Here is a 144179-nt window from a genome sequence, read left to right on the forward strand (position 1 = left end):
CATGTAGGGACATTTTACATGGCATTTTGACTAGGATTATGCCTTTAGAAGATTGTAGACAGCGAGGAAACTCTCTGGGATTTACAGCTATTGAATACTTTGATTTTAAGGTGTCTGTGTTACAGTGCAATTCTACATTTAAGTACTGAGTAATAATAATTAACTACATGTACTTACCATAGGGTTAGGATTAAGGTGTGTTTTAGAGTTAGTTGCATGTAATTAAGCACAATTTGTAGTAATTACTTTTTTTAGTAACTAAAAAAAGACACTGTGAAATAAAGTGTTACTGTATTTTTAAAAGTTCCACTGTCTTTCACCTTCCCTCTTTAATACCTTAATTTTCTTCCAAAAAAGAAAGCATGCGACAGCAGGCAAATGCGGATCCGTCTTCTGTTAAAACATGCTCTGCAATGTGAAGAGAGAGTCATTGAGAAAAGCCTGGATTGAGCTGGAGATTGCTTTTGAAGCACAGAGGACTTGAGAAGCACAAATACTCCCTTAAATACAACCTCAGTGACGTGACTGAGAGGAAAACATTGCCTGTTCACAACAAGAGCATTTATTCACAGCAAACCAGACTTTGGATTGAAACACGTTTCTGTGGAACCATTAACACTGAGAAAAATGCATCCGGATATTGTTCCTTTTCTTTGTGGAAAAACTCACAAAATGTGAACGTTTTGGTCAAGCTGGAAGAATTGTTTATGAATTTCTGATTCATTCTGCATGTCTTTCTGTCCTTTATTTATTTGTAAAAGCAGTTTTTCTGCTATAATAGTTATTTTAAAGAATAGAATCAAATCTAATGCTAACACAGATGCGATACCCAGGATACTGGGAAACATATTTTATGTGTTTAAATGTGTCTAATGTGCAGAACTGTTTGAGTCCCTCCTGACTGATCACTCTGTTGACTATGGGATTCTCCAGACTGAAATGCCTGAACTTTTGTTTATTGTGCAAACATTGTTATATGATTGTGGGACAAAAAAGAGAAGATTGTGGTATGAAATTAAGAGAATAAACCACTGCAGTATTTTATGCAAATTATGGCTTGATTAACAATACTGATTTCTCAATTTTAATCATTCTCCTTTTGATATCCATTCACTAAGCCGTATTTGTTGCGCGCCTCTCATCCAATAACTTGCAAAAAGCTTTGTGTTTTGTTACTTACATATAAAACAAAGTCTCAGATTTCAAATTATGTCTATTTTATTATGAAATGTGGCGTGACAGATTGCTGTAGTTCAAGCGATGAACCGATCATCAGAAGGTAAGATACTGAAATGTCATTGTTCAGTGTTTCAACAGCGGAAAGACATCAATAAAACAGCTTGTAAACAATATGTCATGTAACGTCACATTTACATAAATCAGTTGTTCATTTTAACTTTTAATATTATAGTAATACCAACTGACAGGGTTCCCTGTATAGTTTACAGCAGTACTTGATGTAACAGACATTGGCTAGTAAGAGATGCACGTGTAATGGCCAGAACACACCAAGCCGACGCCAACGAACTAGTGGCGACGAAAGCAGACTGCGGGGTTGGCTCACGTCGGCAGCGTCTGTGTCCAAAGCTGCCCTGCCACACCAAACCGACGCTAAACAGCCGACGGCCAAGTAGCATGTCAGTTCTGCGCCTGCGTGAGATGAAATGCCTTTCCGAACCAGTAGGTGGCAGTAGCTGAACAGCCAATCTGAATGATCAGATGGACCGACGAGCTCCGACGCCGATTCAACATTTCAAATCAGCCGAAAAAAAGCCGACGAGGACCAACTTCAGCCGACTGTGAGGAACACAGTGAGAAAACTTAGTCGGTCGACGAACAAAAACTGCCCGACGGCCGACCGTCGGCTTGGTGTGTTCCTGCCTTAAATTTCACTCCCCTGAACTCAAGAAGCGACAGATACTAGAGACTGCGGTCTTTAGCCTTCTTGTTAGAGTGTCCGACTCCTATGCCAGCGGACCCGGGTTCGAGTCCCGCTTAAAGCAGGCGGTTCGAACAGGAGGGGATACATTGGTGCCGTGACCCGGATGGGAGTGATGTTTTAGGGGGGTGAGTGTAACAGACCTAGGCTGGTAAGAGCTGTGTCCCATGCCACCTCACTCCCCTGATCTCAAGAGCTGCTAGAGACTGCGGTCTTTAACCTTCTTGGTAGAGTGCCCGACTCCCATGCCAGCGGACCCGGGTTCGAGTCCCGCTTAGAGCAGGCGGTTCGAACAGGAGGGGATACATTGGTGCCGTGACCCGGATGGGAGTGATATTTTAGGGGGGTGAGTGTAACAGACGTAGGCTGGTAAGAGCTGTGTCCCATGCCACCTCACTCCCCTGATCTCAAGAGCTGCTAGAGACTGCGGTCTTTAACCTTCTTGGTAAAGTGCCCGACTCCCATGCCAGCGGACCCGGGTTCGAGTCCCGCTTAGAGCAGGCGGTTCGAACAGGAGGGGATACATTGGTGCCGTGACCCGGATGGGAGTGATATTTTAGGGGGGTGAGTGTAACAGACGTAGGCTGGTAAGAGCTGTGTCCCATGCCACCTCACTCCCCTGATCTCAAGAGCTGCTAGAGACTGCGGTCTTTAACCTTCTTGGTAGAGTGCCCGACTCCCATGCCAGCGGACCCGGGTTCGAGTCCCGCTTAGAGCAGGCGGTTCGAACAGGAGGGGATACATTGGTGCCGTGACCCGGATGGGAGTGATATTTTAGGGGGGTGAGTGTAACAGACGTAGGCTGGTAAGAGCTGTGTCCCATGCCACCTCACTCCCCTGATCTCAAGAGCCGCTAGAGACTGCGGTCTTTAACCTTCTTGGTAGAGTGCCTGACTCCCATGCCAGCGGACCCGGGTTCGAGTCCCACTTAGAGCAGGCGGTTCGAACAGGAGGGGATACATTGGTGCCGTGACCCGGATGGGAGTGATGTTTTAGGGGGGTGAGTGTAACAGACGTAGGCTGGTAAGAGCTGTGTCCCATGCCACCTCACTCCCCTGATCTCAAGAGCTACTAGAGACTGCGGTCTTTAACCTTCTTGGTAGAGTGCCCGACTCCCATGCCAGCGGACCCGGGTTCGAGTCCCGCTTAGAGCAGGCGGTTCAAACAGGAGGGGATACATTGGTGCCGTGACCCGGACGGGAGTGATATTTTAGGGGGGTGAGTGTAACAGACGTAGGCTGGTAAGAGCTGTGTCCCATGCCACCTCACTCCCCTGATCTCAAGAGCTGCTAGAGACTGCGGTCTTTAACCTTCTTGGTAGAGTGCCCGACTCCCATGCCAGCGGACCCGAGTTCGAGTCCCGCTTAGAGCAGGCGGTTCGAACAGGAGGGGATACATTGGTCCCGTGACCTGGATGGGAGTGAAGTTTAGGGAGGTGAGTGTAACAGACGTAGGCTAGTAAGAGCTGTGTCCCATGCCACCTCACTCCCCTGATCTCAAGAGCTGCTAGAGACTGCGGTCTTTAACCTTCTTGGTAGAGTGCCCGACTCCCATGCCAGCGGACCCGGGTTCGAGTCCCGCTTAGAGCAGGCGGTTCGAACAGGAGGGGATACATTGGTGCCGTGACCCGGATGGGAGTGATGTTTTAGGGGGTGAGTGTAACAGACGTAGGCTAGTAAGAGCTGTGTCCCATGCCACCTCACTCCCCTGATCTCAAGAGCCACTAGAGACTGTGGTCTTTAACCTTCTTGGTAGAGTGCCCGACTCCCATGCCAGCGGACCCAGGTTCGAGTCCCGCTTAGAGCAGGCGGTTCGAACAGGAGGGGATTCATTGGTGCCGTGACCCGGATGGGAGTGATATTTTAGGGGGGTAAGTGTAACAGACGTAGGCTGGTAAGAGCTGTGTCCCATGCCACCTCACTCCCCTGATCTCAAGAGCCGCTAGAGACTGCGGTCTTTAACCTTCTTGGTAAAGTGCCCGACTCCCATGCCAGCAGACCCGGGTTCGAGTCCCACTTAGAGCAGGCGGTTCAAACAGGAGGGGATACATTGGTGCCGTGACCTGGATGGGAGTGATGTTTTAGGGGGGTGAGTGTAACAGACGTAGGCTGGTAAGAGCTGTGTCCCATGCCACCTCTCTCCCCTGATCTCAAGAGCCGCTAGAGACTGCGGTCTTTAACCTTCTTGGTAGAGTGCCCGACTCACATGCCAGTGGACCCGGGTTTGAGTCCCGCTTAGAGCAGGCGGTTCAAACAGGAGGGGATACATTGGTGCCGTGACCCGAATGGGAGTGATGTTTTAGGGGGGTGAGTGTAACAGACGTAGGCTGGTAAGAGCTGTGTCCCATGCCACCTCACTCCCCTGATCTCAAGAGCTGCTAGAGACTGCGGTCTTTAACCTTCTTGGTAGAGTGCCCGACTCACATGCCAGTGGACCCGGGTTTGAGTCCCGCATAGAGCAGGCGGTTCGAACAGGAGGGGTTACATTGGTGCCGTGACCCGGATGGGAGTGAAGTTTAGGGAGGTGAGTGTAACAGACGTAGGCTGGTAAGAGCTGTGTCCCATGCCACCTCACTCCCCTGATCTCAAGAGCCGCTAGAGACTGCGATCTTTAACCTTCTTGGTAGAGTGCCCGACTCCCATGCCAGCGGACCCGGGTTCGAGTCCCGCTTAGAGCAGGCGGTTCGAACAGGAGGGGATACATTGGTGCCGTGACCCGGATGGGAGTGATGTTTTAGGGGGGTGAGTGTAACAGACCTAGGCCGGTAAGAGCTGTGTCCCATGCCACCTCACTCCCCTGATCTCAAGAGCGGCTAGAGACTGCGGTCTTTAACCTTCTTGGTAGAGTGCCCGACTCCCATGCCAGCGGACCCGGGTTCGAGTCCCACTTAGAGCAGGCGGTTCGAACAGGAGGGGTTACATTGTGAGAGATTTTATTCTTTTCTCTCTCTCTCTCTCTCTCTCTCTCTATATATATATATATATATATATATATATATATATCCAAAGTGATATCAAATTGTATTGAATAGAATTTCAAGCATGCGGATTGGAATTAAAATAGAATCAAATCATGAAATTTGATTCAATACCCAGCCCTAATGCAAATGTATTTAATTATTCAAACATTCTGGATATGTTCAGCCTGCCTAAGTAACATATGTAAATGTTGGTTGTGATGTTTAATCAGCTTGCAAAAGTGCAAGACATAATCTCACTGAAACTGATTTCAGTTTGTAAGTGTACTTGTTTTAAAGTACTGAGTCACAATATGCAGCATAACTAGCGTTGTTGTTTAATAAATTTTAATTGCAGATATCTTTGTTGTGGCTACTGGCTTTTGTAAGTGGATTGTGAACAGGAAATTCAGTACTGAACTGAAGCAGGTCTTGTTAAAAGTTAATATTGACATATGAAAATGTTTTTGAGGGAAGATGCAAATTTGCAGACACCTTTGGGTAGTACGAATGCCATTATGTACACAAACCCAAATTACAGGTGTTGGAGGTCGAAAAGATCGTATTTAGGAGTTGAACGCACATGAACGCCACCAAGTCGTAAATACCAGTGGGAAGCTCGGGATTTTCTTTAATTCTGCCTTCATGTGCTATGAGTTTCCTAGATAAAAATTGCACATGAATGCCCTCTGATGTTGTGTTTACCACTGGGAAGTTCAGAAATAATTTTGATACGAGATGGGCATACCAGAAACATTAAATATGGTGGAGGGGAGATACTGCTGTGACAGGTAGGCTATGATTTATTAGTTTTTCCCCCCACAACAGCTAGATCCTCTAGTCTTGTCATTAATGTAGTGCATATTTACACAGGTATGAGTAATCATTTGAAGCGTATTGTATGTTTCATACACAGTGAAAAATTGCCTGCATTTGACTGAAATTACAGAATTGTCAGCAAGCGGACTATCTAGATAGCACTGTGAATGTTTTATGGTTGCATGGGGCACATATAATTTTGGTTTTAATAAGACTTTTTCCCAATAAATAGGCAAGAATAAACGTTGTGTCCTCCATGATTCCTGTTCATTCCGACAACAAAGCACTTGAATATAACAAGCTCGTAATCACGACTTCTGAAGTGGGAATTAGGAAATTTCCGATAGCACGTGAAGGAAGCACGATTTTTATGAGCTGGGGGCGTGTTAGTGAGGAAAGGCGGAATACCACAATATTTACATTGTCAGGATTTTATTTTACAACAAAATAAGCTAATCCCCTGCACAAAATATAATAGCATTGTAATATAACAATATATGTAGCGATAAAGTTTACAGTGCCTTCATAAATTAAAAATTTCAAAAAGTTAAATAGATGTACATTCTTTGTTCTTCATTTTCAAAACCCTTGCTGTATTTTTGTGTAGTAAATGAAGAGAAGGTACACCGCCATCTTGTTCCGAAGTGACTCTAGTTTCCGACTAAAAACGCACCTGACGTCGAAAACACAACTTCCCACCATGTTGCCATCTGCTTTTAATTGAAAGTAGCTAAATCCCATCGCTAAATGTCACTAGATGACCTCATAATGGTGATTTCACTCATTTATATTAATATAAATATAGATCAGTGAGTGAGATAAGAATCTAGATAAGTTTTGTCCAAGAAGTTGCTAGATTTGTCGCTAGACTTTTGAAGAAAAAAAAAGTCTCAAAAGGGGCAAGGAAGTGGCTAAATCTGAGTCATTCCACAAAACCGGTACGATTTGGACTTACACATTTTTAGATTTTTTTACCAAAATGTTTTACTTTTCTGAACACCCCACAACATTAATGACATATTTAACTTGCAGAAAAAACATATTTTCCCATCTCAGACATCAAATCCCTATTATTTTAAGTAGGGCTGTCAAATGATTAATCGCGATTAATCGCATACAAAATAAAAGTTTGAGTTTTTATAATATATGTGTGAGTAATGTGTGTAATTAATATGTATATATAAATACACACAAATTAATGTATATATTTAAGAGAAATATGTTATGTACAAAAAATGTATTTATATATATATAATATAAATTATATAAAAATATAAATAATACATATACTTGTAAATATTTCTCAAATATATACATGGATCTGTTTGTATTTATATATACATAATAATTACTCACAGTACTCACACATATATTAGGCAAACTCAAACTTTTATTTTGTATGCGATTAATCGTGATTAATCGTTTGACAGCCCTAATTTTAAGTTATGGACACTATGGGAGCTCTCTGAATATTATTATAAAATGTATTTGTGATAAAATCAACATTTTCCTATTAATCAGATGTCCCTCACACTAATTCAGTAATTGCAAATATAAAAGTTACATAAAATCTCACACTTTTGCTGTACTAAAGCCTGAAATGGGCACTTTTTGTGACAGAAACCTCATCATTTTTTTCATCAAAGGCTTAACTTCAGAATTTGAACTAAATTCTTATGATTGCTCTGAATATTTCAGACAGAATTCAACTAACTTTAAATTACTTTTTCATAAACTTAAAAAAAATAATAATAAAAATGTAGGTGTGACGGGGTTGTGATTTTTTGCCCAAATTGGCCACTGCTCTAAATCTAGTGAATAAATGGAGAGCGCATGACATGCATGATATTAAGAAATCATGAATAATGTTGAAATAACAAAGATCATTTTCACAAATAATAGTTTTCTATCTTTAATTGATGTAACGGGGTTGAGTCGTTAAGCTTGACAAACACAATTTCATTTTCAACATAATTTAGTCATAATTATTAAAGAAGGTGGTCACTCGCCTGTGTCTGCTCACAATGTTGTTCAGAAGACTTCTATGATGTCACTTCCTATTAATGATGTCACATAAGTATCAGTTCATTATTTTTATAGGGGAGAATGGTTTGTGTAACGGGGTTGAGGGTTTACTAAATAATGTGATTTTAATGAATAATCGTGAATTTACTTAGAAAAAAAACATTCCCATTAAAAAAGCACAGATGGATATTTATGGGAATGCCAGAATAAATGGACTTTTTTCTCATTTTATTATTCATATCTCAAGTACACTTTCATAGAAGGCCTTGAGGGACATGACAAAATAGGTGGTGTCAACTAAAAAAAAACAAAATAATTTCTAATATGAAGATAAAATGTATGTCATGTTTTTAAACATTATTAAAGGAGGCATTTCAATTCATACAGAAAGCTTTTAAAATATATATTTTGGTGACCCAATAGATAAATTACACTGAAAAAGGTCAGAGGGACTCAAATCGTACCGGTTTCGTGGAATGACTCGTCTACTGACAAAATCACTAAATTGGCAACACTGCTTCCCATCTGGTAAATACAAACTTTCCAGGAGAACTTGAACACACCAAATTAGTTTTAACAGAAGCTGTGCTGTTCTTGTTCAGTCTATATCAATATCAACCTTCTTTGAGGAACAGGCAGCTTTGGAATGATGTTGCAAACTGTCCAAGCAAAACAAACTCTCTCAATAAACAAAAATCTGTGTTCCTTTATTTTTGTTTCCTCCCAAGAAGTGTTTGTGGTGTTTGCTAAGGCATTGCTCATTAATAGGGTTTTGAACAAACCCCTAATCATGAGTAATAAACTTGCTAAGGTACTCTGAGCGTCTATGACATGCTGCAGTTAAAGTCGGCATGAAACAGAAGTTGCAATAGTATTTTAACCCCCATTGTGATAATTCCTGGACAAGAACAAATGTAGGGCGGGACTTGATTTTGTCCATGAGGAGTTGATTGGATCATTTGATGGTTGTAGTTTGCTATTGGTGGATCTCATATGAGTGACAGGTTGCCCCGCCCTCACGCCAGTAAACACATCATCAGAGAAGAGAAGAGATGTCGCTGAAAGAGGGAAAAGTTATTTTGATTAAATATTATGAGGGCACATGAATTTAAAAAATAATAATAATAATAATGTGCACAGATAAATAATGGTTCACTTTAATTTCATGCTGATTTTAATGTGCTGGCTCCTTCAAAAAAATATTGTGATGGTATCATGGTATAGTAATGGCATCAGATCATAATATCATGGTACTCAATGAATACTATATTCATATACCAGAGTATTTAGATGATGCTGGTCCAAAAAACATGCTTGTACTTTAAATAGGGTCAAGAATTGACTTGAATATATTTGCATGTCATAAAATCCCAATTCATTGATCTGATTCTTATGTAAACACTCTGATAAGACTTGAATAATACTGCCATAACAGTGTTTGTATTGTACGGAAATGCTTTAGTGGTTCATTTGTGATTTATAACTGTATACTTGTATTTACAAATGGTCTTTTCTCAACAGGGAAAGATAATACCAATAAACATTAGGTCAAATTATTACATTACAAACACTGAAAGGCAGATTTGTACCCAATGCAGAATTATTATTAGAATATATATATAAAAAAAATGTAAATGGCAAATCAGTTTAGCAAATGCAAAACTTTTAATTGAATTAATGCAATTTAAATTAATTGCAAATCTATAACAATTATCAATATCTGGCTTTTGTGGTTAAACAGCTTTATTTAAGTTAATAATGACACATTTTGACTTTTTTCCAAATCAAGGACTCCTGACAGGTCATTTGGAAAAAGTAAAAGATTTATACAATTTGGTGTTGAAACGAGTTTCATTTTATATCAGTGCATGACTCCAATAAACAACAGAGAAAATGATGCTGACAACATTCATACATAAAAAAACCAGAAACAAATACAAAACAGAAAACAACACCAACACACAAAAGGCAGAAAATTAACATCAAGGAGTAAAAAGTGCTGATTTCAACAAAGACGTGCTTTTTATGTATATTGTGTAAGGCAACCGGGTCAAAATATGGCATTCTATGAAAACTCTATGTAATCAATTTCACTTATTTACAGGCATAATATATCATATCAAAATATTGTTTATCTTCCATAAAGTAAAAATAGGCTCTTTAAAGTCCATTCACATTTAATTGACTTTAAGGTAATAGAAAAACAGAATACCGAAACGTGATCTCTGAATGTTGTGTAGCTAAACCAGGCCAAATTCAGGTCCTGATTCATCTCTCCATCATTCAGAGATTGTGTGTATGAAGCCAGTAGGGCTCTCTACGATTCATCATCACTCTCACTGTTGTTGCTCAGATTTGTCTTTTGCACCTCCAGCTCTTCTGCGCTGACCATCTCTGGACTGATGGCGGCATACCGTGTCCCATGAAACTGACGCAGGTGTATCTACAGAGTTAAAAAAGTACAAATTAAGCACCTGAAATCACAACACTAGATATCACTCACTGATTGTCACTCTCTGGTGTCTCCAGAATGTGTCTGTGAAGTTTGAGCTCAAAATCCCCCACAGATCATTTATTATAGCTTGTCAAATTTGCCCCTATTTGGGTGTGAGCAAAAACACACCGTTTTTGTGTGTGTCCCTTTAAATGCAAATGAGCTGCTGCTCCCGCCCCCTTTCCAGAAGAGGGCGGAGCTTTAACAGCTCAACAACAACAAAGCTGGAGAATCTCACGCAGCCAAAATGAGGATTGTCAGTAACGGTGTTCAGCCTTACATTGTTCAAACCGGAGTCGACACTGATGGAGAGACTCAGGAAGAAGTTACAACTTTTAGGACGTTTCTGAACGGTTAGTGGATAAATTTATGTAGTTGCTGTGGAGTTGATTCAACTCATCCACTAGCATGTGCCGTCATGTTTTGTGTTGAATTGGCCCTCGTTTGTGAAGCAGTCCGGCGTAAAATGACGGCATGATAACAACACTCTACTACAACAACTCTTCCTCTTCTCTAAAGCAACCCAACATGGCCCTGTCCCCTTTGTTGTGTGTTCTCAGGGGCGTGGTTTATGTAAATTTTAGGGTTTGTGATGTCATAACCCAGGAAGAAGCTTGTTGTAGTCCCTACCAGCCGTTTGTTGTAGTCTCCCTTTGCATTGAACTTTGAGTGTCGTAACTTTGCAGATGTTGTTTATGCTCAAACAGCAACATTACACACTAACTAAAGTTAAAAAAGTGAAATTATAATCAAGGACCCTTTTAAGTATCATACAAGTGTTCTATATGTCTTTAAAACAGACTGAGATTTATGTTGTTGTTCACTAGCTATGTTTGCAAATTTAACTTAAGTGCAAAACTGGAATATCACATTAAACATCTGCGAATCCATCCCATGTGTTCAAGAGAACAAAATCATCACTTCCTGGCAAATTAACAAAATATCTGTACTGTGGCTCTTTTTTCTCCATCATAAATGACTTTTGCCTCAAAGCGCACAGGCGAAACACAATGCCTGGTTTTTGGGAATGCAATTGTGTGGGAGTTCTCAAAGGTCATTATACCAAATCATTCTGATGACAGACTTTGGCTCCGGCATTTCAGAATGATAAAACCAACATTTAAGATGCTGTATGATGTGATTAGTCCACTTATCCAGTCCAATCACATCCTCTGTTGAGGCAAATTCAGTTTTTTGTTATGCATTGAGGGATTTATTCAGTAAATGTGTCTTATCGTATCCAGCGGTTTATGCGATGACCCAAAATTTAATCATGAGCGGTATGTTTGGTTCATATTAACAGCACATACAGCAGTAGGTACTGTATATTATGCTGCTGTCACTTTAATACACAGATCTAATATACACATGTGATTTCTTTCCCTGTGATTTACATACAGAGACATAACTGATTGTGTTTATGTGAACTTTGTGAGTATTTGACAGTTTTAGCGCAATATTACAACATGTTTGTCGCACTCGCTTTCTGTGCGAATGCTTTGTCTGTGTGCGCTCAGAAAACCATATATCAGAAGTTTACACTGATATGGCTTTAAAACACATGCAGATAATAAACTTTCATGATTATGAACTGCAATGTCATGTGAGCTTGACCGCGATAGAGATGATAATCAACATTAAATGTTTTGTTAGTTTTTGGCAGAGGATTCAAGGTTCAAGCTGTAGGCTCCACCCTCTTCTGGATATGGGGCGGGGAGCAGCAGCTCATTTGCATTTAAAGACACATGCACAAAAACAGCATGTTTTTCCTTCCACTCAAAAATGGGCATTTACAACATGATATAATAAATGATCTATGGAGTATTTTGAGCTGAAACTTCACAGACACATTCTGGGCACACCTGAGATTACATCTTGTAAAAAGGGGCATTATAGGTCCCCTTTAAATAACTGTGTTTCTCACACAAAGCTATCATATGGCTTTTTTGAAGCTTCACATTTTCTTTAAACACGATCCACAGAAGAAAGAAAATCGTTGGGGTTTGGAACAAAGCAAGGGTGAGTAAATAATGACAGAATTTTACATTTTGGCTTTTAATAACTTGAAACGGTGTACTCACTTGTATGTACAGGTTAACTTCTGCACTTCTGCACAGATAGGGGAAGTTTCCACCAGTTTTGAGATGAGCTCTTCTAGCATTAGGGTAAAGCTTATACATCTCTTCCTTTGCCTCATGTGACAGGGCACTCTGATCGAAAACCTGAGAGAAAAGAAGGTCAAAATCATTTAAACTGTTTTTAATAGTTCACTTCTATTTATTTTCTTGCCTACTGCAAAATTATGTCAATGTTACAGTTCCATACTTATGCACAGTTTATATATATATATAAGACCTACATCCATTATGGTGACGGCAACATCCTTTATCTTGTGAGGTTCCACATAGGAGTTTTGGCAGTTCAGTGTGAGTCGAGAGGCCAGTTCACTCTGGTTCAGGCTTTCCAGCTAAAGCACAAATAAACAGAGCCTGCTTTGTTAATAAATGAGCAAAGAGTGAGACAAATTTACTTTCACACATCAGTATAAGTTCTATTACCAACTACATCAATCCAGCGCAAGCACTAAATTTGACTTTATTTAAAAGGGATAGTTCACCCAAAAATGAAAATGATCCCATGATTTACTCACCCTCAAGCTGTCCTAGGTGTATATGACTTTCTTCTTTCAGACAAACACAATCAGAGATATATTCAAAAATATCCTGGCTTTTCCAAGCTTTATAATGGGAGTGAATGGAGGGCTTGTTTTGAAGCCAAAAATAAATGCATTTATCCATCATAAAAATAATCCATGCTCTTCTGCCGCAAACCGATGTGTACAGCCATATGCTGGAAGCTAGTTATTTTACTTTATAACATTTTAAATATGGATTTTTTTCTTACAAAAACCCATCGCTTCGCTTCAGAAGGCCTTTATTAACCCCCTGGTGTCGTAAAAACAGACCCCTTGTTCACTCCCATTATAAAGCTTGGAAGAGCCAGGATATTTTTGAATATATCTCTGATTATGTTTGTCTGAAAGAAGAAAGATACACCTAGGATGGCTTGAGGGTGAGTAAATCATGGGATCATTTTCTTTTATAGGTGAACTATCCCTTTAAGTGCCCTTTTTACTACCACATACTATTTCAGCACACTGAATGTTAGCATAGATACACGTTTAACAAAATCTTCATGATCATATTGATGTCCGTAGGGCAACAAATCAACATGGATAAACGCTCTGAGCTTTTATTTTTATATTCTTAAGAATTTTTCTGTGCATAATTAATTTTAAGTTGTAGAATTATACTTAGTTACACTAATTATAACATCAACGCTTTAAAAACAATCAGTATAGTAGAAGTACTCACTCTGTCAACCATGAAGTCAATTGCATCTGCCATTTTTGGGTCCACAGGTCCTTTGGCAAAGTTACCAAGCACAATCTTTTTAAGCATGAACGCAGGCATCAACCAGAAACTAGAAAAGCAACAGTGTTCATGAGAAAAAGTCCACAAGAACAGAGACATTACCACCGGATTATGTTATCAGTACAAGTCTACCTGTTTGCCGTCCATGTCTGGTTGAAGATCGATGTGTCACTAAAGGAGTTGCACAGGATCAGAGAGTGAACTCTGGGAGATTTATGCGTGACTTCAGCAAATTTCTGAGCCAGGAATCCACCCAGAGAAGCGCCAAACAAGTGCACCTGCACAGAGACAAACGGAACGATGGAGAACGAAAAACAGGTTGTGAAAGAGACTTGTGATTTCCCATTTGCATGCATAAAATTATCAATTTCCCATACCTTGTCTAGTTGTAAATGGTCTAGAAGCTTCCTAAATCCATCACAAAATTCCAGCAGATCCCAATAGACAGGATACTGGAGCTGGATACAGCAATATCAAGTTGCATATCATGGAAGAAACCGGAAAGCAAGCATTAAATGTCAGAAGATCAGCACAAGGGCATGTTAGTTACATAAATTGCCATGTCTGAAGCAACCAAACAAATCAATTGTTGTCTTCCAGCAGGTCTATAGATAGATGTGTGAGAGACATACCGAGATGACGCGGTAGCCCCATCCGGAGAGAGCCAGCACCTGCTGGAAGAAAACCTCTGCGGTGCCGCTCACGGGTGGGAGGAAGATGATGGGACATCTGATATTTTTCGGCCCAGCATCATACAACGACCAGACTTTACTGTCATCGTCATCCACAATTATCTGAAGAAGACACACAGGCAGGAACTCTCACAAATTTGCAACATCAGTATCACATGACACTGAAAAAATACATATTTTTATTATTTACATCTACAGCAGTTCTATGATTTTTTTTCTTTCATTTTAATTCTACTTTCTTACATGACAATGAACAATGACAAATGACAATTAGCATCCTGTTTTCTACCTTAATTCAAATGAAAAAAAGGTTGCTTAGATAGATAGATAGATAGATAGATAGATAGATAGATAGATAGATAGATAGATAGATAGATAGATAGATAGATAGATAGATAGATAGATAGATAGATAGACTTACTCTTTTCAGAGGTACAGTGCTTCTGAACCAGTTATAATCAGGAGATACTCTTATCTCCTCCATTGCTGAAATGCAAATGAAATGTCTGATTAAATAAGTGCAAGTTTCACATAATAACTGACATGACCAACTCAATACTTGAAATATAGACAAAAATAAGAGGTATTCTGTGAAATTTCATTTCATGTAAAAGATTAATTGTAAATCTTTACACCCCTTTCATGTATTTCACCATAGAAAACATGTGACTAGATTACAAAATGGTCTAGTCTAGTGAGTTCATGAACGCACATATACACTTCCCGCAATTATAACACTATATAAAGTGATGTTGTCTCTAAAATTATCATTAAAACCTTCATGAGAGTGTTTAAGATGCTCAAAAATACAACATCTGCCCCTACAAAACCATTGTTTGTATACATTTCACGGCGATGTAAATCAGGAGATCATTTCGAGCGATAGATGAGAGAATGTTACCGTGTTGATTCTTGAAATAAATCACCTTTTAATGCCTTTCATCCACGGATTTGAAAAACATTGTATCCTTTCGCTAAATCACATGACAGCAGCTTCCGCAGCCAGCAAACGATTGACTGCACACGATCACACCAGCCTATCAGCGACTGCTCGCTGCGCGCATGCGCGTTAGAGAGCGCTATTAAAGGGACAGTTCACCCAAAAACAAATTATTTTTTCACACTTTAATAAAAATCAGCATGTAGATTGCAAAGTTTATTTTTTTAGGTTGTTTAATTAGTAATCGTGTTCATCTTGAATAAACAATACAATACACCTTGTACTTTCCTCTGTTACAGTTATTTATTTCTGTGGTGGGGAGTGTGTATTGAACTGGTGTAGTGCTAGACTTGCTGTAACAATATGTTACAGATTGATTCACTGGCTTTAGTGATTTATCGATTCATTTGATTCATTTATAAAGGGTTAGTTCACCCCAAAATGAAAATAATGTCATTTATTACTAACCCTCATGCCGTTCCACACCTGTAAGACCTTCGTTCATCTTCGAAACACAAATTAAGATATTTTTTATGAAATCCAAGTGAGGCCTGCATAGCCAGCAATGACATTTCCTCTCTCAAGATCCATTAATGTACTAAAAACATATTTAAATCAGTTCATGTGAGTACAGTGGTTCAATATTAATATTATAAAGCAACAAGAATATTTAATAATATTAAATAACGACTTATTTAGTGATGGCCGATTTCAAAACACTGCTTCAGGAAGATTCGGAGCGTTATGAATCTTTTGTGTCGAATCATGATTCGGATCGCGACTTTGGCGCTCCGAACTGATGATTCGATACAAAAGATTCATAACGCTCCGAAGCTTCATTAAGCAATGTTTTGAAATCGGTCATCACTATATAAGTCGTTATTTTTTATTTATTTATTTTTTTTTATAAAAAATATTCTCGTGGCTTTGTAATATTAATATTGAACCACTGTTAACTGATTTAAATATGTTTTTAGTACATTAATGTATGCAGGCCTCACTTGGATTTCAACTAAAATATCTTAATTTGTGTTCTGAAGATTAACGAAGGTCTTACGGGTGTGGAACGACATTAGGGTGAGTAATAAATGACAGAATTTACATTTTTGGCTGAACTAACCCTTTAAATGAACTCGCGATTCACTGACCCTAACAATTCTTTGAATCTCCGTAGATTGATTCACTGACTCAAATGATTCTCTGTCAGAATGATTCAGTTAGTGACTCAAGACAAGAGTGTCATCAGTTGTTTACTTGTATCACAGTGTCTAGTTCAGACAGCAGTGTGTGTTTAGCTCAGCTGCATACAGCAGCTCCCAAAATAACGCATTTCGTATATTAATATGTTTGATTGATTTTTATGTAATTCACAGATTCGGTTTAAGTCATTTATTATTGTTGGGCCTGTACTGAATGGCTTTCAGTGGGTTAGCTCTCAGCTAGCGCTAACCTCCCAGCGCTTCTCAAAATCAACCGCTTCAGTTCGTTAAAAAACAAAACAACCCTGAAACATGTCGTGTACGTGTGCTTCAGCAGCGAGAAAACTCATAAATTCTGCTCATAAAGGTAAGAAGAAAGTCATATTTTAAGAAATATTGATGTTTGTTTGTTTCTTAGCCTAGTTAGTTTGCTAGCGCTGCTGCATGTGCGCTAACAATATATAAACAAACCATAAAGATACAAAAACATTTACATGAACATTCATGCAGAAACATAGATTCAAGTGCTTTGGAAAGTTAAAAAACAATTGGACAGTTGTTGACTATTATTGCTGTACATAAGCAACATGATCTATATAACCATGTTGTTTATTTAAATGTTCAACTACGAGCCATTAATGATTTCATTTAGGGATTGTTATGTTGTTTAAGGTGTCATCATTTATTTGGCTGTTAGTTTGGCCTGGTTGTTATTTCAAGATTCATAATATTAAAAATTAATAGCTTTTATTTGTCAAGACTTCTGCAGTCTGATAAACATTGTTTTATTGGTTGGATATTTGATTTCTGTTCCAGTAAAATTTAACTTTATGTCCCCTAGAGGCACTCTAAACAATATGATTTCATAACTGGCATCATGTTATTGTTCTTTTGAGTGTCTGAAGGTCTCGTGTTTGTGTATGTGACACAGGAATATCAGGCTCCAGAGTCCAGATACTGTCACTGAGCCGTCCGGGAGCTCGTGAGGTTCGTCTGGCACGCCGCATCCCCGTGAGGTCCTTCTCAGAGTCGGCTGTGTATTTTGCTTCAAAAGATGGGATGAAAGATGGAGATGGTGGAAAGGTAATATGATAGTGTTACTTATCATACACTCCCTGTTCTCTGATAAGGGTTTGAGAAGGAAATGACAACGTATCAATGTAATTATATTCATCCTCTTCCTGGAAATTATATTGTTTTAATCTTTGTCTTCCTTTTAAGAAATCTGTTGGTGAAGGAAGTGGAAAGAGAACCAGCTCTAATAATTCTGGCAAAGGAGGAAGTCAGCTGAGGTGCCCTAAATGTGGAGATCCTTGCACACATGTAGAAACATTTGTTTGTGAGTACTTGATTTATTTTTTTCTTATTGTTTTATTTGTATTTGATTTTGTTCTTTTTTTTTATATATATATATATATATATATATATATATATATATATATATATATATATATATATATAAATTGTTTGCCTGTTTTGTTTAAAGGATTAGTTCACTTTCAAATAAAATTTCCTGAAAATTTACTCACCCCCATATCATCCAAGATGTTCATGTCTTTCTTTCTTCAGTCGAAAAGAAATGAAGGTTTTTGATGAAAACATTCCAGGATTATTCTCCTTATAGTGGACTTCAATGGCCTCCAGACGGTTGAAGGTCAAAATCACAGTTTCAGTGCAGCTTCAAAGAGCTTTAAACGATACCAGACAAGGAATAAGGGTCTTATCTAGTGAAACGATGGTCATTTTTCAAAAAAAATACAACTGTATATGCTTTATAAACACAAATGATCGCCTTGCACGTGCTTCCGCTTTCCGTATTCTTCAAAATGTTTACACTGTATGTCCTACGCCTTCCCTATTCTACTTACAGAAAGAACGTGGCGCCAGTTTCTTTTTTTTTTTTTTACTTTTTGAAGAATACGGAAAGCGGAAGCACGTGCAAGGCGATCATTTGTGTTTATAAAGCATATACAGTTGTATCGTTTCGCTAGATAAGACCCTTATTCCTTGTCTGGTATCGTTTAAAGCTCTTTGAAGCTGCACTGAAACTCATTTTGACCTTCAACCTGTTGGAGTCCATTGAAGTCCACTATATGGAGAATAATCCTGGAATATTTTCCTCAAAAACCTTCATTTCTTTTCGACTGAAGAAAGAAAGACACAAACATCTTGGATGACATGGGGGTGAGAAAATGATCAGGAAACATTTATTTGAAAGTGAACTAATCCTTTAATGTGGGATTACTCAAGATGATTACCTAATTTTTTTTTTTTATTACTGACCTTGTTTCCAAAGAGTTATGGTTTCTTTTGGCCTCGTGCATGTTTAAGTAGGCCAGAGTGTTTACTGAACTAACTGTTCAATGCTAAAAATAAATCACACACAAGAAGTAGCTTTTTCATCTGCTGGTGCTTTAATTAGTAACAAGGTTTAAAAGATGCTTAGTTAAAAGTAAAAAATTCAGATTGCATTTTAAATTGAGACTTTATTATTTTAATTTTTTTTTCTTATTTTCTTATTGTTGTTGTTATTATTATTATTATTAATCACAAACCCCAAAATTTACATAAACCCCGCCCCCGAGAACACACAACAAAGGGGGCGGGGCCACGTTGGGCTGCTTTAGAGAAGAGGAAGAGTTGTTGTAGTAGAGTGTTGTTGTCATGCCGTCATTTTACGCCGGACTGCTTCACAAACGAGGATCAATTCAACGCTGGATTTGCACAAAAGATTAACATGACGGCACATGCTAGTGGATGAGTTGAATCAACTCCACAGCAACTACATAAATTTATTCACTATCCATTCAGAAACGTCCAGTTTCATTCTAAAAGTTGTAACTTCTTCCTGAGTCTCTCCATCAGTGTCGACTCCGGTTTGAACAATGTAAGGCTGAACACCGTTACTGACAATCCTCATTTTGGCTGCGTGAGATTCTCCAGCTTTTTTGTTATTGAGTGACCGAAGCATGAGCTGTTAAAGCTCCGCCCTCTTCTGGAAAGCGGGCCGGGAGCAGCAGCTCATTTGCATTTAAAGGGACACACACAAAAACAGTGTGTTTTTGCTCACACCCAAATAGGGGCAAATTTGACAAGCTATAATAAATGATCCGTGGGGTATTTTGATATGAAACTTCAGACACATTCTGGGGACACCAGAGACTTATATTACATCTTGTGAAAATGGGAATAATAGATCCCATTAAGTTCTGATTAATCGTGCAGCTCGACCAACCAGCCTATAATGGTAAAAATCCACTCACTCATTTATTTATAATTCCCATAATTCAAAAGCAGTTTCTTCAAAAGAGCTAATTCAGATTCCCCATTACGATGATGTCATCTTGAAGCTCCGCCCTCTTCTTGAAAGGGGGCTGTGAGCACCAGCTCATTTGCATTTAAAGGGACACACTCAAAAAGGATGCGTTTTTGCTCACCCCCCAAAAGTGGCAATTTTAGCATGCTATAAAAATGATCTATGGGGTATTTTGAGCTAAAACTTCACAAACAGACTTATTTTACATCTTGTAAAAAGGGGTATAATAGGTTCCTTTAATAAAATTACACTAAGATGTTATTTCTCTTGTGTAGCATCAACTCGCTTTGTGAAATGTGAAAAATGCCACCACTTTTTCGTGGTGCTTTCTGAAACGGATACTAAGAAGAGTTTGAGTAAAGACCCAGAATCTGCAGCAGAAGCTGTCAAGTTGGCTTTCCAGCAGAAACCCCCTCCGCCACCTAAAAAGGTAGATATTCATTTAACTTTGAGATTTGAAAGAACACCTTGTGACAGGATTATCTAGCTGGTTGTCTCCAGCTTTGTATATAATCTCTCTGTTTTTTCACCCAGATCTTTGCTTATCTGGATAAGTATGTCGTGGGTCAGGACCATGCTAAGAAGGTTCTGTCAGTGGCCGTTTACAACCATTATAAACGCATCTACAACAACATGCCGGCAGGGTCCAGACAGCAGCAGGTGGAGGTGGAGAAACAGGCCTCCCTCACTCCTCGAGGTTTGTACTGCAAAGTGTTCGTGTGTGTGTGTAAAACACACAGAAAGTAGGAACAGGTGGTTTTCACTAAACAGGTCTTATGTAAGAGAATCATAGCCATTAGGAAATGAATCTATTAAAGGATACAAATTAAATTCGTGTCCTCAGAAAGCCAGGTTTCACTCTGCCAGCTGAAAGCAAAATGAAGAAGTGACCCTAAAACAACTAAAGCAACTAAAACACACAGATATTTGTGCTTCAAAGACAACATCAAATTAAAAGGGACTCTTCCAGCTTTTTAAATGTACATTTATTTAAATTCAAAACATAAATATAAGCAATAGTAGTAATAATGATCGCTGCAACTCCTTCTCTACATTAATTTCCTCTGAATATACTGTTTTACCCAGAAATGTCACATTAGTAGTTACTGTATATTACGCTGCTGTCACTTTAATACACAGACATAACCGACTGTGTTATGTGATCTTTGTGTGTTTTTGACATAACCTTATATGTATTTGACCATTTAAGCACAATAAGATGTGAAAGAGAACTTGAGTTTAATACTCACGGGACGTGCCGTCTGACAGACAGCTTTCTGTGCGTGTGCTTCGGATGTGTGCGCTCAGAAAACCATATCTCAGAAGTTTACACTGATATGGTTTTAAAACACATGCAGATAATAAACTTTCAGGATGATGAAGAACTGCAATGTCACATGAGCGTGACCGTGATAGAGATGATCATCAAAATCAAACAAATGTTTTGTTAGTATCTAAGGCATGAACTGTAGGCACCGCCCTCTTCTGGAAAGGGGGCGGGGAGCAGCAGCTCATTTGCATTTAAAGACACATGCACAAAAACAGCATGTTTTTCCTTCCACTGAAAAATGGGTATTTACAACATGATATAATAAATGATCTGTGGGGTATTTTGAGCTGAAACTTCAGACACATTCTGGGACACCAGAGACTTAAATTACATCTTATAAAAGGGGCATTATAGATCCCCTTAAAGTGAAATTGTCTTTTTAACCATTTTAGTTATTCCATGTTTCAAATTAAGGACTAGTGATAGTCTTCTTGAATCATCTAATCTTCTCCTTCAGAAGCCATTATAACCTCCATTGTGATGTGTACTCTGTCCATTCGTATCTAATCCAACAGCAGCATTTTATGATATCTATCATCATTTGGCATTTGTACAATTCATAAGCATTTTTGCAGCAGTTTACTTAACTGGTCAAGGTTTCTTGTTCTGTGAGAATTGGTAGTGAATTCGTCGTAACTGTCCTCCTTTCTCTGTAGAGCTAGAGCTAAGGCGGCGAGAGGACGAATACAGGTTTACAAGTAAGTGTACGCCAACATCCATAATCTTATTGTCCATACAGTATGTGTCCTTTAAACCATTTATTTTTCAAAACAAATCTGTTTTGTGTTGTTTCAGTTTGCTTTGATTTATGTTGGGTGTTGTACAAATGCCAAAAAAAATCACGTAGTCAGTTTTCTTCATTTCCTTTAACCTTTTACATTGTTGAAGTGTTATATTATTGCATAATTATGTAAGTGGCCATGCATGTATCAGAAAGAATGCTGTCATGTTTTACCAGTTAAATGTCCTAGTGACCTGATTTGACTGCTGGTTCATGTGTTGCTTTTGTCATATGCTTTCAGAGGTTCTTGTCACAGGAAATCCCTGTAGATTAGAGCAGCTGTGCACACTAAGCAATTTGACCTTACCCGTTAACAGTGCACAATGCAACTAGTCTTTACTGAAGAAGAGATTTAACATTTTGTTGCTGTTATTATTACTGTTATTTTAGTATTATTGATATGCTTATTTGTGATTGGCAAGATATTTGTATTTAAAATTTGAGCTTTTATTTTTATATTTTGAGTGTTTATTTTAGATTTAGTAATTTTTTATGTGCTTTTGTCATGTTTTATAATATTTCTGTTTACTCTAATTTATTATTTCATTTTTAGTTTTAGGGATTTTAGTACTTCAACTAAAACTTTACACATTTTAAGTTTTTCATCTAATATTTATATTTGAATTTATTATATAAAATGTAAGTATATGTAAGTATTGTTTTGATTATGACTTTTGTAGCAATATTTTTTTTTACCATATGACTCATAAAGAAATGTTTTATATATTTACAAATTTATATGAAATCTTAAATAATACACATCTTTGTATCAAAGTCTTTTTAAGTGGTTTAACAGAAATGTGAGTTTTGGATGCTTTGATTCAATCCCTCTTTGTATGTCTTGCCCTATAGACTATTGACCTTTTTTAAGTGCATTACTGTAAACTATAGATAAATGGATATCATAATATAGAATCAAAGATACATAATAAAGAATCAAAAGTTCATAATTTATGCTAGGGGTGTACAATATTGACAAAAAATGATGTCTTTATTTTATAGGACTTTCTCGATAACGATAATTAGACAATATTTTGCTGAGTGTGTTTAATGTGTTCGTACCTTGGCAAGTTTTGGGCTGCCGTGACTCCTAAAGTTTTTGATATTCTTAATATTTTGTGTGGTGGTTAGTTCGCAGCAGTGACAGAAATTATCTTTTCCAATAAGTTTAAGTTGATTTTTTACCTTTTTAGGGGCATTTTTACTGTTATACAGCCATTTTTTAAACCTAATTAAATGTATGCATCATTTTTGTGTCAAATTCTTTTAACTCAATAAATTCAGTTAGAATAATAAGACACAATAGGGCTGTTACCAATCAAATGAAATCTGTATCAACAAAATTCATCCTTTCTATGCAGAGGAAACAGAAGCTGCACCTGAATTGGCATTTAGATGCATTTACACAGACTGTTTAATGCAGTTACAAATACATAATGTTTTGGTGTTTTAAACATAAAACGTTGAATATTTATATTTTTATGTTATTTAAAAAATGAAAAGTTACTTTAAATGTAAAATTAAAACTGCTAGTAGGTGGCAGCAAGTCATTGTTAATGAGTGAGTCATTGAGTTTCAACTGATTAATTCAAATGGCTGATTCATTTAGGAATGAAACATTTGATTGTCTTAATGAGTGAGTCATTGAATCATTCAATCAAACGATTTGTTAATCATCTGTTGCTCAGAGATGCAAAACAGTTTTGTTTGGAACTATTTTCATCATCTTGAATGCTGGGTGCAATCGTAATGCTTTTTAATAGACTAAATCACGCAGTGAAAGTGTCTAAATGTGCAAGTTCTTGTCTAACCTACTAGACTACATCACGTAGAATATGTGTGCAATCTCTAGGTTTGTTTTTGTAAAGTGAGGGACATACTCGATAATTTTATTTTTTGTTTGTTTATTTGCTGTTGTTGTATAATTTGTCCAGAGCTGCTCCAGATCGCAGGGATCAGTCCTCATGGAAATGCTCTGGGCGCCTCCATGCAGCAGCAGATGAACCAGCAGGCAGCTCCAGAGAAGAGAGGAGGAGAAGTGCTGGACTCCACACACACCGACATCAAACTAGAGAAGAGCAACGTAGTGCTGCTGGGCCCCACTGGCTCTGGTGAGACTGAAACACACCCTCGGTGTTGTTTACGTTTTGACAGAAGTCTAATTTATTAAACGGAGCAGAGAGTACTTTCAGCAAGGACACATTAAATTGATCAAAAGTGACCGTAATAATACAGTAATGACATTTATAATAATATAAAAGATTTCGATTTCAAATAAACGCTGTGCATTAAAAAGTCTGTGGAAATGACAGAGTAGACGAGGATCACTTTCATTTTAAAACGCACTACTGTAAACGGGGCCCAAGACTTGTATTTTGTAAAGAAAATGCTTTTATTTTAAAAAAATATATATTATTTTTATATAGAATATTTTTCATATTTTAATTTTTGTATTGAAAGTATGGTAAATACTGGTAAAATGTACCAACGATCACATGTAAAAAATAAACACCTGTAGCCCATCTGAATTATATAGCAATTAGGCTATCCATCTCATAGTGAAAACTATGTAGCCTTCCAAAATTTCATTAACAGTAGAAGTGAAATCTCTATTTTTATGTGCATATTCCTTATGATATTCATTTTCATGTTTTCAGGTCTTAAAAAGGTCTTAAGTTTTAAATTTGATTTAAAAAAAAATGTGCAGCACCCCTGTTTTGAACTTTCTAATCTAAAAAAATGTTTTTACAAAAATATCAAGCAGCAGCACAACTGTTTTCAACATTGATAATAATAAGAAATGTTTATGCATATTAGATTAATTTCTGAGGAATCATGTGACACTAAAAACAGGGCGCTTAAAGAATTAGATTTTAGTTTAACCCTTGAAAAACACCCATATTTATGAAAAGGTACTTAAAAAGTGCTTAAATAATTGAAAGACAATATATATGAAATTAATGTTTAATTTTATTAATGAAACAATCTTTTCACGCTACAGCCCATCTGATATACATATAGAGCCATTTTGCATGGCTATGAGCATGATATTGCTCATATAAATATCTAAGTATATGATACAGCTTTCATTCTTCAGGTCAATCAAATATCAGTTTGAATAAGGAAAGCGATATCTTTGTCATAGTATGCTTTCAATGATTAAAGTTACAACAGTTATTGCATATGCTGCACTTTTTTGTACCCTTTTTTTTATTAGTTTAATTTTATCTGTTTACCTTTTTTTTTTTTTTAGAATTTGAAAGATGATAAAGATCTTGTTTGATAAGTGAGATCTTTGATTGTAGTCCTTGAAAACCAAAAAAGTAGTGCTTGAAAAGTCCTGGAATTTCATTTTACAGTATCTGTACGAACCCTTTCCATCAAAGGAATAAATTATATTTTTAGAACATGTTATTTCATAATATATCTGTTTTTACTGTATTTTTTGATCAAATAAATGCAGCCTTGGTGAGCATAGGAGTCAAGACCTCTTTCAAAAACAATTTACCGACCTTAAACCTTTGAACGTTAGTGTATGTTTTGAGTGTGGTAATGTGGAAAAACTAGAAAGCTAACTGAGTTGTGTGACAGGGAAAACACTTCTGGCCCAAACGCTGGCCAAGTGCCTGGATGTTCCCTTTGCGATCTGCGACTGCACCACCCTCACCCAGGCGGGGTACGTGGGAGAGGACATTGAGTCAGTCATCGCAAAGCTTCTGCAGGACGCCAACTATGTGATCGAGAAAGCTCAGCAAGGTAACAGAGACTTCCTGTGACATTTGCCCACATGTAGGAATGTATCCAAAAACCACATGTATCCAAAACCATGTTGTGCAATGAGTTCTTTTATTAAAGATGTTGAAATTGTTTTTAGGTATCGTGTTCTTGGACGAAGTGGACAAGATTGGCAGCGTTCCTGGGATCCATCAGTTAAGGGACGTGGGAGGAGAAGGAGTGCAGCAGGTTGGTAATTAAAAACAAATGAGTGTCTAAGTGTCCTAGATTACTTCAGAAGTGCCACTGATATTCAGCTGAACTTTGACCTAAATCGCAAGAAAGCTCACATGGCTGTTAAAGATTTACAGAAACACTGTTTGTTATTCTTGGAATCTCACTTCTGTATTTCTAGTGTACTACTAACAGTAACGTGTGATGTATTTATTTTTGCATAATGATGCAAATAATTTTTATGGCTACAGAAAACAGATTTAAGTCATACCTAAAAATCTGAGCAAGATTTTCAAAATAACCTAAACTGTGATCATGTTTTTGTTGTGATGGATAACGTTAGGTTATTTTTGTAGGGTTTACTGAAGCTACTGGAAGGCACTATTGTTAATGTTCCTGAGAAGAACACCAGGAAGCTGAGAGGTGAAACTGTGCAAGTTGACACCACCAACATCCTGTTTGTAGCATCAGGAGCATTTAATGGACTTGACCGTATCATCAGCAGGAGAAAGAATGAGAAGGTAAGTTCTGAAAGAAGGTTGACACGGAACAACAAGGCTTTATTCACAAAATTATGAAAGACTAGCTTGGTTATCTTAAATTTAATATTTAATTTCCTTTAGCAAATTTATTCTAATGTATAATAAAAGTATGAATCAATGGACCAAAGGCCTTAAATGATTAGTTTACATCACCCTACTCACCCCCATGTCATCCACGATGTTCATGTCTTTCTTTCTTCAGTCAAAAAGAAATTAAGGTTTTTGAGGAAAACATTCCAGGATTTTTCTCCATATAGTGGACTTCACTGGGGTTCACTAGCAAAATGATCGGCCATTTTCAAAAAAAAAAATTTATACACTTTTTAACCACAAATGCTCATCTTGCACTGCTCTGCGATGCGCCACGCATTACATAATCGCATTGGAAAAGTCACGTGTGATGTAGGTGGAAGTACCACGGTAGGGCGAAAAACGTATTTTCTCCTCCAACTTCAAAATTGTCTGACATCATTGTTTTACCTTTTTTTTGTAAAGGCCGTTTGACTTAGTATTTGTATGTTGCTTTGTAGACACCGGATCGGTACTTCTGCCTACATCACATGTGACCTTTCCAATGTGGCGCATTGCAGAGCTAGTGCAAGACAAGCATTTGTGGTTAAAAAGTATATAAATGTTTATTTTTTTAGAAAATGACCGATGGTTTATCTAGATGAGACTCTTATTCCTCGTCTGGGATCATGTAGAGCTCTTTGAAGCTGCACTGAAACTGACATTTGGACCTTCAACCCGTTGAACCCCAGTGAAGTCCACTATATGGAGAAAAATCCTGGAATGTTTTCCTCAAAAACCTTCATTTCTTTTCAACTGAAGATAGAAAGACATGAACATCTTGGATGACATGGGGGTGAGTAAATTATCAGGAAATTTTAATTCTGAAGTGAACTAATCCTTCAAGAAGTATTTATTTTTTTGATATAGGGTTTCAGGATTGCATAAACAGCTGTTTTAATGTTTTGGGTTATTAGAGTTTTCTTTTTTTTTTTTACTGAAAAATTAATACTTTTATTCAGTAAAGACTCATTAAATTGATCAGCGTGAACAGAAAGCATTTTGTCAGTAGCAGATTGAGTTCTCTTTTGCAGAATTGCGGCTTATTGTGTTTTTCTTTTTCCGAGCACATATATCGATCCGGTCTTATCGTTCATCCATATTTCTTTATTAATAACTTCAAACAGTCCCGCCCACTGAAATCTGCACAGATTATCATACGGAAATAATTACAACACATTTTATTGAATATAAATGGTCTCTGCGGCAAAAGTGAAAGTACCTGGTGAAATGTTTTGAAATGTCTCTTGGCACAGCAGAGCACCAGTTTATGTTTCAGTCCATTTTTTTTTAATACACTATATTGCCAAAAGTATTGGGACACCCCCTCCGAATTCAGGTGTTCCAATCACTTCCATGGCCACAGGTGTATAAAATCAAGCACCTAGTCATACAGACTGCTTCTACAAACATTTGTGAAAGAATGGGTCACTCTCAGGAGCTCAGTGAATTCAAGCGTGGTACCGTGATAGGTTGCCACCTGTGTAATAAGTCCATTTGTGAAATTTCCTCACTACTAAATATTCCATGGTCAACTGTTAGTGGTATCATAACAAAGTGGAAGCAACTGGGAACAACAGTAACTCAGCCACAAAGTGGTAGGCAACGTAAAACATAAACCCAGTGCGCAGAAGTCACCAACTTTCTGCAGAGTCAATAGCTACAGACCTCCAAACTTCATGTGGCCTTCAGATTAGCTCAAGAACAGTGTGTTGAGAGCTTCATGGAATGGGTTTCCATGGCCGAGCAGCTGCATCCAAGCGTTACATCACCAAGTGCAATGCAAAGCGTCGGATGTAAGTGGTGTAAAGCATGGTGTGGAGGAACTTGACTGGCCTGCATAGAGTCCTGACCTCAACCCGACAGAACACCTTTGGGATGAATTAGAGCGGAGACTGCAAGTCAGGCCTTCTCACCAACATCACTGTTTGACCTCACAAATGCGCTTCTAGAAGAATGGACAAAAATACTATTATTAAGTTATAAAAAGGCTGTTACAAGGGTGGGCCAACTCCATTTTAAACCCTATGGATTAAGAATGGGATGTCATTAAAGTTCATGTGCACGTAAAGGCAGGCATCCCAAGACTTTTGGCAATATAGTGTATATATACATACTTTTAAATTTTTGCTGCTGTTCTAAAAATTGTTCTTTTTGCCATTGATTCTTGTTGTGACACTGAAAATGCACATGGCCGGTACAACTTAAACTACTTTGTCAATGCCAGATGTGGCTCGTGAGCCATAGGTTCCCGACTGCTGTTTTAAATTGTAATAATATTTTACAGTATTTACTGTATTTTGATCAAGTAAATGCATCCTTTGTGAGCATGAGAGACTTCTTTCAGTAACATTAAAAAAAAATTCTGAGCCTAAATTTCTGAACAGTGTTGTATACATGTATATATGACGTGCCCTTGCCTTTATATTCCATATGTAGTACCTTGGGTTTGGAACACCGTCTAACATGGGGAAAGGTCGAAGGGCGGCAGCAGCGGCTGACCTGGCTAACACCACAGGTGGAGAGGTGGACGCAGTGGCCGAGATCGAGGAGAAGGACCGACTTCTGAAACACGTGGAGGCCAGAGACCTTATTGAATTCGGCATGATTCCTGAATTTGTGGGTCGTCTTCCCGTTGTGGTTCCACTGCACAGTCTGGACGAGGAGACGCTGGTGCGGATCCTTACGGAGCCACGCAATGCTGTTGTGCCTCAGTATCAGGCTCTCTTCAGCATGGACAAGGTTGGTACCTAATATACAAACTAGGCTGTCAGTAGATTGATTTTTTTTTTAATTGCGTATTTATTGTGAAATTAATAAGCATACATCATTTATCTTGTTTAACACATTTATTTTGTCATCATTTGCTATATCCAGCAAAGTAAACCATCAGATTGATGGATGATTCTCACAAAACTGGAGATGCCAAACCCTAAAATTACAAAATAAAATGTTAATAAAATAATAATTCAAAATAAGATTTTTTTTTTTTTTTGTCCTATCTTTTTTGAAAATTTATTTTATTATCATTATTATTCTTTTTAATTATGTTAATATATTATTAATACTATATTTATTTATTCAATTTGTTAATATAAGCAATTGGTTGCTTTATAGTGCTACAAATTCAGCAAATAATGTTATATAGTATAAGATAAAATGTGGCATAAATGAAAAGAGAATGTGCTGTGTGTTTGTTTTGTATTAGTGTGATCTCAACGTGACACCTGACGCCCTCAGAGCGATCGCCAGATTAGCTCTGGAGCGTAAAACCGGAGCCCGTGGGCTTAGATCCATAATGGTGAGAGAATGCTGTTTTTGTTGCTAGTATTGATTTCACTTCCTCAAATGCATGCTTGTATAATGATGTGCGCTCTTGTGATGTCATTTGCTGCCACTATTTCCCAACAGGAAAAACTGCTACTCGATCCCATGTTTGAGGTGCCACATTCTGATATTGTGGCAGTGGAGGTGAACAAGGAAGTGGTTCAAGGAAAAGCAACACCTCGGTACATAAGGTGAGAGCTCACATGACCTAGTTTATTTTGTCATCTTATCTGTCGACAATTATTGTTTAAAACCACCTCTGACACACCTGGAACTGTAGACTGTTTTCAGGTGTTTTTGTCTTCTGAGCAAATGTTCTGAGTAGAAAAAATTAAAATACTATAATAAAAATACCTTCAAATTGGTAACACTTCACAATAAGGTCTCATTTGCTAACATGTAATAACTAATATAAACTAACAGTGAGCAATATATTTTTTTAAAAACATTTATTTATCTTTGTTAATGTTAGTTAATAAAAATACAATTGCTCTTTGTTCATTTTAGTTCTCGATGCATTAACTAATGTTAACACATACAACTTTTGATTTTAAAAATGTATTAGTAAATGTTGAAATTAACTAAGTTTGAAGTCTTAGTTCATGTTAACTAATGTAGTTAACAAATGAAACCTTAATGCAAAGTGTCAGGAAAAAATGAAAGTATATGCATGCATTTGAAGAATTCATTTTGAAGATACTTTGATCTTTTATTTATCTATTTGAACTGTAATGCACATTGCCATTAAACAATTTTATCAAAAACATTTTAACAATATATATTAATCAGTAAACATAATATAGGCTAGAATGGGGCTAAAGGCACACCTTAAGAAAAAAAACATGCTTTTCACTACTCCCATAGTGTATGATTGCAAAAAAATATATATGTTTGTAGTGAACATTGATGGAGCAACGGATTTTGCGTGAAAATAATTCATAAATGTAGTTAGTTTTGTTTACAAATCTTATAAATGTATGAGGTGGTGAGGGGGGTCTTTTACCCCACAGACACATGGGACAAAAGACACATGGTATTGATACATATACTTTGTTTTTAATAATGTCTAAGTTAATACTTGTTCAAAACAATCACTTTAGCAAAATTTGTACTATTTTTTTGTTTATTTTGATAAATAAAATAATTTTGTTCAATATATTTACATATAATCATGTTAATTATTGTGCCTTTCGCCCCAACAGCAGCAGCGGTTTTTACCCCAAATACCATACTTTTACATATTCTTCCGTTATTGATAAACTGTTTCTTTAATTACCTTTAACAAAACTGAAAATCATTAAAAAGACCTTTGTTTTAACATGTGAACATTAATTTAATTGATTCTCATTTGCTACTTAAATCTACAACATTTTAAAAATATATAAAATAGGGCTGTTCAACGATAACCGTGGTTATCGTGTACAAAATAAGAGTCTGTGTTTACATAATATATGTGTGTTTGTTTTGTGTATAATTATTATGTATATATAAATACACACACATACATGTATATATTTAAGAAATATAAGCATGTATGTATAAATATATTTATATTTTTATATATTTAAATTATATATAAATGTAAATATTTGTATAGAAATATACGATTTTTTCTTAAATATATACGTGTGTATATTTATATATACATAATTATACACAAAACAAACACACATATATTACGTAAACACAGACTCTTATTTTGTACACGATAACCATGGTTATCGTTGAACAGCCCTAATATCAAATATTAAATCAAACTAGCTCAGAATCAACTTTGCTCTGCTGCCTGCGAAGATCAGACAAATTTGCACGTGCATCTTGAAAAGCGGATGTTTAGGAAAGTGCCGCGGCAAGTTTTTGTGCCATCTAGTGGTTTAGAGGAAAATAACATCGGCGCCTTTAGCCAGGTTGTACCCTAATTAAAATCAAGAAAGAATTTTATCTGCTCAGTATATATATATATTTTTTTTTTTATGCAAAGAAGTAATGGTTCCTCATTGTGGGTTAATTTAATTACTTCGTAAATTGTTGTTTGATTTGTACACATTGAGAATTTGTAAATACACTTGATAGCTAAAAGGGTTAGTTCACCCAAAAATAAAAATTATCCCATAATTTACTCACCCTCAAGCCTTCTTTCAGTCAAACACAATCAGAGCTATATTAAAAAATATTCTGGCTCTTCCAAGATTTATAATGGGAGTGAATAGGGCATGAGATTTTGAAGCCCAAAAAAATGCCTCCATCCATCGTAAAAGTAATCCTTACGACTTTAGTGGGATAATAAAGGCTTTCTGAAGAGAAGCGATGCAATGTTTATGTTCAAACAAATAGGGCTGGGCAACAAACTCAAGCTCCTCTGAAATTTCTCCTTAAAATTTTTCATTTTAGACTCCTAATTCGTGACCAGTGTTTTGTTTTGCTCTCTCCTCTGCACCAGTGTTAATTTCGTTAATGAAAACTATGACAAAAAATGTTCATTGACGACCTTTTTTTCCATGACTAAGACGAGACAATGAGAGGCGACACCAATTTCATTTAACGATAACGTGACTAAAACTACACGTGCAACATCGTTGACAAAAAAAGACGAGACTGAAATGTGGCCAAAAGATTAAACACTTGACCAAAATCACTCTTTTGAAATCACTTTTTGTTTTTGTCGAATAAAGGAGACAAAACATTACAGACTGTCTTTACGAGTGGCCACGCTTACGGTTGCCAGATTTCCAGAATTTAATCCCACTATCAGAGCTTTTCTGTTAAAAGAACACGTTTTACTTAATCTTTGGAATCTGGCAACCCCGCACTGAAGCGCGGATGATCTGAAAACACAAGTAAGCTGGAGTTCAGCGCTCTTCATTTGAGATTTTCTACTTTAATTAAAGTATCTATATTGCGCTGCTCCTTTACTGACTAAATCTGGGACCAAAGTGAAGGCTGATATCCAGCAGTGGTTCTCAAACTGACGTACGTGAAAAGTGCCGTTCATTTTATTCTACTCCACCTTAAAATAACATGAAAACTGAACATGTATTTCTAGCAGGTAAAATTTTGTATATACACGATATTCAATCAAATTACCTCATCTTTCGCGGTCTAAACTGACTGCACCCACACAAGCCAGCATCGTGCTACATTGTGCTGTTCTCGACAATATAACGTTACCTTTGTGAAAGTGGGGATTTTCACTTATTAGAATAAAGAACAAATATAGACACAGACTGCATGTAGATTTAAGATTAAAGGTGCCCTCGAATGAAAAATTTAATTTACCTTGGCATAGTTAAATAACAAGAGTTCAGTACATGGAAATGACATACAGTGAGTCTCAAACTCCATTGTTTCCTCCTTCTTATATAAATCTCATTTGTTTAAAAGACCTCCGAAAAACAGGCGAATCTCAACATAACACCGACTGTTACGTAACAGTCGGGATCATTAATATGTACGACCCCAATATTTGCATATGCCAGCCCATGTTCCCAACATTATCATTATGAAAGGCATTAGACAAGGGCAGGACGTCTGGAGCTGCACACAGCTGAATCATCAGACTAGGTAAGCAAGCAAGAACAACAGCGACAAATGGCAGATGGAGCAATAATAACTGACATGATCCATGATAACATGATATTTTTAGTGATATTTGTAAATTGTCTTTCTAAATGGTTCGTTAATGTTGCTAATGTACTATTAAATGTGGTTAAAGTTACCATCGTTTCTTACTGTATTCACAGAGACAAGAGCCGTCGCTATTTTCATTATTAAACACTTGCAGTCTGTATAATTCATAAACACAACTTCATTCTTTATAAATCTCTCCAACTGTGTGTAATGTTAGCTTTAGCCACGCAGCATAGCCTCAAACTCATTCAGAAACAATGTAAACAATATAACAGTATACAATACTCACATAATCCGATGTATGCATGCCGCATGCATGACGAACACTTTGTAAAGATCCATTTTGAGGGTTATATTAGCTGTGTAAACTTTGTTAAGGCACTGTTTAAGGCAAGCGCGAGCTCTGTGGGCGGAGAGCACGGGATTTAAAGGGGCCGCAGCATAAAATCGGCGCGTTTATAATGATGTCCCAAAATAGGCAGTTAAAAAAATTAATTTAAAAAAATCTATGGGGTATTTTGAGCTGAAACTTCACAGACACATTCAGGGGACACCTTAGACTTATATTACATCTTTTAAAAACATAATCTAGGGCACCTTTAAAACTCTCTTCGATACAAAAACATACCCTTCTGCTAGTTACTGTTTTAACGTTGATCATATTATACCAGCAAGAATATTGCCCGAATATAATATAATATCCTGAATATTGATTTTATACAACAAACAAAAGGGTAATATTAAGTGATTTTAAAACCGCATTTTAAACCGTATTGTCAGTATTTTTACTCTATTTTGCAACGAAAGCAACGAATCGTCAATGATTCAATGACCCATTCATGAATACAGCCGCTCGCTTTGATACTGAAAGAATGAATGACTCGATGATTCACTCATAAAAACAGTGACTTACTGCCCCCTACTGGCGGTTTTAATGTAATATTTAAAAGTATCACTTGGTTTTATCATTGTATTTATTGAATTTTTACATTTTACAAGGGTATTTATAAAGGTAAAAAAATGCACTGGAAAAATCGATTTTAAGAAGGCAAATATTGTCCCTTAATGGAAATGTGTAACTGCAGTCTAAGTGGAAAAGAGGGTACACAGAAGGATGTTAAAGTCCCTCAGGGGGTACGACACTCTAGAAAGTTTAAGAATCTCTGAAAGAGGATATGTAGCAATTACTTTTATGATGGATGGATGCACTTTGGGCTATTCACTCCCATTATAAAGCTTGGAAGAGTCAGGATATTTTTAATATAACTCTGATTGTGTTCGTCTGAAAGAAGAAAGTCATATACACCTAGGATGGCTTAAGGGTGAGTAAATCATGGGATAATTGACATTTTTGGGTGAACTATCCCTTCCCCTCTCAGAGTAAACCAACACGCATTGCTGTCTCTTTGAATTATTCTCATTGACTGTTTTCCCCTCTCCACTCAGAGCTCCAGCTAAAGACCCATCTGAGGAGGAGTATGACTCTGGAATCGAAGAGGAAAACTGGACGAGACAGGTTGATGCCGCCAAGAACTAAAAACTACAAACCCGCTTTCTTCAGCTGATTGTTTGCCGCCTCAGTTTTCCTAAGGGTCCATTTCTCACTGTACGCTTGTGATGATTCATTACTCACTTCTGTGAACTTATGCCATCTCTACCCTCGCTTTATGTAATCATGGCTTAGAGAAATAAGTTTAAAGTCTGCCCTAACTATCCTCCTAAAGAGATGTGAAATGTAATGGATTTTATTTTATTTTATTTTATTTTAGTTTCTCTTTGCCTTGCTTGGAATAAAATTACACATTTGTGTCACACTGGTTATAGTTACTGTAGCAGACAGTGTCTCCAATATGACAGTGGTAAGTCAATTTTTGTAGTTGAACCACATGTATAATAATTAAAGCCCCACCTGCATATGTATCTGATGAAGGTCTGTAATTTAATTTTGCCTCTATATGAGCTGACTTCAAATTTGGCGCTTTATTTTTTCCTTCACTCAATGCTGTGGACTAAAAGTGGGATTTTTAGGCGTCCAGTTTTCTAATACACTTCTATTAAGCTGCTATTTGCATTTGTAAGGGTCAAGAAAATCAGTAACTGGCTGGAACTTCAAGGACATGCCTGTTGTCACCTGATCAATGTGTCATACTTTCTGTCATTATTCACAAAGACGCCCAACGATGAAAGATTTATTTGTATCCGCCGGTTTAAACAACCAAGTGACTTTGGTCTCTTTGCGAAGGTTGTACGTCAGTAACTGCAGTAGTTGTTACACTGTCCCAGTGTAATTCATTTTTAATCTCTTCACAGAAATGGATTTCTATGTCTTTTGAATTGCATTGTTATAGAATATACTCACATTAATGCGAAGTGGGACTGGGTTACTTTTTGCATAGAGAGAGTAGAAACCATGTATGTTTTTGATCCTCGCCTGTCAAGTCAAAGGATAGATGTACAAAAAAAATGTAGGAATAAAATGTAAATATTATCACTGAATGCAGGTCTTGTTGTATTTCATTGAACACAATAATGAGCATTAAAGAAACTAAATATGACATTACATAATGGACAAACAAAATACATACAACACATTATGAAATATAACATTAATTAAAGACATAAAAATGTAAAATCTGTCATTTATTCACACTCATGTTGTTCCAAACTAGCATTATTTTCTTCCATGGAACCATTTACTTTTCAGTCATTTACGTTCACTGTATGATAAGATGAGGAATGTGAATTTTCAAGGTCCAGAAAGGTAGTAAAGATTAAAGTACTCCATGTGACTCCAGTGGTTTAACCTCAATTTTATGAAGCGACGCAGGCGCTTTGTTTGTGCAAAAAAAAAAAAAAAAATTTTTACCACTTTACTTAGAAAATTATTGATCTGCATTGTGCGTTCACGAGAGCATCACGACACATGCATTTTGTGTTCACGGGAGAGCTGACGTTGCGTGGACATGCATTGGATAATACTATTTTGTAAATAAAGTGGCAATTTTTTTTTTTTTTTGTACAAACAAAGCATTTGTGTCATTTCAATATTTTTTTTATTTAAAGGATTAGTTCACTTTAAAATGAAAATTACCCCAAGCTTTACTCACCCTCAAGCCATCCCAGGCGTATATGACTTTCTTCTTTCTGATGAATACAATCTGAGATATATTAATAAATATCCTGATGCATCCGAGCTTTATAATGGCAGTGAACGATACCAATGAGTATGAAGTTCAAAAACTGCATCTTAAACGTACTCCACACGGCTCCAGGGGGTTAATAAAGACCACCTGAAGCGATGCATTTGTGTAAGAAAAATATCCATATTTTTAACAAGTTATAAAGTAAAATATCTAGCCAGACTGCCGTTGAATACGGAAGGCGTAAGACCTGTTTTAAACAGCGAGAGGCTTTACACTTTCTTCATAAGTCCTGAAGTCTCTTCTGCTCAACAAGGCTGCCTTTGTTTGGTCAAAAATACAGTAATATAGTGAAATGTTATTACAATTTAAAATGTTTTAATTTTAATACAGTTTAACATGTAGCCTAATTCATTCCTGTGATGCAATGCATCATTACTCCAGTCTTCAGTGTCACATGATCCTTCAGAAATCATTCTGATATGCTGATTCACTGCTCAAGAAATATCAATGTTGAAAACAGTTGTGCTGCTTAATTTTTAATCTGATTATACATTTTTCCTGTGTCCTAAATGTTACTTTTCATCCTGCTTTAAAGGATTAGTTCACTTCAGAATTAATTTCCTGATAATTTACTCGCCCCCATGTCATCCAAGATGTTCATGTCTTTCATTCTTCAGTCGAAAAGAAATTAAGGTTTTTGAGGAAAACATTCCAGGATTATTCTCCTTATAGTGGACTTTAATGGGCACTAAATGGTTGAAGGTCCAAATTACAGTTTCAGTGCAGCTTCAAAGGGCTTTAAATGATACCAGACGAGGAATAAGTGTCTTATCTAGCGAAACCATTGGTCATTTTCTAAAAAAAATTAAATGTACACTGCCCTCCAAAAGTTTGGAAACACCCCTGGCAAAGTGTGGTTTTGGATGATATCAGCATAATTCCTTATCATTTTTTGGTGCAAATACATTACAGTAACTTGACATTATCATTGAAGACCAGCAATAATATTTTTCATTGTGATTACATAATTACATTAGATTTTTGGGTCAGCACACCTTAATAGCTTCAACAATTGATTGCCAATTAAGTTTAGAATACAATGAACCAATCAGAACCCAGTTTAGGTCAGAAAGCTGCTAATGCTGGATATTTTGATGCATCGAAAATTTTTGTTTTTTCTATGTATAAACTGTTTATGTAATAAAATATGTTTTCGTAGTTTGTGTTGTCCCTTATCAGTGCAAAATCATCACAAATTAAAAAAGATTTATGCCAATATTGTCCTCTTCTAGGGCGTTTCCAAACGTTTGGAGGGCAGTGTATATGATTACGCCCACTGAGTGGCAAAAGACTGAGTGGCAGCATTGGTTTTTTAGCGAGAATGCAGCGAAAAACACACAAAACACATCCAAAACGGGAAAGAGCTTTGTGATTGACTGTACAAATAGCTTTGACACAAAATATGAGGTATATATTTAAAGACTGCTGAAAGCTACAGAAAAAAGAAGCAAATGGATCACTGCAATTCACAGAAACAACTGGACTCCAGCAGAGAAACATGTTTTGCAGTTATCATTTTGTGTCAAAATGTTGGATTTTGGGGTAAAATCATACCGTATATATTGTATTGTTATATATTGTGTTCAACTCATCAATTAAATATTTACCATCTTCTGCATAATTGGGTGTTTTAAAATAAACACTGCGAAAAAACTATACAAGTTTTAGGGCTGGACGATATGACAAAATATAACATTGATATAAGTGATCACTCCGATTTAAACCTGCCTATATTGTAGTTATATAAAATATTCACAGGCAGATTTGCTTTATGTATTTCCCTGGCGTCAAAATCAGGCACATATAAATGTCAGGAAACACGACTCCTGGCTGCATGTCAATATCATGGATTAGGTTTCTTTGACATGCTATAAAGCACACTTTCGAGTCCAACCTTTAGTGTAATCGTTTGATTTACTCGCGTTTTCACAGTTTCCCCTATTAAATCCAGTCATGCAGCAGATTCTTTTGCCACTCAGTCCAGCTGAGGGAGCGCGTTCCTGCGGGAAAATGACGTCAATGCATACCCTCTATAGCAGTGGTCACCAACCTTTTTAAGCCCAAGATCCCTGACCTCGACCTTTATGAAAGACAAGATCTACTTGATAGAAAAAGACAGCCCAGATTGTATTTAGTATTTTTTTCGTGGCCAATTTAGATTCTGATTTATTTATTTTTACAAGCAAATTGGCCGATTCTCATACTGGTTGCAGATATTTATTATTATTATTATAAACAAAAAATACATAGCCATTTCAAATTAGAGGGAACCACTGCTTTTTAATCACAATCCAAACAAAGATGCTATCACATTGCATGAGCAGTTTTTTTTTTTATTTGAATTAATTGAGATTTAATTTCAAGATTTAAAGCAAAAACACAACAGTCTGACTTTATCTTTGTGAAATTATATGCTACACAAAAAGCTTGAAACAAAAACAGCAGACAGGCTGAATCAGACGCAAATTCACTCACAGCAGGTGGCGCTTATGGAGCAGCAGTGATACAGTGTTTCCTTGGTTACCGCTGTGTAAACAAAGCTGAACTGCGCCAAAGTGTTATTCTATAGTCTTTGACTGCGCTAATAATTAGCTACTTTATTCGGAGGTAAGAGGAAAATAAAATGCCATTACCATCGATTTTTTTTTTCTGAAGACAGTAATTCCTTTTAGAGATTTCATTCACATTCATGTAACCCTTCACCCCTAATTCAATATTTATATTTTCTTCCTATATTTCGAGCATCGTGAACAGTGAGCTGCTCTGTCTGCTAAGCCTCTTGTTTACGGCCGTTTACAGACTCGGACATGATGTGGGCTATTTACCTTTATCACTGTCCCAGTAGCTCCAGAAAAAAAAACTGAAAAATAAATACAAAAATACAGTACAAAGACAGAAATGTAGAGAAATGTAATGTATTTTTACACTCATATTTCTGTTGTTTTCGCGAGCTACTGGAACAGTGATAAAGATCGACCGGTCGATCGCGATCGACGGGTTGGCGACCACTGCTCTATAGGGAAGGCGTAGGACATACAGCATAAACTTTTTGAAGAATACGGAAAGTGTGGTTTTAGCGGAAGCACGTACACGGCGATCATTTGTTTATATACATTTACATTTTTTTTCAAAAATGACCGATCGTTTCGCTAGATAAGACTCTTATTCCTCGTCTGGTATCGTTTAAAGCTCTTTGAAGCTGTACTGAAACTAATTTTGACTAAGGGATAGGCATTTTTCCAAAATATTGTATTCGAATATTTGGGCTCGTAAAAAAACGAATATTCGAATATTCGTTTATTTAAATTAATTTAAATGAGAAAGACGTTATTTTTTTATATATTCATCAAGATTTTTTAACCATTTCTGAACAAGTTTACGATTAGGCAATATACACAACCAGCTTAAATCTTTCCTCATTCAACGGGTGTTTAGATTTCATGTGCTTTCTCATTATGGTGGTGATATTATGATAACTCGGTTTCATTCATTCATTTGATCAAAAGTAATTCCATTGTGTAAGATCATTTTCATTCAAGTAATTCCAAACTTTGCAAGGCAGGCGACAACATTATGTGACGATCAAATGAAATAAACTTGTTAAACACGCTCCACAGCGCCACCCGGTGCATTTAGTTATAACTGCGAGTTTTAGTGCTTAGGATTTTCATGGATTCATTGCATTTATGGCCAGCAAAGCAACATAGTAAAATTCGAATAGTATTTTTATTTTTCGAATATTAATTACAGATAGAATATTCGAATATTCGACTATTTGTGCACACCCCTAATTTTGACCTTCAACCGTTTGGAGTCCATTGACGTCCACTATAAGGAGAATAATCCTGGAATGTTTTCATCAAAAACCTTAATTTATTTTCGACTGAAGAAAGAAAGACATGAACATCTTGGATGACATGGGGGTGAGTAAATTATCAGGAAAATTTTATTTGAAAGTGAACTAATCCTTTAAAGCAGGATGGAAAGTAACATTTAGAACTTTGAAGGGGGTTTTATTTTGAAGGCGTCCCGGCAGGAAGTTCTTTCATCATAACTTCCGGCTATATACTGTTCTCTGGACGCTCATCAAAACAGCGCGCTTCAACACCGAATTGCAGTTGGTTTTAGCCTGAAATAATGGATAACTCTCAGCAGTTCGGTTATATGGGCGCTCCGCCGCCTCCCTTCAATGCTCCTCCGTCTACAGACGGCGCGGTTTATTCAGGAGGAGGTGCAGGACCGCCGATGCCTCCAGCGGGACACTCATGGAGCATGTATCAACACCCCCCACCGCCGGCACAACACCCCTGGCCCCAGTTTCCTCCCTTCGACCCGAGCAGACCACCTCCAGGGTCCTTTGACCCTCCTCAGCACAGCGAGAACCCGCCTCCATCCTGGTCCCAGAACCAGTGGAATCAACCTGAACATCATTTCAGGGGACAATTCACTCCAAATCAACACCAATTTCCAAATTCAGCACCAGTATCCTATCAGTCCAACACCAGACCTGATAATTCAGCTCAGATGTACCAGAATTACTCATTTACCAACCAGTCCTGGCTGGATGACAACCAAAACAACAGTCAGATCACATCAGTAAGAGCTTCAGATGAGAGGCTGAGAGACGAGCAGTGGATTCAAAGTGTCCTGCTGTCAAGAATCAGTAAATCCACTGAACCAAAGCAAACCGAATCCACCCCATCCATCTCTCAGTTCAAAGAGAAGCTCTATGGGACTGTTAAAATGCTGTCTGAGTTGAATGTCGTGTGTCAGATGCTGAAGGATAATGTAGAGGATGAAGGTGTTTGGACTGATGCGCTCTCAAAAGCGGCAGAACTGAAGAAGAGCATACAGGAGAGACTGGCCGAGCTGAAGGAGCCCGACTGTGTCCGCAGCATCAAGAGGAGATTACTGCAGATTAACAAGAAGAGAGCAAGGATGAGGAGAAGAAAGATGGAACTAAAGGAGGAAAAGCTGGAAGAGGAGGCTAGACGTGCTGAACGAGAGGCGCTGGTTGATAAATGGCAGATGAAACGCCTTCAAGAAGTGGAGGAGAAGAACAGAGTGAGGAAAACTGGCAGATTATATCAGTGTGGTTATCCGTTATGCATATATTGTGTCCCAAGAATTATAATAATTATTAATATTAGTCAGTATTATACTATATTATTAGCTTTATTATTAATTATGCTGTATATTTAAATGTATTATTATATATTAAAATTATACTATATTATGATTTATTGAAAAAATATATATTAAGGCAAGACACCCCAGGTGAATGGGGTAAAAAAATTAACTAATAGATATCACCATACCTCCCCAGCTACATTAAAAATTGCAAACATTTTTTGTATTACAAGTTTTCTAAAATGTTGTTTATATGCAAATGAGGCATTATCTAATTACATATGCGCTAATTTGCATACATTTCTAAAACAAAAATCTGAATATTGGATGAAGTCAGGTTCAAAATTCTTGTTTAATTTTTTGGACATAATAAATTCAAAGGTTTTTACAGAGGGAATCTATTTTTATCAGTCCATAAATCAGAAAATACTATCAACAGCCAGAAAAAAAATTATTTTCACCATTTTTTTTTTAGGAATAAAATGTTGTATAAAATCAGGCAAATTATATATCAACAAATCCCTCTGTAAAAACCTTCAGAATATAGATGGGAATAAAACTGTAAATTTTGGTGTGTAAGTTCTGCTGAAGTGGAGATTTCTGACTCAGAGCAGAAGAAAAAACTCATTTTGAGAAAATGGCCTTTACTGTAATTGAAATCTATAGACGCAAATAGATAAAGTGCTATAAAATATACACTTAAAAGTGTATTTTGGATGTTTTCTTTCCACCAGTCTGAAAAAACACTTTATGAAAAGCCAAAAAGCGCAAAAACCCAAATTTGACAGGTGCCTGAAAAAACAGTGTTTTTGCCTGTAGTGTCCCCCCTTAATATTAATTATTTGATAAAATGATGCTATATTATATAAATAACATAATTAAATAGTTTTCTTTTATCAAAATGTCTCAGTTAAGACAACATAAAATATATTGTGCATTTTAAATAATTAAATTACCTACTTTGGTATGAACAGATTTTGCCATTTTGTGTCATGTTCCTTCACATAAAAAAATGGCAATTTATTAAGAATATTATGGATATTTCTTTATTTTTACCTTTCTGCAATCAGGTCTCTGATGAATAAAGTTTTTAAAAGTAAAAAAAAAAACATAATGGAGATATAATACATTTTTAAGTTTTATTAAGTGTTAACAATGAGTTTTTGTGGTTTTTATAATCAATTAACACTGCTTTCGTCGTTTTTTACAAGATGGACAAAATTTGTCAACAAAAAAGTCATTCAGTTTAACCAAAATTTTGGTTATACCGAATGACGATATTTTTAAACAATGCTAACAGGCTGATATCAAAAGGACAATCAAACATTTTATATTTAGTACAAGTTTTTGAAATATTACAACATTTTCCATGTTTTATAGCGGTTGTACCGAATGACCTGATGTTTCGGGACATGCGTATGATCAAGTGAAAACATGAATTTATCAGATAGTTAAGAGAGAGTTAGTCACTTTGCTTCACATCAGTGTGGTTCTTTGCAGGTGTCTGAATGATGTCACATCCTGTCACATGATATTGACCACATGACTTGATCCAAAATGGTCTCTTTATATCGGTTACTCCGAATGACATCAATGAAATTCATTCTTTCTCATAACAAAGCAACGACTTCTACACATAATTTTAATGCCATTTTGCACTATGTTGATATATAATGTTATAAAATCATGCCAGAATAAAAAATATATACATTTATTACATTTTAAGATGTTTTAATCACAAATGAAATGGCTGTATTGGCCTTTGGATAGTTAAACCGAATGACCTTTTGACTCTTCAAAATCTTTAAAATACCTTTATATGTAGCAAAATATAATTAAAACCTTTTAGATTCAATAAAAGAGATCTAGTTGTACTACCTTACATACTTTGGATGTCATATCTTTGTGTTTTTATGATTATTAAGGACAAAAAAATGACCCGTCACATCATTGACACAATCATTATCTATATAGGAATATTGATTTATAATCAGTTTATATTTTTTTTCCTGTGCCCTTAATATTACTTTCCATCTTGCTTGTCTTTATTAATATCACATTAACTAACAAAAGTTTCTGTAAAAGAACCATTTGACTTCTCTAATATTTTGACTAATTTTAGTTACAGATATTTATATAGTATGATGTGGATTTCCTCTGCTATGAACATTTGTGAGTATGAGTTTATACATCCAGTAATGCCTGATCTGTTTTGTTGTTGAACAGGAGAAAGAGTTGAAACTGGCCGCAGACGCCGTCCTCTCAGAGGTCCGAAAGAAACAAGCAGACGCCAAGAGAATGCTGGACATCCTCAAATCACTGGAAAAACTCAGAAAACTCCGAAAAGAGGCTGCAGCCAGGAAAGGTGAAAGATTTAGTTTGCATGATTTAAATGATGTAAAATGTATCCCTGAGAAATTGAGCTTGACACTCTTGACACTTTTTTTTTTTCTTTTTAGAGAAATCAGTCGAGAATTTGTAGTTGTTTCTGCATGTTAAACTAACTACTGCATCTTTAGTGCTTAATTTCCTTTCATTTTTCTCATTTTAACAGGCATGTTTCCGGGAAAAGAGAGTGATGACATATTTGAGGGTCACTTGGAGCGGTTGCGGAGTCTGATCCGTAAACGCACGGCCGTGTACGCGACAGAGGAGAAAGCTCTGAGAGTTATGCTGGAGGGAGAGCAGGAGGAGGAACGCAAACGAGACCGCGAGAAACGACTGAAGAAAGAAAAAGAGAAGCTCTTGCAGAAGAAGCGAGAGGTGGACGCAATGCTGTTTGGAGGTAATTCTGGGTTTGATTACAGATAGATAGATGGATAGTTTTTTCATTTAAAAAAAATGAAAGTGTCTACATTCAAATTATATAATTAATAGACATGTGCCAATATTCGTAATGCGATATATCACGATAATGAATATGCACGATATTGTTATCGTGGGCACTTCAAAATACCGTAAATAATAATTTATTAAAATTTTTATAATGCATTAAGAATACTTTCCCCATCAACCGTATAAAATGCACAACATGCATCAAAGGGACATGCGCACTCATGTAAACAAGCCCAACTTGCATAAGAAGCATGCAAGCATTCACTCTCTGACAGCAGAGGGCGCTGATGGAACAGCAGAAATGCAGCGGTTACCCCGGAAACCCCGCAAACAAAGCAGCTGCGCTAGTGAAGTTTTTAAAATGCTTCAAACAGCCATTCATTTTTTTTTTTTTTGTAATCTCAATGTTGTTCATCTCAGCACCAAATACTTAATACTTAAAGACTTAATAGGCTATTTATTTTCAAACTTAAACATTTTTATATTTTAATCTGGACTATAACATGCCCTAATGATTAGAAATGTTCTGATTATTTGTTATTGTTCAGTAAAACTTTGAGACATATGGCTTCATTAGTTAACATGTTAATTCATTATTACCAAGCTGACAATGAAAAATACTTATAAAGCATTAATTATTCTTAGTTAATGTTTATTTCTTAGTTACTGTTTAATAACATTACTAAAATCAAAAGAACTTATTTAATGGACCTGAGATAAAACTAACAATGACCAGTTGTATTTCTTAACTAACATTAACAAAAAATAATACTTCCTATAACAAATGTAGCTGTTGCTCAATCTTAGTTATTGCATTAAATAATGAGACTTTATAGTAAAGTGTTACCTGTTGTTCTTTATAGCCGAATTCTTTTGCACTTTAATCTGTTTGAAAATGTTACTTTATATATTTTTTGTGTATTGTATTTAAACATTCAGAGTTCTTTTTATTACAAAAAGAGTTCTTAAACCTGTTATACTATGACAACACTTTTTTTTTTTTGCAACTTATTTCAATATCGTGATAATACTGTACACCGTGATAAAAGCTTCAGCAATTAATCGTAACATGAAAATTTGATACCGTCACATGCCTAATAATTAATGTCCACTCCAAACTATGGTGTGTTTTTGTGTATATATATATATATATATATATATATATATATATATATATATATATATATATATATATAAAATGTATATATAATATATTCTACAGACGTCATGGTTTGGTGCATATAGTCAGATGGCAAATACAGTCAGTCACAGGCGATCCACACTCCAATCCAGAAGGGGGCGCGCATGGTAATGCAATGCTGTTTGTTAATCGCCACAACAGGAAAAAGAGCAGAAGAAGAAAAACAGAAGATCGATAAATAGATATATTTACATATAATCTCTCAACCAGTGTTTAAATCGCAGAAAGATTGATATAATAATATCTCACATAGCATTACATTTACCTCAGGCAAGTCATTTAGTGTCCACAGCATGTTAGTTCACTAGAGAAACTAAATATATGCACTATATTAGCTCATATATTCATTATATGTACTTAACCTGTTAGTAATGTCTTATTTAATATGTTTAAACAAATTTGTCATTAAAACAAGTTATGACAGTAACTGTGTAAATGATCATATTTCAAAAATGATTGAGTAGAAAAATAATAAAAAAATTATTTTATAATTAGATTTAGAAGTTAATGCATCCTTGCTGAATAAAATTAACTTTTAAATGCCAGTGTATCAGTTTCCACAAAAATATTAAGCAGCAAAAAGTTTTTCAACATAAATAATATTTGTAAATGTTTCTTGAACAGTAATGATGCTGAAAATTCAGCTTTGATCACAGGAATAAATTACATTTGTAAAATATACTGAAATAGAAAATAGTTATTTCAAATTGTAATAATATTTCACAATATTACAGCTTTTATATTTTTTGCTAAAATAGATTCAGCCATGGTGGGCAGAAGAGAAAACATTAAAAAATCGTAATGATTCCAAACGTTTGGCTGCTAGTGTATATATATCTGCTATAGGACAAGCCTGTCCATGTCCAAAGCATTTTCCTGATCATTAATCCATGAGGGTTGTTTTTCCTGAGGACACCACAAGTTGGCAGTATAACCATTTTTCAGTCCCTGTACTATTTCAAGGCGAGCTTCACTGTATTTACAGTAATATATATATATAGTGCAGCACATCTTGAAATAGTACTACTGTAGATCTTTTTCTTCAGTGGTATTTATATGGTACTTGTTCTCCTATTTTTAGAGTTAGTAAATGCTGTTTCATAAACACCTCAGCGCAATAAGGAAGACCTAGGTTCATATGCAATAAAATGTGCAACTGTTCAGTTACATGTATGTAAACTCTGCTCTCTTCTTTTTCTTCAGCTGAATTACCACCTGATCACCCTCTTCAACCGTTCCATGATTACTACACACAGGCCGAGCGCTCCCTTCCTGCGCTTATTCAGATAAGGTCTGTTTTCAAACCACAAGTAACCTCTAAAAATAACTCTGTGAGTAAATGTGACAAAGCTCAAAGAATGTGTTCATGTCGCATTTCCCCTGACAGGAGAGAGTGGGATCAGTTCCTGGTTTCTGTCGAACACCCTGACGGTACTTCGGTTCCTCAAGGCTGGGTTCTGCCCGACCCACCGGCCGACGACATCTGGGCCACGGCCCTGGAGAAATGACACTTTTGACTCCACAGACTGTTCATTCGTCAAAACAAAATACATTTGGTTGGGAAAATGTGTGGCCAGATTAAATGATACTCATTTTGGTAAATTTGACGGAAACATTTCATTATAAAATCAAAGAAATTATACTTTGCACAAAGAAAATGAAGCTTTTTTTGAGGACCATTTAGATTTTTTACATTTTTTTTATTCATGACTGTTACATGCATTTTCCCCAGATTCTCATTACAGTAATGTGTTTGGATATTTTTCTATAATTTATTTTTCTAATTTTTTCTTCTTCTTTTTTTGTAGTTCTCCTTATTTTCAGTAGTAATTTTCATTAGGTTCTCATTGCCACAACACTGTATTTTTACTGGAAAATTATAAAATGACTGAAATATATATATATATATATATATATACTTATGGACATATATATTTTTAATTATTTATTAGGGCTGTCAAATCGATTAATCGCGATTAATCACACACAGACACACATACATGTGGGTGTGTGTAAATTAAATATATATATATATATATATATACAATATAAAAAAACACACACATATATCATGTAAACAAACGTTTGTTAGATGCGATTAATCTCCATTAATTGATTTGACAACCCTATATATATATATATATATATATATATATATATATATATATATATAAAATCGCATACAAAATAAAAGAGTTTGCCTAATAAATGTGGGTGTACTGTGTGTAAATATTATGTATATGTAAATACAAACACATTCATGTATATATTTGAGAAATATTTACAAGTATATGTATTTCAATTATATATAAATATAAATATTTTGTATTTTGTATATTTCTCTTAAATATATACATTAATTTGTGTGTATTTATATATTCATATTAATTACACACAGTACTCACACATATTAGGCAAACTCAAACTTTTATTTTGTATGAGATTAATCGCGATTAATCGTTTAACAGCCCTAAAATATATATATATATATATATATATATATATATATATATATATATATATATATATGTGTGTGTGTGTGTGTGTGTGTGTGTGTGTGTGTGTGTGTGTGTGTGTGTGTGTGTGTGTGTGTGTGTGTGTGTGTATTAGGGTTGTAAAATCAATTAATGGCGATTAATCACATCCAACAAAAGTTTGTTTACATAATGTGTGTGTGTGTATGTGTGTGTATATATATATATATATATATATATATATATATATATAAAAATATACACATACACATAATTTTTTTTTCCTACGGTAAAGAGAATAGGACGGTGTGATCAGTCTGCATCAGTTGTCCTTCAAAACACGTCACATGTTGACTTGGGTGAAAAAGTACTGATTACATCACAGTGATTTCCTGTGATCTGCTTAAGACAGGCGTGCTGATTGTGGTGTTTACAGATGAAAACACGTCTAGATATGTTCAGATACATTATCTGTGTGTAATATATTTTACATGACAAAACAAATAAAGTGTTCCCATGATGGTTTTTCTAAATGTGGATGCTTCAGGTTGACTTCCTGTAGGTGTGAGCGGCTCAGTCATCAGCCAATGTCAGTGTGTGTGTCATTGGATTAGTGGAGCAGAGGCAGTGGACACACGTCTGTACAGAGTGACCATATCACTGTCCACATCACACCGCCGAGACAGGTGAGGAAACTCTGCGTTAAAGTTAAGTGAAATGGCTAATATATTTTAAAAGTTAATGTGGGGGTTTGTTTAAAAAGTACTTTTTTAAATAAATGAATTTGTATGTTTTAATGATGTTAAATGCATTATTTTGATGAATGTCATTGTTTATCAGTTTCATTGAAGGCTGATCGACTTTAGTGTACACTTAAAAGATTTGCTGTGGGATTTTGAATCAATTTTCATCAGACGTTGCTTGCATGTTTCACAAATAATTACAAAGAAACTGCAAGTAAAACATTGAATTAAACATGAAATTTTGAAAGACAGAAATCATATTTTCATGTAAAACGTACTTCAATTTATAAAATGTAATTATTTAATGTATTTATAAATGTTTATAGTATTTAAATGTAACAACAATATAAAACAAACATTTTTATACCATTATAATATAACATATCCTCATTTTAGCATAATAAAGATTTACAACAATTTTTTCTACAGTATTTCAGTGTAAGTGTGTATTTTAAAAATCCAGAATTTTAAACAAAAAATTGCAAATTTCTAATATTTTTTTAAAAATATATTTTACATTAATCTATTTAATTTTCTGTTTTGTATATCTTTGTAGTTTATAAGTCACCTTTATTTCTTTAGCGCTTTATACAATACAAATGGTTTCAAAGCAGCTTCACAGTGATAACAGGAAAATGATTCAATGAACGATTCATTTTCTGTCATTTTTCAGCTGAAGTCAGTTCAGTGTTGATTCAGTTCTGTTGTAAAGATCATCAATTATTAAATCAGTTCATCTATAAAACAGTAACGTCGTCATCTAGCTCGTTTTCAGTTCTCATCCAATAGTGTCAATGCAGTCAAATCAATAATATTGTTGAATATTAAGTGTCCCCCAACTAAGCGAGCCAGAGGTGACACATACATAATTAATATGAAGATTTCAAATGCAAAAGCCACTAAGTGAAATTTTCTTCTAAAATAAGCACTTTTATCAAGCTTGTTTGTTCATGTTCAGTTATTTCACATTAATGGCAATGAAAAGGACCTATTAATTGCCATTAAAGTGGAATCACTGAACCTAAACTTGATAAAGCTTGATAAAAATGCTCATTTTAGAAGAAAATTTCAGACGGCACTTAGTGGCTTTTGCATCATCTGTACTCAAGTGTTTATTTCAGTGCGCTCTTGACTGTATTAGTATAGCACATGATACTAGACCAGATCTTTGATCTTTAATGTTCAAAAGACCTCACATTACTCGCTCACGCTCAGTATCTTCTGTCTGTGGTTTAGGCAGAATACCACAACTTATTGAACTTTTCATTCTTCTTTCCTACACAAGAAGGAAAACAACTTAAGAGCTTATCAAGCATCTGGCTGTTAAGACTCGGCTCAGTTTGAAAACCTAAAACCATCTGGTGCAGAAGGTGCGGAGCAGCATATTAGGATCAGATCTGAGCAGCTGTCATAGTGAAGAGCTTCAGCAGGACTCTTCAGACTGCTATAGGAAACGAGGACTTTTTTTAATGACGTTGAGCCAGCTTTTCTGAAGATAATCACTATCAGACAAACCACAACTAGTCTTGAGAAAAATGCACTGTTCCCTCTAAGGTTTCTGACAGGTAAACATATGATGGAGCATGTGTCGTGGCACATGGCGGTGACGTTGAGATGGTCAGGTGGTCAAGTCTTAGTAATCTTTAATCCCTAATCCTCTAGTCTCCTTACTATTAAGTAACAGGTAAACAAATATAGAGAAGTTTCAGTCAAACGTAGAAGCAGGAACGGGGGCAAACATGCATTGTTACGCTGCCGAAAGTTTGCAATAATTACGATTTATTTGATCAAAAATACAGTAATAATAATATTACAATTGTAATAAATAAATATTATTATATATATATTACTATATATATATATATATAACTGTTTTCTATGTGAAAATATTGTAAAATGTAATGTATTCCTGTGATCAAAGCTGAATTTTCAGCATCATTACTCCAGTCTTCAGTGTCACATGATCCTTCAGAAATCATATACTGATTTGGTGCTCAGTTATTATTGGTCCTCAACCTAGTAACTATTAATAGTTGTTATTATTATTAATGTTGAAAACATTTTTTATATATTTGTGGAAACCGTGTAACATTTCTTTCAGGATTCTTTGATGAATAAAAAAATTAAATGGAAATACTTTGTGAAATTATAAATTCCTTTACTGTCACTTTTGATCAATTTAATGCATCCTTGCTGCATAAAAGTATTAATTTCTATATAAAAATATATATATATCATACCCCCAACTAGGGCTGGGTAATATGGGCAAGAATATTATCACAATATATATATATTTTATCCATATTGATATATATCACAATGTTCATTTACCATTAATGGGGAAGGAAATGTTTTCCACGCTTGTTAGACCTTGAGAACGAATGTAAACATGTAAACTTGTTTGTTCACAATTAAACTCCACAGAGTTGCTACATTTTAATTTAGGGCTTCATGAAATCCATTTTATATACAACAATTTATTCAAGCTTTTAAAATGTAATCAAATGAAAAATAATTAATTTACAACAAACCATTACGTTTTTTTGTCAATTAAGATGCTGCAACAGAACTGTATCCTACACTCTAAAAAATGCTGGGTTAAAAACAACCCAAGTTGGGTTGAAAATGGACAAACCCAGCGATTGGGTTGTTTTAACCCAGCGGTTGGGTTAAATGTTTGCCCAACCTGCTGGGTAGTTTTATTTAAACCAACTATTGTTTAAAAATTGCTATATGGCTACCTTAAAATGAACCCAAATTAGTTGGGAAATTAAAAACCAGATGCAATTAGAGGCAACAATAATAGACAAAAGGTGAATGTTTATTAATAAGCTTTAATATTTTATTAATATAAATTTATTAATAAGCATTTTAATAAATGTTTATTGTTTAATAATTATTCATTGAACATTAATAAATGTTCATTTCCAACAAACTTTGGGTTAATTTTAATTAAGCAATACAGTGATTTTTAAACAATAGTTGAGTTAAATAAAAATACCCAGCAGGTTGGGCAAACATTTAACCCAACCGCTGGGTTAAAACAACCCAATTGCTGGGTTTGTCCATTTTCAACCCAACTTGGGTTGTTTTTAACCCAGCATGTATACATTTAAAACATGGCTGAAAAAATATCGTGGTTGTATGATATTCCTTAGAAATATTTTTATTATTTTGAGAAGTAGTTTAGTATACAGTAGTGATATATTTCTGTCATAATTTCTTGAAGTTAAACCGGACTTTTATTTTGACAGTTTGTCATGAAGGTTGTTCAGTTTCAGTGTGTATTTGACAGTAGTTTTTCTCAAATGAAACACTTGTGAAGTGACTCTCAGAGCAGCTCTGCAGGTCAAGTTGATGCTTTTACGTCCTCATATATTGAGACGACAGATGCAGAAAACACTGTGAGCTTCACGTGTGTGTGAATATCAGATGAAACCGCATATGAAGCAGCACAACTGTTTCAACATTGATAATAATAAGAAATGCTCATCTTTCTTGAGCAGCAAATCATCATATCAGAATGATTTCTGAAGGATCATGTGACACTGAAGACTGGAGTAATGATGCTGAAAATTCAGCTTTGATCACAGGAATACATTGCATTTTACAATATATTAACATAGGCCTAGAAAACCTTTTTTTTTTTTTGTAGGCTAATAATATTTCACAATAATACAGTTTTTTATTGAATTCCTGATCAAATAAATGCAGTCATGGTGAACATAAGAGCCTTCTCTCAAAAACCCTCGGACATACCGTCAAGGTGTTCGACAGAAACAAGGAACTGATCCCACTCTCTCCTCTTTAGACATTTCTTTATTTGCATGCCGTTTGTGTTTTCAGATAGAGGGAAATGTCCAGTCTGGATGAGGTGCCCTTCAAGATCCCTCTCGGCGTCCTTGAGGATGCAAAGGAAGAGGTGGAGCTCCTCACGGCTCCAGAAATCACTCTGCCCGACTACCTGAAGATACTGCAGGAAACTGAGGTCTGATACTTCCCGTCTCTAAACTGCATGTTTCTGACCTGATCTTATCAGGTGGCTTCAAAACACACACTTTTAGCATCTTCAAACAATTGCATTTATTCTTTTCCCAAGCCATTTTTGGGATTACATTTAGCTAGTTGGTCCCAAGGTGATTTGAAGACCTCCTCACATTAACTATTAATGTTCCACTAATGTTCGACAGCCTGAAAGCATCCAAATACATTTTTCTTTTACTTTTGGAAGACTATATCAACTGCAGTTTTCTCCTTGTATAAACGAATACAAATTCGCTGACGTACAGTATGATTATATATCCATAAAATAAATTTGGATAGCAGCTCAGATCATTTGCTCTTAGGAGAATTGGGTGTGAAATGTTCTGTGACCCTGGAGCACAAAACCAGTCATAAGTCGCACGGGTATATTTGTAGCAATAGCCAACAATACATTGTATGGGTCAAAATTATCGATTTTTCTTTTATGCCAGAAATCATTAGGATATTAAGTAAAGATCATGTTCCATGAAGATACATTTCCTACCATAAATATGTCAAAAATGTATTTTTGTGAATGGATATGCATTGCTTAGCGCTTCATTTGGACAACTTTAAAGGCGATTTTCTCAATATTTTGATTTTTTTGCAACCTCAGATTCCAGATTTTCTAATATTGTTATCCTAACAACCCATACATCAATGGAAAGCTTATTTATTCAGCTTTCAGATGATGTATAAATCTAAATTTTAAAGAATTGACCCTTATGACTGGTTTTGTGGTCTAGGGTCACATATTATAAAATCTTTGAATTTTGATTGTGGACTTTGGTTTTGTGATTTTGTGAATCTCAAGAGAAAACTTGGATAAATACTTTTCTCCGGAGAAAAACTGTCCTTTCATTTCATCCCATTGCCATCTTGTAGAAATGATTGAGATATTCAGATTAGGGCTGTCGCGATAACTGCAATATCGTAATACCGCGCTATTGACGAGCCAACCGCAGAGGACTGCAAAAACCACAACAACCGTGATATTTAAATGTTTTCCGTTTTTTTGAAAGATTATGTCCTTCTCGTTTTACACTTCATGCATGTGTACTAAAAATTAAATAATAATGATAGCATAATGTGTGTACCATGGTAATTTGTACAGAGGCTCCATAGATTTGCACTAAACAAGCCTAAACAGACAGTTTCACCTCTCTATTAATGTGCTTGGACACAGAGCTCTGTGAACAGCCAGCCTCTTTTGCAATGACCTTTTGTGTCTTGCCCTCCTTGTGCAAGGTGTCAGTGGTCGTCTTTTGGACAACTGTCAAGTCAGCAGTCTTCCCCATGATTGTGTAGCCTACAGAACTAGACTGAGAGACCATTTAAAGGCCTTTGCAGGTGTTTTGAGTTAATTAGCTGATTAGAGTGTGGCACCAGGTGTCTTCAATATTGAACCTTTTCACAATATTCTAATTTTCTGAGATACTGAATTTGGGATTTTCTTTAGTTGTCAGTTATAATCATCAAAATTAAAAGAAATAAACATTTGAAATATACCAGTCTGTGTGTAATGAATGAATATAATATACAAGTTTCAGTTTTTGAATGGAATTAGTGAAATAAATCAACTTTTTGATGATAATCTAATTATATGACCAGCACCTGTATTCGTGAAAAAAGGTTGTCGTCTCCAAGGATAGAAATCTCTCCCTAAGAACCAAAGACTTAAAATACTTCAGTCTGTGTGCATTGAATTTCTTTAATACACGATTTCCACAATTTGAGTTGAATTACTGAAATAAATGAACTTTTCCACGACATTCTAATTTATTGAGATGCACCTGTATTTATATAATATATATAGTGCCTATATATATATATATATATATATATATATATATATATACACACACACACACACACACACACACACACACACACACACACACACACACACACACAGCAATAAAACCGCATATCACACTATTGAGCCACTTAAGAAAATTCCTTAACCGCGACAGCCCTAATTGAGATTGAGATTGGTTTAGTTTGACATTTTGTTTCATATATGCAGTGACAATTTTAAATGCGTCTTTAGCATCTGTCCATATACACTACTGTTCAAAAGTTTGGGGTTGGTAGGCCATGATTTTTAAAAAAAAATGTTTTAAATGTTTGTGCTCACCAAAGCTGCATTTATTTGATCAAAAATACAGTAAAAACTGTAATATTGTGAAATATTATTACAATTTAAAATAACTATTTTATTTATATTTGATTATATTTTATAATGTAATTTATTCCTGTGATCAAAGCTGAAATTTCAGCATCATTACTCCAGTCTTCAGTGTCACATGATCCTTCAGAAATCATTCTATTATGATGATTTGCAGCTCAAGAAACATTTCTTAGTATTATTTTCACAGTTTAATATGTTTGTGGAAACCAAAATAGAAATTTCAAAAGAACAATTAATCGAAATAATAATCCTTTGTAACAGTCTTTACTGTCACCTTTGATCAATATTATGCATCCTTGCTGAATAAAAGTATTAATTTCTTTAAAAAAACAATCAAATTGACCCCAAAATGTTTAAGGTAGTGTACTTTTTGAAGCCTGTATGGCATTAAAGATGTTCAGAACAGATGGAGATGAGGAACTCTCTGTACTAATACTAAATTACTGTATGTGTTTCTGATATCTCAAAGACAGTTCCCAACAGAGCATCTGCGACTTCCATAAACTGCATTAGCCTCAATGTAATTTGCCAACAGCATCCAGTGATTGCAGCAGCCGTCGGCTTTGATGTGATTATCACTGAGTGCAGGCTGACACTAACAAGGTCATGGGAAAATACAAAGACACTTGGTGTAACCCATTCACATCTGTGATTGCTCTCTAATTACACTGACATATAATTCATCCTGGAGGTGTGGACCATATCAAAATAAAATACAGTATAATTCTGTCTCTGATTACAAAAACTAAAACAATAAGGGTGAGAAAAGTTCTTGGCTGTCTGCAATCTATGTAATATAGTTGTACTGTAGATCCGTTGGGATAAAATGCTGAAAATTCCTAAGGGTTTGTGTGTTACTGGTCAAGGTATTTGCAAAAAAAAACCATATTGCTGTCAAATGTTATCACAATCTAATCAGAAATAAGCTAATGTGAACCTTTTATGGCTATGTGCTGAACTTGAGTTTGTGTAAATTCTTAGTCATTTGTGCCGCCTACCGTCCAAGAACAACATTGTGTACCTGCCTTGGAGCTCTGCATGCTTTATTTTGCGTTAAGGACTTGAATGGGATGCAAATTGTTGTGTAATATTTGGCTGGTGTGTATACTTCTCTATTGCACATCTGTTTTATGCTGCTGTATTATCCATAATGCTGATAATGACAGATGTTGCTAATATTCCCATAGCAATACATTTAGATCATACTGTAGTAAATCATGGGGCTAGTCTGTCCTGTTTTTATGCGGGATTATTTCTTATGTTGAACCAAAACGTGTGTGCATTTATTTTTTTTATGTTGATGTTAGTGGTTTTTGACTTTATACTGACACCTAGTGGTCTGGATGCAGAATCACGCAAAAGCATGTTTGACATGTTTTGTGATGATGACAAATTAGGTCCTCATCGAAATCAGTTCTCTGTTAGGACACAAGTGATCCCATTGGCTCAAATTACTCTCTTTAGCATCTGATTACAATTACTACAAAATCATGTTATGATAAATGTTATTTGAACTACACTATGATGACCATTAAAGGTGCAATATGTAAGATTTGTGCAGTAAAATATCTAAAAACCACTAGGCCAGTGTTTTATATTTTGTTCACTTGAGTACTTACAATATCCCAAATGTTTCCAACTATTTGTAAATCGTGAGAAAATTGCAATTTTAACCAAGGCTGTGGGACGTGTGAGGAGTCGCCTGTCAATACCTGCATTTCCCTCAGTTTCCGGTTTTATTTTGTAGAAACTATGGAAACACCAAAGACGCTTTAATATATTACATGTTTTAATAGACAAGGGAACAACTGTTTTGATATATTTATAGACAGAAAGCTAATTATTGTTATATAGTGCAACACGTTTAGAGTGTTTAAATCAATTTTCTTGATTTTTTGCGAGTACCATGCTTTACCATGCCTCAGAGAAAAACACTATTTTGTCAAGAAGCTAACATAGCATAATCAGATGCAGCTTTATTTTTAGTAACAGTAATACAGCATTTTCTCCATCATACAATACGTTTTAAAATTAATTGCATGCCATTTATCAACACAAGACATCCTGCATTTAATATGATATTCTGAAATCGATCTATCTTACTGCAGTGTGTAACAGTGTCTCACAGCAGCCGTCGAGCGAACGCACAGAGTAACGTTATAACATCATTTTCAACACTCTTAAATGTATCTAATATGATAAACAGAGCTGTGTTACCTCATACTCATGACCGGAAAAGCAGAAGCGGCGCCGGCGACTGTGTCATAATAAAAGTCCCGCTGCTCGTGAGGCGTGTGTTGAGCAATCGCTCCAGCTCCTCGTTCAGCTCCACAACACTCGCTTCTGCTCTGCTTCATACTACAGTAACGTTAATAATCGCATCCATGAACATGATTTCTTCCTGACTCCAATCCCGATTATTCCCACCGGCTGTGAGGTGAAGACCACATGTCCCAAGATTCCACACTCAAACTTGGCGTCATCAAGCTACGCCTTTGTTTTGAATTGGCCTCTAGCGGACAGAAATCTTACATATTGCACCTTTAATGTCTGTATCAGTTAACTTATATACTAGCATAGCATACAGAGACCCAACTGACCAACTAGCAGTTAACCAAGGGGTAATCAGTCTTACTTTTCAGGTTTAAATTAAATCAATCTACGTTTTGACAGGGTTTCTGCGGGTCTTAAAAAGACTTAAAGGTGCTATAGAGGATGTTTTGTTTTATACATTTTTGCAATATTACTTGAAACTGTCTTTACTAACTGATAAAAGACTATTTATTAGGTGCACTGAAAGGAATAATATCAATATACATCATCTGTGCACGAGGTAGGGCCTTAAAAACTCTCTGGCTTGTCAATCACTGCTATTACGTTCCTTGTGAGAGACGTGCGTGGATTGGCCCTCTTGGCCAATCATGGCAGTGATTGACAAGCCAGATGATCACACAAATGATTGGCTGATGTTTTTAAGGCCCTACCTCGTGCACAGATGATGTATATTGATATTATTCCTTTCAGTGCACCTAATAAATAGTCTTTTATCAGTTAGTAAAGACAGTTTCAAGTAATATTGCAAAAATGTATAAAACAAAACATCCTCTGTAGCACCTTTAAATTTATTTAATTATCATTGGATTAAAAGATAAATTAAATTAGTTTTATGCCTTCATTTGATTACCATAAAAATCAAAATACACAACACAAAATTTCTGATAGAAACAAAATATTTCATAGGGCCCTATTATTGTAAACAAGTTAATAAATTAAGTTGTTTTTATTAATTAATTTTGATTATTTAAATTTAATTAAACCATTTTAAATGGAATACAGAAAAATGAAAACAATAAACTATAATACAAAACAAAACAAAAAAAATAAATAAAACGGATTTCATAGGGCCCTAAATTAAATTAAATTTTTGTTTTCCAGTACAAATATGTAAGCATCCTTTAATCAAGATACATTTACTTAAGATGCAAAATGAAGAAATTAAATCTTGTTATTTGAGAAACTGAACAAAATTTAGTGAGTTTATGCTTAAAACAAGAACAAATATCTGTCAATCGATATGAAAATTTCTTTTTCATTTGAATTAAGTTGATTTTTCTAAACCCATTGGCAGATATTTGTTCTTGTTTTAATCATAAAACTCAACTTTGGGTGCAAAGCTATTCAAACTATAAGCTATTTATATATATATATATATATATATATATATATATATATATATATATATATATATATATATATATATATATATAAAATTAATTAACAGTACAGTAATGGAGATGTTGGAAATTATATTTTCAAACTTTGATGTGTTGCTAATATTATTCATTGTGTGCTTCCTAGACATTTACATTTAGAGAACATATGCTCCCTTCAATTTATTCCTGAAATGTTCTTTAATTGGTCTTAAAAATGTCTTTAAAAGGTCTTAAATTTGCCTTACCTTAAATGTACCCACAGAAACTCTGTTAAAATGAAATAAAAAAAACTTGAGGAAAAAAAAATTGACTAAAAATTAGATGACTAACTTGTAAGACTAGTCTAAATAGTTCATGTAACCGGCCAATAGAGTAAGGAAAGGCCCATGCGGAGCAACTAAAAGAATGTTTTTCTTTCAAAAGTGTGTTTATGATGTCTAGAATGATACTGTCATAAACATTTAAAAAAAAAAAAAAACATTTCTGGTCTGTAGATTCCAAAAAAAAGAGATATCTGTAATAGGGTCGCAAGGTAAATATACATGGTGGGTTTTTTTTTACGTCAGAACAGGGTTGACATGTTCCCAGTTGGCTCCATTTTGATCTAGATTTGGCATGTAATCATTGCTTTAGATGTCATTGGATGATGTTTGACATTAATGTTAGTGTGTGAAACTCAAATCTAAAGATGTCTCTTTGTTTTTGTTGTTTTGATCTTTCAGTATGTGTTCAGCCTGGAGAACTGGGTTCTCACGGGTCTCCAGGGCGGTTATCCAACCCTCAATCCCCGCTCTTCCTGTGAGCTGACAGCGACCTGTCCTCCGTACTGGATGATGTTCAGCAGTCCTCAGGAGAGCAGGTTAGCCAGCCGCTGGAGCAGTGACTTCTGGGAACCCAACCCACGTCCCCGCAGCCGCAGCTTAAATGCGGCCCACTACCGCGCAATGAACGGCCGGGTCAAATTCACCATTTCTGACTCTGAAGATGAAGACTTTGCAGAAGAAGATGGGGCCGCTCTTGGTGAGGGCGAAGCACAGCCCAAACGATCGGCTTTGACAAGACAAGGACCAGGGCTGAAAGACTTGCACAGTTGTGGATCATCAAACTTCCTCAACCTGCCTTGCAGCCTCTCCGCACAGTGTCAGGGGAACGTCCGACAGTCTTCCCTCTGCAGGCTGAACTCATCCCGAAAGAACTTCCAGAGGAGTCAGAGTCCTGCTGGCTGTTCTGATACATCTCCCACAATCTCCACTAACTGCCTGCCATCTGAATGCATCAGCAGACCTGTCCCAAAGGTACAACATCTACAACTTAAATAGGGGCCTATTATGCCCTTTTGTTTTTGGGGTCTACTAGAACAGGTTTTCATGCTTATTTTTCACATATTTTGCATTGTTGCAGCACCTCTCTTCCCAGTCTGTCAGTAACACTCTTTACTGCATTGGTGGCAGTTGTTCTACGATCTGCTTAGGCTTTACGATGCGTTTGGGAAACGCAGCTCTGTTTATTTCCGGTCTCTATTAAGCCCCTCTTTCCGCATGTTCTGATTGGTCGGATGGATCAGTGTGTTGTGATGGGCTTCGAGTGTGTTTAGGAAATTTCACACCCATAAACCCTTTAGTTCTGGGGTGTTTTTGGACGTGGCGACAACACACTTAATGCAACTCAACCTGGCATCGCCCCCCTTTATTTTGCGTATGTCTTATTAAAATGAGGAATATTTTGATGTGTACATTCCTGGAAGAAAACTTAAGACTACAATGGAGGCGTTTTAGGGAGTTCAGAAACAGTGACACTGATATAGAGAATAACTTTGTGCTTTGTAACTTTGCAGACCTTTTTCATGCTCAAACAGCAACATTACACTCTAAAGAAAATGTAAAAAAGCATAATAGGTCCTCTTTAAAGTGTTAGTTCACCCAAAAATGCGTTCATCTTTGGAACACAAATTAAGATATTTTTGATGAAATCTTTCACTTTCAAGCCCCAGAAAGTTATTAAAGACATCAGGCCCTATTTTAATGATCTAAGCACATGGTCACATGAAGCACTTTTGCTAGTTTAACGACAGAAAAAATGGTCTAAAAGGGTTGTACCCAGTCTCTTAACGAGTCATGGGTGTGTTTTGGGCGTAACGTGTAATAATCCAGTTGCAATTGCGGTGCGTCCCTGTGTGTGTAATAAGCAGAGTGTACGCGCGTTGTGCACCTGCCTATAGGTGCATATCACTAACGCACACTTTAAAAAACAAAAAAACAAATACTGCGACTTTAGACCAGGTTTCAGTTGGTCAATGGCGCAGTAATTTTCAGTTGCCTCAAAATAGCAACACGCCAACAATGCACCTGAACACACCTCGTTTTCAGACCAGCACACCCATAGGTGAACAGATGGGCACGAGGGCATTTGCTGTTCAAACACCGTGGCTCTGGACATGAAAATGATGCAACTAGCAAGAAACACTTGCGTCGCGCCTGCCGTCGCATTGCGCCAGGTGTATGATAGGGCCAATTCATTAAAGTAATCCATGTGACTCCAGTGGTTTAACCTCAGTTTTATGAAGCGACATGAGTGCTTTGTTTGCATAAATTGCCACTTTATTTACAAAATAATAATCTCCGATGCACATTCACGCAACAACGTCTGCTCTCGCATCAACACAACACGGATGTGCTGTGGTGATCTCAACCTGGTCTCATAGGAGAGACGTATCTGAGGGCACGTTTTCGCGACACAAAATTACGTACCGACGAGTACGTCTCGCTGCAGTTTCCAACAGAAACGAACGCTAGAGGCCGGTAAAATGTTGATAAGCACTTTTGCTCGTTTTCACACACGGTTTCGATGACGGCCGGGATCGGATTATGGATTCATAAAGACTCGTTTTCGCGTCTCCTCGCGCAATATCATGTCACGACTTCAAAACGCTTTTTACCGGAGTGCCCGATTTGTAAACGAACGTACTTTGGATTTTCCGGCTCTATGCGTTTCGCTTTTTTTGGCCGTAACCAAGCTTGCTCAGTAGCTCAGCCGATACGGAGTTGATCTTACGACGAGGAGTCGACCCCCCCGCGCCTGGGTACGAATCCCGTGAAAGGCGACTAACTCAAAGAGAGATCTAAACGAGCTGAAAAACGGATCGCGGACACTTCTTACGTCACGTTTGCTTTTGTTAACACTATCGGGTCGGTTTAGGCATAGTGTCGGTGGGAAGTTATTTTAAAACGCAATGGAGCGCAAATGTCAAATCAAGAACCGCGGCAATTTGTCTAAAAAGCAACGTCATAAAAACGTACCGCATTCACCCTATTATCTGCTCCGGCAAAAAAAAAAAAAAAAGGAACACGCTTTTAGCGCCACTCAGTGGACATTTCGCAGCGAAACTGCAGCGATATGTACTCATTGGTATGTATTTCGCGACTCGCGAAAACGTGCCCACGGGTACGTTTTCGTCATGAGACCAGGTTGGGTGATCACCTGGATGCCTGTTGGAGATGAATATTTTGTAAATAAAGTGGTAAATTATGTTTTTATTTGTGCAAACAAAGCACTTCAGACAACAGCTTAAGACTACGCTTCATAAAATTGAGGTTAAACCACTTGGAGTCACATGGATTACTTTAATGATGTCTTTAATAACTTTCTGTGGCTTGAAAGTGATAGTTGCGTTGGATCTCTATGGAGGGACAGAAAGTTCTCAGATTTCATCAAAAATATCTTAATTTGTGTTCTGAAGATGAACGAAAGTCTTATGAGTTTGGAATGACATGAGGGTGAGTAATAAATGACAGAAATTTCATTTTTAGGTGAACTAACCCTTTAAACCGCCCTTCACCTGGATATTTACTGCCACTTTAGACCTGCTGCCACTTGCTAACATCCTCAGATCTGGCAGTCCTCCTACAAGTCTGCACTTTGGTTATAAAATGGATCGATGGTGCATAGTTAATGCAAAGGGAAAGCTTGTGAGCACCCTTTTTGAAACCTAAATTTACATATGGGACACCATGTGATCTTGTAGACTTCACAGATGCACATTATCAAACGTCACAAGACCATAAATCAAGTATACAATTTGGGACCTTAGCCATAGTATTAAAGGCAGGAATACACTACATGACTTTTGCCCAGATTTCTATTCCAAAATAAACAGCTTGCAGTGACTTTAAAATTAACTCAACTGTCTTTCAGGGGGAAAGGGGCTTCTCTTAAAGTTGTGATTGCGGCTTTGTAAATTCAAGCGACAGTAGTTTGATCAATCAATGACAAAACCATATGGATTCATCATACTCTCACGGTATAGATTTTACTATAAGCCGATGCACAGTAGAGTACCAAGTGCAATGAAATAAAAACAGGAACATGGTTCATCTAGATGCCAAAAGGTGTGGTTCAAATTTACTGCAAATGTCAGGTCATTAGTGGCTCTGAAACAATAAACACTTTAAATAAACGACACTCCCCTTTACTGGACTTGTTTGGGTAAGTTTTGATGTACTCGAAATTACAGCTTGTACCCTTTAGGGCTATAAATACAGACCATCCAACACAGACAACTTGTTTCGTTAATCTATTTGCAAAATGTTTTGTATGTCTTTGAAGAAGACCTTCTCATAGTTGCCATTTCACTGAAGTTTTTAATAGTTCAGAGCACAAAATAAGAGTTGTCCTTACAAGGCAACTGTTGACCCTACTATAAATGGCTTTGGTTTTAACTGACATGCCTCCAATAAGTCCAGAAAGGTATTTTAATTCACTTGAGCAAGAGATATCAGAGTCCTTCTAGTGATCCAGAAGCATTTAACCAGTTTTCACCTCTTTCCATACGGATTCAATGAAAATCCTGTGTTAAAGGGATAGTTCACCCAAAAAATGAAAATTATCCCATGATTTATTCACCCTCAAGCCATCCTAGGTGTATATGACTTTCTTCTTTGAGACAAACACTATCAGAGATATATTAATAAATATCCTGGCTCTTCCAAGCTTTATAATGGGAGTGAATGGGGCTCAAGATTTTGAAGCCCAAAAAAGTGCATCCACCCATCATAAAAGTAATCCATATGTCTCCAGGGGGTTAATAAATGCCTTCTGAAGAGAAGTGATGGGTTTTTGTAAGAAAAATATCCATATTTATAACTTTATAACTAGCTTCCGTTAACGGCTGTACTCGAGTGACCTCTGACCCGACACATGACGTATTGATGAACGCGGAAGTGCAGAGGATAGAGCAAAACAAAACACTGGTCACGAATTAGAAGTCTAAAACAAGAATTTTTAAAGTGAAATGTTGCATAATCTGAGAATATTTGTTTTCCATTTGAATTGGTTCATTAAAAATGGACATTTTGCTTTCTATAGATATATTTTTCACCTCTGTGAGAAAAGTTTACATGGATTTTCTGTTCTTTTTATTTTTGGAGCGCTCAAGTTCACAGAGAGCTTTGTTTGCTTTCATTATTTTACAAAAGCACGAGGTTTTGTTGTTATTGAGAGCACACAAATAAAAGTAGACTCTTCACAGATTCAAAAGATGTATTACTCTTATCTGTATGACCAAAAGTGATGGAGTGTTTTAAGTGCATTTACATTGTAGAGCTTCAGTGTTTACGTCCGAATGGCGGCTCAGTATTGGCCGGCTCTGGTCATGTGAGCAGCACGACGCATGCGTGTGATGCTGGCCAATACTGAGCCTGCATTCGGACGTAAACACTGAAGCTCTGCAACGTAAATATCTTAGGAGAATGACAGGGGAGAGACGAATTTGTGGAATAAAGTCATTATTTTTGTTTTGTTTTTGGGCAAAAAATTTAAAATTTATTCTCGTCTCTTCATAACATTAAGGTTGAACCACTGCAGTCACACGGACTATTTTAACTAGTTTTACTACTTTTCTGGACCTTGAATGTGGTAATTTCATTGCTTTCAATAGAGGATAAAAAAACCTATTGAATCTCATCAAAATATCTTAATTTATGTTCAGAAGATGAACGAAGGTCTTACGGGTGTGGAACGACATGAGGTGAGTAATTAGTGAACTGTCACTTTAAAGGGACACTCCACTTTTGAAAATAGGCTCATTTTCCAGCTCCCCTAGAGTTAAACAGTTGAGTTTTACCATTTTCGAATCCATTAGCCGATCTCCGGGTCTGGCGGTACCACTTTTAGCATAGCTTAGCATAGTTCATTGAATCTGATTAGACCGTTAGCATCTCGCTCAAAAATGACCAAAGAGTTTCAATATTTTTCCTATTTAAAACTTGACTCTTCTGTAGTTACATCGTGTACTAAGACCAACGGAAAATGAAATGCTGCGATTTTCTAGGCCGATATGGCTAGGAACTATACTCTCATTCTGGCATAATAATCAAGGAACTTTGTTGCCGTACCATGAGTGCAGCAGGCGCAGTGATATTACGCAGCGCCACTCACAAATGTCTCCATGGTTACAAGGCACGCTCCATGTGCAAGCAGGGGGTCACAGGCGCTGCATAATGCTGCACCCATGGTACGGCAGTGTAAAAAGGAGATCGGCTGAATAGATTCAAAAACAGTAAAACTGTTTAACTCTATAGGGGAGCTGGAAAATGAGCCTATTTTCAAAAAAGTGGAGTGTTCCTTTAACAATCTGTCCGTCACAGACGGACTTTGCCACTTCCTGTGGATTTTTTTCTTTTTTTCTGCGACTAATACAATTTTGGTCCACTAAGCCTCTTCTTCAGTTAGTCGACTAGTAGGAGGCAGAACTAAAAATGCATCGCTTCTCTTCAGAAGGCTTTTATTACGGAAGAGGATTAGGGCCAAGCAATAATAAAAAAATAAAACCATACATTTTGAGAAAAAAAGTTGAGATAAAATGTTGAGAATAAAGTCATTAAATTATGAGAAAAATGTCATTAAATTTCGAGAAAAAAGTCAATAAAATGTTGAGAATGACTTTATTCTCAACATTTTATCTCGACTTTTTTCTCGAAATTTAACAACATTCTTCTCATAATTTAACGAATTTGTTCTTGTAATTTAACGATGTTTTTCTCATAATTTAATGACTTTATTCTCAACATTTTATCTCGACTTTTTTCTCGAAATTTAACAAGCTTTTTCTCGTAATTTAACAAGTTTATTCTCAACATTTTATTTCGACTTTTTTCTCGAAATTTAATAACGTTAATCTCAAGATGGTTTTATTTTTTTATTATTGCTTGGCCCCAATCCTCTTCCGTACTTTATTAACTCCCTGGAGCCGTATGGATTACTTTTATGATGGATGGATGCGCTTCAAAATCTCAGTTAATATTCACTTCCATTATAAACCTTGGAAGAGCGAGGATATTTTTTAATACAACTCAGATTGTGTTTGTCTGAAAGAAGATAGTCATATACACCTAGGATGGCTTGAGGGTGAGAAAATCATGGGATAATTTTTATTTTTGGCTGAACTATCCCAAAACACTGCGAGGTATTTTGTTGCTTCTCAAGAAATGACCGTCTGAGCATCTCCATTCATTCAGATATTAGACATGAATGACTTCCCAAAAGTACTTCTGTGGTTTTTTTTTTTTGGTGCACATTTCTTCAATGTCTCAGAAGATGAACTAGCTAATAATAGCGAGTGCTAAGCCTTTTCTTGGAATCTTCCCAAGCTGCAACAAATTCGTCTGGATTAGCGAGTGGAAGTGCTCAGGAAATTTCTTTCTCAGCAAAGCTGCGATTCAAGGTTACGCCTTTGACAGTCTAATCCAACATGTTATTAATGCCCATGACATCATCTCCTGCTGGGCTGTGCTGAACTGGGCAGGGGGCTTAGTTGATTTCTTTTTTTTTACATTAACCGTAAAAGAATTAAATGCATTTTCCAGAAAAGTTTCCTGGCTTTTGCTGATTTTTTTTTATTCCATGGTTAGATATTTCTTCCACGCTTTATTTAATTGTTATGTCTCTGTAGCTCAGCTGGCAGAGAACGGCATTACTAACACAAAGGTCATGGGTTTGATGCCCAAGGAATACACATACTCTTAAAATGGATACCTTGAATACACTAATGTTTTCAGAATGTGTTGTTTTTAAGTCTGGTTGAAACCTTGCACCAACAATAGTGTGTTTATCATCCTAGATTTTCTTAGTATTGTGTTTCCTGCCCTCATCTCTCAAGGGTACTGTGACCATGAGGCACTGTTGTTGTTTTTTCCAGGCCCAGGGTTCATCCTCCCCCTTGGCCCCATCACGGCCACTCAATTCCCACGCTGCCGTCCTGGACTCTTCTGTCGAGCTTCTCTCCGCTCTCAGCCCAGAGGAGAGGGAGCTGCTGGCGGCCGTGACCGAGCAGGGCTACCCTCTCCGTACGGCCATCATCGCCCTCCAGAAAACTGGCCAGCAAAGCCCCGAGCAGGTCAGTGGGCTTCACTGTGAAATATGAGCTGGGATTCCTTTGGGTGTCGAGATGCAATGCTGAGATTCTCTCCACCATCATTGGTGTATCACAGGGGAAGGTCAATGAAGTGCATGCTGGGTCGAACATGCACTAGTTGGACACATTTATTTGAAATAACTTCTGCTGCTACACTTCACAATAAGGTTTCATTAGTTAACATTAGTTAACTACATTAGTTAACATGAATTAAGAATGAGCAATTCTACAGCATTTATTAATCTTAGTTAATGTTCATTTCAACATTTACTAATACATTATTAAAATCAAACATTAGTTAATGCACTGTGATCTAACAAAAACAATGAACAGCTGGATTATTATTAATAAAGATGATTAATAAATACTATAACAAATGAATTGCTCATTGTTAGTTTGTTACTCAATACATTAATGTTAACAAATGAACCTTGTTGTAAAGTGTTACCTTGTTTAATAATCTTTATGCATAAATGCTTGAAATTAGTTTTGTATGTCAATATAAATTGAGCCTATAGGTTTGAAATGCTTTATAAAACGAATATTTTAATATCATTGATTTTTTTTTTTTTTTTTTGTTAATTGAAATAAATCTGGAAAAAAAAAAAATATATATATATATATATATTTTTCAGATTTATTTCAATTAACAAAAAAAATTTAAAAAATCAATGATATTAAAATATATATATTTAATATGAAAAACTTAATTAAAATGAAAATTAGAAATTTTGCCTTGGCAAATAACTAAATAAAATCAGTTAAAGCATTAAAATGACTAAAATTAAAACTGAAATAAAATTAAAGGTAAATAGAAATATTAAAAAAACGAATAAAAATTACAATGCACATAAAATAAAAGATATTTAAATATAATAATAAATACTATAATAGTATATAAATAATACTAAATTAACACTGCATTAAAATGTATTAATTGGAGCAATTAATAAAGAGGAAGTAATTAACAACTTGGTTTAGTGAAAGTCCGAAGTGTGCGTAGTTTGATGAAAGAGCTGAAATATAATATTTTTCATTACAATTTTGACTGTATATGTCACTATATAAGTGTAACCCTGGACCACAAAACCACTCATAAGTCTTAGCAATAGCCAACAATACATAGAGTGGGTCAAAATGAACGATTTTTCTTTTATGCCCAAAATCATTAGGATATTATTCAATTTTCTCAATATTTTGATTTTTTTTTACACACTCAGATTCAAGATTTTTTTCAGATTGACTCTTATGACTGGTTTTGTGGTCCAGGGTCACAATTGTCATACTTCCATTCATGTTATTTTATAGGTTTGATGGCTTTTATATTACTCCAGCATGAGACTTCCTTCAAAAACTTTTTTTAAAAATCTTACAGACCCCAAACTTTTGGACGGTAAAGTATATACCGTGTAATATTCGGCCCATACATATCTCTTAGATGTTTATGGTAATTCAACATTAAAAAACATTTCAAATACTAAATCAAAGTTTTTTGTGCCACTCACATCTGGATCATTATATTCAATTCTATGATATTAAATCTTTGAGTTCATAGTTTCATAACAAAATGTCTATGAAGGCAGTTGTCCATCCAGGTCAATGAAGAAGGTCTGGTTGAAAATCACCTGCCTCCATCAGATATTACTGATTTGGACAATCTTAAGTAACGTCAGAAATCATCACTCACAATCCCTGTGTGCTTCAGTTTCAGCTTTGTGTCACAGCAAAACATCTGTTTCCATCCTCTTTTATCTGATTCTGGTTAAAAATCAACAAAAATAGACCCCAGATCCCCCTGAAGTTTCCATAATGTACTGCTAGTATCTAGTTCTCAGCATTACAAAGGTTCCCTCAGGAGAACGCTTGAGTCATGAAGTCATAATCATTAGCATGAAGCCACTGTCATTAATGTTGTTTGGCATTGTGGGAAAATTACGTTGAAGTTTATTCAAAAGGGGCCATGAGAATAGACTACCAGTAAATCAGCACTTGAGGGCTGGACGGTGGCAGATAAACACAACCTGAGGAGTTTGCTCTAGAGACACTAAAAGATGCTCAGCTCTTGACTGGGTAGATTTTCAATGCTCATCCAATAATTGTACCATACAAATTCAATATTTGCATGACATCTTGTCTAAGATGCCTTCATTCATTTTTGACTGCATATGATATCTGATTGGTAGATGTCTTAATTAATAATTATTAATTAATTATAAAGAAATTTATTTATCTTTTTTTTTTTATATAAATTATAGTTAATTTTTAATATTATAGTTAATTTAATATTTTTTATTAATAAGTTTAACCTTCTGGTGTTGTTTGGTCATTTTAAACCCCCCCCAAAAAAGTTTTGAAATAAAAATCACTATTTCATCAGAATGGTACTTTTATGGCAGTGTGACTTTTATGGCAGTCACTATGTGACCACAAGAAAACATGTGACGTTGAAAAAAATTCTTAATTGTGTTGTTTGCGATCAAAAATGACCACCATAGGAAATGAATGGGAAATACACAAAAATACGAGAATACAGAGAATTTTTTGTGTGTAAAATCTACAAATCATCCACGATGCAGAAAAAAGTGCACAGCAATGAAGGGGTGACACTAAAATATCAAGAGTGCAAAATAGACACACTTCACCCCCCCAGACACACATATATAAACTGGTGTGACTGTAACACAAAGCAAGTTTTTGCAAATGTATTAAAGGTGCCCTAGAACTTTTTTTAAAAAGATGTAATATAAGTCTAAGGTGTCCCCTGAATGTGTCTGTGAAGTTTCAGCTCAAAATACCCCATAGATTTTTTTTAATTAATTTTTTTAACTGCCTATTTTGGGGCATAATTAGAAACGAGCCGATTTCAGGTTGCGGCCCCTTTAAATCGCGTTCTCCGCCCCCTCCCGAGCTCTCGACTCTATCACAGCATAAACAGAGTTCACACAGCTAATATAACCCTCAAAATGGATCTTTACAAAGTGTTCGTCATGCATACTGAATGCATACATCGGATTATGTGAGTATTGTATTTATTTGGGTGTTTACATTTGATTCTGAATGAGTTTGATAGTGCTCCGTGGCTAATGGCTAACATTACACACTGTTGGAGAGATTTATAAAGAATGAAGTTGTGATTATGAATTATACAGACTGCAAGTGTTTAAAAATGAAAATAACGACGGCTCTTGTCTCCGTGAATACAGTAAGAAACGATGGTAACTTTAACCACATTTAACAGTACATTAGCAACATGCTAACGAAACATTTAGAAAGACAATTCACAAATATCACAAAAAATATCATGTTATCATGTATCATGTCAGTTATTATCGCTCCATCTGCCATTTTTTGCTGTTTTCCTTGCTTGCTTACCTAGTCTGATTATTCAGCAGTGCACATCCAGACGTCCTGCCCTTGTCTAATGCCTTACATAATGATAATGTTGGGAAGATGGGCTGGCATATGCAAATGTTATGTTGAGATTCGCCTGTTTTACTGAGGTCTTTTAAACAAATGAGATTTATATAAGAAGGAGGAAACAATGGAGTTTGAAACTCACTGTATGTCTTTTCCATGTACTGAACTCTTGTTATTTAACTATGCCAATATAAATTCAATTTTTAATTCTAGGGCACCTTTAAATGAAATCAAAAATTCAGCCACAATGCAGTAAACAAATGGACAGCAAGGAAGAGGTTACACTCTAAAACACTGAGATACTACAAAACAGACTCATCCACTCAAACACACACTCACATGAGCTGGTGTGGCTGTATCAATATGGCAAAATTGAGCCAGAGGACTCAAATAAGAGGTTGAAATCAGGTTGATTAACCTCTGATAAAGCATTCCTGTTCATTTTTTTTTTTTTTTTTGGTTACATTTTTGTTTCATTTTCATGTTATGTGCAACAAAATGTATTTTTCTGTCTTCAGGTTTATGCAAAAACTGACACTTAAAATCAACATTTAAAAAACAAATCTAAACCTTTAAAAAAAGTTGTTTTTGAGAATGTGTAAATATATATCCAAAACTAAAAAATAAGTATTTATGTCTACAAATAAGTATTTGTCTAAAACAACCTTGAACTTAAAAGCCTTTTTTATGTAGAGCTTTTCTTTTTTTTACTCCCACCAGGTGGCAGTAATCTGCCTTCAAAAATGGGATTTAGGGTGTTTTCACACTTGCCATGTTTGGTTCGATTAAAACGAACCCTGGTGCGATTGCTCTGTTAGTGCGGTTCATTTGAACATGTGTGAACGCTGCCATCTGAACCCTGGTGCGCACCAAACAAGCGAACCGAGACTGCTGAAAAGATGGGTCTCGGTCCGCTTCCAAACGAACTCTGGTGCTGTTCAAATGATATTTGAATGCAACACGGACCAAAAACAGGAAGTTGAGACTCTAAAAAGTACAGAATCCTCATGCATACCGGTTTTAATCGTCAAAGTCGCGAGTTTGCCCATGACAGGCATCAGATGCGCATCTCCAAGCAGCAGATCGTTTGTGTGTGTGACGGAGGGATTCCCGCCGCTGTTTTGACTCCTTTACACATTTTATAAGTTCCCAGCTGGCCAAAATACCATCATATGCAGGCTACGCACACACAACAAACGCACAACCTCAGCACACAGCATTGTTTTGGGTGTTTAGTTCCGTCTCAAAATAGGCAATACGTCATAAAATCCGACCAATCAGGTTGTGAATGTTTCACTGTGCCTTTAGGTTCGGTATCTTTTAGTTCTGTGATAAAATTGCCCATCTGAACGCTAATCGGACCAGGACTAAATTTTTTTTTTGGTCCGGACCAAACGAACCGAACTACAACTGTGAACACACCCTTAAAGGCATTGTCTCTAATTAATTAATTAATTAATTAATAATTAATTAAAAAAGAAACGAAAAAAAAAAAGGATTATTTTCAATGGGAAAAATTTGATCATAATTATAGCATAAATATTAATTATTACCATGACATTTAAAATACAAAAGAAAAAAGAAAAAATATTATTGAACAAAAATACATTGCATTGATTTTACTGCAAGAGGGTTAACAAGAGGGTTAATAATAATAATGGTAATAATAGAAACTTTATAAGTTATTCATATTTATTTATGGTAAATGTCAATTTTTTCAGTTTATGATTCCATTTCAACACTGAAAAAAAATTAATATAGGATTTACTTTGAAACAATTTTCACTCAAAAATTGCTAGTAAATTTCACAAATAATTACAAGTAACACATTGAATCAAACATGAAATTTTGAAGTGGAAAGACTGAAATAGTTTTTTTTCTTGTAAAACACTAACAATTTTTTTATTTATTTATTTACAACTTCAAGGTGGTACCAAGTATTAAACATTGTAGTTATTAAATATTTACTTGGCTTTGTCCAAAACGTACTTTGTTCTAGATCATTAGATTGCTTGAAAGCCCTGAAACGATGTGACGATGTGTCTGTGAAGTCATTGGCCTGACTGGCCAGCGAGACTTGATGAATTTATATTTGGCTGTATCCTCAGTTGCTCAGTGACCCGCTCAGCACATCAGACAGCTGCTGTGAAGGATGATCAGATTTGAATCAGCAAAGCTCATCTTGTTACACAGATTAATCAGACCAGCCGGTCCTCCAACGCTGTTATCCACACGCTTCTCACGTTTCACGCCGCTCCGCTTTCAGTCCACTCTGAACCTCACATCGAATATTATCATGACTTATGATAGCACAGATTCAGCTAATGATCATTCATATTCAGTCCATATGATGACGTACTGTTGCGTCAACAGATAACCAGATCAGTGTATCTAATTACTTAGTGTTACAGGATAAACCAATCTTCCCTGAAAGTCCATTAGAACTTGGCCTTGTTTTCATTAAGTGTCTGAGAATCTCAGACGGCTTTTCTTCAGTCTCGTTCATATTGTTAAAGTGATCTATGTTACGTTGCTCTCAGACAAAATGATCAGATCCAAAAACATGAAACATCTGTCCTTATAAGCCCTTAAGAACACAGTTCATTCTCTGTTAGTGTTTTCATGTTCATATACAATAGGATTTTTGCTTGTTTTCTTGCAGATCTTGAGTTATCTGGTGGCGTGTGATCGGTTATGTGAACTCGGCTACGATGAAGCTCAGGTTGAAGAAGCTCTTGAGATGTTTCAAAACTGTGAGACCAAGGTATGTATTGAGCCAATTCAAGGCTTTGTTCCTCAGAAAATATGCTACCATTCAAAAGTTTGGGGTCAGAAAGATTTTTACTTTTAAAAATGATAAAAAATGACAGTACAGACTTTTATAAAAAAAAATGTCTCTTTTAAATGAATGCTGTTCTTTAGAACATTTTTATTCATTAAAGAATCCTGGAAAAAATGTATCACGGATTCCACAAAAATATTAAGCTGCACAACTGCTTATGATAATAATAATAATAATTTATATGCTTATAATTATAAGTATAGCTGTAAGCAGCAATACAGGGCCAAGACCCTGAAGGAGCTATAGCACAGTATGGAGCAGGAAGAGTTTAAAAATACAATTTTGGACAAAGTTTTGAAGGAGTAGTGAAAAACTGAATACTGTACTTTTCAAAATGTCTGCTACTGTAATGGGCAGAGTCTGATGCTGATGTTGATTGGAATCAGCATGAAGAGAGGAATCAGGTGAACTAAATTTCATTTTTCTAGAACAAAGGGTTCAAAAGTTATAACCTTTAAAAAGGTGAATTTTTGAACTGGTGGTGGCGCTATAGAGTTGGTCCTAGAGACTCCAAAATTGGTTCAACCACTATTCATGACCATCTCTATAATTGTGCCAAATTTCATCATTGTCTCATGTTCTGTTGATAGGACTACCATAGACTCCCATTGGGGAGGAGTAATAATAAGGTAAACCAACAATTACAACAGGGGCTTGGCCCCTAATAATTTATATGCTTATAAATATAGATGTAAGCAGCAATACAGGGCTAAGGCCCTGAAGGGGCTGTAGTGTAATATGGAGCAGGAAGAGCAAAACCAGTGTAAAAATACAATTTTGGACAAAATTGGACAAATTTTAAAGGAGTAGCGAAAAAAATCAATACTGTACTTTTCAAAATGTCTGCTACTGTAATGGCCAGAGTCGTAATGCAAGATGTTGATTGGCATCAGCGTGAAGAGAGGAATCATTTGAATTTTTCTAGAACAAAGTGTTCAAAAGTTATGATGACCTTAAGAAAAGTGAATTTTCAAGCTGGTGGTGGCGCTATAGAGTTGGTCCTTGAGACTCCAAAATTGGTCTAATCACTGTTCATGACCATCTCTATAATTGTGCCAAATTTCATCATTGTCTCATGTTCCGTTGATAGGGTTACCATAGACTCCCATTGGGGAGGAGTAATAGTAAAGTAAACCAACAATTACAATAGGGGCTGTAGTGCAATATGGAGCAGGAAGAGCAAAACCAGTTTAAAAATACAATTTTGGGCAAATTTTAAACGAGTAGCGAAAAAAATCAATACTGTACTTTTCAAAATGGGCACTACTGTAGTGGCCAGAGTCATAATGCAAGATGTTGATTGGCATCGGGGTGAAGAGAGGAATCGGGTGAATTTTTCTAGAACAAAGTGTTCAAAAGTTATGATGACCTTTAGAAAAGTGAATTTTTGAACTGGTGGTGGCGCTATAGAGTTGGTCCTTGAGACTCCAAAATTGGTTCAATCATTATTCATGACCATCTCTATAATTGTGCCAAATTTCATCATTGTCTCATGTTCCGTTGATAGGACTACCATTGGGGAGGAGTAATAATAAACTAAACCAGTGGTTCCCAAACCGGGGTACGTGTACCCCTGGGGGTACGCGAGGTGACAAAAGGGGGTACGCGAACAAAATACTGAGTAGTTCATTTAATTCTACCTTAAAATAATATTAAAATCGAGCATGTATTTCTAACTTCCAAAACGTCGTAAATCCAGTACATTTAATCAAATGACCTCATCATTTGCAGTCAAAAATTACTGTATCCACCATAGACTGTAAAACAAGCAGCATGCAAATGATAGATTGCGTGGAGAATCTGTTGCCTTAAATCGTGCTAAATTACTGTCGTTCACAACAATGCACCTTTGTAAAAGTGGGGATTCAGCACTTACTCGCATGAAGAACAAATATAGACACAGATAATGGATTAATTCCGATTTAAGACTCAAACTTTCTCCGATACAAAAACATACCTTGTGTGAGTTCTTGTATTTATGATAACGAGCAAGAACGCACTTGTTCCCAAATATCCACATGACTGCAAACGTGGCATTATTATACAACAGGTAAAAAAACAAAACGTACATTTTAAACACAGTACTGTCAGTATTTACTCTATTTTGTAATGAAATAATAGTTGTAACGAAAACCACAGCAGAACTACAACACGTCTGTGTTTCTCGAACAATTCTGCGGCTTTGAACGAATCGTGAGAGTTTATGATTCAATGATTCATTCACAGCCACTTGCTTCGTTACTGAATGAGTGACTCGATGACTCACTCATAAAAACAGTGACTTGCTGCCACCTACTGGCGGTTTTAGTTTAATATTTAAAAGTTTTACTTAGTTTTACCATCATTGCATATTTCTCTATTGGACATTTTTTATTTAAAACATTATTTATTTTATAAAGTTATTCATAAAGCTAAAAAAAATGCACTGGAAAATCAATTTAGGGGGCAAATATTGTCCCTTAATGGTAAAGGTGTGACTGCAGTCGAAGTGGAAGAGAGGGGGTACGCAGAAGGATGGTAATCCCTTCAGGGGGTACTCCAAGCTAAAAAGTTTGGGAACCACTGAACTAAACCAACAATTACAATAGGGGCTTGGCCCCTAATAATTTATATGCTTATAAATATAGCTGTAAGCAGCAATACAGGGCTAAGGCCCCTAATTATTCAACATTTATTATAATAACAATAATCAGAAATGTTTCTTGAGCAGCAAATAAGCATATTAGAATGATTTCTGAAAGATCATGTGATGCTGAAAATTCAGCTTTGATCACAAGAATAAAAGCTATTTTAAATTGTAATAATATTTCAAAATGTTACCGTTTTTGCTGGTGCAAAGATCCTTCATTACAAAAATCTTGTACATTGTAACGTTAATTGTTGTTTTTTTTATTTTAGGCTGAGGAGTTCCTTCACCTTCTTGCTCAGTTTAATGAAATGGGCTTCCAGCAGAACGCCATTAAAGAGGTTCTTCTCGTGCATGAGAACCACCGAGAGCGAGCCCTGGAGGAACTCATGACCCGCGTGGCCTGATCCGGTCCATGATATGATGCAGTGAATTATAGCTGCGATCATGGTTTGTGCTGTTCACACAGCTCTTATAGCTGCTGCTTATTTATCATGTGCTGAGCTGTGTTTATTCGTTGCGCATCCTAGACATGTGTTGAGGCCTTGGGGAGAAGCACAGTTTGACTGTCTACACCAGCGAATGACTCTAACAACACGCTTTTACAGTGTTTTCCATAGCAATCAAACTTTTGTTTTAATTAAATGTGCTTTATTTATAGAAATGTTAATCATGGGAAATAAATATTCATTAAATTAATTGTTTTATTTTAAATGTTTTTATTTTAAAATTATTTATTTACGGTATAGGACTGCACAATTTGGTCAAACAATACATGGTGCTTATTTTGGCATATTATATTAGGATTATTTGTAATTTGAAGGGCAATATGATAAACTCGTGAGAAAACATCTCAGTGATAGAAATAAGAAATAAAACGGCAATAAAATAATTGTTTTTATATGATTATTTATCTATTTATACTCTAATTATTAAAAGTGAAGGCAAATATACTATTGTAAGTATACAATTGTACCTTAAAATAAAATGAATGTTTGATAATTGTAATTATTGTACAATCATTTTCAAGCGTTAAACCCTTGAGCTTTAATTTTAGTGGAAAGCTGCAGAGACTTTTAAGTCTGTGTTCAGTTGATGATTTTTTTTGCTTCTCATTACTGATAAAATTCTAAAGACTTGTGTCAAATTGTCAAAACGTATCAGACTAATTGGACTGGACCAATTTTATTGTAATAATCTCTCTAAGCCATATCATGATTTCAATTTTATTTCAATTGCAGCCTCATTTCAATTTTACATTTTAATTAATTATTAGCTTTTCATCATCTCACGAACCTCCATTTGGGAAACCCTTATATAATGTATAATATATTACATCTGTTATGTACGTGTCAGGCAATGTGGATGTAATAAAACTGTTTAAGTGGTTCAGTTCGTTCCAACAATGGCATCAGTAACCCGAGAGCTTTGCATCTGAGTGATGGATTTGTACAGATTACCACTGTAAACAAAAAATGACAACTCAATATGAAATTTCAGTCAAATGTTTAGAAGAAAAACCAAATCTAAACAATAATACCCACATCTCATTGTTCTTGTTTCAGGAAAAAAATCTAGTATTTGTGAAATCTGTGTGAGGTCAGGACATGCTTCCATCTGTTAGTTTCACTTTGGTATTTGTGAACATTATTGTATGGCAATGTTCCTATAAAATGTTACCTTCAACTGCCAGACATCATGAGCGAATAGCGACGTCCTGCCAAGATCTATACATTCTGTTGTTCGGCTGCCAAAAGTTGGACACAATGTTTTCATTGTGGGAACATGATTAGTTATCAGTGTGTCTTCAGGTTCTCATGTAATGAGTGGACCTTCTACAAGAGTTACGAAAGCATGCAGGAATGTCTGGATATAATTTGAGTGTTTGAACAGTCAAGAGTCTCCGCACGGTTACACTCAAACCAGTTTTTGAGGTCATAAATGATTGTATGAATAAAGTATCATTTGTGATGGTTGTGTTTCTCTTTTTCCTCCCAGCTTATCTTAAACTTTCTCTCACAGTCTTTAAGGTTCTGCACTCTTTCCTTGCGGCCTTGTCTGACCCCGGCGCTTCTGGTATGGATACACCAGGGATCGAGTTTTACAGATGGCTTGTTTGATATAAAAACAGGAAATGTTTCTATATTTTGGTCTTATGTAACCGTGGCAACATACACTTTAATGACCATCAGTCATGTGTAAAACAGTCATGATTAATAGGGTCTGTTTATTTACCATCAATCATATCACATTTGCCTCCAAATGGTCTGTGTTGTTCTGGCAGTGTGCGAGATATTGAATGTTAATCATAAAAATGAAGCATTAGTTAACTAATCGAATGAACTGATTTGATCAGGTCTTTTATTGAAGGAAAGAGGCTTTGTGGTACAAACAACTTTAGAGAGATTGTAAGGATGGCGTTTGTTTTTCATATAGAATTTATACAGAATCAAAATACTGACATGACAGCATTCATTTAATCCAAATATATACGCCTCTGCTCAAAAGTTTGAGGTCAGATGTTTTTTTTAATACTTTTGAATGAAACTAATAATTTTATTCAGAAATGACCCATTAAATATATACGGAAGAGGATTAGGGCCAAGCAATAATAAAAAAATAAAACCATCTCGAGATTAAACTAGTTAAATTTCGAGAGAAAAAAGTCGAAATAAAATGTTGAGAATAAACTCATTAAATTACGAGAAATAACTCATTAAATTTCAAGAAAAAGGTCAAGATAAAATGTTGAGAATAAACTCGTTAAATTACGAGAAAAAACTCGTTAAATTTCGAGAAAAAGGTCAAGATAAAATGCTCAGAATAAACTCGTTAAATTATGAGAAAAAAGTCGTTAAATTACGAGAACAAATTCGTTAATAAATAAACGAATAAACGAATTTATTCTGGTAATTTAACGACTTTTTTCTCATATTTTAACGAATTTTTTCTGGTAATTTAACGACTTTTCTTCATAATTTAACGAGTTTATTCTCAACATTTTATCTCGACTTTTTTCTCGAAATTTAACAACATTTTTCTCATAATTTAACGAATTTGTTCTCGTAATTTAACGACTTTTTTCTCATAATTTAATGAGTTTATTCTCGTAATTTAACGAGTTTATTCTCAACATTTTATCTTGACCTTTTTCTCGAAATTTAACGACTTTTTTCTCATAATTTAATGAGTTTATTCTCAACATTTTATCTAGACTTTTTTCTCGAAATTTAACGACATTTTTCTCATAATTTAACGAATTTGTTCTCATAATTTAACGACTTTTTTCTCGTAATTTAATGACTTTATTCTCAACATTTTATCTCGACTTTTTTCTCAATTTAACGACATTTTTCTCATAATTTAACGAATTTGTTCTCGTAATTTAAAGATTTTTTTTCTCGTAATTTAACAACTTTATTCTCAACATTTTATCTCGACTTTTTTCTTGAAAATTAACGAGTTTTTTCTCGTAATTTAATGAGTTTATTCTCAACATTTTATCTCAACTTTTTTCTCAATTTAACGACATTTTTCTCATAATTTAACGAATTTGTTCTCATAATTTAACGACTTTTTTCTCGTAATTTAATGAGTTTATTCTCAACATTTTATCTCGACTTTTTTCTCAATTTAACGACATTTTTCTCATAATTTAACGAATTTGTTCTCGTAATTTAACGAGTTTTTTTCTCGTAATTTAACAACTTTATTCTCAACATTTTATCTCGACTTTTTTCTTGAAATTTAATGAGTTTTTTCTCGTAATTTAATGAGTTTATTCTCAACATTTTATCTCGACTTTTTTCTCGAAATTTAATGAGTTTCTTGCTCGTAATTTAACAAGTTTATTCTCAACATTTTATTTCAACTTTTTTCTCGAAATTTAACAACTTTAATCTCGAGATGGTTTTATTTTTTTATTATTGCTTGGCCCTAATCCTCTTCCGTAAATATATTTATATAACATTTCTATTTTAAATAAATTATGTTCTTTTGAACTTTATATTTATCAAATAATCCAGGAAACTTGATTCACTAGATCTGCGATTGTTCACACCCCTTTAGCAACTTGTTTTCAAAAAAGCGAGTAGCGATTAAAAGAGCCAGTCGCCGATTGGTAAAGTCATCGCGTCACTACAGCTGCCGTTAGAAGCTCCGGTTGCTATAGAAACGGTCAGTGTTCGGAGACGCGCACTTATGACTGTATATGCGCATTGGCTGCTCCAGCCTGAAAAATAAACCTTTTAATGCTATTTCAGCAAAGAAACCACATTTATGATACAGTTGTTAGGTTTCATCTGTGATTTCAAATATTAAATTTAATCGTAAGCTTGGTAAACAGCTTTGAAGAATTTGATGTTTTCCCATTCAGACAGATTGCATTACTGAAATAGCTGAAATGACTTGACTGAAAGGGACTAGTTGTTCCGTTGTCTGACAGAAAATATGTAAATGTGAACAGCTTTATTGGACATTCGAATATATATTGTAATTATTATGTATCACTTGACAATAAGAGGCTGTTTTTGTTTTGTTTTGTTTTTTTAATGGATGTCAGTGGAGGAGAGGCTTGCTACGCTGAATAAACCATTTTTGTGAGGAAACATCTTATAATCTTCAACATGTTTGCTTTTAAACATTCGTTTTGAATTGATCTAATTTCAGAGTTTACTCTGGAAAAAATGCTGTTTTATAAGAGAAGTCACTTGCGCATAGGTATAATTCAATTTACAGCACTTTCTCATTGGCTGCGTCCGAAATCGTATACTCTCTTGAGTAGGTACTTATTTTTAATAAGTAATTACTTTACGGACGCTAAAAATATAATATAAATGTAATTTGGGCATACTACATTCGCCACATGACCTACCAGCGTCAGTTACATCACTGTCATTCACAAATGTGGCCTCATGGGATAGTAAAGTGTCTATTCTATGCACACTTCAGAATCTCGTTGGAAATAGTAGGTCATCCAGTTACTTTTTGCCTACTCTTATGAGTACTGTGAATTCGGATATACTTCTTTTGTCACATACTGTTTTTCGCCTACTGTAGAGAAGTATGCGATTTTGGATGCAGCCAGTAACTATGTTTCCATCAACCTGTTTTTACACGCATTTTGAAGTATTGCATCAGAAACGAGCGATGTAAATGCCAAATTTCGAGAGAAAAAATTCCCTTAATTCGCAAAAAAATGTTATGCTCGCTTGAGGAAGTTTTTGACTTGTGCGAAAAAGAATTAATGCGAATAACAGGAGATGGAAACGCATTTGCCGAATAAATTCGGACATACACTCAAAAAAATAACTCTTTGAACGAACATAAAAAAATCATGGAAAGGATTTCCACATGATTAAGTTGCTTTATTTCAGCATTACAATTCTGTTATTCCAATTTAATGTACTTACGTTGGGTCAACTTAATTTATTAAGGCTGATTCAACTTATTTACTATGGTTGAGCACAGCTTAATTTAATAGTGTCAGCCCAACTAATTTGCAATGTTTTGGACCAACTCATTTACTTAAGTTGATCCAATCTATGCAATTTAATGCGCACTATTTACTATTTCGTTCCCTCGATTTATAAATCGTGCACAATTTATAAATTGAGGGAATGAAATAGTAAATCGTGTGCACGTTTTAGTAAATCGAGGGAACGATTTAGTAAATCATGCGCACAATTTAGCCTACTATTTTTTCCCCCTGCATGTGATGTCCGGGGCTCCGTATGGATGGAAACCCTGCTAGTGACTGTTGCACAACTGAACGAAATTCAATGACGTCAAGGCTGTAATGTGATTGGTTATCAAGGCACACGTGATCCAAATTAGCCGTTAAGCTTTTTCCAATGGTAGAGCAACGGACCCTCATATCTCTCAATAACAAGACCATCTCTGATTAGGAGAGAAAACAAATGCAAAGTGCTGACAGTTAGGTGCATCCAGCAACATTCAACTTTTGCAGACATTAGCTACTTTCCATTGAAAATAGTTGGCAACACTGGTACAGAAGCACTTGAGCTGAGGTCAGATGAGATCTCAGCTCCATTATTTTTCTTTTGTAAAAGCTCTCTGCTTTTCTTTGGCAGTCTCAAGAGGAAAGTCCACATGGAGCCGATTCTTGGAAATCCTGTCATTTCTTTTTTCGTCCTCCATTTGTTGTCCTCAATAGCATATTCCACTGTCGCTCTGCGGTTCACCGTGAACACTGAGTCACCTCGCACTACCGCGGTAAACAAAGCCCCCTTACTGTTCTCGTACTGCCCGGGCATGGCCGTCCACTGACCTGAGGTCAGATTATAACAGTCCATCATGCATCTCAAAAAATCATCAGATGGCCCGTTCCTCATGACGTACAAGTTGTCCCTGTGGGCCACCATGCAATGACCGTAACTTTGATGCCGAACAAGTGTCGTGATTAACATCCATTCATCCTTGTTCGCTATGTACTCATAAATCTCCGTAGCATCTTTAGGTCTCCAGAGGCATATGAACAGTCTTCTCATGGCTTTGGCGCAAGCCACGGCAGATGCAGGTTTTGGGAGATGGGCAACGAAGCTCCAGGTGTCCGAGGAGACTTTGTATTTCTCCACAGAGGACATTATGGTCCTTTCATACTCTCCGCCAATGACAAAAAGGTCACCTGCATGGCCAACAAGGGTGCAGTTGTAGCGAAGTTGCTGAGGGCTGGAAAATGTGCTCCAAGTATCTGTAGATACATCATAGCAGAAACCAGAATCCACAACTTTATTGGTAATATCATAGACTCCTCCAACAATGTAGAGCTTGTTGTCTAAAACCGTAACTCCTGCCATGGTGGTGCTGGCGTTGAGAGGCAGGTGAGTGAGAACCTTCCAGTCTTTCTCGTCCTCATCAAGGTAACAAACAGTCCTCATGAAGTCCTGCAACAGCTTGATGGTTGGCGAATGACTACCAACCATGATGTACGTACTAGGAACAAGAGACTCTATATATTCAATCAAATCCTCTGGCAAACACTTCACATCTTCTTCGAGGTCTTGATAAATGTCTCGAATGAACAAAGCTGCACTGCCGAAGAGCTTCATTAACCCAAAATTCGCCGCTGTGTGATACATAAGAAGGCAGTTGTCTGAATTGATAATGTTTATGAGGTGCTCAGTTAGAAGCTCTATGTGAAGGAACGCAGCACACTCGATGGCATCGACAATTTCGTCACCGCTCAGCATGGGTCTTTCGCCGTGTATCACACGGAGGGCGACCAGGAATCCACGAGCGCTCGGCACCTGAAGACACACCTCATCCTCCTGGCATTCCTTCATGCCAGACTGGAAAAGCGCCCGAAAGTATTCACAATGCTCCTCCAGAAGGCTTCTGTCCACTGTAAAAGCACTTTCGCCAAAGCTCACCTTCACTGTTGTTTTCATGAAACCCGTCGGCTGGTAAACCGCCTTCCTCATGTCGATCTCTGAGCCGGCACAGCTGCTTGTCTCCATCAGGTTACCTCCTGTCATTTTCATCTGAACTCCAAAGAAATTCCCAAACAGTCAAACCTGTCTTTGAAGACATTCACAGCACCATTGACTATCCACGACAGTGTTGAAGCAGATGCACTTGACTCGAGAGTGCAGTGTTTGTATTACTAACAACTACAAGAATAGAATCAGCTATACATAGAGGTGAAAAGTCTGGTAGCATTATGGCAGGAGGAAACCAATGGCAGATAGCCATCGCTGTAGAGGGCAGCCGTCATCATGGTTATTTATTACCCTTTGTTCTTGGCAGGCATTAAAAGCAGGCTGAAAATTTCATCTTCTCTCTTTGATGAACAGGTGAACTGCCCAAAGCTGTTACAATGGTATGCCTGTGAGGGTCACGCTTTGTTGTGGGTCAGCATTCCAGGTAACATGTGATGGCTTAAAATAAAATCTGAATCTAAAAAAAAGTTAGACTTGATATGTTGCGACTGGTACTGGGGATGCCTATTTCAAAAACATAGTTAATAAACTTGCAGATAATAGACAAGTTTAATTGCCATCATGTGACTCCAATTTATTCTTTAAATTAGGATATATATTTATCTGAGAATATGTGGACACAAGCCCAAATATCATAGACTACAGTATATAATAGCCTATAGTACATACATAGGCCTACATCACAATTTAAATATTCCCATATATCCAATGTAAAAATGCTGTCTAACAAGTGAAACTTATTACAAATTCAACAGCAAGGTTTAATTTTTGTGCAGTAATATTTTGATTATAGATCGGTTTTATTTGCACAAACAAATTTGTTATAATAGCTCCAAATTTTGTAGCATTTAAAAATGATTTTAAAAATATTTCAATCCTTAAAGCAGTAGAAAAAAGAAAACTCTAGGCCCGGTTTCACAGACAGAGTTTAGATTAAGCCAGGATTAGGCCTTAGTTTAGTTAGGACATTTAAGTAGCCTAGCTTTTATAAACGCGGCTTAGTGGAAAAAGAAAAGAAAACATTACTGTTGTGCATCTTGAGACAAAACTGTTTATATGTCAGTGCCGGTGTCCTGACATTTCATCCTACTCATCAGATTGTCCTACCCAGGCTTACTGCACTTGCGCACATCAATATTACATCATTTTTGTCATGATAAAATTAGTGTATTTGCATTATAGTAAGGGTAGGTTTAGTGTTGGTGTAGGTGTAGACATTAATAAAGCACAACCTGATAAGTAGCATTTTTCGCTATCGATTTATACTTGTTCTAACGATTAATGTTATATCATATTGTGCTACCACTACTGTACTTGCATTATTATAAGGGTAGGTTTAGGGTTGGGGTAGGTGTAGATGTTAATAAAGCCACAAACCATGTAAATATCACGCTGGAAGCACAATCTGATAGGTAGCATTTTTCGCTGTCACTTCGGAGGTTTCGGAGCATAATGAATCAGCGTGGCGATTCGAATCATGATTCAGATCGCATGTCAAACCATAGACATAAACTGCCAAACAACTGCTGAAATCACGTGACTTTGGCGCTCCGAACCGCTGATTCGACACAAAAGATTCATAACGCTCCGAAGCTTCCTGAAGCAGTGTTTTGAAATCGGCCATCACTATATAAGTCGTTATTTTGTTTTGTTTTTTGGAGCACCAAAAATATTCCCGTCGCTTTATAATATTAATATTGAACCACTGAACTCACATGAACTGATTTAAATATGTTTTTAGTACATTAATGGATCTTGAGAGAGGAAATGTCATTGCTGGCTATGCAGGCCTCACTGAGCCATCGTATTTCAACAAAAATACTTAATTTGTGTTCCAAAGATTAACGCTTTAACTAAACCCTTTAAAGTTTGACATAACTGATGATGTTGTTGTTGTTATTATTATTATATAACTTAGTTTTATATTTAAACTTAACAAATAAGCCTCAGTGATTTGTTTACAATTAAGTCGTTGCTAATGCTAGTCAACGTCGAACGTCGACAAAAAAACAAAAAAAAAATCCTGAAGTAATTCGCACACTTGTAAAGGATTAAGGGAACAGATTTATCAAACAGGAATATTAAAATTGTTGTACAGTGTGAGCTTTCAAGATTCTTTTTATGGTAGGCTAATCATGGGAGGCGGATTCACTGGATAGATTCAGTCCGTCATGTGCTCCAGCCCACCGAACCAAAATATTCCAGCATTTCACTCTTCATTCCCCTCTCCCAACATCCTCTCCGACTGGAAGCGACCTCCAATGCCCAGAGAAAATAAGAAAAGAGTATACCCATCTCGGACAAACGTTTTTTGCGTGCATCTATGGTGGTGGACATGTCGTTCACACTGAAGTATAAGGCGATCCAGCTGTTTTTCAGAGAGCGCTGGTGAGAAATCAGACGGCAGCATCATCCAGGTATGAACTCAGAAGATCAGAGCACACGAGTGTCTAATATGGACTGTGTGATTCGGATCTTCTTCTTCACGTGTTCATCCTTCTATCTTGTCACGTCTTCAGGATGTCTCTGATGTTTGGGAAAGCAAGAACTTGCAATATTGTCACAGTTCCTGAGCATGAGCCTTCGGAGTGTAACATAGTGATTTTGGGAGCTATGGGATCTGGAAAGTCAGGTATGAATACCACACATTAGAGGGTTAGGCAATATATATAGTGTTTATATATCTTAAACTGATATAATGTTCCTTGAATGCACTGTAAATCATATTGAATTTGTCATTTCCACATATATTCATATTTGAGTGTAATTGAAAGTCTAGATTATTAATGAATTTATTAAAAATTGTTATATTTGTTTACCTAGATAACATAGATTTAAGTCAAAAACATAAAAAGCAGAACATTTTCCATCGTCCTGATGGGACACTCTGTTATGTAATTGAAAATATTTCAGAACTTAGACTTACAGGAAGTTTGTCCCCCGCAGCACTTACTGTGAAATTCCTCACGAAGCGCTTCATCAGTGAATATGACCCAAACCTTGGTGAGTTTCCCAGCTTCTACTGTTGTCACCAAGGGTGTAACCAAACATTGAGAGGATCAAAGGTAAAAGATTAAGAATCTGTCATTGAAAATACTGAGTGCAATAATGAGCGATTGAACATCTGGAGGAGACGTTATGGTGGTTATGATCCTGGTGTTCACACAAAACATATTTGAAATTGATTTATCAATCAAACAAACACATAATTTACCTATTGCAAACTTTAGTTTCATACAGATATAACCAATAGGAACCTAGATAAGTGACTTTAAAACTTAAAAGGGTTTACTAAGAGACATAAAAGTCCTTGTCAAGTCCTTCATGTTTTTTCCTTGGAAGAAGATGAGAAGCCGAGGCTTATACTTACAGCGTTTACGCCTCTAAAATGACAAAATTCAACATTTTAAGACTTGTAGGCTTTTCCAAACCACTTTTGTCTTTTTCCAACACACAATTTTGTTTTTTTAAACATCCTCGCATCACATTTTTATCTTCTTCAAGTGTAATGAAATCATTAAATAAAATAATTTATATAAAACACATGGATGGCAGGAACAAAAATTCTGGATGGAAAGAAAAACCTCATCTGGAGAAACTTTACATTATGCAACTGTCATGTAACTCGAGCTGGAGTGAAATGTTTAAAGGTGCAATATGTAATATTTTTGCAGTAAAATATCCAAAAACCACTAGGCCAGTGTTATATATTTTGTTCACTTAATATTGAGTACGTACAATATCCCAAATGTTTGCAACTCTTTGTAAATTGTGAGAAAATTGCAATTTTAACCAAGGCTGTGTGACGTGTGAGGAGTCGCCTGTCAATTGCGTCATACCTGCGTTACCATCGGTTTCCGGTTTTATTTTGTAGAAACCATGGAAACACCAAAGACGCTTTAATATATTACATGTTTTAATAGACAAGAGAACAACTGTTTTGATATATTTATAGACAGAAAACGAATTATTGTTATATAGCTCAACACTTTTAGTCTTATTGTTTAAAGCTAATTTTCTTGATTTTTTGTGAGTACCATGCTTTAACATGCCTCAGAGAAAAACACTATTTTGTGAAGAAGCTAACATAGCATAATCAGATGCAGCTTTATTTTTAGTAACAGTAATACAGAATTTTCTCCATCATACAATACGTTTTAAAATGAATTGCATGCCATTTATCAACACAAGCATCCAGCATTTAATATGATATTGTAAAATCGATCTATCTTACTGCAGTGTGTAACAGTGTCTCACAGCAGCCGCCGAGCGAACGCATAGAGTCACGTTATAACATCATTTTCAACACTCTTAAATGTATCTAATATGATAAACAGAGCTGCGTTACCTCATACTCATGACCGGAAAAGCAGAAGCGGCGCCGGCGACTGTGTCATAATAAAAGTCCCGCTGCTCGTGAGGCATGTGTTGAGCAATCGCTCCAGCTCCTCGTTCAGCTCCACAACACTCCTGCTCTGCTTCATACTACAGTAACGTTAATAATTGCATCCATGAACATGATTTCTTCCTGACTCCAATCCCTATTCTTTTGCACCGTCTGTTTTGGTGGAGACCACTTGTCCCAAGATTCCGCTCTAAAACTTGGCGTCATCAAGCTACGCCTTTGTTTTGAAATGGCTTCTAGCGGACAAAATTATTACATATTGTACCTTTAATGTTTTAGTGAATACTACTTGTTTAGGTTAACGTGAGCTTCTTTAAATATTACATTTTCAGAAGATACTTACTCTTCTGAAGAAGCTGTGGACCAGCAGCCAGTCCTAGTCAAAGTGATGGACACGGCCGATCAGGTAATGACGTCCATTTGTCTCTTTTGAGAATATTCTGCTCTATGTTGATTGACGTGTGATATTTGCATCTCCTCATAATGCTTGATGATGTTTTACTTTCACGCAATGGAAGTTTGTTGCATAACCTTGGCAACTTTACAGTATGCAAACAAATCTGTCTTCATTTAAATCAGGACGGACCAGTCAACTGTGAGCGCTATTTAAGCTGGGCCAATGCCTTCATCATCGTCTACAGCATTGACAACCGGAGTAGCTTTGCGGCCTGCCAGCAGTACCTCGAGACTGTGACCGTTTACTCTAAAGGCCTGCAGCCAGAAGCTCCTGTCGTTCTTCTAGGGAACAAAGTGGACATGGAGAGATACAGGTGAATTAAACATCCTTCCTGTTAGATCTCTTCCAAACTTTTATAACTTGCATGTTGTGTTTGAAATCGCCTCCTACACAGTAAAATCTCTAGAGTTAAATCAACTCTGCTCAGAGTACATATGGTCCCTCTCTAAGTAGTGTTTAAAGTAACACTGAAGCAGAGTTAAAGTTAATGAGATAATTAAGCAATTAATAAGGCTGTGACTGAAGTCAGTTGTAGTTCTTGTGTATCTCTTTTCTTCAGTGATTCTGCTTGTTAACAGCAGGTGTTCATCACTAATGCACAATCATCACTCAATTAATTGCTTAATTATCTCATTAACTTTAACTCTGCTTCAGTGTTATTTTAACACTATTTAGAAAGGGACCATATGTACTCTGAGCAGAATTGATTTTGCTGTGTATACCCGCATTCACTATCCCCTACATTAGTCCACTAATATTGAGGGAGTGACTGAAAACGAGTGAGTGAATTCAGACTCTCCGCTTTCACATAGTTTGTGCTTGCTGTTTAATAATCATTTGAAACTTAACAAACTGGCAGCTCTAGTAGTGATGTAAAGACTTATCTTGAACTCTGTCATTGAAACTTTTATTAAACTATTTAATAATCAATTAAAAAGGAATTTACACCTGTACGATATTACGCTGTACCCACATTGGACCAGCGCAGTTTGGAAAATGTATGGATGGATGATTCAGCTGCAGCGCCATCTTCTGGTCAGATGCAGGAATTCATTATGTTTACTTTCTAGCTGTTGAGTGTATGGCTGCGTCCGAAAACTGGAAAATGCTGCCTTCTGAGGACACATTTCAAGGAAGTAAGGCATCAAGGCACGTCCGAATCTAATGTTAGCTTCACTTCCTGTCTCATGAGATACCTTCCTCAGATCGAGTTTTGAAGGAAGCATGGATGTATCCTTAGCTGCCTTTGATATCCCACAGTCCTGTGCTTTCCATTCTGTGACAGTTGAGCTAGAAAAATAAAGATGGTGTCCGAAAGTTGCGTTTGCTGCTCAGTTTGTGTATAAATGTACAATTTTGACCAACATATTTCAATTTTGATATCATTTCTATCGAGAAATTACTACTGTAATAATTAAATATTTGTTTATTTCTCACCAAAGCTCGCGCTATATTGCTGTAGATCATTAAACTGTTACGCTGCCTCAGAAGTCTGTCCGAAATCAGTTTCATGAGGTACCTTCATGCACAAACGCTGCCGTACAAGTCATTCTCTTATAAGACAGCAAGGCAGCAAGACAGCTACCTAGGTTTTCGGACGCAGCCGATATCAGTTGTACACTCGTTATTGCGGTGCATTGTGGGATTGAATGAGTGCACTCGATAACGTCTGTTATGTTTTCAGACACCACTACAAATGCCTGTCCCCTCAAATAGTGCCCTATTGAAGGGTTTAGGGGGCGATTTCGGACACATAATGATTTGTCTTATCAACCTTGTTTTTCAACGCGAAAGTAAGGTGTTTTCTGTGAATGTGCCACTGTAGAGAAATAACGAGAAGAATATCAAAGTGCAGTAAAATGTAAAACTGTTTGCACTTCAAATCAGCACGTTTATAATTAAGACAATGCATTAGTAATACCAGTTTTTAATATCAAGCATCATAACCACATTAAATTTACAAATGGCCACTCCCGCTCTTACCTGAAAAATAAGGTGGATAGCAGACCTATTATGCACTTTTTCAAGGTCTTGATTTTGTTTTTGCGTCTACGAGAATAGGCTTTCATGCTTAAATGTTCAAAAAACACATTATTTTTCACATATTCTCCATTTTTGCAGCACCTCTGTTCCCAGTCTGTCAGTAACGCTCTGTTTAGTTCCTGTCTCTATGAAGCCCCGCCTTCTGAAATCGTAATTTTTTTTTGATTAATTGGATGGAAAAATAAAAAAAATTATTAAACATTAAAAAAAATAATAATTTTATAAAAATTTTATAAAATTTTAATCCATTATTTTAAACAATATTATTCCACATCCTGCCAAATACTGTCCTCCAAACAATGTTTGATATAAAGCCTATGAAAACAAATATAGTGACTGTATCTGTGGCTATGCTGTACATTATAAGCAAAAAAGGGTTAAAATACAATATAACTGATAACTTTATAACTTTTTCACACTCAAACAACAACATTACACACTAAACCCCTTTAAGCACAAATCTTAAACAGCCAAATTTCCTGTGTCAGAGTAGGTGTTAGTCAAAACAGTAACCAAACTTTACATTTACATATTTGCATGAATGTCCTTTTGTTAGTTTAACTGGAAAAACATATGACCTGCGACTAGGTAAATTACAGCAGTTATGCCCTGTACTACCGCAAGCTATTTAGATTTCAGTCTTTCATGATCCTAAAATGTTTAAGCAAGGATTTGATTGGTCCAGGAAATGACCATTTATTGCCTTTTTATTTTCCTTTCATTATGCAAACACAGTGCATAAAATGACCACATAACAGCTGGACTCAATCAAATCTATCTATTTATGTAATCCCAGATTTATGCGTGCTTCTTTGCCAGCCATGCTTTAAATAAAAGTTTTAACTGCTCATCCCCAGTTTTTTTCTGCTGTGCCATTCCTGTTACATTAGAGACGTTCTGTAAGCTGTTATTGCACAATTTTACCTTGGGCTGCAGTTATCATGTGCACTTTTTATTTAGATTTTGTTATTACATCACTATTTTTTATATTTATTCTATATACATTACCATTCAAAAGTTTGGGGTCGGTATAATTATCAATAAATCTGTTCACCAAGGCTGCATTTATCTGATCAAAAATACAATAAAAGAGTAATTTTATTTAATATTATTACCGTTTAAAATTACTATGTTCTATTTTAATGCATTTTTTTTATAACATGTAATGTATTTCTGTGATCAAAGCTGGATTTTCAGCATCATTACTCCAGTCTTTAGTGTCACATGATCCTTCAGAAATCATTCTAATATGCTGATTTGCAACATTTCTTAATATCAATTTTGAAAACAGTTGCGCTGTTTAATAGTTTTGTGGAAACTGCAATATATTTTTTGTGATTCTTTGATGAATAGAAAGTTTAAAACAACAGCATTTATTTACAATACAATACAATACAAGTTTATTTATATAGCACATTTAAAAACAACTGGTGTTGACCAAAGTGCTTTACAAGGCAAAAGAAGTCGACAATAACGACAAAATTTAAGCACTAGAGAAACAATAAAAGTAAAAAGAATAAAAATAAAGGAGAACAGCTAGTTACAAAAGAAATTTAGGCCAATATGAGTCACGGGATATTGAAAGCCATGGAAAAAAAGTACGTTTTCAGGGCAGATTTAAAAGTTGACAAGGTTTGGGCAGATCTGATGTAGGCTGGAAGGCTATTCCATAATTTCTATTTGCAATAGAAATCTTTTGTAACGTTATGTCTTTAGTGTCACTTTTGATCAATTTATTGCATTTTGTTACTGAATATAAGTATTAGTTTCTTTCAAAAATAAATCGTACTGACTACAAACTTTTGAATGGTTGTAGTGTAAATAATTTTTTTTAAATTTAGTATTTTTACATGTTTTTCATTATATTTGTCACATCCACCAGCTGGAGTGCCCTTGATCTCCACCCGAGTCCATTGCCATCTCATCATGAACTGCATTTCCCATTACTCTTTTCCTGGACTCATTATGGGTTGTGGCTAGAAGGGATACAGCTACGGCCAGAAGTGACGCAAAATCTTGCCATAAAATAACAGTAAATTAAATTTGCCACCTATCAGATTGTGTTTTATTAACGTCTACACCTACCCCAACCCTAAACCTACCCTTACATTAATGCAAATACAGTAATTAATTGTTGTTCAGCTTGATGCAATATTGATGTGCATGTGCCCAGTAAGCCCAATCTGGCCATAGCTGTATCCCTTCTAGCCCCAACCCTCATTATGCTTCATTACTTTCATTTATGTCTTGTTACCTTATTAAAGGGATAGTTCACCCAAAAATTATCCCATGATTTACTCACCATCCTAGGTGTATATGACTATATTCTTTCAGACGAACACAATCAGAGTTATATTAAAAAATACCCCAGCTCTTCCAAGCTTTATAGTAACCGTTTTTTCCATACGACTCCAGGGGGTTAATAAAGGCCTTCTGAAGCGATGCGCTTTTGTGAGAAAAATATACATATTTATAACTTTATAGACTAATCACTTGTGTATTCTGGCCTAATGAATGATGTATTGATGAACAGTGTTGCCAACTGCTTTCAGTTGAAAGTAGCTAAAACCGGTCACTAAATGTCACTAGATGATGTCATACTGGCGAGTCCACTGATCTATTAACATAAATATAGATCAGTGGGCGAGTTAAGGTTTGGGTCAGATAAGGTTTGTCCAAAAAGTTGCTATATTTGTCGCTAGGCTTTTGGAAAAAGTCCATAAAGGGGCGGGGTAGTTGCTAAATCTAGCAACAAAATTGCTAAATTGGCAGCACTGTTGATAAACGTGGAGGATAGAGCAAAACAAAACAGCGCAAGTTAGAAGTCTAAAAAGAGAATTTTTAAAGCGAAATGTCAGAGGAGCTTGAGTTTGTTGCCCAGCCCTATTTGTTTGAACCGCGAGAGGCGTCTGCTCTCACAACCGTCAGGTCAGAGGTCACTCTTCGGCCGGAACAAGACTTACGTATGGCTGTTATCGGAAGCCATTGATTGTAGTTTATAAAGTTATAAATATGGATATTTTTCTTACAAAACCCATTGATTCGCTTCAGAGGTCTTTATTAACCCCTTGTATGGATTACTTTTATGATTGACAGATGTGCTTTTTTTGCCTCCAAAGTCTCGGTTAATATTTACTCCCATTATAAAGCTTGGAATTGTATTTTTTAATATAATGCCGATTGTGTTTGGCTGAAAGAAGAAACTCACCTAGAATGGCTTGAAGATGAGTAGATTATGGGATAATTCTTTTGTGTGAACTATCCGTTTAACTCTACCTTTATATAAGCGCTGCACTGTAAAAAATGAATGTGATTTTAACAGTAAAATATTGTAAAAATGCTATGGAAAAAATTGTAAATAGGTTAACAGTAAGTTCCCATACTATATACAGGGTAAAAACTGTAAAAGCTCTTACCAGACATTTTATGTAATTTTCACAGTAAAATGCTGTAAATTTTTAGACATAAAAAAGAACAAACCAATGTATAATTTACAGTCAAAAACTGTAAACTGATATTCCCACAATTCCCTGTGTGACACTCCACATTTGAAAGTATTTTGTTTAAAAAAATCATGTTTTGTTATCAGTTGTACATTAGGGTTTTATGTTACATCTTCTTTTGTTTAATGAATGTTTATTGCATTAAGTATTGTGGTTTACCGTGATGGTGTTTTGCATTTGCTTGAATCACTCTTTGCACCTTCTTTATATTAGTATATACTTCAGCTCGTGGAAAAGCTACTTGTGATGAACTCTTCATGTGGCTTTATGGTGGTTGTCAGTATATGTTAAAGGTACAAAACAGATTTTAGTAGTAGTGTGCATTGTTGAATTTACTGGTTTACATTCAAATTTTCTTGTTTGTAGATTACCGTTTTATACTGTAAAATTTACAGTTTTTCTATAAATGTGTTTACAGTTTTTCTGTATTTTTTACAAAATTATTCTGGCAACCACAGCTGCCAAAATTATTTAGTAAAAACTGCATAATGTTTTTTTACAGTGTGTGTTTTCTGTCTTTCCTTGCAAAGTTTTGTAAGTGTCACGTTGCATTTCTGAGCGCTCTCCCTTTGGTTACCCATGTTTTGGTTTTGACTTTCTGTCTGGTTTCCCAGATTTTCATGATCATGATTCTGGATTGCCCTAATAAAGCTGCATGCCTCAACCTCCATGTCACAGCAGTTTGTTCAAATATTATTTGTTTTCTGATATTAGCCAATTTTATTTAAATACACTAATTTAATTATTTACAATAATTTAAATTAACAAAACATCTTTAATACATTAATACATATATAATTGAATACATTTCTTTAATGCATTTCTTTCTATTGTTGCACATCAAAAAAAAAAAAAAAAAATCTATCCTTTAATTTCCTTTAATCCCACTCTACTGTAGCTTATGATACTCTGAGCAATGTCTGAAACTTGTATTATGAGCACTTCTTGTGTCTATTTGCCTCTTCATGATAACTCTCTTGTTGTATTCCTCACTTGTAAGTCGCTTTGGATAAAAGCATCTGCCAAATGAATAAATGTAAATATAATCAACCTGAAAAGGATATATAATTCAGATTTTAATAAAGAGGTCCATTTTACTTAAGGAAAGTCAATCAAACATGCTTTCATAATGCATGCATTTAAGAGTTAAACATTTGTGCAGTAATATCTCTCTCTCTTTCTCAGACAGGTGAGCAAGGCAGATGGTGCTGCCCTGGCCTTGCGGTTCGGCTGCCTGTTCTTTGAAGTTTCCGCCTGCTTGGACTTCCTGTCCGTTCAGCACATCTTTCACGAAGTCGTTCGGGAAGTGAGGCGAGAGACCGAGAGGAGTATCCGTCCGCTCTTCATCAGCGAAGACAAGTCCGCCATCAGCCTGTCCTCCGCCCCTCCCCTCACCGCCTGCTTTAAAGAGCTGCCCACACCGGCCACAGCGAAACTGGTCACGGTTAAATCCTCGAGAGCTCAGAGCAAACGCAGAGCCCCCACGCTTACACTGCTCAAGGGCTTTAAGATCTTCTGATGAAATGCTGCCCTCTTCTGATACTGGAGAGGATCTACTAGAGGGAATGCTTGTCTTGATGTTATATAACAGGACCTGTTGGAGAACAACGTCTCTCACATACTTGAGAATGCAGTAATTGTACTAAATATATCAGAGCGCCAATTAATGTCTTTGTTAGCATTTCTGATTTTTCTTTTATAATTTTGATTTTTTTTCACCACTATTATACTTGTATTTGATTGTGATTAGAGATGCACCGATATATCGGCCAATAATGTGTATCGGCCGATAAAAGCAAATTCACATTTTCGGCTGATAGTTTAAAAACAGCCGATAGTCAGGGCCGATATATGCTGTCAATCAAAAGAGGGCAGGTAAATGCACTTAAAGGATTAGTTCACTTTCAAATTAAATTTTCCTTATAATTTACTCACCCCCATGTCATCCAAGATGTTCATGTCTTTCTTTCTTCAGTCGAAAAGAAATGAAGGTTTTTGATGAAAACATTCCAGGATTATTCTCCTTATAGTGGACTTTAATGGCCTCCAAATGGTTGAAGGTCAAAATTACAGTTTCATTGCAGCTTCAAAAAGAGCTTTAAACGATACCAGACGAGGAATAAAGAGTCTTATCTAGCGAAACGATCAGTCATTTTCGAAAAAAATAAATAAATAAATAAATTAAAAAAAAATATATATATATATATATATATATAAACTTTTAAACATAAATGCTCATCTTGAACTAGCTCTATTCTTCTTCTTCTCTATTAGAATTCCGGCAGTGTAGATGCTGCTAAGTGTATTACTGCCCTCCACAGGTCAAAGTTTGAACTAATTGTTATATACTTGCACTGGCATATTGTATATGACAATTTAGTTCAAACTTTGACCAGAGGAGGGCAGTAATACACTTACACTGCCGGAATTCTAATAGAGAAGAAGAAAAAGAGAGCTAGTTCAAGATGAGCATTTATGATTAAAATGTATAAAATGTTTTTATTTTTTTAGAAAATGAGTGATGGTTTCTCTAGATAAGACTCTTATTCCTCGTCTGGTATCGTTTAAAGCTCTTTGAAGCTGCACTGAAACTGTAATTTTGACCTTCAACCATTTGGGCTCCAGTGAAGTCCACTATATGGAGAATAATCCTGGAATGTTTTCATCAAAAACCTTCATTTCTTTTCGACTGAAGAAAGAAAGACATGAATCTTGGATGACATTGGGGTGAGTAAATTAACAGGAAATTTTAATTTGAAAGTGAACTAATCCTTTAATTTGGGCTTTGTGTAAAGAAAATGCTAAAAAACCTGTTTGATGCTCAATATTAATAGTAATTTTATGAATTAATAACATTCAGATAGTTCAGAAATATTAATTTAATCTTCAGAATTTAATTAATGCGTGTTAATATTAATTTGAGTAATGTGTTTGTTTGTAACTGATACCAGTTACTCTGAAACAAGTTGATGAAATGGAGAGAATAAACTATTTGCATTTCTTTCAAAATATAATCATTAAAAATATAATGATTAGTTATAATGAAATTATCATTAATTTAAAAGAAGGTATATAAGGCAGAACCTCCAAACTATTGGTATTGCAGATATCACGCTGAATAATCAGCTATCAGTGGAGAAATTTAATATCGGTGGATCTCTAATTGTGATAAAACCAATTTCCACTTTATATATTAATTTCCGAGGATTCATGAGGACATTTGTTTTTTTTTTCCACACAGCTGAACATAAACCAAATAATGTACAGAATTCCAAAAAAAAATTGACATTTATCTGTGTTTGTTCATGTTAAACTGTAAAAAAAAAATTGTTAATATTGATTAAACACATTATAATTGCCAAGTTTATTATATTGCATCACATCAAGTGAGATAGAAGAGAATAACTTACAATGCTTCGTATGGGCAGCATAGAAAGAAAAATACAAAGATTAAAATTATTTGATTTAAAGGCACAATATGTAAGATTTTTGGATTAAAATAGCCAAAAACCAGTAGAACAGTGTTATATACTTTGTTGATTTGTGTACTTATGTTATCCCAAATGTTTCCAAGAATGTTTAACGTTACCCTCGGTTTCCAGTTTTATTTTGTAGAAACTATGGAAACGCCAAAGATGCTTTAATATATTATGTGTTTTATTAGATAGGTGAGCAACTGTTTGGATACATTTATAGACAGAAAACTAATCATTTTATATAGCTTAACACAGTAAGTCTTATTGTTTAATCTCATTTTCTTGATTAACCACGAGTATCATGTTTTACCATGCCTAATATCGATCTAGCTTACTGCAGTGTGCAACAAGTGTCTCAAAGCAGCTGCCAAGTGAACGCACAGAGTAGCATTATAACAACTTTCAACACACAAATGTATCTAATATGATAAACAGTGCTGCTTTACCTCACATACACTTGACCGGAAGAAGCGGAAGTGGCGACTGCGGCATAATAAAAGTCCGGCTGCTCTCGAGCTGTGTGTCGCTCGTCTTTCATTAGCAATCGCTCCAGCGGCCTCGTTCAGCTCCAACATCACTCGCCCTGCTCTGCTTCATACTACAGTAACGTTAATAATCTCATCCATGAACATGATTTCTGACCGAGCCTGTGAGTCTTTCTGATTCCACGAAATCGAGGCATCATCAAGCTACGCCTTTGTTTTGAATAAGCGACCTCTAGTGGCGAAAATTTACATAGTGTGCCTTTAATTCATATAATAGAAGTTTATATGGTACATTATAATGGTTTGGAAAAAATCAGCAAGTTTCAGCTCATAACCAATTCTAATGCAGTACAACTTGAATATATGTGTGAATATATTCAAACTGATTGGTTGACCCAAGGCTATAAGCATATATTTTTGGACTAGGAAAACCAAGAGTAATATACAAACAGTAGGACTATATTAAAACGCAATAGCCTCAGATGAAGCTATTACATGGGGGGAGTTTTGGGACTCAATCTCCACATCTGTGCTGTGGACGTCCTCTTCACCTTCCCCCTCCGACACCGGTTCAGGATACAAAGTAGACACATTCCCGTCCTTCCAGGTCACCACAATCTCTCCAGGCTTCAGTTCCTCTTTGCTGTAAGTTGAAGGCTCTTCCCAATCTCTATGGCTGTTGTGTGTTGTGATGTGTTCGGATGGGATGGAAAGGGTTTTCTCCTCTTTGACCTGTGTGACGATGACCTGCAGCTGCTCCGTTTCAGGGTTCACCCCTGTGACTTTTGTGGCTGCTTTGTACTTGGCTATTTGCTTCCTGTTCCTGTATGGGAGACATGGAAGTTATGGAAGAATCACTGAGGAAATCGATTTTTGCATTTGTCCTTTTTACAGTTAAGGGAATTTTCAAAAACAGCGCTAAAACAACGTCCTTTGTTTACAAAAGTCTCTTGCGACTGACTTATTTACTCGTAAAATTTGCTGCCATCTAATGCCGTATTATTGTAACTTTCACTCAATCCATATTACGCACTAATGGACCCTTTCTCAATACCAAATACAACATATTATTTATATAAAATAATATTTATTGAACAACAATATTTAAAGAAACATCAATAGCCATTATGAATGACAATAGCGAATACATTTTACAATTCAGTCAAACTTACAAAAGCAGTGCTCTACAGGATGTAAGTTAAATTTAGCCTTAATATTAAATTATTAAATTTAACATAGCCCAATTCGATTTGCTCAGGAACAAGTATTAGATTAATAAGACCAAAGATTGCCAGTTTTATGTATCCAAAGTGAATTATATCTCATGTTTAACCACTATAAGAGCCATCGGCAGATTCCCGAAGCACTGGCCGAGATGAAGCTGTTCTCGGCGGGTACTCGAGCACTGAACGGCTGCTAACGGTCTGGAGCTCACATCTCCGAAAACATCTAAACAAATTGTAAAACAGGCCCTATGATTAAATATGAGTCACATATTTCAGGTCTAAACAACTACAATCTTGCCTAAAAAACAGTTCGTGGTACAAAAAGTGTAGTATTTGTAAAAAAATATGTATATTTGCTCGGCCGCCATGACAGTTGCTTCAAGCGGAGTGATACAAACAGTGAAAAGGTAGAAGTGTTGTTATCACTAGAATATCACACAGCTCTCAGCCAATCAGATTCGAGAACCAGAAAGAGCTATTGTATAAATATAGATATATCAGATGTTTCTGAGAACATCAGAGATATGAAATGCAATATTATTAATAAAACTACAGATGAGACAATAATACAGTAAGTGTGTTTGAGCTATGAAATGAATGTGGATAGCTGCTCAAATAATTTAGTCTTTTAAGAATTTGATGAGAAATATTTGTTCATATTGAGATCTCTGACTTTGCAGACTTTGGTATCTCAGCAAATTTACTTGTAAGAAACATTGTAAGATATTAAAATTTGAGTAACTGTTCTGATGAGATCTCTTCTGAAAAATCTCTAGCAGAAACAATTTACAGGTTTAGGGGATCTACTCTTATAAATAAGTTTCTAATTGGAACCTTTTTAAGTTGCGCAAAAAAAAACCTTTTTTATTTTCTTTATTCATCAGAAATTGTGTACTGGTGCTACACTGTAAAAAAAAAAAACCAGTAAAATTTACGGTAAAAAACCGGCATCTGTGGTTGCCAGAACTTTACCGTAAAAAAAATACAGTAGCAACGTAAAAAAAATCTGTTAAATTTATGGTAAAATAACGTATTTCATTAACTGATATAATGTTAATTTACCAACCTAATGAAGTACTAATATCTGTTTTGTACCTTTATAATACACTGACAGTCACCAAACACAGTGGTGATAAGAGTCACATGATGAATCAAAGTTCATCACAAGCAGCTTTTTCACAAGCTGAGAAGGACAATACTAATATATAGAAGGTGCACACAGTGTCATTCACACACACACACTAAACACCATCATGGTAACATGCATGAAATTTTAAAAATGCAATAAACAATAATTTAACAACATTAGATGTAACATAAAACCCTTGTTTTACACAACTATGTACATAACTGATTAGAAAAAAATTAGAAAAACTAAGAAGAAACAGAGTTATTTCAACAAAAATATATCAAATGTGAAATGTCACGCAGGGAATTGTGGGAATGTCAATTTACGGTTTTTCACTGTAAATTTTACAATGAATTGTTATTTTTCACTTCCAAAAACTGAATTTAACGGTATTTTACCGTAAAATTACATTAAATGTACCGTTACAGTTATTCACCGTATATAGTACGGAAACTTTCTGTAAACCAATTGACAGTTTTTCACCGCAGCATTTTTACAGTCTTTTACTGTTAAAATCACGGTCATTTTTTATAACCCAGAAACCAATACACCGATCTGAAGAATCTGTTATAAAAAATCTAGAACTTTTTAAATTTCCAAAATACTATATATTAGACTGAAAATGTCCTGCGCTGAACCTACATAATGTGCATTTATATAAACCTATAAAACTGCTGTTTTTTTTTAATGTTAGTTTGTACTAACCCATTGTGTTACTCATCACTAACCTATTAGCCATCATGCCCATGACCAACAGCATAGCGCCAATCAGAAGACCCAGAAAAGCGAATGCCAGCATACCAAACTTCCACGATGTTGCTGTTAAACAAGAAAAGGGCATTGGACAGTCTGTGAGTATTAATGTGAAACTGAAGCATTCAAGTGTACATTTAAGCCATGGAGAAATTAAACTCTATAAACATGAGAAACAAGAAGAAGAATATTAAGTGCAAGCTTGGCACACTCACGGTCCTCTGTGCGGTAATACCACTGTAAAATCTTCATCTGTGCCTCTGACATTGCCTGTGCAGGCGGCCCTTCAGCAAAGTCAAACTCGTCGGCCTCTAAATCACTGTCTCTTCTGGATCCTGTGAGCATGAGTGGAGATCAGACATATATTATAGCATGAGACCATGAAGAGTCGAAGTGAGGAAGGTCAGTGGAGTCTCTTTTCATACTGAGGCATAAATCGCTTTTACACTCTTATGCATTGTGACATTATTGTCATGACAATGAAGCACATTCCCTCTATAATTCACATTACTGTAATGCAAAAAAATAAATATTAAACAATGCAATTGCATTTTCTATTACTTACTGATTTTTTACTGTATTTTTGATCAAATAAATGCAGATTTGGGAGTGTAAGCCAACCGAGATAAAATGACACATAATTCAGATAAAGAATTAAATAAATAATAATTCAAATTATTCAGCTGTTATTTCAGCTTCGACTCACTCTGTTTGTTCTGGCAGATATCAGCCGCATCCAGAGATTTCCAGATGTTGTGTTCACCTCTGTTGAGTCTGAGCTTTCCTCTCTCTGAACTCAATGCCAGGGCGTTTTTCATGCTGATGATCTGTTGAGCTTTGCACTGCCATTTGATATGTTCACCAGAATCACAAGTGGTAGTCTGGACGCGGTTGCTGTGGATGGCAGAGAGACACCTCTGGGTGCCTGTGTTTACTAGGAACCAGTGATCGGTCCACATCCACTGCTGCAGGACCGAGTCCAGACTGCATGTCTTCAACTCGACTCCTCCTTCAGTCGAGTCCTCTAGACACAGATCTTCCTTAATGTTGTGGATTGTGAAGCCGAATGTGCCTTGAAAAAAAAAAAAAAGATATTACTTTTTAACTGAAGCCAGATGATATCTGTGAGTCATTGTGATTAAATCAATACATTTATGTCTGGAAAAAGGGAATGAATGGAGATTCTGTCTTGCACATGATAGATAAACTATAATTCAAACAATAATGTATATTTTATGTGGTCTCTAGTTCACCTTGAATTTCACGAAAACATGTCAAGGTCACATTTGACCCCAATATCAAAAGAGTAATTGCAAATAATGTTTTGTATCAAGTAAATGAAGCCTATTTTAGGGCTATTACACATTATTAATGACAGTTAAAGGGTTAGTTCACCCAAAAATGAAAATAATGTCATTTATTACTCACCCTCATGCCGTTCCACACCTGTAAGACCTTCGTTAATCTTCAGAACACAAATTAAGATATTTTTGTCGAAATCCGATGGCTCAGTGAGGCCTGCAAAATAATGACTTGTATAGTGATGGCCGATTTCAAAACACTGCTTCAGGAAGCTTCGGAGCGTTATGAATCTTTTGTGTCGAATCATGATTCGGATCGCGTGTCAAACCGCCAAACTGCTGAAATCACATGGTGCTCCGAACCACTGATTCGACACACTGATTCATTATGCTACGAAGCTCCCTGAAGCAGTGTTTTGAAATCGGCCATCACTATATAAGTCATTATTTTGTTTTTTTGGCGCACCAAAAATATTCTCGTCGCTTTACAATATTAATATTGAACCACTGAACTCACATGAACTGATTTAAATATGTTTTTAGTACCTTTATGGATCTTGAGAGAGGAAATGTCATTGCTGGCTATGCAGGCCTCACTTGGAATTCATCAAAAATATCTTAATTTGTGTTCCGAAGATTAACAAAGGTCTTACGGGTGTGGAACGGCATGAGCGTGAGTAATAAATGACATTATTTTCATTTTTTTGGTGAACTAACCCTTTAAGAATATTTCCCTCCAAAATCTAATTGCTTTAATTCATTTGGACATTTTATTAATTTATTTATTTTTTGTCTTTTTTCTCAATGGTAATTCTCAATAAATTCTTATTATCATAATACATTATTCTTTATGCTGAAACTTGTGATTTATTGTCATATAAATAATGTTACAATGCAAAAAAATATTATTATTTTAAATAATTTGGTAACACTTTACAATAAGGTCTCATTTGCAGGGGCAGATTTAACCAATAAGCAAGGTAAGCGGCTCCTTAGGGCCCGAAGGAATCGGGGGGCCCCGTCAAATACCAAGAAGCCTATATAAATCATATTTAACCTATTAAATTTCTATCACATTTTGTTTGGTGAGGATATCACCATTAAAGTTTTAACATTATACACGTTAGATACATTTCTATGTACAGATTTTGGAAGTACACTGAAAAAAACGTTTACCGTACGTTACCGTAAAAAACGGTAACATTATTTATGTTTTACGGCATTTACCTTAAATTTCCAAATAGCTGTGGTTGAAGTACTTTACCATAAAAAATACAGTAATAATATTTTAGGTTTTATTGAAAATAATAAAGTTCGGTGTCACCATTATGGTGATCAGTGTTTGCTTTAGTTGGGCTCTTGATCCTTTATTTTCTAACATTAGATTTTCACCGGCTGCTGTAACTGTATGTTCATAAAACACATTTGTTATGGCAAGAAAATCAGAGAGAAAATGTTATTAGGTGATATTGCTTATGTATTGTTGACGACAATCATCATGTAGGATTCACTGATCTCATTTAGAGTCTTATTTTTGATTATATGAGGAATGTTTGATAAATTTAACATTATTGATTATAATATATCTGTGACTCTACAACATGAGAGTCAGCAGTGACAATCTGAAGACTTCAAAAACACATTGTGTAAAAATAAACTACTGTATCACACACAGACATCAAGACTCAGCATATGAATCTCAACAGTGGTGACGAACAAAATATTCACAAAACAAGCTAAAAAGTCGCAACAAAAACAACAGCAAAAATAAAAGCAGATAGTAGGAATAAAAGTGTGTCTGAAAGATATACTTTTTTTGTGCACAATGTTTTTTTATCACAACACTGCTGGATCTCATGCTGTAGAATCACATGGCTACTATAATCAATAATGTAAAATGAATGACCTGAATACCATAGATAAGGCTCTAAGATTAGTCAAGCCACTACAGACAATTACAGTCAAACCAAAAATAGACACCTATTGTATCCGTTGGTGTTCTTATTATTATTCTGCTTCTTCCGCTCTGGAAGTCTATGGCAGCCCATAGAACCGTATGGTAAAAAGTTGTGAAATTTGGCACACAGTTAGAGGACAGTCTGACCTTTGTCCATAGCAAATTTGGAGTTTAACTTTTTAGCTGTCCAAAGTTGCACTTATGTTTATGTTAATAACTTTTGAACCATGAGGGTTAGAAACGAAATTTTTTTTCCTATGATTCCTTGGGTCAAGCTGAATCGAATGCACCCTATGACGTCATTTTCCATCATGAAAATTTTTCCGCCATTTTGAATTATCTGAAAAACCTACTTTTTCAAACTCCTCCTAGGCCGTTACTCCGATTTTCAGGAAAATTGAACCAGATCATCTTCAGACCATGCCGACAAAAGGTTATGGAATTCAAGTCGATTCCTCAAAGCGTTTTCGAAAAATATGCAAACAAATTTTACATAGCGCTTGCGAAAATAGATGTAAGGCTGTATCTCCGCAACGCTTTATCGTATTCAGACCAAACTTGGTACATGTCATCACAAGCATGACCTGAGGCATCATGCAGTGTTTCGGTGCAACGCCACCTACTGGTGCGGAGATATGAAAATTGGCTGCTTTTGCTTATAGTTTCTGATGGGTTTGTCCAAAAATCATAAATTTGGTCTCGTTGGATTTGGGGCATCATGCCGAGTCGAATGATCAATTTTCCCATATCGGCCATTTTGGCCGTCGGCCATTTTGAATTTTGTGCTAAAATGCTGTATTTTACGAACGCATTAGCGTATTGTTACGAAACTCGGTATGGGTCATCAGCACAATGCCCTGAAGGAGCCTGAGAAGTTTCGGACCAAATTTACAAAAATTCTAATAATTTTTGACTATTTTAACTGATTGTAATGAAACTGGTCTCAGTAGATTCCTTGGGTCATGTCGAGAACATAGATATCAAATTTGACATAGTCGGCTGAACTTCCTGTCTGCCATATTGTTTTTCTTTAAAAACCTACTTTTTCAAACTCCTCCTAGACCGCTGCTCCGATTTTCACCAAAATTGGACCGCATCATCTTCAGACCATGCTGACAAAAAGTTATAGATTTCAAGTCGATAAGTCAAACAGTTTTCGTATACCGGAGCAACGAATTTGAGGCATGATGCAAAAACGACTCTTGAAGCTGTATCTCTGCAATGCTTTGACATATTGACACCAAACTTTGCAAGTGTCATTGTCACCTCACTCTGACCATACCACAACAATTTGGACACAGCGCCACCTATTGGTCGAAAGTGATGAACCAGTAAACCCTCATTTTTGATCATTTTTCAGCTCTTTTGCCTAAAATGATCTTAATAGGTCTTTAATTGCTCACTGTTGCAGTTAGTCTGATGCTCTCAGCCGTGTTGGCTGGCTTCTTGTGCCGTTTTTGTGCTTGGCCCCGTAATTGCTGCTTGCAGCTATATTTTATATATTTTTTTTTACTACAGTTCATTTATGTGAGGATATCAAAATAAAGTAAACTGTAACATATTATACCCAAACATTCTTCATACAGTGGACTACCAGTAAAATTGATAAAAATTTGGGATCAAAAATTATTCAGACACTTTGACCTGACCATGTTGCTTAAGTGTTTTCTGACATAATTAAGATAATTTTTTTTCTGACACAGTTTAACTCTGAGATCTTGTCATCATTTATTACCATTTGTTTTAAACTATAGTGAATAAACTGTAATAATGTGTGAAATGTTTAAGGTGTCTGAATAAATTTTGGTTTGACTGTATGTCAGCATCAATACATAACCAATATCACCTGATTAATTTTCTCTCTGATTTTCTTGCCATAACGAATGTGTTTTATAAACACAGTTACAGCAGCCGGAGAAAATATAATGCTAAAAAGTCGAGGGTCAAGATCCCAACTAAATTAAATACTGATCGCAATAATGGTGACTTCAAATTAAACTATTATTTTACAATTTTTTATTTATTTTTAATATTATTTTAAATAAGGGCTACAATACTGCTTAGTGCCCCCAAATCAAGTCTGACCCTGCTGATTTGTTAACATTAGCTAATAACACGAACTTACAATGAGGAATGTATTTTTACCTTTGTTAATGTTAGCTAGTAAAAAAGTTAATGTTCTTGTTAGTGCATTAACTAATCAGATACAACTTTTGAATTTGAATATGTTTTAGTAGATTAACATTAGCTAAGGCAACTATTGTTTATTGTTAGTTCATGTAAACTAATGTAGTTACCTTATGTTAACAAACGAAACCTTATTGTAAAGTTTAACCAATATAGATAGATAGATAGGAGATGCAGCCCTGGATTTGTAAGATTCACCCAGTGGATTTTCTGAGGTTAAGAGTGTACTATACCTGGCCATGTGAGAGATAACGCTATCCACAACAGCAGCATCGCTCCTGTAATACTGAGTCTGCTTAAACACAAGACACAATGCAGAGGTCCAGAACATGTGTTAATACTTCCAAACATGTTCAGAAACAACAGTGTTTCAATTCCTCCCCCACATACACACACAATATCTGAACACATAAAGATGCCATGGTGCAATATTTTAAACTTTCCTTATAGAGAGAATGAGATATCATGCCTTGACAAACACCAGATGTCGAACCCCACCTCAATGTTGAAATATTTCCTGCTGTTTATTCTTTGGAAAACCCTTTTCACTTTTTCATTCCAGTGATTTTTGTTTTACCTTAATCAAGATTGATAAGGTTGCAATTATAAAATGTTTTTGTGTCCTTATACTTTGTAGTTGTATGCATTTGTATACATATAGATCAATTAAAAGTCATAACGGTGTTTAATATGTACAATAATATATTAAACCGTTAACCGTCACCCCCTTTTTTGAGCATAGATCTGAATGTAAAGCTTTGTAATTCATGAAATTGCATAAGTAAAATCACTTTAAAAAAAAAAGAAGTGTAAAAAACTTACTGTAAAGCACTTGTACTAAACTAAACATTTTTTTTATTTTATGCAAAATATATATTTTACAAAATAAGGACTCTAAAACTGAGACAATCAAAGCAAAGTTGTGTTCTTAATAATAATGTGTTCAATAATTAAGTCCTCTAAAAAGTCCAATTTCATAACGTTTTTCACCGGATGAATGTTAAGTGTGAATGCTTTCGAATTATAACTAATTTAAGATGTTTACTAAATATGAAAAAGGCAATAGTAAGTGTCTCACCATTGGGAAACTGACAGTTATGCATATATAATAAGCATTATTGTGACAAAAATGACGAGATGCATTACAACAGTGATTCTTATCAAGACAAGAATAACCCAACAGCATACTTAGATCATGGAGCTTCTGTATGATCCATACGGATGATATGTATAAATTCGACTCACCTGAAGTGCTCAGCTTCAGAGGCAGACGCAGGACAGAACAGAACAGAAAGTGTGACTACACATGTTGGGAAGGCTTTACCACGGCAGAGAGTTTCCAAAGTTCAAATGGGAGGAGATACGCTCATGCAATTCCTTTCCATTTTATAGTGCAGTTTAATTTCTTTATGATGATGAGGGAGTTGGTTATATCATTTACATAATTAGGTGAAGCGGAAGTAATTCTTTAGTTTATAATTTCTTTTGTACAACTCTTGGGCTGAAATAGGACATGCTTATGTACATTCAGGAAATGCAGTATTCTAAAGAAGTAGGCCATCTTGAGATAAATACAGGCAATAAATGAATTAACTAAAGTAAAAGTCATTTTAATCACTGTTTATGATTGGTTATGTTCTGTAAGGCCGTTTTGTAGGGTTTTTAGCTCAGTGTTTGTGTAGCCTTGCTCCAACCTTGAAGCAGAATACAGATGAGAGGGACACAGTCTTTGACTCGTCGGTCAAGTACCTGTCACATGTGTGTATGTTTGCTTGTGCAGACTGAGAGGTGAATTTTATTTCTTTATAGCGAGTGCCTGGAGCCGCTCAGGGTGAATGAACGAGGTGTCGCTTTCATGAAGAGATAAACGCCATTCATTACCGCAGTATCTTTATACTGAAAAATGTTTTTCTTCTAGGTCCAAAAAAGCGTAATGGAATTCTAATGGATCCAATCCTAAAGAGATCATCCAGATGATCAAGGAATCTTCCTGTTTATCTGGTGGAATTTTCAAAGAATCTAGTTTGAATCTAGTTTCAAAGAATCTAGAATCTCTTATCAATTATTTGATCGTTTGTGATTCTTTTAAGATTCTTATTTGTTCCTTTTAGGATAGAATTTTAGACTAGGGCATGGTGCTGACCTTTGACCTTTTGTTATCACGTGCTTTTGTCTATTATCAATTCAAGACATTATATTGTAAAATTAAAAGACTATATTTATTTACTATTAGGGGATAATCACCCTGGTGTTAAATAGACTTCAATAGAGTTGTAATCCATTTCTCAGGGCTTAACATTAAGCCTTGTCATGTGTTTGTCCTTCAGACAAGGAAAGAGGTCATTCACTTGTCCAAGTAAAAAAGTAAAAAAAATTAATTTGTGGTGTAAATATAATTTATTTTGAAGCAAGATTCTTACAGAATATTGCAGCTTTGACATATTTAAATCTGCATATATGTGATATTTACCCAGAGGGCTTTTTATTTTTTAACCTTTTATAAAGGGTGTTTTTTCCTCTAATCTTATTAAATGTATGATTCATTTTAAATTCTTAAATTTCATCAATAAATTCAATTAGAATAAGACACTACAATCAAATTATATATTGGGAAAAAAAGACAGCTGCATTAAATAATGGGTGTGTCTCAATCAGCCCCCTAGTTCAGTAGTCAGTGCACTGATCAGGGCTATTTTAAGGGCTGTCTCAATTGCAGAATCCTTCCAGGGCACTGAAATGTTCGCTCCCTAAAAAGTCCCACAATGCACTGTGAAAACCAGGGAGCATCGATGCTCACTATGCACAATTAACGGAAGTTAACGGCATGAAACTTAAATCACGTGAGCCAACTCACTACACATAACGACACACGATAGATGTTTTTAAAAATACAAACCATTATTTTATTATATTTCAGCATAAACATACAGTACAGTCCAAAAGTTTGGAACCACTAAGATTTTTAATGTTTTTAAAAGAAGTTTCGTCTGCTCACCAAGGCTACATTTATTGAATTAAAAATACAGTAAAAAACAGTAATATTGTGAAATATTATTACAAATTAAAATAACTGTGTACTATTTAAATATATTTGACAAAGTAATTTATTCCTGTGATGCAAAGCTGAATTTTCAGCATCGTTACTCCAGTCTTCAGTGTCACATGATCCTTCAGAAATCATTCTAATATGCTGATCTGCTGCTCAAGAAACATTTATGATTATTTTCAATGTTGAAAACAGTTGTGTACTTTTTTTTTTTTCAGGATTCCTTGATGAATAGAAAGTTCAAAAGAACAGCATTTATCTGAAATACAAAGCTTCTGTAGCATTATACACTACCGTTCAAAAGTTTGGGGTCAGTAAGAATTTTTATTTTTATTTTTTTGAAAAGAAATTAAAGAAATGAATACTTTTATTCAGCAAGGATGCATTAAATCAATCAAAAGTGACAGTAAAGACATTTATAATGTTACAAAAGATTAGATTTTAGATAAACACTGTGCTTTTGAACTTTCTATTCATCAAATAATCCTGAAAAAAAATATTGTACACAAATATTTTGTACAATTGTACACATTAAATGTTTCTTGAGCAGCAGATCAGCATATTAGAATGATTTCTGAAGGATCATGTGACACTGAAGACTGGAGTAATGATGCTGAAAATTCAGCTTTGATCACAGGAATAAATTACTTTGTGAAATATATTCAAATAGAAAACAGTTATTTTAAATTGTAATAATATTTCACAATATTACAGTTTTTTTACTGTATTTTTAATTAAATAAATGTAGCCTTGGTGAGCAGACGAAACTTCTTTTAAAAACATTAAAAATCTTAGTGGTTCCAAACTTTTGAACTGTACTGTACATTGCTAGAACATAATCTAGCCAACATTTATAATTTATTTAGGGCTGAAATGTTGCACGTATATGAACCAAGCAAAGAATTTATCACACTTTAAATAACATTACAAGTAATGTCAGAAAATATCAGCTCTGCTGTAGTTCATAATACCAATAGTGATGTTGTACAATGAGGATGTTGTCACATTGCTGGAAAGTGTCCCAGTGTGTAGTGAACTTTTACTGTCCTTTCCAGTGCCTGAATTCGTGTACATGATATACTGATTCATGAGCTCGGGAGCTAGAGAGCTGATTGAGACACACCCAATGTTTTAAAGCTGCAGTCCGTAAGTTTTGCCTCTTTGTCGCCATCTCTGTTTGAAACCTGCAATTGCAGTTATTTGCAGAATTATCATCTTTACGTGGGTTGTGCCTCGGCTTGGCTCCTCAGCGCGGATGAATATAATGTTTTGAGGAGAATGTTTGGCTGTCAGTCACCGCAATAGTGGATACTGTACTTCGGAATCAGATTGTAATCTTGGAAGTATGACCAAAATAAGAATTTTCACCAGAAAATGTCATCTGAACAAGTAAGTTACATGTCTGCCACTTTTGTTCTGACCAACTGAGGAAAAAAGCATAACAATAAATGGTGCTGCCAATGGTGATTAAATCTAACGATCGCTTAGCTTGAATCACGTCAAACCATGCAAATTATTTTTGTTACTCTTTGTTCTGATGTTAACAACATCAGCATTGCGTGACTGTGTATTTAGTGTGTATTAGCGTTACCTGTAGATTTCAATTTCTGTACAGGCTAAACTCTAACGTTAATTTGTCATACAATCCGGCATCAAAATGATGTTTAATTATTTCAGCTGCAGTGAGAAAAGGCTATAAATGATCGGTCGCCTGCAGCATCCTCACATGATATAGCCTACTAGAGCGGCATGTTCGCATTTCCCGTGGAAACCCACCAGTACCACCCGAATTACAAAACATTATTACAAGCTTGCCGCTGTGAATCGGGCTAAAGTAAGGAGATAGTTTTGAACACTGGCTGGTTATGTACTTGATCAAAAATGTATAATTTTTAACCAAAAAAGGGTAAGGACAGCAGCTTTAAATATTTTTTTTAAAAAAACAAAAAAGAAATGTTGGGGGAAAGAATTATACTTTTTTAACCCTTGTGCGGTCTTCGGGGGCTTTTTGACCCGCAAATGATGTTTGCTCAAATTAAAAAAAATGTTCTCTTTGTCCAAATTGCATGAGACTTTGTACGGCGGTTAACAAAATCTACAAATAAAAAAAAAAATTAAAAATGGAGTGATATCTTGTTTTTATGTTAGTGTAAAAAAAAAAGTTACGTTCGTGGTTTTCGGGGTCTCTGGAGACCCCAGGCAACAAAATGTAATTTTGTAACAATATAATATATTTTTTAGAAACCAATGTAATTTTACTCTGTTTATTAATGTTTTTTCTCAACATTTTTGCAGTTTATGGAGGATTCATGATATCTTTTAAATTTATATAAATAAATTAAAAAATATTTTTTAATTTTTTTTTTTATAATTTATGCATGAACAGTTTTTTATGTACAATTCACCTTATAAAAGGCACAGATTTTCATTCAATTCATTAATGACAGTCAACTTTCATTCATGGGAATAACATGGATAATTTGACATGGTTTACTGTAAGATTTTTGCTCATCTTTTGAAAAATGCAGTTTTAAAAGTAAAAAAAAAAAAAAACTATCACTTTTACCAGTAGATGGCGCAGAGCTCCACTATTTGCTATTTGACTGACTGAAAGACATCTTTGCACAAGTTTTTTTCAGTTGGATTCATATCTAAATGTTATGAAATCACAATTATAACAATAAAAATTACTTTTTCAAAGTTTAGCATTTTTTGTGCAGGGCAAAATCAGTTTTTCAATAATAAGAAAAATAATAAAATAATAAAATAAATAATTTTTATTTTTGTGTGCGTGCGTGTGTGTGTGTGTGTGAGCATATCCATTTTGTATTGGGGATGTTTTTTGCATTTTTGGAAGTGTGCCACTTCATTTCTGTCTTTGCGTGTTGTGCGTTGTTTCTGATTTTGAGAATGGATTTTGTCCAGTTTCTAAGCGGGGTCTCTGTGGGTTACATTATTGATGATATTATTGAAAAACTGATTTTTTTGTTTTTGTTTTGACAAAACATAATTTTTATTGTTATAATTGTGATTTCATAACATTTAGATATGAATCCAACTGAAAAAAACTTGTGAAAAGACATCTTTCAGTTATTCAAATAGCACATAACAAATTGTGGAGCTCTGCGCCATCTACTGGTAAAAATGTTAGTTTTTTTACTTTTATAACTGCATTGGAAAAAAATCTTACACTAAACCATGTCAAATTATCCATGTTATTCCCATGAATGAAAGTTAGAAATCTGGGCCTTTTATAAATTGAATTTTACATAAAAAGCTGCTTTTGCATAAAAACCTATTTAAAAAAATATTTTTTGATTTATTTATATAAATTTAAAAGATATCACAAATCCTCCAAAAACTGCACAAATGTTGAGTAAAAACATTAATAAACAGAATAAAATTACATTGGTTTTTAAAAAATATATCATATTATATATAATATAATTATATATATATTATATTACTCCAGAGACCCCGAAGACCACTCGTGTAGTCCCTTAGACGAAGACCACACAAGGGTTAACATGAAACTAAACTGCCAGTAGGTGGCAGCAAGTGATGATCTTAAAGGGATAGTTCATCCATAAATGAAAACTCTGTCATCATTTATTCACCCTCAAGTTGTTCCAAACCTGTATGAATTTCTTTCTTCTGCTGAACACAAAAGATATTTTGAAGAACGTCGGAAACTAAACAGCTGATGGACTATAGTATTTTTTTCCCCATACTATGGAAGGCAATGGGGTTCATCAACTGTTTGGTTAACCATATTCTTCAAAATATCTTCTGTGTTCAGCAGAAGAAAGAAATTCATACAGGTTTGGAACAACTTGAGGGTAAGTATTTTTGGGTGAACTATCCCTTTAATAAGTGAGTCATTGAGTCACTTATTCAAACGATTTGTTCAAACGGCTGATTCGTTCAAGAATGAAGCAGTTGTTTATGAATGGGTCATTGAATCTTTGACTCAACCGATTCGTTCAAAACGCTGAATCGTTCTGTAATGAAAACACGGTTGACTGTTTCTGTGAGATGCGCGATGGTTCTGCTCTTTGTAACTATTTTCACTGCTGAAACAGAACAAAAACAGTCAATATTGCGTTTAAAATGCAAGTGACTTAATTTTAACTACTTGTTTATTGAACTGTTGTATGAAATCAGTGTCACGTTTCCAATCGTGACAGTATTCAGGAAGACAGCACTTTTGGTATTTTCAAAGAATCTAGTTTGATCTCTCATCAATTATTTGGTCGCTTGTGATTCTTTGAGAATTCCTATTTAAATCTTTTAGGATTGGTTCATAGATTTTTAACCCCCTCACTTTATTTATATTTCTCCAGATATTACAACATTTCAAACACTTCAGAACACAGCTGTACATTTTAACATAGAGAGAAAAAAGACAGGAGGAAGCCAAAATGTACCCAATATAAAAGGAACAATTATTGACCCAAGTACATTATTTGTACAGTTATCGCCAATAAAATACCAAATATAAGCATAAATAAAAAAAAATAAGGCCACAAAATCCACCTTGTACCCTGAACAGTGAACTGACAAAGGAAGTGTACCAAACAGTGATAGACACAGGTTCATGGAACTGACCTTTGACCTTTTGTTATCACGTGCTTTTGTCTATTATCAATTCAATACATTATATTGTAAAGTTGAAAGACTATATTTATTGATTTTTATTACTATATTTAAAACAACTATAAGGGGACAATCACCCTGGAGTAAACTGGTGTTAAATATACTTCAGTAGAGTAATAGACCATGTATGAACCCTTTTAAGGGTTTGCACATTTGAACACCCCATTGCCATTAAAATTCAGTTTAAACACTAAACAAATACCTAAATTCATCATTTTGCATTTTTGTTTTGGGAAAAATACTAATTTATTAATTTATGTTGCCCTATCAGCATGCTTCAGAATTTTGTGGTTTAGCTAAAGTATGTTTATATGAGTGTTTTAATGTGCCTTTTGGTCCAGGGGAATGTTTACTATTTATGTGTGCAGCGCCCCCTACTGGAACATAGAGGAGATGTTCATTCCGAATCTTTGTTTTGCTACTTTGCTACTTTTTACAAAAGTAAGTAACCTTAATTTATATGAATAAATGACAACAAGTGTTAAAAATGTTCTCTTAAAATAATTTTCACAACAATCCTTATTGTTATAGGCATAGATCAGCATTACTCCTCTGAACAATGACAAAACATTGCCTACACTCAACAAAAAAAGACGTTTTAAGCCTTTTTTTTTCAAGATATATGCATTTTAATTAATAAAATAAAATTCCATTAAGTTGAATTGAATAATCCTTACATATTATTCATATTATAAGGAATTTTAAGTGAGTATAAAAAATCTTAAAAATTAAAAATTAAGATATTTTTGATGAAATCCAATGGCTCAGTGAGGCCTGCATTCACAGCAATGACATTCAAACTCTCAAGATCCATTAATGTACTAAAAACATATTTAAATCAGTTCATGTGAGTGCAGTGGTTTAATATTAATATTATAAAGCGACGAGAATATTTTTTGTGCTGTTTATATGAGTGTTTTAATGTGCCTTTTGGTCCAGGGGAATGTTTACTATTTATGTGTGCAGCGCCCCCTACTGGAACATAGAGGAGATGTTCATTCCGAATCTTTATTTTGCTACTTTGCTACTTTTTACAAAAGTAAGTAACATTAATTTATATGAATAAATGACAACAAGTGTTAAAAATGTTCTTTAAAAATAATTTTAACAACAATCCTTATGGTTGTTATAGGCATAGATCAGCATTACTCTTCTGAACAATGACAAAACATTGCCTACACTCAACAAAAAAAAAAGGTTTTTTTTCAAGATTTATGCATTTTAATTAATAAAATAAAATTCCATTAAGTTGAATTGAATAATCCTTACATATTATTCATATTATAAGTAAGGAATTTTAAATGAGTATTAAAAAAAATCTTAAAAAGCTTAAAGGTTAGTTCACCCAAAAAATGAAAACAATGTCATATATTACTCACCCTCATGTCGTTCCACACCCGTAAGACCTTCGTTCATCTTCAGAACACAAATTAAGATATTTTTGATGAAATCTGATGGCTCAGTGAGGCCTGCATAGCCAGCAATGACATTTCCTCTCTCAAGATCCATTAATATACTAAAAACATATTTAAATCAGTTCATGTGAGTACAGTGGTTCAATATTAATATTATAAAGCGATGAGAATACTTTCTGTGCGCCAAAAAAACAAAATAACAACTTTTCAACAATATCTATATGGGCTGATTTCAAAACACTGCTTCATGAAGCTTCGGAGCTTTATGAATTTTATTTGTTTCAAATCAGTGATTCGGATCTCCTATCAAACTGCTGAAATCACGTGACTTTGGCGCTCCGATTCACTGATTCGATTCGTAAAGCTCTGAAGCAGTGTTTTGAAATCGGCCCATATAGATAATGTTGAAAAGTCGTTATTTTGTTTTTTTTGGGGCACAAAAAGTATTCTTGTCACTTTATAATATTAAGACAGAACCACTGAACTCACATGATCTTATTCAAATATGTTTTTAGTACCTTCAAGGATCTTGAGAGAGGAAGTACCATTGCTGTCAATGCAGGCCTCTCTGAGCCATCGGATTTTATCAAAAATATCTTAATTTGTGGGTGAGGGTGAGTAATAAATGACATTATTTTCATTTTTGGGTGAATTAACCCTTTAAGCTATAGTTTTTTACTCACTTAAAATTCTTATTTCATAATATGAATAATATGTAAGGATTATTCTATTCAATTTAATGGAATTTTATTATTAATTGAAATGTGTACATCTTAAAAAACATTGTGGGTGAATAAATAAGATAAATAATAAATAATAATAAATAATATATAAAAAAAATAATTTTTTTTGAGTTTATATTATCAATTCTATCTAGTCAAGTGAAGTATATGTATTGTATTTTGTATGCTCTCAAGAATTATACAATAATATGACATTTTTTCTTTCCTTTTTTAAATCTCCATAATGCACTTCAAAAATATTTTATGCCATTTCACAAGGTGGAGCTAGTTTGCAACTAATAACAGTAACCAGTGGCATCAAAGGCCTGGCATTTGTACTGCAGATCTCACTACTAAACAGCAGCACAAAACCTTTGACATTCTCTACTAAACACCACTTAACCCTTGTACCATCTTTGTTTGGGGGTTACACTTAGGGTCTTTGGGGTCTCTGGAGACCCCAGGCAACAAAATGTAATTTTGTAACAAAATATATATATATATATATATATATTATTTTTAAACAAATGTAATTTTACTCTGTTTATTAATGTTTTTACTCCACTTTTGTGCAGTTTTTGGAGGATTTATCATATATTTTTTAAAAATGTATTCATGCAAAAGCAGCTTTTTATGTAAAATTCACTTTATAAAAGGCCCAGATTTCTAACTTTCATTCATGGGGATAACATGGATAATTATAATTTGACATGGTTTAGTGTAAGATTTTTGCCCATCTTTTGGAAAATGAAACATCTAAATGTAAAATAACTATCATTTTTACCAGTAGACATCTGCAGAGCTCCACTATTTGCTATTTAAATGACTGAAAGACATCTTTTCACAAGTATTATTCAGTTGGATTCATATCTAAATATTATGAAATTATAATTATAACAATAAAAAATACTTTTTGTCAGTTTAGCATTTCTTGTATTGAAAAAAAAATCCAGTTTTTCAATATTGTTACATTATGACGAGACCCCGCTTAGAAAATGGACGAAATTCATCCTCAAAATCAACATCATTGAAAAAGTTATTTTTTATTTATTTATATAAATTTAAAAGATATAATAAATCCTCCAAAAACTGCACACATATGAAGTAAAAACATTAATAAACAGAGTAAAATTACATTAGTTTTTTAAAAACCAATTGTTTTGTTACAAAATTACATTTTGTTGCCTGGGGTCTCTGGAGACCCTAAAGATCATGAGTGTGACTTTTTTTTTTTTTTTTTTTTTTTTTTTTTTTTTTTTTTACACTGACATAAAAACAAGATATCACTCCATTTTTTTTTATTTGTAGATCTAAAAAGTAACAACTGTACAAAGTTTCATAAAAAAACATTTTTTATTTTTATTTTATTTTAGCAAATGTCGTTTGGTGTCCAAAAAGACCCCAAAGACCCTGTAAGGGTTAAGAGCACTAATAAATACATCTGCATAATACAGCTTAGAAAACTGCTGATCCAGACACAAGTAGAGTATGTATATAGGCCATATTTACAACATGTTTAATGTGGCAATTGCAATAAAACACAAGACATTGTGATAAAAAAAAAAACATTTTGTGTTATTATTACACTTATATTACTCCAGAGGCGTATAATTGCAACCTTCCCCTCATCTGCAGCCAGTTCATGCTATTGGAACGTGCGCTCTACGGTGTTATAAAAAAGGAGGCGGTGCTCCATGACGAGACTGCTTAATTTATCCAATAGAACGCGCGATATGTAAATGAGGTGGTCTAAAGCAGGAAGTGCGTTGCGCTTCTCTCTGTCCATAGATGAGGCGAGAAGGAAGAAAATGCTAGAAAGGGGAACGCGGATAATGAAACGCTAAATAAACACACCGTGTCCTAACGAGAGAGCACAAATCTACATCTGACCAACACAGGGAAAGGGAGCTGTTTGTGATCGACTGGGGAGCGAGGTATGATGCGTTCATCTGCACTGAATCGATGCGTTTCTATTCTACTTGTGTAAATGTAGGGGTGTCGTCTCATTTTCCTGTTTACACTGCTCAGCTAAACTACATTCTGCTGTTTTTGACATACCAGCATGCTTTATTATAACAGCCTAATGTTTTATTTTCAATAGCTATGTCTTAAGTGGGTGTTTGTATGTATGTCATATATGCGTAACGCTGTCCATCAGTGTAAATGATGGGCAGATGATTCCTGCTTCTCCCTTTTGACATCTGCAGCGCCTCTTGTTTTCATTAGACATGCATATCCGCACTGTATATACACATAAAAACCATAGGATGTGAGGGTGTTTTGAAGCAAAGCCAGATTCTGGGCCTTATTTTGCAGGAAACACTTAAAATCACCAGTCACGATCATCATAACAACATCATGAAGTGTGTGTTTCCATGCTTTAATTATACTCTGATGAATATTTTTTGGTGTTTAACACCTTTATCATTTCTGACAATAATGAGAGCATGCCCAGGTCATTTGTTTTCTTTCTAAATTCAATATAAATATATATTTGTGTGTGAAAATGAATTCTGTTTGATGACAGTTAATCAGATTTTACTTCTCCATTTTCATTACTGTAATCCAACCTTGAGTTTTTACTATTTCCATTATTTTTATTGATGATTCTCATTGCGTAATATGTTTTATTACTCCATTACACTAAATTAATATGGTTATACAATGATATTTTTTATATTAAAATAGAGAAATTTTATATATATATATATATATATATATATATATATATATATATATATATATATATATATATATATATATATATATAATGTGAAGACTTCAGATGCAAAAGCCTCTAAGTGCCATCTGAAAATTTCTTATAAAATGAACATTTTGTATGTTTAGGTTCAGTAAATTCGCTTCAGTGGCAATTAATATGTCCTTTTCATTGCCATTAAAATGAAATAACTAAACATAAACATACAAGCTTGATAAAAAAATGATCATTTTGTGTATATATATATATATATATATATATATATATATATATATATATATATATATATATATATATATATATATATAGCTTCCATTTATCTGTTATGTGTTTAACCTTATTTAAAATATGAATTGTATGAACAATGCAAAGCAGTTTTATTACGCTGATGTTTTTGAATGTTATACAGCATTTTGTAATCACGTTTGTTGATGTTATTAATGAAATTGGTCAAACAAAATTGTATATATTTAATTATATTTCTCTTCAAGATGATCCTTGCTCTCACACGAGATTAAACGCCAAATTTGGATTGCCCTGGATTATTTTTTGATCAGTGAATACTGCTGGATGTATTTGCTGTATAATGTACAATTACATTCATTTTATTCAATCAGATTAATTTAACACAGCGCAATCTCACGGATGGAGGGATGCAAAACAAATACAGTCTTCCTCTTTTAATCAGTGGACAAAATTCACATGTAGTGCTTTTGTGAACTTTCATGCATGTTAAGACCGAGCATGGTCTCAGGGAATCAGGTTGACCGGTGCATTTCCTCATGATTAAAAATTGAAGTCTACCTGAGTTAGCAGGGTTAGATCAAGTACCCTGTGCCTTAAGATTATCTAACTGAAATTGAGAAATTTCCTTTAATTTAATTTAGCACTCAAATCACGTACACAAGTCAGATTTAACACTTAAATGCTTTAGTCCTTATCTAACATCAGTGTTGTGAAGATAACCTTTTGGGGATCATTTGAGGAGGGTGTTCAGTGCTTATGTGAGTCATAAATGAGTCTTTTAAAGGGATAGTTCACCCTAGGGCTGTCAAACAATTAATCGTTTTGCTAAAGTTTGCCTAATATATGTGGGAGTACTGTGTGTAATTATTATGTATGTAAAATACAAACACATTCATGTATATAGTTGAGAAATATTTAAGTATATGTATTTATTTATATTTTTATATAATTTATATTATATATAAATAAAAATATTTTGAACATATTTCTCTTAAATATATACATTAATTTGCATGTATTTATATAAACATATTAATTACACACAGTACTCACACACACATATATATATTATACAAACTCAAACTATTATTTTGTATGCAATTAATCGCGATTAATCGTTTGACAGCCCTAGTTCACCCACAAATGAAAATTGTGCCTTTTTTTTACTCATTCTCATGTCATTTCAGACCTGCCTGACTTCTTTAAAATACAGAAGGAAACATTGTTTAATGCAATATGATGAGATTTAAGTCAATATTCAACAAAAATTCTTGGTTGACAGCCAATTAAGATACTATTATAGTTTTTATTAATATTTTGAAGTGGTTTTAATTTTAATTGTAGGTACATTTTTAGCCATTTTATTTGTGTATTTGTCTTTTTCTATTAGTTTTTTAAAAACAAATCTGTGTAGTTTATAAAGTTCAGTTCATCAAGTTATACTAGGGATGCACGGTATATCGGTCACCATATCGGTATCGGCCGATATATGTTAATTTTTAATGTTATTCTTATCAGTTAGATAAGAAAATTTGGCCAGTATATATTAAAGCTGATGAATAATGGATTATTTCCTTCAGCCAAGATACTTCAGATGCCCGCCGTTCACTATTATGTTTTTAAATTGCTTGAAATATGATTGAAATCACTTCAAAAAGGAAAATACAGTTAAGTGTAATGTACAACGCAAGTCTGTCATATAGGCATTATAACATTATAATTGTGTGCTTGGGACATGGCTTTTAATGGTGAGACTTTTGTCTTTGCAATCAGGTTCTCAAAAATTATATAAAAATTTTGATTTAGATCTATCGGCCAATATATCGGCTTTCAAATATAAAGAATTATCGGTTATCTGTATCGGCCAAAATTGTCATATCGGTGCATCCCTAAGTTATACTAAATAAGAATGAGAATTTTTGCTGAAATAAAATACTTATTTTTTTAGTTAATGTTTCTTGTACTTTAATTAACAACAGTGTTTTTATGGTTTTAGTTTTACAGTTATTTACAATAATCCTAAGCAATGGTCATCATTCACTTTCATTATATGGAAAAAGGCAGTTTAGACATTCTGTCATAAATAATTCTTTTGTGTTCCTCTGAAGAAAGATGTTTTTGTATTGACATGAGGATGAGAACTGGATGAACTATTCCTTTAAAAGGCATACAGCTGCTTGTTAAGTAATTAACACGGGCTTGGTGCTTGACTCTGTTAGTGTAATCGACCTTATCTAATCTTATTGTTTCTAATGCGCGTCACTGTTCTTTCTTTCCCTCCCTCAAAGAATTGACCAGATCACTGTGACCTAAAATCCACGGCCATAATATCCTCACTCTTCATCAGAGATTAATACGAGATCACATTCAAGTAACCCATCTAACCTACAAAGTAAGTGACTCCATTAGTTTCTCTTATCAGCTAGCTATTGTTTGTATGGCTTCCCCCTACAAGGCTGTTCACACCAAGAACGATAACTAATAAAGATAACTATAACAATAATTATATTAGTGTCCACACCGATGCATGATATCATTCTGCTTTATTATAAGCACGCGCTGCTGCTTTAAATGCTCAAGCTCTTAAATCAGAATGGATTCTGATTGGCTGTCAATGCTTTTATCGTTCATCAGCTGGAAAAAAATGAAACGGCATCGTTTCTCTGTGCCGTTAACGTTATAGTTGTGGCGTGGACTCTGCTATTCTTTAGTGTTCAGAACGATTGTTAGAACTATATCTTTATCATTATATTTATCATCCTTGGTGTGCCAAACCTTTAGTTGATGAGAAGAGACTTGGTCAACCAAATTGTAATTAGTTGTTTTGTCACAGAAAAAATTCAACAGAAAGTTGCAAAGTCACATGGTCATGACGGACAAAGCGTTAAACACGGCTGGTCTTTGTGGTAATTGTGTCGGGCAAGAAATCCAAATGTTCGCCTATCATTCATTGACCTCAAACATGGCTAATTGTTTGAAACATATTAGTTGTAAGTTAATATAATAAACGTGGGACTACTCGACTGATAGCTTTAATGAACGACTGCCAGTCGACTAAAAAAATCTTTGGTCGAGGGCAACCCTGCTGTTTTGTATGGAAGCTTGTTTCTGCAACTGAATAAAAAATTAAAAAGGTAATAATTGTGAATTTTTTTTTCCTTGCAATTCTGACTTTTTTTCTCAAAACTGCGTTATATAAACTTGCAATTGCAAGTTATAAAGTCAGAATTGTGAGATATAAACTCACAATTGCGAGGAAAATTTATAAAACTTTATAACTTGTGGGTTTACATCTCGTAATTCTGACTTTTTTTCTCAGAACTGTGTTAAATGAACTCACAATTGCAAGTTATGAAGTCAGAATTGTAAGAGAGAAACTCACAACTGCAAGAAAAAAGCAGAATTGCGAGTTTACATCTCGTAATTCTGACTTTTTTTTTTTCTCAGAACTCTTATATAAACTTGCAATTGCGAGATATAGTCAGAATTGCAAGATATACATTCACAATTCTTTTTTTTTCTCACAATTGCGAGTTTATTTCTCACAATTCTGACTTTTCTCATAATTGTGGATATACTTGCAATTGCGAGTTATAAAGTTAGAATCGCATGATATAAACTTGCAATTGCAAGAAAAAAGCTGAACTGCGAGTTTAGATCATGTAATTCTGACTTTATAACTTGCAATTGCGGGTTTACATCTCGTAATTCTGACTTTTTTTCTCAGAACTGCGTTATATAAACTCGCAATTGCAAGTTATAAAGTCAGAATTGTAAGAGAGAAACTCCCAATTGCAAGAAAAAAGCAGAATTGTGAGTTTAGATCATGTAATTCTGACTTTATAACTTGCAATTACGGGTTTACATCTCGTAATTCTGACTTTTTTTTCCTCAGAACTGTTATATAAACTCGAAATTGCGAGTTATAAAGTCAGAATTGTGAGATATAAACTTGCAATTGCAAGATGTAGTCAGAATTGCAAGATATACATTCACAATTCTTTTTTTTCTCACAATTGCAAGTTTATTTCTCACAATTCTGACTTTTCTCATAATTGTGGATATACTTGCAATTGCGAGTTATAAAGTTAGAATCGCATGATATAAACTTGCAATTGCAAGAAAAAAAGCTGAACTGCGAGTTTAGATCATGCAATTCTGACTTTATAACTTGCAATTGCGGGTTTACATCTCGTAATTCTGACTTTTTTTCTCAGAACTGCGTTATATAAACTCACAATTGCAAGTTATAAAGACAGAATTGTAAGAGAGAAACTCACAATTGCAAGAAAAAAGCAGAATTGCGAGTTTATATTTTGCAATTCTGACTTTATATCACGCAATTGCGAGTATATATAACAGTTATGAGAAAAGTCAGAATTGTGATGGAAAAAAAGACAATTGAGAGTTTACATCTTGCATTTCTGACTTTATAACGCAATTGTGAATTTTTATAATGCAGTTCTGAGAAAAAAGTCAGAATTGTGAGATTAAAAAGTCGCAATTATGTTTTTTTTTTTTTTTTTTTCATTCCGTGGCAGAAACAAGCTTCCGTAGTTTTGTATTTGTCTGACTGCACATTGGAATAGTTAGAACCAGATCTTGCCGATAGATCCTCATGTAATGTCATGTGATCTAATAGATGGTCCTTGTTTATTCATCAGTCTGTTATTGTTTATTTTCAGCGCAAACATGAACACTCACGATTCGGAGGTATACACGGTGGCACCGGAGATGCCCGCGATGTTTGACGGCATGAAGTTGGCGGCGGTGGCCACGGTTCTGTACGTCATCGTCCGGTGCCTAAACTTGAAAAGCCCCACAGCTCCACCAGACCTCACTTACCAGGATACAACACTCAACCACTTCCTGCTCAAGTCCTGTCCTATCCTGACCAAAGAGTGAGTATGACAGTTTGGATTATCATTTCACTGCAGTTACTGTGTAAACCACATCCCAGAATAGCTTAGAGGCTGTTCCTGAAACTGCACTGCTTTTAGCACATTGTTGCCAAGACTAATGCGGTGCTCCTAGAATCACTTACTAAATTCAGCAAGGGCGCATAAAATTGATCAGAAGTGACAGTAAAGACATTTATAATTTTAGGTTTCTATTTCAAATAAATGCTGTTCTGATGAACTTTCTGTTCCTCAAAGAATTTTTTCAAAATGTATCACAATTTTCACAAAAGCATTACACTGTTTTCAACATTGATAATAATAATCAGAAATGTTTTTTGAGCAGCAAATCATCATATTAAAATGATTTCTGAAGGATCATGTGACACTGAAGACTGGAGTAATGATGCTGAAAATTCAGATTTACATCACAGAAATAAATTGCTTTTGAAAATATATTCTAATAGAAAACAACTATTTTAAATTCTAAAAATTCTAAACTATTTTAAATTCTAAAAAATTCTAAAAAAAACTACTAACTATTTTAAATTCTAAAAATGCTTCACAATATTACTGTTTTACTGTATTTTTGATCAAAGTTATATATATATATATTTCAGTTTTAGTCATTTTAATAATTTAAACTTATTTTATTTCTTCAGTTAGTTGCATGGCCCATTTCTAATTTTTAAATCTAATATTTATATTTCAACTTTATTTCAACTTTATTTCATTCAACAAAGACTATTTTTAATAGTTTTAATTAATAAAAACACTGTACCACAGTACTTTTTTTGTCAACAGTCTTTAAAATCACATATATAACTACCTAAACCATAATGTAAAGTAGGACAAAGAGAAAACATACAAAATGAATAAGTTCAGTTGTTGTACAGTTATGGTTTGACACTTCTAGATGAAGTTTGAAAGTGTCAGAACCGCATTAAATAAACTAGTATTATAGTAGTAATATTCACAATATGCTATAAATGCAAAATGCTTTTGTGCGTTTGCCATATTGCTAGATCAGTTGTGTCAGACATTCTTGGAAGATGTTTTGTATACGTATTTTCATGAAATTGAGCCTTTTTCATGTTCAAATCGCATGACGACAGTTCATGCAAACAGTGAGGTGTTGCTTCAAGAATTTATCGTTGAAGCCGAAACGACATATGGTTATTATACTGTTTACATGAGGCCAAGACAAAGCGTGTCTTTCCACTAACATCAGCAGAAATGTTTGTGTAACTGCACTGCTATTGTATAGTGTGTAATACACTTGACAGGGTGATTTATCAAGCCACTGGCAATATTAATGTTTCAATTCCACGTGATGGTAATTCACATTTCATGTTGCAGCACAGAATCTGCAATTAAAATGAGAAACATGTCTTCTGGAGGCCGTTTTGCACGCATTGACCTCCGAAGTTGTGATACGCATGGCATATTTCTGTTGCACTGTGCTGGGTGGGTGTTTCTTTTGTAATCCAAAGTGACTCCCGGTTGGTTATGTAATCATTATTTTCCAGTACAGCTACTACACTAGGGGCCAAGAGATCAATCGATAAAACGCTGCCCATTGTCCGTACGTATCCTTATCTCTTCAGTGCCACAATTAACTCTCCCCATGTTTGTTTGGCTAGAGGATTGTCTAGCAAAACGCCTTTTAAGAAAATAACCTGCTTTAGACAGCGTTTGAAGATCTGAAGGTTATTTTTTCAAGCACTGATAATAGTCGTGCATGCTTGTGATGTTGCATTGTGGGTCTGGACTTTGGAACATTATTAGGCGTGTCACGCCAACGCTGCATGCTTGCTTGTTTTTTTATCGTTTATGCTTGCGGATGACTGCAGCTCAGTCAACAGAGAGAGGAATGGTTCAAGAACAAAAAAAGAAGCCTGTTTCTAGTCAGTTCTGTTGTTAGATAAGTAACGCTCAAGCCTTGTTTGTCAACATTCCTGGTTATTTAAAGCGAGTTTGCATTATGGTGCTTAATTTATCTGCCCTAGTGTTTTCTGAACTTAACTGACCTCAAATGTCTTGTTTTTATGGTAAAGCTCCCTATGCTGATCCTCTTGTCTTCTTATTTGACCGTGTCACGGTGAGCAGATTAAACCAGCCAGGCTTTCGTTCCTCACATATCTCACATATATCTGATATTTTAAGGATAATCACACATAATAGACGCTGATTATGAGGCTGTATTGTGAGAGCATGTTATGTAATACTTCAGGAGGTGTGGGATAGATCGCAGTGACAGTGAGAAAGGAAAGATGTGGAAGATGTTCAGTGGACTTTGTTTACTGCTGTTTTTAGTCTCACTTTGTGGAGGATAAAAACAGCCTAAATGAACGTGGTTTAAGTGGTCTGGATGCCTGTAGGTATTAGAGAAAAGGAGGGCCAAGTTGATTCATTGCCAATGAAAAAGAATATTATTGATTGTTACAGCTCAAAACAGTGATGTTCTAAGAAATGAGTTGTGTTGCATCTCCAAACAGTAATTTTAGCTCTCATAATGGTGACGCTGAAAGCGAGATGTTGTCTCAAATGGCAATGTTCCCAAAAGTTACATGTTCAGACAGTAATATTGCAGAGTTTTTTTGATATCACTTGGTAATTCGAGGAAATATGCTTAAAATGTGATGTTTTGGAACCCTAATGAACATTTCAAAATGTCTCGTGACTCATTCTGCTGTAGCAACTTAGATGAGTTTTTATCCTTTTATCTGTAAAATAATGTTGCAGAGGCATTATTAATAGTGACTATAGCCTAACCGCCAATAGCCTAAAATATAGCGCAGTTGCGCTTCGGGCGTCCCGAGTTCGAGTCCTTTCCCAATCCCCCCCCCCTCTCTCTGTCCAACTTCGCTTCCTGTCAACTTACTATCCTGTCATAATAAAGGCAAAAATGCCAAAAATAAACCTAAAAAATAAAATAAATAAAATAGTGACTCAAACTACTCAAAAAAGATGCAAATTAAAGGTCCAGTTAGTGTTGTCAAAAATATCGATATTTCTACAATATCGATACGATACCAGCTGCGCTTTTTCTCCCTCCTTCATGAATCCCTCCTGCTGATTGGCTCACTCTCTCTCCTCCCCCTTCATGAATTGACATGCCCCCACTTGCTGATTGGCTCACTCTCTTCTCCCCCCATCATGAGTGGACACGCCCCCTCCTGCTAATTGGCGCTCTCTCTTCTCCCCCATCATGAGTAGACACGCCCCCTACTGCTGATTGGCGCCCTCTCCTCCCCCATCATGAGTGGACACGCCCCCTACTGCTGATTGGCGCTCTCTCCTCCCCCATCATGAGTGGACACACCCCCTCCTGCTAATTGGCTCACTCTCTTCTCCCTCATCATGAGTGGACACACCCCCTCCTGCTGATTGGCTCACTCTCTCTCCTCCCCCATCATGAGTGGACACACCCCCTCCTGCTAATTGGCTCACTCTCTCTCCTCCCCCATCATGAGTGGACACACCCCCTCCTGCTGATTGACTCACTCTCTCCTCCCCCATGAGTGGACACGCCCCCTACTGCTGATTGGCTCACTCTCTCTCCTCCCTCATCATGAGTGGACATGCCCCTTCATGCTGATTGGCTACAAGAATGTTGTGGTGCTCGGTCTGATCCACTTTTAATAGTTTCTCCGAAATTGCTCACTGCACCTTTAATTTTCTCTTTTTCAAATGTAAAATAAATCTTGAAGTGCATGCTATTAATTAAAAATCACATGTCAGCCCTTATTCCTAAATAGACATTTATAACATCAGTAATGATAATTGCATTAGCTGCAATCAATGTAAATTAATGTAATATTACTTAATATTCATGTATTATTTATTTATGGGTCAGTACAATTTTTATTTATTTTTATTTATTTATTTATTTTATTTATTTACAATTTGCATTTATCAGTATAATTATTTTATTTAGTGCTTTTGAAAGGATGCTCACCAAAAGCGAATTAATATGATCACAAATACAGTAAAAACTGTAATATTGTGAAATATTAGTTAAAAAAATTTCTGTTTTAATATATTTACTTATGTAATCTATTCCTGTGATCAAAGCTGAATTTTCAGCATCATTACTCCAGTCTTCAGTGTCACATGATCCTTCAGAAATCATTCTAATATGATGATTTGCTGCTCAAGAAACATTTATTATAAATGCCAATATTGTGCTGCTTAATATTTTGTGGAAACTGAGATGCGTTTGTTTCTTAAGATTCTTTAATGAATAGAAAGTTCAAAAGAACAGCATTTATTTGAGCGCTCTGTAACATTGTAAAGGTCTTGATAAACTTAATCTGTCTTTGCCGAATAAAAGTATTAATTTCTGACTGATCCCAACCCTTTGAACAGTAGAGTATTATTTTATTATGTATTAGTTATGCATGATTTGAGAAGTAACTATGCCCTTCACAGAACCACACTGACGAATAGTTTTGTTCACTTATTATAATCACTATAAAATGAAGCTTTTTCAGTTTCACCTTTCTCTAATTCGGTCCTCTGCGGTTTTTATCACAGTGTTTTCTTTAAAGACAAACAGCTGATAAAAAGGCTTTGCACTGTTTTACTTCATCCTGCCCACACAAGTGTAATATCCATTACATGAGCACATTTCACCAAAAAAAAATGTTTTTCACAGACATATCCAATTCATTCCTATGAGTCTGTTACACCGACAACCTACGAGCTTAGCAAAGGGTCAGTATGTAATTGGTTAAAGCCTAATTGGTGGGCGGGACTATTACATAACTGTGATGTTGCATGCCTGTGACCTGTCCCAGTGCCTGCTGTTAGTACACAGACCCAGATACAAGCCTAAAGCACTTGCAATGTGGGCCGCTACACTAACTGTTAATAATCATCAGAAAAATATGCACACTCAGTATGTATTCTTTTGATGAAACATGAACCTAGAAACACAGTCTTAACCATTGCATCGACAGCAGTTTTTGTTTTTCAAAATGACACCTATTGTGTTTGTTTTTTGATTAACTCTCATCTGAGCTCACTATAGGCCACCAGGATTTTAGTTGGGCACAAAATCAAACCATGTACCACTGTGTAAACCTGAGATTTTGTTTCATATTCTAGGTACATTCCTCCTCTGCTATGGGGTAAAAGCGGTCATCTGCAGACAGCCCTCTATGGAAAGTTGGGTCGGGTCAGTTCACCACACCCTTTCGGCCTGCGCAAATACCTGCCCATGCAGGACGGGGCCACGGCAACTTTTGACCTCTTTGAACCCCTGGCGGATCATCAGTCCGGAGGTCAGTGCCACGTCGTTCGGTGCATTTAGTCTGTAACGCTACACTGATATGTGGAAACCTGATAAATGAAAGTCCTGCGTTCAGGTTCAAGGAGGAAGTATCGCTTAAATGACATTTAAATAGTTTGCTTACTCATCGTTCTCCTGAAGAAGAGATATTAAATCAGCGGTCATAAAAAGATCAATGTGAAATGCCACGTTCAACCATTTTAGTTCTGTAATGTGACCTTTGTAAGTAAAACAGGATATTATTTAGAAAAAGTTCTCATTTTTTTCTTTCTTTTTTTTTTTTTTTTTTTTTTAAATTGCAAACATATTCAAACAATTTGAAATGGCAATTGCACAAAATAAGACTAGGATTTGTTTTTTGTTTTTTAAAGTGAATGTTTTCATTTAATTTAAGATAAAATACAATTCATAGCAAATAAAACATGCATCTGTGCTATTGCATGTCAATGCGAGTTTATGCAGCTATGTTGTTATACAAACAGTGTATTGTGCAGTTGTTTGCTCTATGCCAGTAATGTGACGCATTACCTGGAAAAGAAGATAAACACAGCATTTGTTTATTAATGTTGAACAACTCAAGCATACATTTGCATTTGTATTTGTCTACATGTGTAATATCTTCCATAGCAAATGATTTGTGTTGGTTTCACAGAGGACGTCACCATGGTCATTTGTCCTGGCATTGGGAACCACAGTGAGAAGCACTATATCCGCACTTTTGTGGACCATTCGCAGAAACAGGGCTACCGCTGTGCTGTGCTCAATCACCTCGGGGCCTTGCCGAACATTGAGCTCACCTCTCCTCGCATGTTCACCTATGGTACGAGACTTTTATGGATTATGGCCATATGCGGAGCATGTGTAAGGCTGGGTGAGGCTTACCTTCCCCTGGCCACGGACTAATATGGAAATTTTCTCACTCAATTATCACTGCCATATGCTGCTTCTGATTGCTTTTAGAGGGAAGAACTGCCCATAACTGCTGGTCTAGGATCAGTTTTCTCTGTAATAATAGCATATTGGTGAAACCGATTTAGTGTTTGCGCTCTTGAGAGCGTCAAAGGTTTCTCTTTACAATGTTTTGCTGCATTGAGCAATGTAGCATATCAGTTGATTTTTTTTGAACGCAATGGCCAAACAGATGTGCTTTTTGTCCAGTGTTAAGTTCAGCACACTCACAAATCCTCTCATTATAAGTGCTTTTCTATTCAAATTTTAGTGGTTTGTGAATGTAGCCACTTTAATAACAATTTATGGGAAGCGTTTATGCTGGGATGTGTAGGTTGTTGCTAGATGATACTTAACTTTAAATTATGTCATGATATTCTATTTAAATTAGGGCTGTCAATAGATTAGAAAAATTATCATTTAGCTTGTTTACGTTTTAGACATGTCAAGGTTCGATACTGAACAGGATCACATGGAGATGCCCCCCCCAAAAAAACCCTAAACCTAAATCAACCACCTTGACCTGACTGCATATACCTACTACAGTATACAGATCCATTCAGAATTACTAAACACAGCAACACACATGACAAATCCAAAGATTATCCTGAATTTGTGTGGAAACAACGTGAATGTACTGAAATGTGTCTGTGCGTAAATACAGTGTGTGATCAGGTCATCGAGAGAGCACATACATGGTTTGTTTGTGCATCAATATAACGGACTTACGTGTGCTTACTGTATAATTCCTGTATGTCACCTCAATCGTCTTTACCTTCATTACAGTTAGTATCCATCAAAACTTTACTAGCGAGACGCTGGTTTGCTTTATCCAGCCGAGAAAGGTAGTTTGCATATCATCTGGCCAGCGGTGGGATGTTTTGTCGTTCTGTTTAGTCTGTATTTCACACAGAAAAATGCTCTTCAGAAACAATCACAGAATATGACGGAGCTCGTGTTTTAAAGCGAAACACACTGGATTGAATAATTTACTAAAAACTGGCCGTGAGTCACTTTTTTATTATTAAATAAACCTGGTTTTCTTTACATTGGCACTGTTTTGAACTGGTTGTTTGAATGAATTTACTTACTGGATCATTGGACTGAACTTTCCTGGGGTTTATCGGCTTAAAATGATCTGATCGCAAACATGCTTCATTAATTTATTTGCATAAATTATTTTAACGTGTTAAGTATTTTGAATTAATTGCATGCGTTAGCGTTGACAGCCCTAATTTGAATGTGTTTTTAAGGAGGAAGCACATCTAGCCTTACCACAGAGTCGGTTAAACAAATGTGTTTATCCAGGAAACGTCATATTTGTGGAGTGATGCTATGAAAGAATTAGGCACTTTTTAAGTTATTGAATAAAGAAATAATCCAAGTGAGCCTGAATCTTACAGTGTTTTTATTACAGTTAAATAAATATAATTTAATCAAATTCATCAGTTTATTTTATCAGTTATTTAATTTGATATATATATTTTTTTTTATAATTTCATTTCAGTTATTTTATTTTATTGGTTTTTATTTTAATTAGATGTCATTTTATTTTTTAGCAGGTGTGAAATTTTTATTTTATTTTTATGATTTTTATTTTTATGTGATGTTATGTTTTATTACAGTTAAATATAATTTAATTTTATCAGTTTTTATTTAATTTGATAATTTTTTTAATACATGTTTTTATTAGATGTCATTTTATTTTTATCAGGTGTGAATTTTTATTTTATTTTATGATTTTTATTTTTATGTGATTTTTATGTTTTATTACAGTTAAATAAACATAATTTAATTAACTGGTAAAATAAACGGATAAAAATTAATTAAATTATATTTATTTAACTGTAATAAAAACATAAAATCACATAAAAATAAAAATGCTAAAATAAATTAAAAATTCACACCTGCTAAAAAATGAAACGACATCTAATTAAAATAAAAACTGATAAAATAAACTGATATATATTTTTTTTAAATTCATCAGTTATTTTATTTTATTGGTTTTCATTTTAGTTATGTCATTTTATTTTTTAGCAGGTGTGAATTTTTTTTTTGTTTTATGATTTTTATTTTTTATGTGATTTTATTTGTTTTGTTCTAGCAGGTTTTATTTGATCAGATTTTAGAGATATAATTATTCATTTTATAATACTAAACTAGTCACTTTTGCTGACTAATCAACTTCTTGTTGTGTTTTATGATTGTTTTCTTATATACAATATTTATTTTCTTATAAATAAATTTTTTCTTTTTCCACAGGTTGTACGTGGGAGTTCGCAGCAATGGTGGGCTTCATCAAAAAAACATATCCCCAAACCAAACTTATTGTGGTGGGCTTCAGTCTGGGGGGAAATATCGTCTGCAAGTTCCTGGGAGAGAACCGCACCAACCAGGAGCGGGTGCTGTGCTGTGTTAGCGTGTGCCAGGGCTACAGTGCACTAAGGTGAGCCGCTCTTTTCCCTGACTGATGAAAATGCTGCCAGCTTGCTTTGGGTACGAGTTGGACCGTTTTACTGCTGCTGTCAGTGGAATGACTGAACTCGAGATAAGAACTAACAGTGTGTACGTTGTACTTAGTTATTTAAAAGAGGCACAGATGGTCTCAGTATTGTGTCCACCTGTTTCCTCCACTTGACATTTGCATATTGCCTGAAAGTAAACACACTGTGTTTGTACATGTGTGTCTGTTAGCCTAAATATTGCCTCTCTAATGGCACTCTTTAAATATCGAAGTGACATAAACAGTGTGCGAATTTCCAGGGGATGTTCAAAAGGAAGTCAGATGTACTAAGCACCTTTATTTCAACATATTAAATGAGGAACAAGCATCATCTGGACATAAATTATAAATGTAATTCAGAAGTTCACCACAGTTAGTCAGTTAGATGAAGAAATGAATACTTTTATTCACCAAGGATACATTAAATCAGTCTAAAGTTTCATTTATAATGTTACAAGAGATTTCTGTTGCAGTTCTTTTGAACTTGTGTAGAAATTTACAGCAGCAACTGTTTTTAACATTGATAATCACATTGCAAATTAAGAAAGAAATTAGTGTTTTACACCTCACGAGGAATAACAGTCAATTTTATCACGGTTACTTTTCTTAAATAAGACAAACTTGATGACATATGCAGTCTACATATGCGACCTCTGGAGGATGCAACCTCCGAAATGAGACGCAGCTAATGTTGACATGTCAACACTAAAGATCACCATAGCAACATGTCTAAGAGCTAAACGCAGAGCATCGCTGTCAGAGAGGAAGCATGTGATGAAGCAGCTCTGGAATGCAGTGGATGTGTTTGGACTTCAGTAAATCTGTTCTGTTTGCCAGGAGCTCTGCTGGGTGTTTCTACAGCTTGCTGCCAAACCGTCTAGCTCTGCCTTCAGACAGGATTACTGAATCTATAAAGCCCCTGCTAATCTGCTCTGCCCGATTATCTGCCAGATTATTATACTCAAGATCCCTTTTAATGCACCTTATGAATTTAGCTGGAATTGATATTAAAGGGCTCATGCATGCTCATGCACTTATTTGTAGTATTATTAGCATATTATTTTTAAATTGTTTTTTTTCAAGGTCCACTTAAAATGTAATTTTTTCTTTTTTTATTATTAATTTAGTTTTTCATGAAGGTAATTGCATAATTTTCTCTTGCAATTCTGTTTTTTTTTTCTATATAAACTTACAATCACTAGTCATAAAATCAGAATTGTGAGATAAAGTCGCAGTTAGCTCTAAAAAAATCTATATTTCACCATTTTTTACCCTTTTATCCTAAAAAAGTATTTAGTTTTTCTTTTTTTAAATATATGTAAAAAAAAAAAAAAAAAAAAAAAAATATATATATATATATATATATATATATATATATATATATATATATATATATATATATATATATATATATATAATTAAATATTTTATAATTAAATATTATTTTTTAAATATCATAAATTTATTAAATATAATAAAAAAGATATATATAATAAAAAGACGTATCTTTTTATTATATTTCTTTAATTTATATATATATATATATATATATTTATTTATTTCTATTTTAAATACACGCATATATACACATTTTATATATATATATATATATAATTTATATAATTAAATATTTTATAATTAAATATTATTTTTTAAATATCATAAATTTATTAAATATAATAAAGATTATATAATAAAGATGTGTGTATATATATGTATTTAAAATGTATATTATATATAAATTAAAGAAATATAATAAAAAAGATATATATAATAAAAAGACGTATCTTTTTATTATATTTCTTTAATTTATTTATATATATATATATATATATATATATATATATATATATATATATATATATATATATATATATATATATATATATATATATATTTATTTCTATTTTAAATACACGCATATATACACATTTTATATATATATATATATATATGTATGTATATATATATATATATATATATATATATATATATATATATATATATATATATATATATATATATTTCTATTTTAAATACACGCATATATACACATTTTATATATATATATATATATATATGTATGTATATATATATATATATATATATATATATATATATATATATATATATATATTTAATATATTAATATTTAATATATTAATATTTAATATATTTAATATTTAATATATTTAATATTTTTTAATATTTTATATATATATATATAATATGTATAAATAGATTTATAAAGAAATCAGTAGATAAAGACAAATAAAAAAGATAAATAATTTATAAATAAATGTATTTATTTATCTATCTATCTCTTTCTCTATGTATTTAGCTATTTCTTTCAATTCGGCAAGTGAATTTAGGCATCGTAACATTTAAAAGTATGAAAGACAGTTTTCTTATTCTGTGGTGTGTTTGTGTGTGTTTTATTTCAGGGCTCAGGAGACGTTTCTGCAGTGGGACCAGTGCCGTCGTTTCTATAACTTCCTGATGGCTGACAACATGAAGAAGATCATTTTGTCCCACAGGTACTGTTCACCCTGTCCTCGGCGTTGAATCTTGACAGACGTCGCAGTGAGCGGTGTTGAGTGGCCGGCTGTGATATTCACTCTTCTCCTGAAATTGTTATGAGCTCACATGTTCTTTTGCAATCAAGTCATTAGGAGACCTCAGAATAACTTACAGTAATGCTGTCTGTGATGACACAAAAACAAGATAAATTTACTGCCTTCTGAGTGGTAAGAGTATACAAATCTAACCACTGAGTTACCATTTGAACAGAGTCAGCAAAGCGTTTCTTTTTGTGGTTCAACAGGAGCGTCTTATTCGGTGTGGGCTCCACTAAAATGGTGGATGCAGATCTGAGCCGGCTCTATACCGCCACTTCCCTCATGCAGATCGACGACAACATCATGAGGTCAGTTGCTAAATGTGGATTTTTGGCAGTCTTGTGAAACAGAGACAAGAAACATTTTGACACTTGAGAATTATGATCACACACACACACACAGTATGTGCTGTTTTTAGGGGTTATGAATCTAAAATGAATCTTCAAAGAATGTTTTGTGCTGTTATTTATAGAATACCATGTTTACTACAGCTATTGTTAACACAAAATTGTACTAAAACTTATGCTGTTAGCCATCACTGCGATTTAATTCATTAACAGTGAACATCACAATGAAAAGTGCATTTATTTACAGGATCTAGTTTAACTCTTTCCTGCCATTGGCGGAATTTTCCTTCGTTTATTATGAGACAACGCTTCCCCGTCATTGACAAAATTTTTCGTCTTTCCGAGTTTACACTGTTATACATTAGGGGGCGCTGTTACACATCTGTTACACAGAGAATCTCCGGATCAACAGGCGAAGAAGATAAAACAATTGCTTATGTACATTGTAGTCTTTGGGGGAAAAAATTGATTTTCTCAGCTTTTTGTTCAAAATGTTGCTTTTTTTTAATGAATTTTACCCACATTGAAGTGTTGATAAAAGATTGCATGAACCTAGAATACAGTTTTTTGTTTGTTTGTTTTTTTTAAAAGCAGAGGCTCTGTTCTTTTGATATATTACATGTACAGATATTCATACAACAAATATTTTTGGGCCATGAAATTTTTGAAAGTTTAAAAAAAAGTTAACATTAAAAGAGTTAATATTACATTTTACATATATTCAAATGCTTTTAACATTTGTTAGCATTAATGTTCTCTGAACATTAATTAAAAATGAACAGTAATATATTTATAAATTAACCTAGAATAATAAATTTTATATATATATATATATATATATATATATATATATATATAAATTTGGGGAATAAATATTCAAATATAGTTTCAGTACAAAAGTTTCCAGATGCTGTATCCATATTCCTCGTATAGAAAGATGTCAATTTGTTTTATAGAAAATTCCATGGACACAACTCTCTGAAGGAGTACTACGAGAAGGAGAGCTGTGTTCATTACATTCATAATGTGAGTAAAATGCCTATGGAGTTTAGTGAACAACCGTAGAGAGTCTAAGGAAATTCCTGTTTGCTCTGTTTATGACTTGTTTTTCTTGTTGTGTTGCAGATAAACGTGCCTCTGCTGCTGGTGAACTCTGCTGATGATCCGCTGGTGCACAACACGCTGCTCACCATTCCTCGCACACTCGCAGGTACAGCACTGCTCACCAAACTATCTAAAGTGTCATGCGTTTTTAAAAGAAATTTAAAACACATGGGGAAAACCAAAGGGTGCAGATTGTATTATACAAAAGAGTAATTATTCATTTTATCCTAAACTAAATGTTCACATTTTCCAAAGAAAATATACTTGACCATGAGAAATGTGCCACTAACTAGTAGTAAAGCGGAAGAGACTTAGCCAATGAAAACTCACAGTTTTGTCATGCTGCATAATGGTTAAATTGATAATCACAATTATTTTGCTCAAAATTATTTGAGAAATTATTTTTACATTTCATCAGAATTATTGCTCTTTCACTTATAAGCACATATCAAGAGTTAAAATGTCAACTCATACGCATGGTTTATTTGACCTCATCTAGTGTACTGATTTTTAGGCTGTTTATCATGTAAATTAACACACTCTCTACATTATGAAAGTTGGTAAAACAAGAAACATTTCTTAAAAATTAAAACGACGTAATTCCTAATAGTAATTCCAGTCATTCCAAATGACATTAATGTTTTTCTAGCAAAAAAGATTTTGTATTGTCACACAGAGGTTGTGTAAATGCATTTATTCCACAACCACAATCACAAACAATATAGTTGAGATTCATGTTTGGATTTATTTATTTTATTTATTTATTTATTTATTTATTTTTAAATTCAGTTTATTATTATAAATAAAAAATTATGATTAAATTATAATTAAAAAAAAAATACAAAAATTAAATAAATAAATATTAATGATAAAAGTGTAATTAAACTAAATAAAACAAAAATAGAAGAGGAAAAAAAACACTCAATACATATTGTAATACAAAGAATGTTAAGCATAATGTCTCGAGTATAGAATATATGCTGGAGCATAAAAATTCAGACATTTCGGCCATTTATCAATTGTATGTATACATCCACAAACAAAAACTTGCAGCTATAAAGCATATACATATACATATATAAGTATCCACACATATAATGTGTGCACTGTTGCCAGATTCCAAAGATTAAGTAAAACATCAGGCAGGAAATGTATCTTTTTAAGAGAAAGGCTCTGATTGGGGGCATTAAACCCTTGAAATCTGGCAAACACAAGTATGACAGCATGTAGAGGCTTGTTAAAAACAGTCTAATATAAATAAAAACAGAGATCTTTGTAAAGTTTTTATTTTTTAACTATGTTTTAGTCGTCAATGATATTGCATGTTGATATTATCACAGTCATAGGCGTAATTTGCGTGTAGGATGGGTGAGACACCACTTTTTGCCAGGGTCAATATTGTCCCCACCACTTTTCTCGCGGTACAGATGTATCTAATACAAATTAAACATCTTTAGTTGATTAGCAGAGTATTCATTTCGTTTGTTTGTGTTAAATAAGAGGCGATCTGGCGCTTCAGTCTATCACTAAACGTTGCAGAGACTTTATTCGTTCCATTGAAATCACAAAACACAATGCTCACAAATGTGTCCCTGCTCTTGGTATACAATCACTGATGAACATCTTTGGATTTGATAAGAAAAAAATAAACAAAGCTATACAAGGGTGGATTAGAACCCAGAATCTCTGACACGCTTAACAAAAGTTCTACCGCCAGACCATTAATAGCGGATCTATGCACTTATTCACTTACATAAAGAATCTTGGGACTAACAGTATATTACATTATAGTAGATGTATGGATGAAACGATCACATTAAACATGAGTTCTATGTCGATAAATTAACTCAATGTACTATTGAAATTGATTTCTGGACATCGCAATGTTATTTTTTTTTTTTTTTTTACGTTGTAAAACAAAACGTACAAGTATCGTCAACTTAATGTTTACCATGGACCTTATTTAAAAAAAACCTATAGGAACCAAATTCTTTTCCATTTACTAATTCTGTTGCTTGGAATAAATTACCTAGATGTATCCAAGAGATATACAAGATGAGAGTATTTTTAAAAAGGAAGTAAAAAAAATGGTTGTTTTATCATTGATGTTTGAATTTTAAGTTGTTTATTGAGTTTCTGAACATGATGCAAGTTTCACTCCACAATGGAAATAAGCCTAAGGCTTTTTTGTGTATTTTATCCTCAACAATTTTGAAATGTGTATGAACTAGTCTGTTTTTGGACTTTTTTGTATTATGTTTTAAATTTTGTTAAAAAAAAGAAAAAAAAAAAGAAAAAAGGGAATCTCAAGGGAACCACTGGCGAATTAGTCTGTGTATATTTAATATTTTCAGTTAAAACTCTTATTGAATTTTGACTTTTTTCTTTTTTTTGGTGTGCAGATTCCATTTATTCCTTCAATTTATATATACATTGAATCAACAAATACTTTAAGTGCATAAACTGGCACAGTACGCGATTGCATTTTTGTCTCGCCCCAAAAAGCTGCATAATTTGAGGCATCATTCATGCCTGAGGTTTAATATATAGTGTTGGAGTTTGTACAAATGTTTAACTTTAAATATGAGCAATAGTGAACATGATGCTTGCCTTAAACACACCACCTAATTCCCTTTTGAACTTTTTTTTTGAGTAGTGAAGTGCTGTATTTTTATTGACTTCGCATTGCTTCTCATGCCCACAGCCTATTTCCATAGTGATCTTTTATTAGATTATGACCTCATATGCCAGAAACACCCATAATTACTACAGAGCCCCACATAAATGCATGTGACATTCATAAGATCTCTACTTGTTTAAACATACTCGCATATAATAAATATGTGTCACAAGGCAAACGATGACAAACTGTGACGCTCAACATTGGCGGTGTATTGAAACCTTTTTTTGTTGCTCATTGTCAGGAAGTCAGAGGAATGTTTTATTGTATGTGACAAATCTTAGTATTGTCGGTGATATAAAATGACTCATGTCGTCATAAGATTTTCATCACACCGCCTACGACAGATGCTATTCTCTGTATTTGAGTTGTGTTGCAATTCTGAGATTCGCTGGTTCATTTTCACCTTCCAGAAAAGAAAGAAAACGTGATCTTCGCGCTGACGCTGCACGGGGGACACCTGGGTTTCTTCGAGGGTGCCGTGCTGTTCCCTCAGCCCCTCACCTGGATGGACAAGGTCATTGTCGGCTACGCCAATGCCATGTGCCAGTGGGAGAAACAGAAACCACCATGCCAAAGTCAAGGCGCCCATTCCACCGAAACCAAATGCCAAGACAGTAAATCCTAACCGACCCCGTCTCCGTTTCACCTCCACTGAGACATTTTCACCGCGCACACGAGGGATCGGACCACCATTTTCAAGCGTTCACTGTCAGTGGGGAATATGTGTTTCTCTTTTGTATCACGACATGAATCGTAACAACTTTTCAATGGAGAAAACGGAAAAGCCACTCGATTTACCAAAAACAATCAAATAACCTGTGTAGCGAGGGCACCCTTTTATATTTACTGTAGTTTGTAGTTATTTACATGCAAGCAGTATCTCTTGCCCTCTAATTAGGACACTGAAAACTGATTAGTTTAGCACTGCTAAATAGGATCTAACGGAGCCGAGTGAATCTCACAAAAACATCCGAAATCAACGGGGGGTGTACATTTTGGGATAATATTAATAGGCAATATTTTGCATAAATAAAATGAAGCCTGTTTTTGGACAATTAAAAAGTTCAGCACATTCCCTTTGTAAAAAATTTTTCATTTTTTAATGAGAATTGCATTCACAAAAATCAAATGGCCATTACATATAAGCTTAATTTTTTTTAGCTAAAATATTTCTTCCTTTCTTTTGTTTTTGGATTGAAATACCTACACATGTTCTCAATCTCTTTTGTGAGATTCACTCAGCTAAACAGTGAGATTCACTATTAAACAGACCCGGCGAACTTCGTCACGCGTGGGTTTATGGGAAGTGAGTGTTATGCAGGCACTGTGTGCTTACGGATACGACTGGCACGCCATTTGACTGCATATTAGCATTTGATAATAAGCGGCTATCTTCGGTTTTTGGCCTGGTAACTGTTTTAGCACAGGCTAGCATTCACATCGCTCATATTTTAAAGCTAACTAGACCTTCTTAAATATACCAGAGTATGATGAGAAACGTCATTAAGCGTGAATCTATGTACCAGGCCTTGTCGGTTGAATCCAAGTCACATTCCTAGTTTTTGTTTTGCACTTTTATATATAATGTTTGCCATAGGATCCGTTATGTTGTCATTAAGAGTCTATAAAGACTAGGCGACCATATTAAAATTAGAAATTAACAATGAAAACAAGAGGGAGAGAGAAAACCTTGAATAATTGACTCGATGATTCCTCCTGATCACAAGCCCACTACGATCCCACAAGCACTACGAGCCGGTTTAGATGGCGAATCCCGTTGCGTTCAAGCCCTGCTGGAGATCAGCAGACACTGTTGCTGCAGTATTGACTCGTGTTTGTGGAGATCCATTGAAGTTGGTAGAAATAGATTGTGTATCGTGTTGATTTGGGACCCAGTGGGAGACGACAGTGCATTTCTCGCTGCAAGTCTGTGAAAACTGGTTACTTAAAGGGATTTGTGCTATTGTATTGTTTCGGTTTATTTTTTCTTTCTTTATCATTTCACTGTTTTGTGCAATTACTTGATACATTTATGTTTCTTTACTCTTGGAATCAAGACTGTCTGAAATGGAACTGAACTTTTTTTTTTTATGTTAACCATTTGAATAATCAAATGCAGAGGGGAAAATATATAAGATATGTTTAAATTTGAAGGGAACATTCAAAGTGTTGTTTCCAAAGGCCTGTGTGGATTCTCCAGACACAATCACAGCGCTTTAGTGCAGTTAGACTTGATTTGTTTCAGAGAAGCCAAAATGTCCAGGTCATATTTCACCCCAACAAAAATTGCATTTTGCTTTAAGAAAGTTATACATATTTGTAGGACTATAAATAGGACTATATACACTACCGTTCAAAAGGATTTGGACGGTAAGATTTTTAAAAAATGTTTTTAAAAGAAGTCTCTTCTGCTCACCAAGGCTTCATTTATTTGATCAAAATACAGAAAAAAACAGTAATGTTGTGAAATATTTTTACAATTTAAAATAACTGTTTTCTATTTGAATATATTTTAAAATGTAATTTATTTCTGTGATGCAAAGCTGAATTTTCAGCATCATAACTCCAGTTTTCAGTGTCACATGATCCTTCAGAAATCATTCTAATATGATGATTTTCTGCTCAAGAAACATTTGTTATTATCAGTGTTGAAAACAGTTGTGTCCTTTTTTTTTTTTTTTTTTTTTTTTTTAGGATTATTTGTTGAATAGAAAGTTTAAAAGAAGAGCGTTTATCTGAAATATAAAGATTTTGTAACATCACTACTGTTCAAAAGTTTGTTTTTGTTTTGTTCTTTTGAAAGAAATTATAGAAATTAATACTTCTATTTAGAAAAAAAAATGCATTAAATTAATCAAAAGTGACAGTATAGACATTTAAAACATTGCAAAAGTTTTATGTTATATAAAATTGTACACAACTGTTTTCAACATTGATAATAATAATTGTTTCTTAAGCAGCAAATCATCATATTAGAATGATTTCTGAAGGATCATGTGACACTGAAGACTGCAGTAATGATGCTGAAAATTCAGCTTTGATCACAGAAATAAATTACATTTTAAAATATATTCAAATAGAAAACAGTTATTTTAAATTGTAAAAATATTTTACAATATTACTGTTTTTGCTGTATTTTGGATCAAATAAATGAAGCCTTGGTAAGCAGAAAAGACCTCTTTTAAAAAGTTTTTTAAAAATCGTACCATCTAAAAACTTTTGACCGGTAGTGTGTGTGTGTGTGTAAATAAATATATAATATACATTTAAAAAATTCATTTTTACATTATTTCCATACCAATTTCAAAACCTAGTTCTAAGTAAGAAATAAAAATTATATATATATATGTGACACAAATTGAGAACTAAGGGTAAAATTTTCATAAAAATTGTTTTTTTTATCTTGGGTTGAAATATTACTTGGCCATTTCTTGACAGATTTTGTGAGATTACATAATCTTTAATGCTGCAGCTGTGAAAGAAAATGAGGAATCTTGTACACAAAACTATTTACATTTCCAAGGGAGAAAATGGAAAAGCCATTCGGTGACCAAAAAAAAAAAAACCAACAAAACAAAAACCAATCAAATAACATGTCTAGTGTTTAGTATATTGGTTAATTGACAGTTGAGTAAAGATTTGTCACTGATTGCCGGAAACAATCAGTCATATATTGTGAAAAATGTGCATTTCTTAACAAACGTAATTGCCTTCATTATTATTAGTGTTTAGTTGTCAATAGTGATGCATCTTCTTAAAGGAGAAAGTGTTAAAAGACAGGACTGTTTTTACCAGTTAGCAGTTGAAAGACGCCCCCTGTGGGTTATCAGGTGTAAAATCACTGATTCACACTCTACAGCTCTCAACTGGTCCAGTTTATAAAAACCCATCCAGATATTTAGTATTAATTGGTTTAGAGAGAGCGTTTACCTCCCCTCTGTTAGGTCTTGTTGTGTGAAGTTGTCTTATTTCTTAAACTTGTGGAAAACAGCAAAACCGTGTTGTAAGACTGAAAAGCTCCCGACTGGGTGTCAGTGTTCGGCTGTTTCCGGTGATCGGATCTGTTTGGCCTTTTACACCAGCACAAATTCAATCTCTGCTGTAACTCGATCCAGTTTGCCTTTCAGAATGTCTCCCACTTACTTTTTGCACAGAAAACATGTGCTTTTGTTGTACATCCTGAGCAAATGTTAACCAAATTTGTTTGATTTGTATTTTACATTAATTTCAATATTGTTATTTTTATGTACAAAAGTATGATTGTAAATGTGTATGTTAATGTTTGTGTCATATCACCATGTCTGCTTATGAAAACTACCAACAAACTTGCATTGGCAGGTAACAATATAAATG

General features: G+C 34.9%; 9 protein-coding genes across 16 annotated transcripts in view; 6 read left to right on the plus strand and 3 right to left on the minus strand.

Annotated features, from left to right (window-relative positions):
* The window catches only part of ankdd1a (ankyrin repeat and death domain containing 1A), a 15091-nt gene extending 13739 nt beyond the window's left edge, over nucleotides 1–1352 (plus strand). For 2 of the 3 annotated variants that reach the window (XM_048183696.1, XM_048183698.1), the window contains one exon: nucleotides 362–1352. In XM_048183696.1, the coding sequence (XP_048039653.1) occupies nucleotides 362–450 (89 nt within the window). In that variant the 3' untranslated portion in view covers nucleotides 451–1352. Of the gene's footprint in view, nucleotides 1–357 lie in introns of all 3 variants that reach the window. The other variant, XM_048183697.1, reaches the window with a different exon arrangement.
* An 8112-nt stretch (nucleotides 1353–9464) lies between these two features.
* Nucleotides 9465–15434, minus strand: spg21 (SPG21 abhydrolase domain containing, maspardin). 3 transcript variants are annotated; one of them, XM_048183699.1, is made up of 9 exons: nucleotides 15286–15434; nucleotides 14781–14845; nucleotides 14300–14461; nucleotides 14045–14125; nucleotides 13800–13945; nucleotides 13608–13716; nucleotides 12593–12700; nucleotides 12315–12455; nucleotides 9465–10182 (listed from the first exon to the last, which is right to left on the minus strand). In XM_048183699.1, the coding sequence occupies exons 2-9, from the start codon at nucleotides 14841–14843 to the stop codon at nucleotides 10057–10059; spliced, it is 936 nt and encodes a 311-aa protein (XP_048039656.1). In that variant the 5' UTR covers nucleotides 14844–14845; nucleotides 15286–15434; the 3' UTR covers nucleotides 9465–10056. The 3 variants fall into 3 exon arrangements, with proteins under 3 accessions (XP_048039656.1, XP_048039657.1, XP_048039658.1); XM_048183700.1 differs by having other exon boundaries at nucleotides 15261–15385; XM_048183701.1 differs by lacking the exon at nucleotides 15286–15434 and adding an exon at nucleotides 15204–15224.
* Nucleotides 15435–16509: 1075 nt separating this feature from the next.
* On the plus strand, nucleotides 16510–35934 carry clpxa (caseinolytic mitochondrial matrix peptidase chaperone subunit Xa). Of its 2 annotated transcripts, XM_048183702.1 has the most exons (14): nucleotides 16511–16865; nucleotides 17430–17581; nucleotides 17720–17837; nucleotides 20090–20244; nucleotides 20349–20511; nucleotides 21801–21842; nucleotides 23860–24036; nucleotides 25517–25681; nucleotides 25800–25888; nucleotides 26230–26394; nucleotides 28924–29226; nucleotides 29693–29785; nucleotides 29896–30002; nucleotides 34885–35934. In XM_048183702.1, exons 1-14 carry the CDS (start codon nucleotides 16811–16813, stop codon nucleotides 34973–34975), a joined length of 1875 nt encoding a protein of 624 aa, XP_048039659.1. In that variant the 5' UTR covers nucleotides 16511–16810; the 3' UTR covers nucleotides 34976–35934. The 2 variants fall into 2 exon arrangements, with proteins under 2 accessions (XP_048039660.1, XP_048039659.1); XM_048183703.1 differs by lacking the exon at nucleotides 21801–21842 and having other exon boundaries at nucleotides 16510–16865.
* A 4731-nt stretch (nucleotides 35935–40665) lies between these two features.
* On the plus strand, nucleotides 40666–48963 carry pdcd7 (programmed cell death 7). Of its 2 annotated transcripts, XR_007184079.1 has the most exons (6): nucleotides 40666–41705; nucleotides 43998–44136; nucleotides 44326–44556; nucleotides 47011–47098; nucleotides 47195–47404; nucleotides 48829–48963. XR_007184079.1 is itself a non-coding variant. In XM_048183705.1 (5 exons), exons 1-5 carry the CDS (start codon nucleotides 40779–40781, stop codon nucleotides 47313–47315), a joined length of 1506 nt encoding a protein of 501 aa, XP_048039662.1. In that variant the 5' UTR covers nucleotides 40666–40778; the 3' UTR covers nucleotides 47316–47676. The 2 variants fall into 2 exon arrangements, 1 of the variants encoding a protein (XP_048039662.1); XM_048183705.1 differs by lacking the exon at nucleotides 48829–48963 and having other exon boundaries at nucleotides 47195–47676.
* Nucleotides 48835–78214, plus strand: ubap1lb (ubiquitin associated protein 1-like b). Its single transcript, XM_048183706.1, has 6 exons — nucleotides 48835–48967; nucleotides 52871–53012; nucleotides 59674–60246; nucleotides 67143–67340; nucleotides 73438–73539; nucleotides 76516–78214. Exons 2-6 carry the CDS (start codon nucleotides 52881–52883, stop codon nucleotides 76648–76650), a joined length of 1140 nt encoding a protein of 379 aa, XP_048039663.1. The 5' UTR covers nucleotides 48835–48967; nucleotides 52871–52880; the 3' UTR covers nucleotides 76651–78214.
* Nucleotides 78215–81901: 3687 nt separating this feature from the next.
* On the minus strand, nucleotides 81902–85272 carry kbtbd13a (kelch repeat and BTB domain containing 13a). Its single transcript, XM_048183707.1, has one exon. It carries the CDS (start codon nucleotides 83743–83745, stop codon nucleotides 82219–82221), a length of 1527 nt encoding a protein of 508 aa, XP_048039664.1. The 5' UTR covers nucleotides 83746–85272; the 3' UTR covers nucleotides 81902–82218.
* Nucleotides 85273–85900: 628 nt separating this feature from the next.
* On the plus strand, nucleotides 85901–95799 carry rasl12 (RAS-like, family 12). Its single transcript, XM_048183708.1, has 6 exons — nucleotides 85901–86120; nucleotides 86223–86335; nucleotides 86650–86706; nucleotides 88441–88514; nucleotides 88688–88878; nucleotides 95297–95799. Exons 2-6 carry the CDS (start codon nucleotides 86224–86226, stop codon nucleotides 95628–95630), a joined length of 768 nt encoding a protein of 255 aa, XP_048039665.1. The 5' UTR covers nucleotides 85901–86120; nucleotide 86223; the 3' UTR covers nucleotides 95631–95799.
* A 2531-nt stretch (nucleotides 95800–98330) lies between these two features.
* On the minus strand, nucleotides 98331–107984 carry si:cabz01068815.1 (solute carrier family 51 subunit beta). The gene is made up of 6 exons (XM_048183709.1): nucleotides 107871–107984; nucleotides 106859–106917; nucleotides 101887–102252; nucleotides 101396–101515; nucleotides 101156–101246; nucleotides 98331–98895 (listed from the first exon to the last, which is right to left on the minus strand). Exons 2-6 carry the CDS (start codon nucleotides 106896–106898, stop codon nucleotides 98535–98537), a joined length of 978 nt encoding a protein of 325 aa, XP_048039666.1. The 5' UTR covers nucleotides 106899–106917; nucleotides 107871–107984; the 3' UTR covers nucleotides 98331–98534.
* Nucleotides 107985–118222: 10238 nt separating this feature from the next.
* On the plus strand, nucleotides 118223–141923 carry abhd2a (abhydrolase domain containing 2, acylglycerol lipase a). Of its 2 annotated transcripts, XM_048183710.1 has the most exons (11): nucleotides 118223–118398; nucleotides 121718–121821; nucleotides 124115–124330; nucleotides 129440–129615; nucleotides 130276–130443; nucleotides 132834–133017; nucleotides 135519–135611; nucleotides 135899–136000; nucleotides 136996–137065; nucleotides 137165–137249; nucleotides 140237–141923. In XM_048183710.1, the coding sequence occupies exons 3-11, from the start codon at nucleotides 124122–124124 to the stop codon at nucleotides 140449–140451; spliced, it is 1302 nt and encodes a 433-aa protein (XP_048039667.1). In that variant the 5' UTR covers nucleotides 118223–118398; nucleotides 121718–121821; nucleotides 124115–124121; the 3' UTR covers nucleotides 140452–141923. The 2 variants fall into 2 exon arrangements, with proteins under 2 accessions (XP_048039667.1, XP_048039668.1); XM_048183711.1 differs by lacking the exon at nucleotides 121718–121821.
* Nucleotides 141924–144179: the final 2256 nt, after the last annotated feature.

Source organism: Megalobrama amblycephala, linkage group LG3 (assembly GCF_018812025.1).
Source record: "Megalobrama amblycephala isolate DHTTF-2021 linkage group LG3, ASM1881202v1, whole genome shotgun sequence".
Classification (NCBI taxonomy): Eukaryota; Metazoa; Chordata; class Actinopteri; order Cypriniformes; family Xenocyprididae; genus Megalobrama; species Megalobrama amblycephala.

What these genes read in the sequence shown, in the direction of transcription:
- spg21 (XM_048183699.1), bottom strand. Translation starts at nt 14,843, where the DNA reads ATGGAGGAGATAAGAGTATCTCCTGATTATAACTGGTTCAGAAGCACT. An exon ending in TTGACTTCATGGTTGACAGA is followed by an intron (nt 12,701 to 13,607) that starts GTGAGTACTTCT and finishes TTTGTGCTTTAG; the next exon opens with CTGGAAAGCCTGAACCAGAG. An exon ending in TTGCCGTCACCATAATGGAT is followed by an intron (nt 12,456 to 12,592) that starts GTAGGTCTTATA and finishes CTTTTCTCTCAG; the next exon opens with GTTTTCGATCAGAGTGCCCT.
- clpxa (XM_048183702.1), top strand. Translation starts at nt 16,811, where the DNA reads ATGTCGTGTACGTGTGCTTCAGCAGCGAGAAAACTCATAAATTCTGCT. An exon ending in CCCCTCCGCCACCTAAAAAG is followed by an intron (nt 20,245 to 20,348) that starts GTAGATATTCAT and finishes TTTTTCACCCAG; the next exon opens with ATCTTTGCTTATCTGGATAA. An exon ending in GTGGGCTTAGATCCATAATG is followed by an intron (nt 29,786 to 29,895) that starts GTGAGAGAATGC and finishes ATTTCCCAACAG; the next exon opens with GAAAAACTGCTACTCGATCC.
- pdcd7 (XM_048183705.1), top strand. Translation starts at nt 40,779, where the DNA reads ATGGATAACTCTCAGCAGTTCGGTTATATGGGCGCTCCGCCGCCTCCC. An exon ending in AAGTGGAGGAGAAGAACAGA is followed by an intron (nt 41,706 to 43,997) that starts GTGAGGAAAACT and finishes GTTGTTGAACAG; the next exon opens with GAGAAAGAGTTGAAACTGGC. An exon ending in AGAGGCTGCAGCCAGGAAAG is followed by an intron (nt 44,137 to 44,325) that starts GTGAAAGATTTA and finishes TCATTTTAACAG; the next exon opens with GCATGTTTCCGGGAAAAGAG.
- ubap1lb (XM_048183706.1), top strand. Translation starts at nt 52,881, where the DNA reads ATGTCCAGTCTGGATGAGGTGCCCTTCAAGATCCCTCTCGGCGTCCTT. An exon ending in GCCAGCAAAGCCCCGAGCAG is followed by an intron (nt 67,341 to 73,437) that starts GTCAGTGGGCTT and finishes GTTTTCTTGCAG; the next exon opens with ATCTTGAGTTATCTGGTGGC. An exon ending in TTCAAAACTGTGAGACCAAG is followed by an intron (nt 73,540 to 76,515) that starts GTATGTATTGAG and finishes TTTTTATTTTAG; the next exon opens with GCTGAGGAGTTCCTTCACCT.
- kbtbd13a (XM_048183707.1), bottom strand. Translation starts at nt 83,745, where the DNA reads ATGAAAATGACAGGAGGTAACCTGATGGAGACAAGCAGCTGTGCCGGC.
- rasl12 (XM_048183708.1), top strand. Translation starts at nt 86,224, where the DNA reads ATGTCTCTGATGTTTGGGAAAGCAAGAACTTGCAATATTGTCACAGTT. An exon ending in TGATGGACACGGCCGATCAG is followed by an intron (nt 88,515 to 88,687) that starts GTAATGACGTCC and finishes CATTTAAATCAG; the next exon opens with GACGGACCAGTCAACTGTGA. An exon ending in GTGGACATGGAGAGATACAG is followed by an intron (nt 88,879 to 95,296) that starts GTGAATTAAACA and finishes TCTCTTTCTCAG; the next exon opens with ACAGGTGAGCAAGGCAGATG.
- si:cabz01068815.1 (XM_048183709.1), bottom strand. Translation starts at nt 106,898, where the DNA reads ATGCTGCTGTTGTGGATAGCGTTATCTCTCACATGGCCAG. An exon ending in TATCTGCCAGAACAAACAGA is followed by an intron (nt 101,516 to 101,886) that starts GTGAGTCGAAGC and finishes TCATGCTCACAG; the next exon opens with GATCCAGAAGAGACAGTGAT. An exon ending in ATGGGCATGATGGCTAATAG is followed by an intron (nt 98,896 to 101,155) that starts GTTAGTGATGAG and finishes TCTCCCATACAG; the next exon opens with GAACAGGAAGCAAATAGCCA.
- abhd2a (XM_048183710.1), top strand. Translation starts at nt 124,122, where the DNA reads ATGAACACTCACGATTCGGAGGTATACACGGTGGCACCGGAGATGCCC. An exon ending in AAGATCATTTTGTCCCACAG is followed by an intron (nt 135,612 to 135,898) that starts GTACTGTTCACC and finishes GTGGTTCAACAG; the next exon opens with GAGCGTCTTATTCGGTGTGG. An exon ending in CATTCCTCGCACACTCGCAG is followed by an intron (nt 137,250 to 140,236) that starts GTACAGCACTGC and finishes TTCACCTTCCAG; the next exon opens with AAAAGAAAGAAAACGTGATC.